This window comes from Garra rufa, chromosome 11 (assembly GCF_049309525.1).
Source record: "Garra rufa chromosome 11, GarRuf1.0, whole genome shotgun sequence".
NCBI lineage: Eukaryota > Metazoa > Chordata > Actinopteri > Cypriniformes > Cyprinidae > Garra > Garra rufa.
This window is the reverse complement of record NC_133371.1, coordinates 49139870-49284048: the sequence shown is the minus strand read 5'-3', so window position 1 is coordinate 49284048 and position 144179 is coordinate 49139870. Positions and strand designations below refer to the sequence as shown.

Genomic DNA, 144179 nt, shown 5'->3' with positions numbered 1-144179 from the left:
TTGGTACATTACAAATAGAGTTTCATTGTTTTGTTCACACGTCAACAGCAAACAGGATTGTTTTTTTGGAATTTAGTCAAAAATAAGAATCAATTAAAATCAATAATTTCAACCTAGCCCTACTGCTAGAAATTTAACACAGAAACAGTAACATTGTAATAAAATAAATGTGAAATTTTGAACTAGAAAAAGGGAAATATGTGACCCTGGAGCACAAAACCAGCCATAAGATGTATACATTATATGGAAAATATGGTGAAAATAATCGATAAATAAGCTTTCAATTGATGTATGGTTTGTGAGGATAGGACAATATTTGGCCGAGATACAACTATTTAATAAATCTGGAATCTGAGGGTGCAAAAAATCTAAATATTGAGAAAATCACCTTAAAAGTTGTCCAAATGAAGTTCTTAGCAATGCATATTACTAATCAAAAATTAAGTTTTAATATATTTATGATAGGAAATATACAAAATATCTTCATGGAACATGATCTTTACTCAATATCCTAATGATTTTTGGCATAAAAGTAAAATCAACTTTTTTGACCCATACACTGTATTTTTGGCTACAGCTAAACTACTCCAATAATCTGTTTAATTTACTCAAAAACAAACTTAGAGACATCATTTGACAGTGTAAAATGTCTGAATAGCTAGTGTCTAGTTCCTATGTGAAGCATGCATACTTTGTTTTATTTGTCTTTGAAGCAGTCTCATCATTTCTCTCTCTGTCTCCTCTCTTCTCAGTTGGAAGAGCAAACATCAGCCATAAGACATCAATAATAATTGTGTAATAGAAGGACAGAAGGTCTGTTCTAGAATTCTGGAGGAATCTCTCTCTCTCTCTCTGTGTGGCCTCCAGCGTATCCACATGGTTCGAGTCTGTGCGCGCGCGCGCATGTGGTTGCGTGCGAGACTCCAGGGGCGCGCGTGCTCTCGGGGCGTCTGGGGTTTGATGTGTAAAAAACAACCCCGTGAACTTAAATGAGTGTATAAAAGCAGAATCACGCGCAAGCCTTGTAAAAGTGAAAACACAACATGTGTAGTCACGCATCCCGTTACGCTCACCGGAGAGAGGGGGTCTGCGCGCGCGCGCCCCACCGTGAGATCTGAAACTCTGCCGCGCTTTTTTTTTAACCCATAAAATTACACGCGCGCAGAGCAGCGGCGGATTCGCGCCAAAAACCCTCGAGGCGGGAGACCGGGAACGTTGAGGCGACGAGTATACATTAATGCTCATTAGCGGACGCATAAAACATTCTCTTGGCAAACAGACATTAAACGGCCGATAAAGTCTCGTTAAGACGTGTTTGACAGCAGGGTAAATAAGTGTGTTAAATTCTGCAAGAAAAATATAATGTCACATTAAACCACTTCGGATAACGAGAAAAGAACATAAACTGATATTCTGATTATTATACACAGAAACACAGTCCAAATATACACATTTATAGACTAATTATGTCTTCAAACGTCTAAATTATAACTTTAAATGACAAAACGTTAATTGCAAAGTCACAATTACAAGATAAAAACGCAAAAAAACAACCTCAGAATTTAGATTTTTTTTTACTTAGTATGTCATAATTATGACTTGGTATGTCATCATTTTCAATTTAAAAGTCATTATCTCAACTTTCCATCTCACTTACGTCATGATTTGGTCAGTTACCCAGATGTGCGGCCATATTGGAGATACTCAGATGTAAACAACAGTGTTGATTACATGGTTAATGTATTAGTAAGCAGGAAAGTGCACAAAATTATGACAAACTAAAGATAATTGGATTTGTATGGGCATTATTATTAATTAAGATATTGGCCTAATATTTCACCTACCTGGCTGGAAATGATAAGAACAAATGCAAATTTTGTCAAGATTCTTGCCCTGGAAATCCTGGGGCCAGTTGTTCAGAAAAGTTTAATCTGGATCAGATGTGCCGATTTTTCAAAGTAAAATTGGATTGGATCACCCTGATCCAGATACACACTTTTTCAGATTTCCAAATCTGGATTAGTGCTCTAAGGAGCCTCTAAAGAGACATGGAGATGGGAAAAAAGCCATTGTTTTGCATTCTAGTTTTGCATTGCATTTACACAAATACTACTCCTGACTGTTTACACTCAGTGATATGCTACATTACAATGTGTATTTTTTGGACCAGTTTTAAAGTTTTATTACATTTGTGTTTCTAAAATCCACCCTTGGATCAGAATAATCCTTTTGGGGTTTTTTTGGATCAAAAATATCTAGTAAATAATCTTACTAAAACATTTTGAACACCACAAACTGCGGATTTAGTCCAAATCAAAACCAAAATTGGATTTTGTGATCTAATCCAAATTCAGAATCTTTTTTCTTTTTCTTTTGAACAACCCATTTTCAAGATCTGATCCAGTGGCCAAAATCCAATCAGATAACTTGTGAACAATTGCCTTCTGGTTCAGTTTGGCCAACCACTAAACGCCTTTTTGTTCCTCAGACAGATTTTTGCACTCTTCTTGTTGATTTGTTTTAACATTTGGCAGTCTAAAATAGTACACCAAATGTTTTTCCCGGTTCAACCTATTAGTACAGCCCAAAACATGACAAAATTGACCATTTTCAGCAGCAATAATCAGCAAAATATGCAAGTTTCGTTCGGTTCAGTGGCATTGTTTACGCTCAGTGCCGCCAATATGGCCGATTGTTGACGCATTGGAAAAACATAATTTAGATTTTCCAAGTCAATATCTCGAATTTTCATCTCAAAGTTATGACTATTTGACATTTTATAATTATGACTTAGCAAAACATGATTTTTTTCTTACATGACAGAAATAGGCTTTCATACTTGTGTCAGTGTACAAAATTCATTCCTCTGCGAAGCATGCATGGATGCATTTTGCAAATCTTGCAGACGCCTTAGTATATATTTTTAGTGTAGCCTACATGATTCTAGACCTGAACTGCTCCATCTGGCACCAAGAAGAATTCCTCGTTTATTTAGTCACAACCACCAGAGTGGTTCATTTAATTGCGTGTTTTATGTGACTACATACACAACAAATACTATAATGAGCAAACACAGGTGAGCAACGCTTTGATCGCTTTCAGATTTTTAGGACATTTTCTGGAGGAAGACAAGCAAACTACAAGTTTGAGATTCCGTCATGATAGAATGAAATGCAACAGCGCCACCTTCAGGCTAAAGTGAGAGGTGTCTGGTTTTTCTATTGATGCAGTGAACTGAAGGCAAGGGCCTGTGCAACGGGGGCGAGCACAGATGCGCGTGAGTGTTGCATTTATTACTATAGCGACAAGACGGCAGAATCTGTTTCTGGAAAATAGAAAGAAAAAAATTATGTAGATAAATTATTAAAAGCTTTAAAAAATAAAGGCTTAATAAATACCTTGTTTATATATAAGATTTTTAATGTTTAAAAAAAAAAGTCTCTCATGCTTTTTCTTTGATCAAAAATAGAGAAAAATACAGGAAAAAAGTAATATAGTTGCAATTCAAAATAACTGTTTTTTATTTTAATATACTTTCAAATATAATTTATTTCTGTGATGCAAAGCTGAATGTTTTTGGAACCTGTGATACTTTTTTCAGGATTCTTTGATTAATAAAAAGTTGAAAAGAACAGCATTTATTCAAAATAGAAACCTTTTCTTACAATAACAGTCTTTACTATCACTTTTTTAAAATCAGTTTAACACATCCTTGCTAAATAAAATTATTAATTTCTTTTAAAGAGAGAAAGAAAGAAAAAATGAACTGAGCCCAAACTTTGAACGAGGTGTTTATTGTTACAGAAGTTTTCTATTTTAAATAAATGCTGTTCTTTTTAACGTTTTATTTCTCAAAGAACCTGAAAAAAGTATCACAGGTTCCCAAAAAATGTTGATATATTAAGCGGCACAGCTGATAATAAACATATTATAACATTGATGAGCACAAAAGTCTGCTTTAAAAAGCATTGGAATGCACAATGAAAAAATATGATCTTTGAAAATTGTTAAAAACTGAGTTACCTGTTAAAAAAAAAAAATCATTTCAAACATGATAACAATGAAATAATACCGGAGTTATCTGTTTTTGCATATTAATTCTTCATATATATATATATATAATAAAACACTATAAAATAAGTGTTTTTAAATATTACATTTATGCATTTTTGGAAGATGCTTTTAAAACAAAGTGGCAAAATTGCATTATAAAACATATAACAAACAAGTTCTTGGTTTTCCTGAAATTTGAACCCTTGACTTTGATGTTGCAAGCAGGAAGCGTTTAACTGTAGTGTAGTGTGTAGGGTGTAGAGTGTAGTGTATAAGTGTGTAGTGTGTAGTGTTTAAGTGTGTAGTGTGTAGTGTATAAGTGTGTAGTGTGTAGTGTATAAGTGTGTAGTGTGTAGTGTTTAAGTGTGTAGTGTGTAGTGTATAAGTGTGTAGTGTGTAGGGTGTAGTGTATAAGTGTGTAGAGTGTAGTGTATAAGTGTGTAGTGTGTAGTGTTTAAGTGTGTAGTGTGTAGTGTTTAAGTGTGTAGTGTGTAGTGTATAAGTGTGTAGTGTGTAGGGTGTAGTGTATAAGTGTGTAGAGTGTAGTGTATAAGTGTGTAGTGTGTAGTGTTTAAGTGTGTAGAGTGTAGTGTATAAGTGTGTAGTGTGTAGTGTATAAGTGTGTAGTGTGTAGTGTATAAGTGTGTAGTGTGTAGTGTTTAAGTGTGTAGAGTGTAGTGTATAAGTGTGTAGTGTGTAGTGTTTAAGTGTGTAGTGTGTAGTGTATAAGTGTGTAGTGTGTAGGGTGTAGTGTATAAGTGTGTAGAGTGTAGTGTTTAAGTGTGTAGTGTGTAGTGTATAAGTGTGTAGTGTGTAGTGTTTAAGTGTGTAGTGTGTAGTGTGTAGTGTTTAAGTGTGTAGTGTGTAGTGTATAAGTGTGTAGTGTGTAGTGTATAAGTGTGTAGTGTGTAGTGTTTAAGTGTGTAGTGTGTAGTGTATAAGTGTGTAGTGTGTAGTGTTTAAGTGTGTAGTGTATAAGTGTGTAGTGTGTAGGGTGTAGTGTTTAAGTGTGTAGAGTGTAGTGTATAAGTGTGTAGTGTGTAGTGTTTAAGTGTGTAGTGTGTAGTGTATAAGTGTGTAGTGTGTAGGGTGTAGTGTTTAAGTGTGTAGAGTGTAGTGTATAAGTGTGTAGTGTGTAGTGTGTAGGGTGTGTTGCATTAGAATCCGTCCCATTAGATAACAGTTCCTGACAGAATTCCTATAGTTTCTGACTGTAAACATAAGTGTGTGAAATCTGTGAACTCAGTGCCTTGTTTACATGTTCTCTGCCAGTATTTTAAGGTTGTTTTGAAGAATAGTGAGAACTGTATTGTTTTGTGGGATGTATGGGTCACGTTAAAAATAGAGCTTCCTTTTCATGAATTCACAGAACACAATGATGTCATTAATTTTGAGAAAATGATCAAAACAAATCTCAGCTTTACAATGCAGGGTGTCACATCAGTCTGACTGCACAAAGCACAATATAAGAGTGTGTGTGTGTGTGTGTGTGTGTGTGTGTGTGTGTGTGTGTGTGTGTGTGTGTGTGTGTGTGTGTGTGTACCTGGTATTCATCACGTTGTGGGGACCAAATGTCCCCACAAGGATAGGAATACCAGTAGATTTTGACCTTGTGGGGACATTTCTTAGGTCCCCATGAGGAAACAGGCTTATAAATCATGCACAATGAGTTTTTTTGAGGAAGTAAAAGTGTGCACAATCTCCTGTGAGGGCTAGGTTTAGGTGTAGGGTAGGTGTAGGGCGATAGAAAGTACGGTTTGTACAGTATAAAAACCATTACGCCTATGGAATGTCCCCATAAAACATGTAAACCCAACATGTGTGTGTGTGTGTGTGTGTGTGTGTGTGTGTGTGTGTGTGTGTGTGTGTGTGTGTTGAAGGTTAAGTGTCGCTCTGGTGTTAGTTACACCTTTGGGTTGGTGATAATGAAGGATTCACAGTCCGGATTACTGTCTTAGTCAGGCAAAGTCTAATATTTTTCTTGCGTAACAGCATCCGTGTCAACAGTTATTCAACAAACAATCAATAAATCATTAACAAATTCATACATTCAATTCACACATTAAACCTTACGATCACACACACTGATGCTCAACAGTTTGGGATCAGTAAGATTTTTAGTGTTTTTAAAAAAAATTCTTATATGCTCATCAAGGCTGCATTTACTTAGATAAAAATGTAATACTATAAAATATTATTACAGTTTAAAATAATGGTGTTCTATATTAATTTTTAAAATATAACTTATTCCTGTGATGCAAAGCTGAATTATCATCAGCCATTACTTCAGTCTTTAGTGTCACATGATCCTTCAAAAATCATTCTAATATTCTGATTTATTATTAGAATTATCAGTGTTGTTGTTTTTTGCAACCTGTGATTTTTTTAGCATTATTTGATGAATAACAAGTTAAAAAGAGCAGCATTTATTCAAAATATAAATCTTTTCTAACAAAGTAAATCAATGCTATCACTTTTTAGTAATTTAACACATTCTTGCTAAATAAAAGTATTAATTTCTTTCAAAAAAAGAAAGAATAAACATTTACTGACCCCAAGCTTTTGAACAGTACTGTATAGTGTTAGAAAACCTTTCTATTTTAAATAAATGCGGTTCTTTTTAACCTTTTATTAATCAAAGAATCCTAAAAAAACTATCACAGGTTAAAAAAATGTTTCCAACACTAAAAATAAATCAGTATATTAGAATGATTTCTGAAGGATCACGTGACACTGAATACTGCTGAAAAATTCAGCTTTGATCACAGAAATAAATTACATTTAAAAATATATTCATATAAAAACAGTTATTTTAAAATTTTAAATAATATTTCACAATATTAAATGTTTTCCTGTATTTTTGATCAAATAAATGCAGCCTTGATGAGCATAAGAAACGTCTTTTGAAACCATTAAAACATTTTTTGAGCGGCAGTGTATAAATATAAGATTTTAGAAAGAAAACAAACATTTAAAATAAACGTTTTTTAAAGAACAGTAGATAAATAGATGTTTTATGAATCGAAATGTTCACACACTCACTAAACCAGTGTTTGTATTTCAGACTCAACGCCCTCTAACGGCGGCACAGCGGAATTACTGCAACGCTTATTGGTCCGTCCTGAGCCTCCGCGGCTTCCGTCCCAGATGAGTGTCAGTCAGTCAGTCAGTCGGTGACGGACATCAGAACCGGAGCAGCACCGGATCATGCGCGCGCTCACGGCCTCCTGACAGCTGCACGCGGCTTGGTTCCGGTGTCGGCGAGCGAGATGGACGGAGGCGAGAGGAAGGTATGGCGATTTCACCGCACACGGACGCGAGTTACGTCCGCTGGCGTCACGTTAGCTTTAGCATTAGCAGCGCTCGCGGGATTAAAGTCCGAAACGACGTAATAACACCGATTTCTGTGATCGAACACTCAGATGTGTGTGACATGAGCGATGTGTGTGTTTCATATGTGTGTGTATCAGAGCTGACGCGATGCCGAGAGCGACGCGACGCGTCAAAACAATGACGCCCCTGTTGTTATCAATTAAACAAAACTAGATCAGTTTGACACCGATCAGTCGATTATTAATGAACGAGGAGAATATAAACAGCCCGCAGTGAGTCAAATGTGAGTCTAAATCGCTTTTTAAAGTACCATGGTAATACTGTGGTAAACTACCTCAGAGAACCGAGTAGATATTACAGCAGAGGACCACGGTGTATGTCAGAGTACCATAGTACTGTTGTCTTATACCACACCTGTACCATCAGGAAACATGATTATTGATCACCCACAGCTGCTTTATGAAGGTTATTGATGTGTGTGTGATTGACACTGAGAAACAATAACAGACTGAGTTTACAGCAGTTAAACATTCATTGAAACAGTTGATAAGAGCTGAGAGATATTACAGTGACTGTGGTGTTATATAACTGTGAACGTGACTGATTTTACAGTAAATGTAGTTCTTTCCAGGTCATTTGGTGTGGATTAGAGTGTGTATCATGTGTTGTGTTGTGTGTGTGTGTGTGTGTGTGTGTGTGTGTGTGTGTGTGTGTCTAGTTTCTGCAGGCACTGATCACATCTGATCCATCAGGTTTTTCTGCATTGATCACATTCCTAACGCATCTGTGATGTTTCTGTCTGTCGTCAGATCAGTTTCTTTGTTTCTGTTCACACTCGTGTTCCTGTTTGATTCAGATCTGCTCATATCTGTGTCACAACCGTATATGTGTGTGTTTGTGTTCTCTGAACAATGCTGGTGTGTTTCTTCAGTTCATCTCAATTGTAGTTTTTAATTTTCTTCATTTTTTGAGTGATTACTTCTTTGAAAGATGTAGGTAAACCATCAGCTTGTTTTATCATTTTGACTGTATTTCGCATGTCTCTTATACAGAGCTGTCTGATCATACACAGATCTCCAGAGCACATTAGAAACTACACGCACAGATAGAATAGCTTTCTTGCATTTGACCTATTAGTTGATTGCAAATGAACTGTAGAGTCAGTTTATTATGAAAAGGGTTCGAGTCTTAGTCCTTAAAGGATCACTCCACTTTCAGAATAAAAGTTTATTGATAATTTACTCACTCCCATTTCATCCAAGATGTTCATGTCTTTCTTTCTTTAACTGCAAATAAATTAGAATTTTTTTTTTTTGAGAAAAGCATTCCAGGATTTTTCTCCATATAGTGGACTTCAATGGTGCTCAACGGATCGAAGATTAAAAATGCAGCTTCAAAGGATTCTAAACGATTCCAGCAGAGGAATAAAGGTCTTATTTAGCAAAACGATTAGTCATTTTCTTAAAAAAAATGTTTATACACTTTTTAACCTCAAATGCTTGTCTAGCTCTGCAGATCAACACAGTTAGGGTATGTCAAAAAACTCCCATCTCATTTTTGGGTGTTTGATCATCTTTGCACATTCACTTTGTAAACACTGGATCGGTACATCTCCAGCGATGTAGGATTTTGTACGATTTTGGAGTTGGAGGAGAAAATTAGATTTTTTGACATTCCCTAACTGTGTTGATCTGCAGAGCTAGACAAGACCAGCATTTGAGGTTAAAAAGTGTATAAATTGTATTTTTTATTTTTTTTTGAAAATAACCAATCGTTTTGCTAGATAAGACTCTTATTCCTCAGCTGGGATTGTTTAGAGTCCTTTGAAGCTGCATTGAAATTGCATTTTTAACCTTCAATCCGTTGAGCACCATTGAAGTCCTCTATATGGAGAATAATCCTGGAATGTTTTTTCATAAAAAAACGTAATTTCCCTGCGACTGAAGACAGACAGACATGAAGTTCTTGAATGACTTGGGGGTGAGTACATTATCAGGGAATTTTTATTTTGTAAGTGGAGTAATCCTTTAAAACACCTGTATAACCAAACACATACATGGAGGCAATCAGTTAAAAATGGTGGAGCAGCTTGAGATGGGCTGACCCAGAAGAACTGTTTCTGTATGATTCCATCCTCAGTTCCTCTGCCTGCCTGTCTCTCTCTTTCTCTGTCTGTCTGTCTTTGTCCTGTCTTTCTTCAGCACAACAAACCCTCTGTTTTCTAAACACAATCTTGAAACAGAAATGCTGAAAAGACAAAAGCGTCCCTCCTCGCTCATTAGTGCAGCCCACCACTTCTCTCTCTCCCTCTCTCTCTTTCTCTGTCTCTATCTCTCTCGGCCTCACATTCATCTGTTCTGAATCTATGCAGGTCTCCTGTCATTCAAGAGTTCTGCACGTTTTCCACTTCCGTGTGTTTATTACATTTATAGGTTAATTCTATTTATACCACGCTCAGTTAAATATTAAACATTTTACTGTGTTTAAAGGTCTAGCACACTGAGAAGTGATCATTTTGTCTCATTGACTCATGGTCAATCACAAATTGGTGTGACTTGCTTTCTTCTGTGGAATAAACAGTTGAAGTCAAAAGTTTACATCCCCCTTTTAGAATCTGCAAAATGTTCATTATTTTAGCAAAATAAAAGGAATCATACAAATGCACGCTATTGTTTATTTAGTACTTATTTAGTCCACAAGAGAAAATAAGAGTTGAATTTATAAAACGTTTACATCCCCTTGATTCTTAATCCTGGTTTGTTCTCTGAATGATCCACAGCTGTGTGTTTTTGTTTAGTGATAGTTGTTCATGAGTCCCTTGTTTGTCCTGAACAGTTCAACTGCCTGCAGAAAAACCTTCAGCTCCGACAAATTCTTCTTATTTTTTTTTTTACAGCATTTTTGTGTATTTATTTATGATTTTGAGATCCATCTTTTCACACTGAGGACAACTGAGGGACTCATATGCAACTATTACAGAAGGTTCAAACACTCACTGATGCTCCAGAAGGGAAAAACATGCATTAAGAGCCGGGGGTGAAAACTTTTGGAATTTAAAGATCAGGGTAAATTTAACTTATTTTATCTTCTGGAAAACATGTAACTCTCTTCTGTAGCTTCTGAAGGGTAGTACTACATTTAAAAAAGATGATATTTAGGCAAAATAAGAAAAATGTACACATCTCCATTCTGTTCAAAAGTTTTCACCCCCGGCTCTTAATGCATGTTTTTTTTTCCTTCTGGAGCATCAGTGAGTGTTTGAACCTTCTGTAATAGTTGCATATGAGTCCCTCAGTTGTCCTCAGTGTGAAAAGATGGATCTCAAAATCATACAGTCATTGTTGGAAAGGATTCAAATACACAAAAATGCTGGAAAACCAAAGAATTTGTGGGAACTGAAGAGCATCTCATCAGTCTACAGGTTCATGATGGGCTCACATCAGTGCTTCAGTGTGTGTGTGTGTGTGTGTGTGTGTGTGTGTGTGTGTGTGTGTGTGTGTGTGTGTGTGTGTGTGTGTGTGTGTGTGTATTGTTAGCATACTCTGATCTGTCCATTCCTGCTTCTTGGCTAATTAGCTTAACGACAGCCTCCATCCTCACTTTAATCCCTGAAGTGACGCTCAGTTTGAATCCACATCCGTTCATCAGCTGTGAGTCTAGATGTGTGATGTTGAGCCCAATCGAGTCCGCTTTTCACAAAATGTTAATGTTTTGTGAAAAGTCAGGTTAAATCTGGTCGATAGGAGTGTTTGCATTTGGAGACGATTATAAAGAAATGATTATCAGCGTGGACTGATGTTACCGTCTGTGATCTGATTGGACGAGAGAGCAGATCTGTGTGTGATGTAACAATCGGAAGAGCGTACGGAGCTCCGCCCACCATCTTCAGGCGAACAATTACAGCTGTATGCTATAACACACACACACACACACACACACACACACACACACACACACACACACAGTCAGCGCTCTGGATCTTCGCATCAGATGTGCCTTTGTCTCTTAATGATTGTGTGTTTCATCAGAGAATCAAGATGCTCTCATTATTATTATTATACTTCTATTTTTTCCGTTACATTATTATCATATTACATCTTAGGTCAGAACGCTGCTGACAGTCAAGAGTTGCCTCAGTTCATTTGAGATGAAATATCACTCTTTGTAAAGTGAGTTTTTCATGAATGAGCAAGATTCATCAATGTGTGTCAGCCTCAACAATTTTACTCAAAGCTTTAAGTGAACAGCCTCACATGTATTCATTCTCAATGATATTATGAACGAAAATGAATGTGCATATGTAAAATTAATGTTTACAGTTAACACTAAAGGACTAGTGAATGTCAAGATGGAGCACAACAGAAAGAAGCACAAAAATGTTGACTTAAATATGGCATTTTACATAAATACACTCAGGCACGCATGCATCCTACCTGTGAACATTTATCTTGTGCTTTTCACCCCTTATATCCCCTTATATGGTTTTGTAAAAAAATAAAGTGAGTTTGTAACATATTTTTGAACCTACACTTAAAACCACACACACACACAAAAAAAAATCTGCACTGGAATCGTGATTCCAGAATGAAGCAAATAAAGAGAGCTTCACGCTGTTCCACTAATAGTATGATTTTTTGAAACATTGTTTAAACGGTGTGCTATTAGCTAATGCTGTGATGAGGAAGTGTCCGTACACACGCGTGTTCAGCCTGTGATCGCTGCGTGTGCAAGTCATGCTCCACAACTGCTGATTAATTATTACCTCTTCCTGCTTCATGACATAATTATGGGAAAGATGGAGATCTAGTTTGTTGTGTTTCACCTGAGACGTTCAGGAATGTGTGGAATGCGATGACATCACAAACACCTGACCAGCAGTCACGTGATCACATTGGTTGTGTTCCCGCTCTAGATTCCCGTAATTATTGTTTGTGAGACATCCAACCGGAATAATTCAGACAAATGTGTCTATTCTGACATCGTTTACTCACCTGTGTGATGTTTTTAAAAAATTTTTATTTAAGCTGCTGAACTTTCAGGAGATCTCAGGTTCTCCAGGTGTTTTGTAATGTTTGTTGTTAGTGCAGTACACTGATGTTGTGACGCTGAATGTAGCCACAGATATGCAAGTGTGATGAAGGGGAATTTCTGTAGGAGGAAATGCATGAGTTTCCCGCACTGATCAGAATTTCATAGCAGTCAGACGCCTCCCTAAATGCAGTAGATCTGTAAAATGAAAATAGTGAATATCTGAATAATTCAGACTTGCTCAACCCACAACATACAGCGGTTGCAGTGCTTACTGAAAGCTTTGTGTAAACGGAGCAGTCATGTTTATGGATATAGAAACTGCTATACGTCTTCTATATTGTCATAGCTGGTTTTGAGTTGTAAACATACTAGACAGACATGAAACATGCTGTTTTCAGAAATCTTTCTCAAGTGTTGGAGATTTGTGTTCACACTCTGTTATATAAACGTTTGTTTTTGAACCAGTCAGGCGCTGTATGTTCTGTGCATTAAACTGCATGAAGTCAAAAGTTTACAAACACCTTTCAGAATCTGCCAAATGTTAATTATTTAACCAAAATAAGAGGGATCATGCTAAATGCATGTTTTTATTTAGTACTGACCTGAATAAGATATTTCACATAAAAGATGTTTACATTACAGGCCACAAGAGTGGAATTTATAAGAATGATCCCATTCAAAAGGTGACATCCCCTTGATTTTTAATACTGTGTTGTTACCGGAATGATTTTAGTTGTTTAGTGGTACTTGTTTGTCCAGAACAGTTAAACTGTCTGCTGTTCTTCAGAAAAATCCGTCAGGTCCCACAAATTCTGTTTTTCCAGCATTTTTGTGTATTTGGACCCTTTCCAACAATGACTGAATGATTTTGAGATCCATCTTTTCACACTGAGGACAACTGAGGGACTCATATGCAACTATTACAGAAGGTTCAAACACTCACTGATGCTCCAGAAGGAAAAAACATGCATTAAGAGCCCAGGGTGAAAACTTTGAAGATCAGGGAATTTATTTAGTCTTTTGTAGCCTCTGAAGGGCAGTGCTAAATAAAAATATGCTGTTTATGCAAAATAAGCAAAAAAGGAACACATCTCCATTTCATTCAAAAGTTTTCACCCCCTGGCTCTTAATGCATGTTTTTTCCCAGACAGTTTAACTGTTCAGGACAAACAAGGGACTCATGAACAACTATCACTAAACTTTTGACTTCAACTGTATGTGTAATTGTTTAAGCATGTTATGATTCTTTTAGTTTAGTTTAGTTTAACGGACACTCATGTTATTTCTTTGCTTTGAATAAACTATTTAATGTCCCGCTTGATTTGGTTATGTTTGCTTAAAGTGCCCTCTTGTGGGAAGTAGTGTTTTCCCCTTACTGACATTTTCTATAAGATTTGAATATTAGTCATTTAACCTTTAAGTAAAAAGTGTAGTCACTGTAGTTTTTCAGCTCTTTTGTCAGCCCTGTAATGCATCGTTCCTGCTGTTGATGTAAGTGTGTGTTTGTGTTTCAGGATGTGAAGCTCTCTGCTGAAGTAGAACCGTTTATCCCTCAGAAGAAAGGTGTTGAAGCTTCATTATTACCCATGAGTCTGTGCGGCGAGGGTGGAGCTGAGCCCACACAAATCCCTTCCTACCTGATCACCTGCTACCCCTTCGTACAGGAGAATCAGAACAACAGGTACACACACAGTCAAACTCAGATTAATAGCTGGTAATCACATTGAATGATATGGAACCTGTGCAAAGCACTAGATTTGAATACAGATGTGATTTGGCTGATTTCTAAACCTCTTTAACTACTGAGGTTTGCCTGACTAGTCTGTGTTCAACAGGTTTTACTATATTAGTAAGGACATTTTGGACTTCTGCACACACACAGATTTAAGGATTACCCCCCTTCTAAAATAAAAAAAATCCTGACCCCCTTGTCATCCAAGATGTACATGTCTTTCTTTCTTCAGTCGTAAAGAAATAGTTTTTTGAGGACAACATTCCAGGAATGTTCTCCATATAGTGGACTTCTATGGTGTGCATGAGTTTGAACTTCCAAAATGCAGCTTCAAAGGACTCTAAACGATCCCAGCCGAGGAAGAAGGGTCTTATCTAGTCAAACAATCAGTCATTTTCTGTAATAAATTCATATTTATACACATTTTAACCTCAAATGCTGGTCTTGTCTAGTTCTGCGATGCGCGTGTGTACTCTGTCCACTCCGGTTCAAGACAGTTAGGGTATGTCAAGGGTATGTTAAAAATTATATAAATATTAATTTATTTAAGAAAATTACTGGTTGTTTTGCTAAATAAGACACTTCTTCCTTGGCTGGGATCGTTGAGAGTCTTTTGAAGCTGCGTTTTGGAAGTTCAAACTCATGCACTCAAACCAAGTCCACTATATGGAGAACATTCCTGAAATGTTTTCCTCAAAAAACATAATTTCTTTACGACTGAGGGGGAAAAAAAGCATGAACATCTTGGCTGACAAAGAGGTGAGTAAATCTTTGTTCTTGAAGTGGAGAAATACTTCAAATCCTTTAAGTGTTCTCCTTGTTTGTAGTCTGGTGTGATTTTAAACACAGTTGCACATGTATGTGATTGCCTCTGTTCCCAATGGATTCTGCTTCTTTTCCTTCCTGTTCACTTTGAATTGGTGGAAGTGCACACTTTGTGCCACTGTGTATGTGTGTCACAGCTGAGTTACAGTGTGGAAATGGAAAAACTGACAGTTTCCAAACAGTTTTCCGTGTCTGTCATTGGTCAGACCAGTATATAATCCTGACCTAAAGTGTTTGTATATAGTGCCCTGCGAAATTATTCATACCCTTTCATTTTTTTCACATTTTGCTATGCTGCTGCCTTATGTTAAACTGCTTTAAATGACCTTTTTCCCCACATCAATCTACACTCCCTACTCCATAATGGCAAAGCAAAAAATAGGTTTTTAACATTTGTGCAAATTTATTAAAAATAAAAAACTGAAAAGATCCCGTTGCATAAGTATTCATACCCTTTTCTGGGACACTGTAAATGTATCTCAGGAGCATTCATATTGCTTCTAGATGTTCCTACACTTGGAGTGGAGTTAAACTGTGGCAAATTCATGTGAATGAGTCTGATTTAGAAAGACACACACCTCTCAGAAAAGGTCTAACAGCTGAAAATGCAGATCAGAGCAAAAATCATATCAGAGTCTGTAGAGCTCAGAGACAGACTTGCGTTAAGGCGATGATCTAGAGAAGAGTTCAGAAACAAATCTGCTGCATTGAAGGTTGACAGAAGCATTCTCCATAATGGAAGACGACTGGAACAACTAGGACTCTAGAAAATGTCCAAGCTGACAGAGATGGAGAGGTGAAAAGGTGAGGCAAAGAATGGCAGATAATTGCCAAATGCAGATGTGCAAAGATGCTCACATCAGACCCAAAAACACTTGAGGCTGTAAAGGTGCTTCAACTATGGACTGAGTTAAGGGTATGAATACTTATGCAATCTACTTATCTCAGTGTTTTATTTTTAATACATTTGTAAAATTTGCAAATATGGTTTTGGCTTTGTCATTATTATGGTGTATGGAGTGTAAACTGATGTGGGGAAAAACTCATTTATAGGAACACTCCACTTTTTTTGGAAATAGGCTCATTCTCCAACTCCCCCCGAGTTAATAAGTTGATTTTTACCGTTTTGAAATCCATTCAGCCATTCTCCTGTTCTGGCGATATCAGTTTTAGCATAGCTTAGCATAGATCATTGAATCCTATTAGACCAATAGCATCGTGTTCAAAAATGACCAACGAGTTTCAATATTTGTCCTATTTAAAACTTGACTCTTCTGTAGTTATATCGTGTACTAAGACCGGCGGAAAATAAAGCTGTGATTTTCTAGGCCGATAAGATTAGGAACTACACTCCCATTCCAGCGTAATAGTCAAGGAAGTTTGCTGCCGTAATATGGACACAGCAGGCGGAGTATTATCAGAAATGAGTTCCCAGCTAGTTTAGCATTTGCACATGTGCTGCATGGTATTACTGCCCCTTCTTCAGCCTTATTACGGCAGCAAACTTCCTTGACTATTACGCCGGAATGGGAGTGTAGTTCCTAATCTTATCGGCCTAGAAAATCGCAGCTTTGCATTTCCACCGGTCTTAGTACACGATATAACTACAGAAGAGTCAAGTTTTAAATAGGACAAATATGGAAACTCGTTGGTCATTTTTGAACACGATGCTATTGGTCTCATAGGATTCAATGATCTATGCTAAGCTATGCTAAAAGTGATATCGCCAGAACAGGAGAACGGCTGAATGGATTTCAAAACGGTAAAAATCAACTTATTAACTCAGTTTAACATAATGCTGCAACAAAACAAAATGTGAAAAACATGAAGGGGTATGAATACTTTTGGAAGGCACTGTACATGTTTGTTCATAATCTGTGATGTCTCTCGTTCAGTCGGCAGCTGCCCATGTATAACGGAGATCACCGCTGGCAGCAGCTCAACCCGAGCCCCGGTGGGCCGTACCTGGCGTACCCCATCCTGTCGTCCCCGCAGCCCCCCGTCGCCAGCGATTACGCCACGTACTACCACGCCATCATGCCCACGCCCTGCCCTCCCGTCATGGGCTTCTACCAGCCCTTCCCAGGGCCGTACGCGGGGCCGCTGCAGGCCGGCGTGCTCAACCCCGTGTCCGATTGCAGCGAGCGGCCTCTGCCACAGGGCCAGACGCAGAGAGGAAGAGGCGTCTCACGAAACCCCGTCCTGCAAAAGGTACGAGGTTACGTCCTTAATCCACACATTTAAGATGTGACTGTACCACTCACTAGTTTACGCTAACACTTGCATGTCACTCGCAGCAGCCGACGGCTCAGCCAATAAGAGCAAAGCGCCCCGTGATGCGGAGTGTGGCGGTACAGAAGGAGGTGTGTGCGGCCGGGCCTGACGGGAGATCCAAGACGGTGCTGCTGGTGGATGCGGCGCAGCAGACAGGTACTGAGCTGACCTATTGACCTTTTATCCTGCACTAATGACCCCTGAGCTCTGAACACACTAATCTGTGTATGTGTTTTTAGATTTCCCCGGTGAGGCGTCCGGCAGCGTCAGATGTGCATCCGATCAGGCGAGTCCTCAGCAGTGGAAGAACAAAGTTCGGCGCAGACGTACGTCGCAGCAGGAGTCGTCCAGTGAGCAGGGAGCCAGCGAGGCTGATATCGACAGCGACAGCGGCTACTGCAGCCCTAAACACAACCAGGGAGCCGCCAACACCTCCGCTAATCAGCACACAGCCACTGTGGTACGTTCAGCTCATCTGTTAGTTTGATTTCATTATGGTGAGGATGATTATGATTGCTGTTCTCTCATCTCTGTGTGTTTGTGTTCACAGGCTGTGGACGCTGGCGTCATGACAAGTGAGATCCTTTACTTCACCTGAATGCTTATGAGTGACCACTACATGATCAAATGTTGATTACAACAAAACTAGAGCTGTAACCATAACTTTTTAAGGGGTTAGTTCCCCCAAAAATGAAAATTAGCCCATTATTTACTCACCCTCCAGGTATCCTAGGTGTATATGGCTTCCTTCGTTCAAGATAAATCAAATTGGAGTTATATTAAAAATGATCCTGGCACTTCCAAGCTGTAGAATTGCATAGGCGTGTGTTTCTCTTCATCAGTTCAAAACAAGTCCAATAAAGTGCATCCATCCATAACGGCTCTGGTGGGTAAATAAAGGCCTCCTGTAGCAAATCCATGCGTTTTTGTAAGAAAAATATATAAAATTTTTAAAACATAATAATCACTTTAATCTAGCTTGTGCCAACTGGTTGTACATGGACACTGTTCCGGGCAAATGCTCATCTCGTCTCGTGAAAACCAACGTTTGTTTACAGAAGCTAAGCTTTCTTACTTTAGTAAAGGAAAAAATCCTTTACAAATCCTCGTTTTGTACATCTAATTCAAGATTGTTTTGTTTTAATCTCTACACGGCACGTCCACATTAGCCACTTCTGAGCGGCACATGCACACCGTCGATGATTAAAGTGATGATTACATTTTAAATACGGATATTTTTCTTAAAAAGCACATGGATTCACTACTGGAGGCCTTTATTCACCCCCTGGAGCTGTGTGAGAAACTTGAATGCACTTTATTGGACTTGTTTTGGACTGCTGAAGAGAAACACCTGCTCATGCAATTCTAAAGCTTAGAAATGCCAGGATTTTTTTTTTTTATATAACTCCAATTGGATTCGTCTGAAAGGAAAGGAAGTCTTATACAACTAGGTTGCCTGAAAGATGAGTGAATAATGAGATAATTTTCATTTTATGGTGAACTAACCCTTTAACAAGTAATGTCACGGTTCCTATAGTTATGGTTACTGAACTGACTTTTAACGTGTGTGTGTGTGTTTGCAGCTGTTAGCTGGGGGAATGTAGCCACACAGGCCGTCCAGAAGCCGTGGACAGACAGGAACACACTATATCACAGAGGCAGCAGAACACCTGAGCAGAGGAACTACACTCAGGTAACACTGGAGCGTCACACACGTCACATGACAAGCTGCTCTGACACATGAGACTTATTCTACATCATCTGACCCACAGGACTTCCAGATGAACTTCGTAGGTCGTGCAGGAGGACAGAGATTGACTGCTTCAGAGACGCCCAACACACACCTCACACCTGAGCCGCTGTACTTTCAGGTACACACACAACTCACAACTCTGTACAGCTGTCTTTGTGAGGACATACATTGACACAATGCAATCTAGCTTCTTACCCTAAACCTAACCCTTTACCCAATTATAACCTGATCCTTAAAACCAAGTCTTAACTCTCACACACTGCAAAAAATGCTTTTTAAAACTAAAATTTACTTTTTAACAAGTTTTTTGTCTTGTTTCCAGCCAAAATATATAAAATTTCTTCAATCAAGAAGGATTTTTTAGATGAGTACAAATTAAGTCAAAATTAAGTGCGTTTTTGCTTGAAACAAGCAAAATAATCTGCCAGTAGGGCAAGAAAAATAATCTTGTTTTCTGTTTGAAATTAAAAAAAAAATTTCTTACCCCATTGATAGATTATTTTGCCTTTTCTAAGCAAAAACTTACTTAATTTTGACTTGCTTTTTTGAAAACAAGAAAATAATTTTTACTCGTCTAGAAAATCCTTAAGAATTTAGATATTTTGGCTGGAAACAAGACAAAAAATCTAAGTAAGAAAAGCAGTTTTTGCAGTGCAGGCATTTAAACAGGCCTTAGAAAAGGAGGACGGGCCAGAATGTCCTTACTTTACAAAATTGTCCTCACTCTGATGGTCTTAAACTCAAAACGGCCCTCACAAAGATAGCTGTACAAGTACACACACACACACACACACACACACACACACACACATGCATGCATACAGAAGGCAGGACAGTATTCGCTTTATTCATTGTATTGATTGTGTGTTTGTTGTTTAGGATGAGGATGAGTTTCCTGATCTGGCCACAGGTGGCGCTGTTCAGCGGAGTAAACCAGAACCAGTTCAGCCCAAACTGCCCAAGAGTCTGGTGAGTGTTTGACAGAAGCAAAGAGGAAATCTGAGCTCAGAAACCTGCTCTAAACCTGTGTGTGTGTGTGTGTGTGTGTGTGTGTGTGTGTGTGTGTGTGTGTGTGTCTGTGTGCAGCTGGATAACCTTCCAGAGAATTCCCCCATAAGCATCGTGCAGACACCCATTCCCATCACCAGCTCTGTGCCCAAGAGAGCCAAGAGTCAGAGGAAGAAGGCACTCGCCGCTGCTCTGGCCACAGCGCAGGAGTACAACGAGATCAGCATGGAGCAGAAGAAACTACAGGTACAAACATACACACACACACACACTGTCCTGAACATCAGATCTGCCATGGTGGGATAACTCGGTGTGTGTGTGTGTGTGTGTGTGTGTGTGTGTGTGTGTGTGTGTGTGTGTGTGTGTGTGTGTGTGTGTGTGTGTGTGTGTGTGTGTGTGTGTGTGTGTGTGTGTGTGTGTGTGTGTGTGTGTGTGTGTGTGTGTGTGTGTGTGTGTGTGTGTGTGTGTGTGTGTGTGTGTGTGTGTGTGTGTGAGTGTGTGTGTGTGTGTGTGTGTGTGTGTGTGTGTGTGTGTGTGTGTGTGTGTGTGTGTGTGTGTGTGTAGGAGGCTCTGTCTAAAGCAGCCGGTAAGAAGAGCAGGACGCCGGTGCAGTTGGATCTGGGCGACATGTTGGCGGCACTAGAGAAACAACAACAGGCCATGAGAGCACGACAACTCAACAACACTAAACCACTCTCATACACAGGTGCTTTACTTTATTTCATTTAGTTTAACTTGATGTACTAAAATAGGTAAAACGACAATAAGAGCTATAAAACTAAATAGAAATTGAACATAATCATAACACATTTTAAAGGAAAAGTTCCAGAAAAGAAAATGTACTCATGCTCAGACCAACCAAGATGTAGATGAGTTTGTTCCTTCATCAGATTTGTAGAAATGTGTCATTCCATCACTGTCTCACCAATGAATCCTCTGCAGTGAATGGGTGCCGTCAGAATGAGCTGATAAAAACATCACAGTAATCCACACCACTCCAGTCCACCAGTTAACATCTGGAGAAGACAAAAGCTGAAACAAATCCATCATTAAGATGTTTTTAACTAAAATATGAGTCCATAATCCATAATAACACATATCCAAAACAGCTCTAAACAAATATGTGGCTGGATTTTGATGCAAGAGATAAGTGGAGAAGCGTTTATTATAGATTATGGTCTCATATTTTAGTTTAAAGCATCTTAATGATGGCTTTGTCTCAGCTTTTGTCTTCTCCAGATGTTAACTGATGGACTGGAGTGGTGTGGATTACTGTGATGTTTTTATCAGCTGTTTGGACTCTCATTCTGACGGCACCCATTCACTCCAGAGGATCCATTGGTGAGACAGTCATGGAATGACACATTTCTACAAATCTGATGAAGAAACAAACTCACCTACATCTTGGATGTTCTAAGGGCGAGCACATTTTCATCAGTTTTGGCTGAAGTGTTTATTTAAAATATAAATATGTATGTTTTGTTGTCAGTCGGGACAGTGGGCGCTCTGCACAGTAAAGATGGCGGTGGCAGCAGTCGAGTGACAGGACTCAAAAACACATACACCCCTCCTCACAACATCCTGGACTCCAGCGCGCCCCGCATCAAGAGAGGGAAAGAGAGAGAGATTCCCAAAGTCAAGAAGACCACCGCCATGAAGAAGGTGCTCCACAAAACACACACACGACATTCAGCATAACAGGATATGACATCACGCAGCATTAAACGAGTAGCTCACTTCCAGAACAGAAATGTACAGATATGTACTCACCCCCTTGTCATCCTAGATGTTCGTGTCTTTCTTTCTTCAGTCATAAAAAAATAGTTTTTTGAGAAAAAAATGTCAGGATTTCTCTCCATATAGTGGACTTCAATGGTTTGAACGTCCAAAATGCAGATTAAATGCAGCTTTAAAGGACTCTAAACGATCCCAGACCAGGAAGAAGGGTCTTTTCTAGTGAAACAATCAGTTATTTTCTAAAAACAAATAAAAATGTATAGTTTTTAACCTTTAAATGCTGGGTCTTGTCCATCTCTGCGATGCGCATGTGTACTCTGCACTCCGGTTCAAGACAGTTAGGGTATGTGGAAAAACTCCCATCTCATTTTATCCTCCAACTTCAGAATCGTCCTACATCGCTGCAGAAGTACTGACCCAGTGTTTACAAAGTGAACGCGCAAAGAAGATCAAATGCCCTTTACAAAAAATTTATGTAGGATGATTTTGAAGTTGGAGTAGAAAATGAGATGGGAGTTTTTTCGACATACCCTAACTGTCTTGAACCAGATTACACAGAGTACACATGCGCATCGAGAGGTAGACAAGACCAGCATTTGAGATTAAAAAGTATATAAATTGTATTTTTTTTTTTTTTTTTTTTTTTAGAAAATAACAGATAGTTTAGCTAGATAAGACCCTTACTCCTCGACTGGGATCATTTAAACTAATTTGAAGCTGCATTTAAACTGCATTTTGGAAGTTCAAACTCAGGGCACCATAGAAGTCCACTATATGGAGAACATTCCTGAAATGTTTTCCTCAAAAAAAAAAAATTTTTTCTTTACGACTGAAGAAAGAAAGGCATGAATGATCTTGAATGACAAGGGAGTGAGTACATCATCTGTAAATTTTTGTTCCGGAAGTGAACTTCTCCTTTAACCCCTGCATCTCTCTCTGTGTGTAGATCATTCTGCAGGAGCGTGAGGTGAAGAAGGGCAAGAGTTCGTCTGATCACAGCGTGTCTGGAGCCGACGAGCAGAGAGACACTCTGAGCTTAACCGACCCGCTCACACAGGAGCAGGATGGTACAAACACATAAACACTACACACAGATCACTAATATGAGTACAAATACAGTCATGAATATTTGATGTGTAATGTGGGCAGAAGTCCTCATCTGTCTCCTGTGTGTGTGTGTGTGTGTGTGTGTGTGTGTGTGTGTGTGTGTGTGTGTGTGTGTGTGTGTGTGTGTGTGTGTTGTAGAGAACGGTCTGAGCATGCCCAGTGATGCGTCCCTGTCTCCAGCCAGTCAGAACTCTCCGTACAGCATCACGCCCGTGTCTCAGGGCTCGCCCGCCAGCTCCGGCATCGGGAGCCCCATGGCTGCGTCCGCCATCACCAAGATCCACAGCCGTAGGTTCAGAGAGTGAGTACAAACACGCACGCAGAGGTCAGAGGTCGCTGAGGTCACAGCAGTGCAGATTCCTGCCTGATACGGCGACCCACAGTCTCTTCCTGTCAGATCTCAGATCAGCCTTTGTGCTGCTGCTGCTCCTGCAGGCTGAGAGTGGGTTTGGAACAGCAGAGTCACTGTGCTGCTCAATACACTGTGTGTGAGGGGCTCAACAATAAGGATTATTTTCTGTCGGCCTCCCTGCAAAAATTACTTATTTTCATTCTCTCTGGACGCAATATGATGACAAGCTTAAATCAGCTCAAGTTACAACAGCAGCGTTGCGTTCATCACACTGATCCAGATGTTAGTGTGTGTAAGCAGTGTATCACTGTCTATCATCTTTATTCATGTGCAGCTGTGCATGAACACACAAAAATGTGATCTAGGACCACAAACCCAGTCATAAGGGTAAATTGTTTTAAAATCATCTAAAAGCTGAATTGTTAGGATGGGAGAATATTTGGTTATGATACAACTATTTGCAAATCTGGAATCTGAGGGTGCAAAAAAAATCTAAATATTGAGAAAATTGCCTTTAAAGTTAGGGATGCACCGAAATGAAAATTCTTGGCTGAAGCCGAATAAAATAAAACCCTGTGGTGAAGACCGAACACGTTTTTTTTTGCATTTCTTTCCCCCATGTACTGTATTTTTCCTTTTTTTCCCCCATTGCCCATTAAATAGGCAAAATGCCTTTTTACTGTTTTGCCCTGTTTTCAAAACAACTTAACAATTAAAAAATATTTACTTAACACTGAAAATGTTTTAATATTCCAACAGACATTATACCAACAAAGCACAGTTTAACTTCAAATTAGTAAGTTAGTAAAATAATATTTTTGGCCATTTTTGAGACCCCCCTCTTGAATCAGGAATGTGTTTTTAGGCAGAAGAGACTTCTTTTAAAACATTAGAATATAGGGATGCACTGAAATGAAAACTCTTGGCCGAAGCTGAACAAAATTAAACACTGGGTCGAAGGCAGATTACTGATCACAGGTTTTCGTGTTTCCCCCCCCCTCCCATGTATTTTGCCAATTTTTTTCACCATTGCATAAATTAATTAGCCAATATTTGCGTTTTTACAGCTTTGTCTTGCTTTTCAAAGGAAAAAAATATCAATTACTAAACAACAATTTTAAAATATTTAAGATTTGTAACATTTTAGTAGACATTATAGCCTACCAACAAAGCACAATTGCACTTATTATTTAAGTTAGTAAAATAATATTCTTTGGCCATTTTTAAGACCCCCTTCTTGAATCAGGCGTGTGTTCTTACTGTACAAATAAATGCAGCCTTGCTGAGCAAAGGAGAATGTTAGAATAAATGTATTAATAGAGCTGTTGGAATTATTTTTGTCTTACTTTTTTATTCTATTGTACAGAACAACAGTAAAATGAAAATACTTGCTGCATTAGTGCGTGCCTCTATTTGATCGTGCCACGTCATTGTTCGGTACAATTTATTCGGTCTTTTTGCTTATTTGGTTTCGGTTGCTGAACAGTTGGTGCATCTTTATTTAAAGTTGTCCAAATGAAGTTCTTAGCAATGCATATTACTAATCAAAAATTAAGTTTTGATATATTTACGGTAGGAAATGTACAAAATGTCTTCATGGAACATGATCTTTAATGATTTTTGGTATAAAAGAAAAATCAATAATTTTGACCCCTACAGTGTATTGTTGGCTATTGCTACAAATATTCCCATGCTACTTAAGACTGGTTTTGTGCTCAAGGGTCACACTCTGGATCACTCTGAGATGAACAGTTTGGTGTGATGCATAATGATGTTGAAGTGTTTTCTCTGTGTGTGTGTGTGTGTGTGTGTGTGTGTGTGTGTCAGGTACTGTAATCAGGTGTTGAGTAAGGAGATCGATGAGAGCGTGACGCTGCTCCTGCAGGAGTTGGTTCGGTTTCAGGAGCGGGTTTATCAGAAGGAGCCCATCAAAGCCAAAGCCAAGCGGCGTCTGGTCATGGGACTGCGAGAGGTCACCAAACACATGAAACTACACAAGATCAAGTGTGTCATCATCTCACCCAACTGTGAGAAGATCCAGGCCAAAGGTCAGACATGGGCCAAGTTTTGATTTGTTGACTATATCTGATTTTTTTTCCCAAAAGTAATCTGATAGGATTTTGGCCATTGGATTGGACCAAATCTTGAAAATGGGTTGTTCAAAAGAAAAAAGGATTGTGAATTTGGATTCTTAAATCCTCAGTTTGTGCTGTTCAAAATGCTTTTGGCACAAAAAAAGAAGCAGAAGGGTGGATTTCGGGAACAAAAATGTAATAAATCTTTAAAACTGGTCCAAAAAAATACAACATTTTAACATGTAATTTATCCCCAAATCCCCAAACAGCTGTCAATATCAAACAAAAATATAAAATTGAATTTGAAGGTTTGGTTTGGAGATGGACCAGTCAGGAGTAGTTATTTGTGTAAATGTAATGCAAAACTAGAATGCAAAACATTGGCTTTTTTCCATTACCATGTCCCTTTAGAGGCTCCTTAGAGCACTAGGAATCCAGATTTGGAAATCTGAAGCGTCTCTATCTGGATGAGGGAGATCCAATCCAATTTTGGCACAAACGTAAGATGCATAGCTAAACATGGGATTTCCAAGTCCAGATCATTCTGATCCAAATTAAACTTTTTGGACAACTGGCCTCAGCTTCATCTTTTTTGAAAGTGGGAATTTTTTCCTGAGATTCAGAGTCAAGTTACAGCGGGGTAAAAATGACTGATGGCAATGAAAGATGGCAGCATCATTATATTATTTTTACACAGAGATTGGTGGTTTTGATAGAGGGAAACAAGATACAGTTCTAATTTCAAAATCATTTCAGACATTGTTCTTCAAAAATAATAAGTATCAGCGGCATACAAAGTGACCAACATTTGCTGAAAATGGGTAATATTCAACGATCTGGACATCGAGCCTCATTGAGATCCTCACATCTCCTTGAAAATTAAGATTCTAAAAGAAGTGTTTATTAACAAATAGAATCTAAAATCAAATGGCGATATCTTTAATACTTTGTAAGTTATCGGAACGCAAGCTTTGGAAAAAGAATATTTATGGCACTCAGACTGGTGTGTTAAATGCAGTTGCTTTGACCGAAGAAAACGAGATACATCTCTAGTTTCAACATTACTTGTTCTTCACACATTCTTCTTTAAAAGAAAAGAAGTATCTTTTTTTTTTTTTTTTCCAAACTGACCCACATTTGGTTTTTAACCATTGAAAATATGTACATTTTAACGATTTACTTCTGAAGCCATATTGAAATTCCAATATCTCTGGAACTGAACCATGTAGTGCCATAAAAGTAAAGATGCCAAAGAGAAAGTTTGTGAAGACCTAATATCTAAAAGAGCATTAAGATATCTTTAATACTTCTTGAGTTACAGGCATGCAAGCTTTGGAGAAAAACTTTAAAAGTGCCATTTTCCCATTAAAACATAATGCAACGAAGATTGCTAAAGTCAACAGATTTCACTTATAGAGCTACCAATCTCTGTGTGAAAATAACATCATGATGCTGCCAGCTTTCTGAAGTCATTTTTACCCTTCTGTAACTTGACTCTGATCCTCAGGTGAACATTGCCATTTTGACCTGCCTCTTCAAAATAGTGTATTATTCAATAAATATTCACCCATGACATTTAATATTTATATCTATCTTTTTAGAAAAAATATTAGCAAAATCAAAAATGTAAGCCTGGGACCTCTGGTTGAGTTGACACCGAATGACTGTGAACTACTATTCAAAACGAATGTGTTTTTCCACAGTTTTTCCATCCGCAGAGGTCTCAATCTGTCGTAATAGTGCAGCAACGGTGTAAAAAGTGTAAAAGTAGCCCAGTTCTGCAGGCAACACTGAGTTTACGTCACTTCGCCACCATTCGTTTTTCAACAAAGAACGACTTGTATTGACAAGTGAATATTCTATTTCCACTTCCGTAGCAGATGCAGATTCATGTCAGATTTATTTCCACATGTGAAAGAGGCCTGAAACCAATCTGAGAATATCAGAATCCATGGCCTGTTTTCTGGGTTACACATTTGTGGGTCGTATCCGGTCTGTGCCGCATAGGAGGAAAACATTGGAATTGGGTTACTTCAACAATGTAATGGAAATAAGGCTTTAGAGTTTCAGGTTGTCTCATGGTCCGCTGTGAATCTTTGGTTTAAATATCAAAACAACAGCACATGTCCCAGTCTCCCTGCGGCTGAAGTGTTTTCTATTTTGTGATGTGTGTAGGAGGTCTGGATGAGGCCCTTTATAACGTCATCGCTATGGCGCGGGAGCAGGAGATCCCGTTTGTGTTCGCTCTGGGCCGAAAGGCTTTGGGCCGCTGTGTGAATAAACTGGTGCCGGTGAGCGTCGTGGGAATATTCAACTTCTCTGGAGCAGAGGTACACACACACACAAACACATGCACACTCACTGTGATTCCTAGGAAATGCATGAACTGATCAGATATACACTAGAAGTCAAGATAAGTAAGACTTTTTAATGTTTTTTAAAGAAGTCCCTTCTGCTCACCTGCATTTGTTTGATCCAAAATACAGCAAAAGCAGTAATATTATGAAATATTTTTAGTATTTAAAATAACTGCTTTCTATTTGAATATATTTTAAAAAGTAATTTATTTCTGTGATCAAAGCTGAACTTTTAGCGTCATTACTCCAGTCTTCAGAAATCATTCTAATATGCTCATTTCTGATTATTATTATCAATATTTTAAACTTTTTTTTTTCAGGATTCTTTGAATAAAAAGATCCAAAGATCAGCATTTATCTGAAATAAAGTCTTTTTTAGGAAAGAAGTGATAGCAATTACTATTATTTAGCAAGGATGCTTTAAATTGATCAAAAGTGATGATAAAGACATTTCATAATGTTACAAAAGATTTCTATTTGAGATAAATGCTGTTCTTCTGAACTTCTATTCATCAAAGAAACCTGTAAAAATTCTACTCAGCTGTTTTCAACATCATAAAAATAAATGGTTTTGAGCTGCAAATCAGTATATTAGAATGATTTCTGAAGGATCATGTGACACTGAAGACTGGAGTAATGATGCTGAAAATTCAGCTTTGATCACAGGAATAAATTATATTTTTAAATCTATTTAAATATAAAACAGTTATTTTAAACAGTATAAATATTTCAAAATTTTACTTGGTGACTCTTTAAAAAAAAAAAATCTTTCTGTTCAAACATTTTTTGACTGTTAGTGTAGTTCTTGAGATGCAATGTAAGAATAAAAGCGTCTGCCAGATGCGTGACTGTATCTGTGTGTTCAGGCTCTGTTCAATAAGCTGGTGTCTCTGACGGAGGAGGCGCGGAGGGCGTATAAGGACATGGTCAGCGCTCTAGAGCAGGAGCAGGCCGAGGAGGCACTAAAGAATGTCAAGAAGGTCACGCACCACATGGGCCACTCCAGAAACCCGTCTGCCGCCAGCGCCATCTCCTTCTGCAGCGTCATCTCCGAGCCGATCTCAGAGGTCAACGAGAAGGAATACGGTAAGACGCACAGAAACAAGTTCACTTTTTGTGTCTTAAACAAGCTGTGTTAAGATTGAAGATTTCCTGATAATTTACTTACTCCCATGTCATCCAAGATGTTCATCTCTTTCTTTCTTTAGTTGCAAAGAATTCTTTTTTTTTTTTTTGAGAAAAACATTCCAGGAATTTTTCTCCATATAGTGGACTTCAATAGTGCTCAACGGATTGAAGGTTAAAAATGCAGTTTAAATTAGGGCTGCACGATTTGGAGAAAAAATCTAATTGCGATTTTTCTGATCACAATTGCGATTTGCGATTTAAAATGCGATTTACTACTATTTCATAAAAGAGCTACAGGTTTGATATGGTGGTTTTAACAGCACCAAAGAAAGACCAAGCATAATCACAAAGTAGCCTATGCTACACTGTTCTACTGTTTATTTAAAACCTCTTAAACATTGTTGCCTTTTTTTAAATAAAGTTGTCAGTTATCATGACAAATTAAGAAAATAACTACAGTATCTTAAATAAAATTAAATTAACAATTACAATTATATAATAAAATATTACTAAAATCTTAAACTTTTAGGAATCCAAACACACTGTAAACAATTTTACATCAGTAAAACACTGATGATAACCTACATTAAGAGACACTTTGTTGGGAAGTTGAGCCGCTGCTCCCGCTTATCTTTTCCAAATGGCATTAACGTTATTTGCTCAGTACATGCAGTAGAGACCTGCACTCCTACGGGAGTATATAGCGGGACCCGACGCAACCGACTGCGGCGCGGGACAAAACTTGATGGGCGAGTGCGGCTGTTCGGGACGCGGGAAAATAAAATGATTCGTGGGAGCCTCGCAAAATAGAAATATCTAAAAAGCAAAATATTGTTATTCATCTATTGCACAAAAGCAGCAAGAACAACTAGTATACAACTTACAGCTATTATCAGTGAGCACAAGGATAGGCAGTCAGGTGTTTAAGTTAGAATCCACTCACTGCTCAAACATTCTTGCACAGTGCTGAATATTGCGTGCTCGCGAATTAAAACACACGAAGTGTAGACATTGTGAAAGATTCATTGTGCATAATATTCATTGTGTTAGAGCTTTATGAGATCGCAAATGAACTGAGATGTCAACTTTAGCTTTGTCTGCTTGCATTCTGCTCTGGATACACACATGCTTGCTCTTAATTCTGTTAAGAATAACAGTGGTTTGTGAATGCTGATGCTTAGCCTATATTACAAATATTTTATCGGGGACGTTTATGCTGGGGTTTTGTGAAGCTTACGAGATGTTACAAAACTGTTTCATGTAAATTCAATTGATGTACTGAAAAAAAAACTATATAGGTTACTTTTATGCGGGCAGGAGCGGGACAAAACATGTCGAGGTAGGAACGGACCGAGATAAACATATTTCTGCGGAGGCGGGACTGAAAAATACGTCCCGTGCATGTCTCTACATGCAGTGTTAAAATGCCCCCTATTGGTTAAACTCTGCATCAAACGTAATATAGCCTAAGCATGAAGACGTAATATGCACTTGAAGTGACCTGTCAAAAACGACTTATATGCTTGTTACCACATTTGATAATAAATCGAAATAATCGCAGCTCTTGCGATTTGAAAATCGCACCCTTTCAAATCGCGATTTCGGTTTAAAAACGATTAATCGTGCAGCCCTAGTTTAAATGCAGCTTCAAAGGACTCTAAACAATCCCAGACGAGGAATAAAGGTTACACTTTTTAACCTCAAATGCTGGTCTTGTCTAGCTCTGTCATGTGCATTCATACTCTGTGCACTTTGGTTCAAGACACTTAGGGTATGTTGAAAAACTCCCATCTTCAAAATCATCCTACATCGCTGTTTTACCTTTTTTTTTTTTGTAAAGGGTGTTTGATCCTCTTTGCACGTTCATTTTGTAAACACTGGGTCGGTACTTCTGCAGCGATGGAGGGTGATTCTGAAGTTGGAGGAGAAAATGAGAGTTTTTCCACACACTCTAACTGTCTTGAATGCATTACAAGTAATGCAAGTTATGTAATAATATTACTTTTTCCAAGTAACTAGTGAAGTAACACATTACTTTTTAATTGACAAGAAAATATTTGTTTTAAATTAGTAACGCCAGTTACTTTTTCCCCATTTATTGATTAAAAGCTCTCCTGTCCCCATGTTGAGAGAAATCAAGAGTAAGATGTTCCTTTAGTTCTAGAATAAATGTGAACATGCATTAATTCATCTCACTCACTAAAAAACAGATCCAGTGTTCTTCAAAATGAATAAACAGTGAAATTCAACACAAACCTGCAATAATTAAATGTTCAATGATACAAATATCCTTTATGTATTTAATCCAGTTTTATTAACTGATGTCTTTGATGCTGACCTTCGATGATCCAATTCATCCATACTAATAAGCAAAAATGACTCAAGATAATCTAACATTTGTTTTCCTTTTTTATTGCTGAAGAGTTGACATTTGTTCTTCTGTGGTCTACTGTACAGACGGAGATTTACTTTTCTCTAAACCTGAGGCTTTTGCTGTGAAAAGGCTTTTACATTTGACAAAAATACAACTTTTTATATTAAAAACAAACAAGCAAGCCCTGCCCAGATTTACAAAGTAACGCAAAAGTAACGTAACGCATTACTTTCCATAAAAAGTAACTAAGTAACGTAATTAGTAACATTTTAGGGAGTGACTCAATATTGTAACACATTACTTTTAAAAGTAACTTTTTTTTTTTTTTAAATAACCGATCGTTTCGCTAGATAAGACTGGGATCGTTTAGAGCCGTTTGAAGCTGCACTGAAACTGCATTTTTAACCTTCAGTCCGTTGAGCACCATTGAAGTCCACTATATGGAGAATAATCCTGGAATGTCTTAATCAAAAAACATAACTTCTTTGCGAGTGAAAAAAGAAAGACATGAAGACAGGAAATTTTTATTTAGGTGAGCATCTGACTAATCTGTTTTGTTCCGCCTGCAGAGACCAACTGGAGGACGATGGTGGAGAGCGCAGATGCTCCAGAGCCACTAGACGCCGAACCCATCAGCAGAGCGACCAGCAAAGAGCAGCGCGCCATCGCCACACCGCCTCCGCAGCCGACGGCCAGCCCCGGCCCGAGCCCCGCGGTCACCCGCGCACCCGAGAAAGACGAGTCCCGTACGGACGACCGGCTGGAGTGGGCGTCGCAGCAGAGCACAGAGACCGGCTCTCTGGACGGCAGCTGCCGCGACCGACTCAACTCCTCCATGACCAGCACCACAAGCACACTGGTGCCCGGCATGCTGGAGGAGGAGGATGAAGAGGAAGACGAGGAGGAGGACTACACGCCCGAGCCCATCTCCGTGCAGGTGCCGCCGCTCAGCTCCAGGATCGAGTCGTGGGTCTCCAAAACCCTGGAGAACCTGCAGCTGAGCAGACAGAGCAGCACGGAGGACGAGGAGGATGAAGATGAGGAGGGGAGGCTGAGCGACGAGGAAGAGCTCGACTCTTCTGACCCGGCGGTCGACGACAAAGAAGCTGCGGATTCGTCCTCGCGCATGGGATGAGAGGTCGCGGCGCACACCTTCCACAAACACAAACACACTGACTCAGGAAACTATCACGGACAGACCAACCGCTCACACTCTCTGGGAATAATTCACGCTGGCGTCGTCTGCTCACAACACGTCTGACTTAAATCTTCAGATGAAGCTCAGGCTGCTTTCCAGCATCATGATGCTCAAGAAAAGCACTGTAAAGAAGTCGTCCATATGCTGATGTTTTGATTTAGAGAAAACCTAAGTGATAGTGATAGACAGCAAAAGGAATGTCATTTCACCATAAAATCAATTATAAATCCAATGTGGAACATAAACAAAGATATTTTGAAGAACATTGGGAAACAACCAACTTTGGACCCCATTGACTTCCATTATAAAATATCTTCTTCTGTGATCCACTTAAAGAAGTCCACTTTCAGAACAAAAGTTTACAAATAACATACTCGCCTGTTTGTCATCCGAGATGTTCATGTCTTTCGTTCTTCAGTCGTAAAGAAATTGTTTTTTGAGGAAAACATTTCAGGAATGTTCTCCATATAGTGGACTCCTATGGTGCCCTGAAATTGAACTTTCAAAATGCAGTTTAAATGCAGCTTCAGAGGACTCTAAACGATCCCAGCTGAGGAAGAAGAGTCTGATCTAACGAAATGATCTGTCATTTATTTTTTAAAATTACAATTTATACACTTTTTAACCATAAATGCTCATCTTGTCTAAACTCCCATCTCATTTTCTCTCTCAACTTCAAAATCATCCTTCATCGCTGTTTGACCTTTTTTGTAAGTTGAGGGAGACACTTCAGAAACATACCTTAACTGTCTTGAACCGGAAAAAACAGAGTTCAGACAGAGCAAGACAAGACGAGCATTTGATGTTAAAATGCATATAAATAGTATTAAAAAGAAAGATTGTTATGATAGATGAGATCCTGGGCTGGGATCGTTTAGAGTCCTTTGAAGCTGCATTTTAGAAGCTCAAACTCAGGGCACCATAGAAGTCCACTATATGGAGAACATTCCTGAAATGTTTTCCTCAAAAAACTATTTCTTTACGACTGAAGAAAGAAAGACATGAACATCTTGGATGACAAGGGGCTGAGTACATTACCTGTACACTTTGGTTCTAGAAGTGAACTTCTCCTTTAAGAAAGACAGTCATACAGGATTGAACTAAATGATGACAGAATGATCATTTTTGGGTGAACTGTCCCTTTAAGATATGATATCTGAGAGCTGTAGTGAATCACTGAGTCTCATGAATTACTAGTATGATGCTTTACAGTGTTTTTCTGCTTCTGCCCCAGAAACGAGCAGCTGAACGTCCTTCTGAACATCTCACCCGTGTTCCTCTGAAGAAATAAAGTCACACGTGTTTGAAGTGAGTAAACGATTGACGGTTGGGATGAATTATTTCCTAAAATCAATGAAGGAAGCAAGCGTTCATTCATTCCTCGCACACGTCTGATCTTCTGTGGTTTAACCAGGAACGGCAAAGCATTAACAAACGCTGCGGAAGACGAGCAGCAGACGTCTCGATGTGTGATTTGTGCAGAACTAATGAACAAATGAACGAATCCTGTGTAAATAACATGTTTAAATGTTTCTAATATTCCGTCGTCTTGGGTTGTATTTATGGCGCTTGAAGCGGAGCCGATTCGGAGGGCGTTTTATTTGGCGTGTGTCTTGGTTTGTCCTGGTACTGATGGGATGGGTGGTTTCCTGCCGTTGTAAATTGCTGTAGCGCTCCTGTCCGTGTGTGTTAGTACAGAACTGTGTCTCTAACCACGTTTACTCTCTGATTTCCTCTGCTCTTTCTCCTCCGCCTCTAGTCGAGCGCTCCACATGAAGGATTTGTGAGGATGTACATTAATGAGGGTAATTGCGTGTCGGCGACTAACGCGAGGGCGAGCGGATCCGCCGCTGGTGTAAAACCGTGTCGATGTTCTGGAGCGGCAGGATCTCGGTGCAATAAGCTTCTGTAGCAGCGTTCGGTGCGGTGCTAACGGATCCGTCTCTCTCTCTGTCTCTCTCTGTGTTTGGAGTGATCTTCATTGGCGTGTCTTTTGCACTATGTACATAAACGTGAACATGCTTTGGTAACTAATGTGAAACTAGCACGCATCTCTGACGTGTGTGTGTGTGTTTTCCAGCAGTTCTGATGGTGAAGTCTGTACATGCAGTAACTGTTCTCTGACTGATCGTTAATACAATTAAACTGTTTTCAGTAAACTATCTACAGTACCATGTGTTTCATCTCTCACAGTGAGGAAGTTTTGCAACCATTTAACTTGTGTAGTGTGAGAAATCAATGATTTGATTCATCAGGAACTGATGTTTGATGTCGGAATGAAGTCCTGAAGCGACGCGCCGGAGGAAACTGAAGGTCCAGAGCGTCTCCTCATTTTCCAGTGGTAACACTTTCCATGCTTTTACTAGATTGATGAGCATTGAATTACTGCTTGAAGATGACGAAGCTTTAAAATAAGCCAAAAGACGTAAGCTGACATCACATCTGTGACCCTGGAGCACAAAACCAGTCTTAAGTAGCACGGGTATATTTGTAGCAATAGCCAAAAATGCATTGTATGAGTCAAAATTATACATTTTATGCCAAAAATCAATAGGATATTAAGTGAAAATCATGTTCCATGAAGATATTTTGTACATTTCCTTCAGTAAATATATTAAAACTTTTTGATTAGTAATATGCATCGCTAAGAACTTAAAAGTTGTCCAAATGAAAGGTGATTTTTTTTTTTGATTTTTTTTTTTTTGTACCCTCAGATTCCAGATTTTCAAATAGCTGTATCTTAGCTAAATATTGTCCTATCCTAACAAACCATACATCAAAGGAAAGCTTATTTATATAGCGTTCAGATGCAGATCCACTGGTCAAATTGACCCTTATGGCTGGTTTTAATTAATTCCCTCATTCCCTTGTCATTTTTATTAGGACCAGGGTCTTGGAAAACCTGGATATATGAGTGGATCAATTGTGATTTTTCTATATTTTCCTGGGAAGATTCTGCTGTATCTCAGAGTCATGTAAATTCATTCATCTTTAACTGTGCGAATCAAGAAAAACATTCACTTTTGAAACCTGTTGAATTAAGGAATGTAATTATTTAACTTAATTAAAAAAAATTGCCCAAGGTTAAAAAACAACAGTTTTGTCATTACATCAGACATTCTTAATATCATTTTAGTATTATTTAGATATTATTATAGGTTTTCTTAATTTCGATTAATTTTATATTTTCTGTTTTCATTTTAGTTTCATTTTTGTGCTTTTGTTATTCTCTTTAGGTTTGATGTATTTTTGTATCAGTTTTAGTTTTTTAGTTTTTTATTTCCACTTAGTAATTTTAGTGCTTAAACTTTTTGTAACATTTTTCTAATATTTATATCTTATTTCAGCTTTGTTTAAATTAACAAAGATGTTTTCATTTTAGTTTTAGGTCTACATGAGAAGCTGTGGAATCAAAATGGGTTGTAGATTATAATAAGATTATAATAACAAACGTTAATTTTTTTTAGAATAATATCACTTATGAGAGCAGGAGCACAAAGGTATCTTTATAGCAATAACCAAAAACTCATTGTATGGGTCAAAATTATCAATTTTATGCCACAAATTATCAGGATATTAAGTAAAGATCATGTTCCATGAAGATATTTTGTAAATTTCCTACAGTAAAAATATTAAAACTTAATTTTTAATTCGTAATATGCATTGCTAAGAACTTCATTTGGACAACTTTAAAGGTGATTTTCTCAGTATTTTGTTATTTTTTTGCACCCTCAGATTGCAGATTCTCAAATAGTTGTATCTCGACCAAATATTGCATCAATGGAAAGCTTTCAGATGACCCTTATGAGTGGTTTTGTGATCCAGGGTCACAAATGGTGTTTGTTTTGATCTCAAAGTTGGCTAAAATTGTTAAAACACTTGCAGTCAGAAGGTGGCGCTCTTGTCTAAGCTCAGACTGAAGTTTGAGGAGAACAAAGCTGGCACAGATCTGAAGTCAGAAAAAACGCCAAACATGCAGAGAGACGCTTCAGATTTCATCGGTTCGTAACCGCTGTAAAATCTGACAGGAATCCTTCTCAAGTCCGACAGAAGAACTGCTTCCAAATGAAAAGTGTGTTGAGTGAGTGTGAGTTTGGGTGGAGGAGCTGACGTCAGACAGCTGCTCACATTCATCTCACACCTCACGTGAATCTCTCTCTCTCTCTCTCTCTCTCTCTCTCTCTCTCTCTCTCTCTCTCTCTCTCTCTCTCTCTCTCTCTGAGCTCAGACCCAGACCGAGGGGCTTTCCAGAATTCCTCAGCTGGAGTCGGACGGATTCTGTGCGCTGGACATAAGAGCTGTCAAACATCAGCACACCGGCCTGTTGCTGGGGTTTTCACAGTCTGATGTCCTAGTAAAGTCAGACGCTTTAACCCACGCTGACTGTAAAGCACTAGTAACACAAACAGCTGTAATAAATAAATGCAGAAGAGAGATGAAATGTTTCAGAGAGCATTTCACCGCCTGAAAGCGTTACGGGTCGTTTGGAACAAAGACTGGACTGATTCCTGCTTCCTGTAATTCATGTTTTTCAAATCGCAGGCATCTTGAATTCTGCCGTAATGGCAAAATCGTGAGATTCCAATGCATTAAGTGTTGAGAAGTGGCGTTATTTCCCAGCATGCACAGCCCAAGGCCAGTAACGCTTTTGGAATTCATGTTTTTGATTATGAGAGCGATCGCACCGCCTGTGAGCGACTGGCCTCTTCATAAAAGACTCAGAATCTGCTGCAAAACAGACATTTACAGCCTCAAATATGAAACACAAGATTCAGACGCCGCGTGTGTTCATGACTTCACCGCAGACACGACCAAACACGTCTGTAGATGAGAACACGCTGCTTTGTTTGCAAACAACAAACGGTCACGCACACATCAGGCTCCTCTTAGACCAATGGGTCCTCTGGAGTGAATGGGTGCCGTCAGAATGAGAGCTGATAAAAACATCACAATAATCCACAAGTAATCCACACCACTCCAGTCCATCAGTTAACATCTTGAGAAGACAAAAGCTGAAACAAATCCAACATTAAGATGTTTTAAACTAAAATAGTCCATAATCCATAATAACGCTTCCTTTAGTGAAAAAGTGGTCTGGTCTGAATCAGGAGAGAAATCTGCACAGATCAAGCACCGTATAGAGTCCAAAACAGCTCTAAACAACTATGTGGCTGGATTTTGATGTGAGAGACAACAGGAGATGGACTTTTTCACCGGAGGAAGCATTATTATATCAGCTGTTTGGACTGATGGCACCCATTCACTACAGAGGATCCATTGGTGAGACAGTGGTGGAATTACACCACTGTCTATATATAATTTGCTTGATTTTATACATTTAATTCCCCCAAAAATTGAAAAAAAAAAAAAAAAAAAAGTTTTCTGTCTGTTCTAGGTTTATTCTGAATTATGGAGTGACAAAATACCCAGATATAAAGATACCCAAAACCCTCTCTGTAAAAACAGTTGACTCCAATATGTCAAAAAAATTTAAACAAGAATTTTGAAACTGACTTCATCCAGTTTTTAGATTTCAGTACTAGAAATGTATGCAAATTAACATGTTTTAATAAATATTGGCTCATTTGCATATTAAGACCTAACATTTTAGAAAACTTGTAATACAAAAAATGTTTGCAATTATCAATGTAATCAATCAAGAGGGTATGGAAGGTGATAACTATTAGTTCACTTTTTTAACCTGCAGCGTCTCCCCTTGATGATGGATTTGTTTTCAGCTTTTGTCCAATTCTATTGGTGGAATGACACATTTCTACAAATCTGATGAAGAAACTAACTGGAATCAAGACATCTGAGATTAGGATGAGTTAGTTTCTTTATCAGATTTGTAGAAATGTGTCATTCCATGACTGTCTCACCAATGGATCCTCAGCAGTGAATGGGTGCCGTCAGAATGAGAGTCCAAACAGCTGATAAAAACATCACAATAATCCACACCACTCCAGTCCATCAGTCAACATCTAGAGAAGACAAAAGCTCAAACAAATCCATCATTAAGATGTTTATTAATCCATAATTTCCCTTCCTCCAGTGAAAAAAAAAAAGTCAATCTGTTGTCTCAGATATTTGTTTAGAGCTGTTTTGTCTTGTAAACAGTGCTTGATCTGTGCAGATTTCTCTCCTGATTCAGACCAGACCACTTTTTCACTGGAGGAAGAGTTATGATTAGTTTAAACATCTTCTATTTTAATTAAAAACATCTTAATGATGGATTTGCTTCGTCTTTTGTCTTGTCAAGATGTTAACTGATGGACTGGAGTGGGTTATTGTGGATTATTGTGATGTTTTTATCAGCTGTATGGACTCTCATTCTGACGGCACCCATTCACTCCAGAGGATCCATCAGTGAACAAGTGACGTAATGCTACATTTCTCCAAATCTGACAAGAATTCAAACTCCTCTGCATCTTGGATGAACTGAGGGTGAGCACATTTTCAGAAAGCATTAGTTTTTGGCCGATCTAGTCCATTAATCCACGTGCTCTTGTAATTTTTAGTCAAAATCATGAACTCAGTGCAGGAATCTCTCTCTTCTCTGATGTTGTGTGTATGAGGGCGGGACAAATAATAAATAATCCAGTGGCCTGTCGCTCACATGAGATCACAGCAATTAGCAAACCACGATGATCCAATCAATTCCCGACGGACAGCACCAAGTCCTGCCCTACATTTTCCTTGTTCAGAAGCCGTTTAACTTAGATGCAAGTCAAAAAGACATTGCAACTTCTGTTTAATGCAGACTTTATGTCTAGAAAGATGACTTTTTTCCAACAGTGTTTGTTTCTTGATGCTAGTGGCTTGTGTGTGATCATCACTAGGGCTCCACGAGCGTGTGTTGGTGCCGTTAACATCTGGAGAAGACAAAAGCTGAAACAAAATCCATCATTAACATGTTTTTCATTAAAATACAAATCCATAATCCATAATAACACTTCCTCCAGTGAAAAAGTGGTCTGAAACTACACAGATCAAGCATCGTTTACAATCCAAAACAGCTCTAAACAAATATGTGGCTTGTTTTTTTTTTTTTTTATGGAGGAAGCGTTATTATGGATTATAGACTCGTATTTTAATTAAAAACATCGTAATGATGGATTTGTTTCAGCTTTTGTCTTCTCCAGCTGATGGACTGGAGCGGTGTGGTTTATTGTGATGTTTTTATCAGCTGTTTGGACTCTCATTCTGACGGCACCCATTCACTGCAGAGGATCCATTGGTGAGACAGTGATGGAATGACACATTTCTCCAAATCTTATGAAGAAACAAACTCATCCTAATCCTGGATGTCCTAATTCCAGGTAGTTTCTTCATCAGATTTGTAGAAATGCGTCATTCCATCATTTGCTCACCAATGGATCCACTGCAGTGAATGGGTGCCGTCAGAATGAGAGTCCAAACAGATGATATAATAATGCTTTTTCCAGTGCTGTTAACATCTTGAGAAGACAAAAGCTGAAACAGACCCATCGTTACGACATTTTTAATTAAAATACAAGTCCAAAATCCATAATAACACTTCCTCCAGTAAAAAAAGTGGTCTGGTCTGAATCAAGAAAGAAATCTGCACAGATCAAGCACCGTTTACAAGCCAAAACAGTTTTAAATAAATATGTGGCTGGATTTTGATTTGAGATACAACAGGAGACTTTTTCACTAGAGGAAGCGTTATTATGGATTAATAAACATATTAAGGGGAGACACTGAAGGCAAAAACTGTTTTTTCATGCACCTGTCAAGTTTGAGATTTTGAGCTTTTTGGTTTTCATAAAGTGTTTTTCAAACTAGTGGAAAGAAAACATCCATGACACTGTTAAGTGTTTCTTTTCTATCACTTTATCTATTTTTATCAATAGATTTCAAATACAATCAATATTTTTAAGGCTGTTTTCTCAAAATTAGTTTTTTCCTCCTACACTGAGCCATAAATCTTCACTTCAGTAGCACTTAAACACACCAAACCTTACATTTTTATTCCTGTCTATATCCTGAAGGTTAGATGCATTTGTTTATATATAATTTGCTTGATTTTATACATTTCATTTTATCTGTTTCTAGGTTTATTCTGAATTATGGAGCGGAAAAATACCCAGATATAAAGATACCCAAAACCCTCTCTGTAAAAACATTTGACTCTAATATGTCAAAAAAAGTTAAACAAGAATTTTAAAACTGACTTCATCCAGTTTTACATTTCTGTACTAGAAATGTATGCAAATGAACATGTTTCAATAAATATTGGCTCATTTGCATATATAGACCTAACATTTTAGAAAACTTGTAATACAAAAAAATGTTTGCAATTATGTAATCAATCAACTGAATAAGTAAGGTGATGACTATTAGTTAATTAATTTTTTACCCTATTCACCTGCAGTGTCTCCCCTTAATGATGGATTTGTTTCAGCCTTTGTTTTCTCAAGATGTTAAAGGAACACTCCACTTTTTTTGGAAATAGGCTCATTCTCCAACTCCCCCCGAGTTAATAAGTTGAGTTTTACCATTTTGAAAAAAACGTTTTACCATTCAGCCGTTCTCCTGTTCTGGCGATATCACTTTTAGCATAGCTTAGCATAGATCATTGAATCCTATGAGACCAATAGCATCGTGTTCAAAAATGACCAACGAGTTTCCATATTTGTCCTATTTAAAACTTGACTCTTCTGTAGTGTGATATTACTCCGCTTGCTTCAGCCATATTATGGCAGCAAACTTCCTTTATTATTACGCCGGAATGGGAGTGTAGTTCCTAATCTTATCAACCTAGAAAATCGCATCTTTACATTTTTCCGCCGGTCTTAGTACACGATATAATACAGAAGAGTCCAGTTTTAAATAGGACAAATACGGAAACTCGTTGGTCATTTTTGAACGTGATGCTATCGGTCTAATAGGATTCAATGATCTATGCTAAGCTATGCTAAAAGTGCTGAATGGATTTCAAAACGGTAAAACTCAACTTATTAATTCAGGGGGAGATGGAGAATGAGCCTATTTTTTAAAAAAGTGGAGTGTTCCTTTAACTGATAGACTACGAGTGTGTTGTGATTGAATCATCAGGTGTCGTTGCTGTTGTGATTCCAACCGTCGGTCCGACAGCATCATGTGACGCGTCTCCAAACGCATCCGGAGCCAACAGTGACACACGCTGAGAAATATGCGGCCTGCGGCTCCAGCGCGTGTGAGTGTGTGCATTAATCTTCACCACTGAAGGGCTTTTGTCAGGGTCGTTACAGACGACGGGAAAACAAGATTGTGCAGCTGTGAACATCAGCCGCCCGTCGCCCTCTGCATCTGTCAGTCGGCCGTTCTGCTGTTGATGGAGCTCATGCACACACACACACACACACACACACACACACACACACACACACACAGACAGACAGACAGACAGACAGAGATCTGATTGGATGAGATCATCTGAGGGTCGTTATTTGTCTTGGGGAAAGTGCGATGGGCGAGTCGGTGTGAGTCAGCGAGAGAATTACCTCAAACATCAGAGATGCATGTGACGCTCTAGTTCTAGAGCCGTGAGTTCATCACCTGCTGATGTCAGACGCTCTAATGACTGCACATAAACTTGTACAGATTTACATCAGTCCGCCAACAAACAGAATTAGCTTTAAAAGGCACTGGATTTGATGAGGTTTGAGATCATCAGGTCTTTGTAGGGCATTTAGTGGGCAGTTAGTCTTGAGCTCCACCTGTGCCTCAGCCATCTCCTATGATTTCACGTGTCTGTTTGGGGAAACGGCACTCATTGCGTGTGTAGACGCACATGTGAACGCATGTATGCATGTTTACATGAGTGCATGAGTGTGTGGATGCCGGTCTGACCCAAAACACAAGAGTTTTCCAAACCGTAGATGGTCAGAAATGTGAAGGGAGGTCGTCAGTGTTTTCCTGCGAGCCGCTCCTCTGTGTCAAAGGAGAGAAATGAACCTCAGGGGGATGAAACATCCAACAAACAGCAGGGCTAGAGGATCATGGGCGACTCTAACAAACAGCCACTGATCGGCTGATTCAGTCAAACACATGCACATCTCTGTATTACAAGTAATGCAAGATTACTCTTTTCCAAGTAACTAGTGAAGTAACACATTTACAAGAAAATCGTAAAAGTTACTTTTACAAATAAGTAACACTGAGTTACTTTGTTTGCCATGTGCTGACTGACAGCTGGCATGTTGCCATGTTGAGAGAATTTGGGAGTTATTGCAGAGGCAATAATATCATTTATGTATTTAATTCTATTTTATTAACCAATGCATTTACTGACCTAATGATCCAGTTCAAAATGACAAAATGTGACCCTGGACCACAAAACCAGTCATAAGGGTCAATTTTTTTAAATTGAGATTTATACACCATGTGAAAAAGCTGTATAAATAAGCTTTGCTTCGATGTATGGTTTGTTAGGATAGGACAATATTTGGCTGAGATACAACTATTTGAAAATCTCCAATGTGAGGGTGCAAAAAATTCTAAATATTGAGAAAATCGCCTTTAAAGTTGTCCAGATGAAGTGCTTAGCAATGCATATTACTAATCAAACATTAAGTTTTGATTTGTTTATGGTAGAAACTTTACAAAATGTCTTCATGGAACATGATCTTTACTTAACACCCTAATGATTTTTGGCATAAAATGGATCATTTTGACCCATACAATGCATTTTTGCCTATTGTTACAAATATACTCGTGCTACTTAAGTTTTTACGATCCAGGGTCACAAATGACAACTCCAAAAATGACTTTGACTTTGTATTTCTTTCAGCCTGAGGCTTATTCATTTCACTTTTGGTGTGAAAGGGTGAGAAAAAGTAATGTAATGGATACTTTCCATAAAAAGTAACTTAGTAATGTAATTAGGTACTTTTTTATGGAGTAACCCAATATTATAATGCATTACTTTTAAAATTAACTTTCCCCAAACTGAGTTCATGAGGTCAAAACATGGGAGCTGATGATGCATTCGTGAGTGTGTTTACACTCGATGTGGTCAAATCTTTCTGAGAAGTTCATATTTACTAACTTGGTAATCGTAATTATGGCATTAGATTAAATAATTTTTGTTTGAGCAAGATGGCAATTTTAAAAACACATCTAAAATCGGCTAGGTGCACCATTTACTGCATCCGCCAACAACTGCTTGGAAAATTGAGGCTCAAAGAAAATCCCCATTTGTTTCCCAGTTGAATCATACATAAAATCTTTCCAAACATGAGTTGAAAGTGAATGCCTGAAACCTTGTTCTTTTCTATAAACACACTCATTGTCATGTTCTCTTTGCTGATTCTGTCTGCATTGATTCTGAACTGATCTTCATTTCTTTGTCTTTCACAGAGACGATGCGTTAATGCAGCCGATCTACTTACACATTCCAGTGAATTCCTCATTTGAATCCAACAGCTGGTTTAAGAGGATTTAAGGAATATAAATGTAATTGTTTAAAGTCGGTCGTGTGCGACTGCGCCATTGACCCTCACGGAGATTTAACGAGCACAAATCACCCAATCAAAGGAGAATTTTAATGAAAGCATAAAAATGACATGCTCATATTGAGTCTATCAGTCAGGAAAAGGTTACGCAGACATTTCCAAGACCCTGGATCCGAACAGACCAACAGCGAGAGCCGTAATGTCGAAACGAAGAGCTCTTGGAACGCTGGCGAAACTCCCCAGGAGCGCCTGGCCTGCCAAGGTTTCTCCAGAGGCGCAGCCTAAAATCATCCAGACCGTCACAGAAGATCCTGAAGCAGCGGCCAGAGAACTGCAGGCTCCTCTCGGGTCAGCCTTTGGGATGCCACAATAAGAAAGAACATAAACGTTTGTCTATCACTTGCCAAGAAGCACCACGATCGTTCCAAGTGTTTTGGGAAGGTGTTCTGTGGAGAGCCGAGTGTGAATCGGTTTCAGGAGCTGGAACGCTGCTTTATATCAGACGAACATCCATCCGTGATCCAGCTGGAGATGAAGCAAAGCCGGATGATGTGAAACACAAATGCATATTCGCATGAGAACGGCAGAATTAGAAGCACACAGCTCAGTGTTTACAGATGTACACTGTGAAATCCTGAAACGTGAAGACTCGTGATTAATAACTCACTGCTCTCTTGGGTGTTTTTAGCAGCAATGCCATAGAAGAACCAGTCATCAGAACCTAAAAGAACCACTTTCTCTTAGTGTGAAGAACATTTTATTAATCTAAAGGATCTTTTGTGGAATGCAAGTATTCCACACTCTTGAAAAGAAAGGTTCCAAAAGCTGCTTTACTCAACAATTCCATAGAAGAACCATTTTTGGTTCCTCAAAGAACCTTTCAGTGATCAGAATCTAAATAACTTCTTTTTATTAGTGTAAAGAACATTTTAATAATCTAAAGAACTTTTTTGCACCTTTTGTGCAATGGAAAATATTCCATATTCTTAAAAAGAAAGGTTCCAAAAGCTGGTTTATTCAACAATTCCATAGAAGAACCATTTTTGGTTCCTCAAAGAACCTTTCAGTGATCAGAATCTAAAAAAGCCATTTTTCTTAGTGTAAAAAACAGTTTAATTATCTAAATAACTTTTTTGCACCTTTTGTGCAATGGAAATGTTCTACACTCTTGAAAAGAAAGGTTCCAAAAGCTGCTTTACTCCACAATTCCATAGAAGAACCATTTTTTGGTTCTCCAAAGAACCTTTCAGTGATCAGACCTCCAGAAAAGCCACTTTTTCTTAGTGTAGAAAACATTTTAATAATCTAAAGACCCTTTTTGCACTTTGTGCAATGAAAAAGATTCCTCAATTTAAAAAACAAATATTCCAAAAGCTGCTTTACTCCACAATGGCATAGAAGAACCATTTTTGGTTCTCCAAAGAACCTTTCAGTGATTAGAACCGAAAAGAACCACTTTCTCTTAGTGTGAAGAACATTTTATTAATCTAAAGAATCTTTTGTGTAATGGAAATATTCTATACTCCTAAAAAGAAAGGTTCCAAAAGCTGGTTTACTCAACAATTCCATAGAAGAACCATTTTTGGTTCTCCAAAAACCTTTCAATGATCAGAACCTAAAAGAACCACTTTTTTCTTAGTGTAGAAGACATTTTAATTATCTAAAGAACTTTTTTGCACCTTTTGTGTAATGGAAATATTCGATATTCTTAAAAAGAAAGGTTCCAAAAGCTGGTTTACTCAACAATGCCATAGAAGAACCATTTTTGGTTCCTCAAAGAACCTTTCAGTGATCAGAATCTAAAAAAGCCATTTTTCTTAGTGTAGAAAACAGTTGAATTATCTAAAGAACTTTTTTGCACCTTTTGTGCAATGGAATTGTTCTACACTCTTGAAAAGAAAGGTTCCAAAAGCTGGTTTACTCCACAATTCCATAGAAGAACCATTTTTTGGTTCTCAAAGAACCTTTCAGTGATCAGACCTCCAGAAAAGCCACTTTTTCTTAGTGTAGAAAACATTTTAATAATCTAAAGAGCCTTTTTGCACTTTGTGCAATGAAAAAGGTTCCTCAATCTTAAAAACAAAGATTCCAAAAGCTGCTTTACTCCACAATGGCATAGAAGAACCATTTTTGCTTCTCCAAAGAACCTTTCAGTGATTAGAACCTAAAAGAACCACTTTCTCTTAGTGTGAAGAACATTTTATTAATCTAAAGAATCTTTTGTGTAATGGAAATATTCTATACTGCCCTCCAAAGGCAAAGAGCAGTAACTACGCGAACACTGAAACTGAGAAAATGCCTTTAAAGTTTTTACAACAGCTAGTCAAACATGTTGACACTCTTGTTTCTCTGAACGTTTTTCTGAAACGGGACAAAATTGAACCAGGAGACTTTGCCACAAGACAAAACAGTTGTCACAAAGTCCATTTTAAGCCTTAACTCAATTTTGACCAAATGTATAGTTACTGCGTTTTGCCTTTGGAGGGCAGTATACTCCTAAAAAGAAAGGTTCCAAAAGCTGGTTTACTCAACAATGCCATAGAAGAACCATTTTTGGTTCCTCAAAGAACCTTTCAGTGATCAGAACCTAAAATAACTACTTTTTCCTAGTGTAAAGAACATTTCAATTATCTAAAGAAACTTCTTGCACCTTTTGTGCAATGGAAATGCTCCACACTCTTGAAAAGAAAGGTTCCAAAGCTGGTTTACTCAACAATGCCATAAAAGAACCATTTTTGGTTCTCCAAAGAACCCTTTTGTGCAATGGAAATGTTCTACACTCTTAAAAAGAAAGATTCCAAAAGAGTGTTTCTTCAACAATGGCATAGAAGAACCATTTTTGGTTCTCCAAAGAACCTTTCAGTGACCAGAACCTTAAAAAGCCCATTTTTCTTGGTGTAAAGAACATTTTAATTATCTTAAGAAACGTCTTGCACCTTTTGTGCAATGGAAATGCTCCACACTCTTGAAAAGAAAGGTTCCAAAGCTGGTTTACTCAACAATGCCATAAAAGAACCATTTTTGGTTCTCCAAAGAACCCTTTTGTGCAATGGAAATGTTCCACACTCCTAAAAAGAAAGATTCCAGAAGAGTGTTTACTCAACAGTGCCATAGAACAATTTTTGGTTCTCCAAAGAACCTTTTAGTGATGGAAATGCTCCACACTCTTGAAAAGAAAGGTTGCAAAAGCTGGTTTACTCAAAAATTCCATAGAAGAACCATTTTTGGTTCCTTAAAGAACCTTTCATTGATCAGTTCCTAAAAGAAAGAACCTCATGGAACCATCAAAGCCTCGACACCTGACGTTTCAGAGGTGAAAACCCAGCCGAAAGTCTGAGTTCTGCCGACGCACAGGCGTCTCTACGTGAACCTGAACGCTCTGTGATATCAAAGCAATCTAGCCGTGATTAATAATGATTGATTCTGTGAGATTTCAGATACTCCTCCCATATCGCTGATCGTCTGGGAGTCGCTGCGCTCGATTCCTGGAGTCCAAGACCACGGGAAATGAAAGGAGACACAGTCGCTCCTGAGCCAAGGCAAATAAACAGTGTGAGAAAGTTTGAGTAAGACGCTTTCGCACAGGCACACGCTCCCCCGCCCGTCCCTCCATCCGTCTGCGATCCGCACGAGGCCGGGAACAGGAACAGGAATGGGATGCTGTTATTGGGTCACGTGCAGCGAGAGAGAGGACTGAATTCCTCAAAAGTAGGTCAGTATATTGGAGCATCTGTTTAAGCCATAGCGCCGAGCCTTGGAGAAAGTAAACACAGAAGAATGAGCAGAACTTTGTCAGTCGGCCTCGAACCCCGCAGCCGACGGGACCCGGAGACACACGGCCCGCAGCGGGACGCCTGATGAACCGTGACGTTACGACACGACATAAATTAAACCAAATGCAGTTTATGTGATGTGTAAATGAGATTCAGTGTGAAAAATTCATTTTGACCGTGATTCATTTTTATATGTAGGTGGTTGATAAGTAAAGTCGCAGAATTATTTTAATGCTATTATACATTTTATTTAAATTACTTGTACTTAAAGTGCTTTGACTTTCTTTTTGAAATGTAAGGCCTGGAAAACCCTTGAAAATACCAATATTCCTGAAGATAATGTGTCTTTGAAATAAGTGTTTAATTTTTTAAATAAGCACATATCTTTATACAAAGGTCACAAAAAACATATACTTTTTTGGCTATTTCAATTAATGTCATAAAACTATCGAGCTAAGCCAGTAGTAGTACTGACAGTGGTGTGTAAACATGGCTGAAGACGCCAAAACTGAAACAGATGAACTGAATTCATTAAGTGAGTCATTTTACGCTGGAACTGCTCTGATTGATTTAAACTCGTGACATCTATTCATTTCAAGTGATTCACTAGCATAAACCAGATCAAATTAAAAGAGCCATTCATTTTTGAATTTCAACATTGTTTGTAATGATTTTTAAAAACATTGCAGTGCAACAATATTCACTGTTTCGAAGCCCTCCAATTGGATCGCGAATCTTTTAATTCAGATCGGGCCTTCGGAGCGGTTTCGCAAATCATTTGATTTAGATTGGGACCTAGGAATGTGGATCTCAAATCATTTGTTCATATTGGGACTTTGGAGCATTTTCGAGAAATTTATTTATTTTTTTTCAGATTTTTTTCCTTAAACAGTAGAAAACAGCAAAGCATAAGTGAGATCTATTTTTAAAGTCCTTGAAAATAAAAAGAGTAGTGTTTAAATAGTTCTTGAAAGTCTTGGAATTTTATTTGACAATATCTGTAATACACTGTACTTCGATTATTTTATTTTATTATATTAGTCACATTTTTAGTTATTTTTGTGCTTTTGTCATTTGTATTTTTTTTATTTTTTACTTTTTAGGTTTCATGTTTACATTTCAGATTAATTTTACATTTTTAATTTATTTCCAGTTAGCAATTTTAGTGCTTTGACTGATTTAGTTTCTTATAGCATTTCTAATTTTCATTTATTGCAGCTTGTTTCATTTTTAGTTTTAGTTAACAATAATAGCCACCCTTTAAGCATGCAGAATTTATTCAGAAACTGCAATGGTTTCGATAAGTGATGCCACTGCCAAAAACCAAAAAGTCAACATATAACAAATACCAATAAATATAAAATACACATTTTTGTAACTAAACAGTAGAGCACAGTACTAGCAACACCAGTGTCATGGGTTCGATTCTCAAAAAATGTGTGAATAAAAAAAATTAAGTTGAATGCAATTAGAGCTACAAAATGATTAGTCATGATTAGTCAATTTAAAATAAAAGTTTATGTTTGCATACTATATGTGTGTGTACTGTGTATATTTAATATGTATATACAAATACACAAGTTTTTAAAAAACATTTGCATATAATTTAAATTATTATATATCATAATAAAACTTTTATTATGAATCGATTAATCACGACTAATCATTTTGCAGCTCTAAATGCAATATAAGTTGTTTTGGATAAAAGTGTCTGCCAAATGCATAAATGTGAATGCAAAATCTAATTAACCTGTAAAGATGCAAACCTGCAGCTCTAAAGTTTTTTTTATTTGTTTATAACTTCAGCAAGAGGTTGTGATGTATTTTTTTATTAGCCGCACAATTTCGCAGATCAGAGTTTGGCAAACTTGAACTTGTACTACATTTGCGATGCATATGAATAGAGGTCAATGGGATGAAAAGTGTAGTGTGACCCAACGTCAGCTGGAAAGGATGAGCGAGTGATTGCATTTAGATGAAAGATTATGATGAAAAACATGTTTAGAACACACTGGTGAGATCAAAAGCACGTCTTGAGAAAGTAAATGGTCTTAGTTTGGTGTTGACTTCAGTCTGCATTCCTTACAGATGATTACGTCTCTGATGCACAGAAAGCACAAGAGTTCCAGTCCGGTCCAGAGAGAGGGAGAGAGAGAGGAGGGTGCGGCTGGGGTTTCTCCACCCACCGTGTGCCATTGTTCCTCCATCAGTCTCGGGCTGGACGCCGCTGGGGCGAGATGCAGACGGGACGCTCCCCTCCTCTGACCGCAGACGCAGACACCCATCCATGTCAGGAGGCAACAGCTCATTCCACATGAGGGGAAACCAAGTACTTTCCCTTAATGAAGCATTGGTACATCAACGCAATGCAGAAAAAGCCATAGTCTGTTTTTTTTTCTAAGTGAGACCACATGCTTCTCCAGCGTTATTGTGTATTGTGCAGCACGTCTGGAGGGTAAAAGTCATAAATTGTTTCCCATGAGCCCCCTCCATCATTGTGCATTGTTCGTGTTCTCTCATTACATGAGTCAAGGTGCTGCCAGCGAGCGCGCGCACGCGTCAAACGTGACTGGGAACGCGGACAAGAGATGATGCTGCTGTAGAAATATGAGGCGCGCTCATGAGTCTGTCAGCAAACGAAAGTTCAGAAAACGCGTTTTATGAGTGAATTAATTTAGCAAGAACACCTTTTAAGGAGTTGTAAAAGCACAATGTCGTTAGATCAGCGCGTGTGTGACTACCACGGTATTTCATCTGAAAGTTATTATGACGTCTGTCTATCGTGTCATCTGACGTATTCTAGTAAAGTACCTTGAATGTGCTAATTGCTCCTCATACTGACCATTTTCTTCGTTTCCCCTTTGGATAAAAGCGTGTATGTGAATCTTGAAGCGATTTCAGTGAGTGTGTTCCTATGGTGTATTCCCCGCCGCCGCGCTGAATTCGCGCAGGTTCTCGCGAGATTAGAGGGAGCGAGTGTTTTCAGCTGCGGCTGGATGAGATTTGAGTGGCGCAGCAGAATGAGCGCTGATGCAGTAACGCAGCCGCAGCGCTTTGTGTTGCACCTCTGAGCCGCCTTTACACTCTTTTCCTCACCCTGACAACTTTTACCAGGCACTCCACAGTGTTTTATTAGTGCAGACTTACTGGAAAAGAGTTCATCTTCAACTTCATCTTCTTCATCATCATCTGCTGGAGGTACAGAAACTTTCTTTCCCTCACTTTTGTTTTCGCAAGTTTCTCTTAAGTTCGCCTTTCGTGCGTTAGTCACTTTCTTCTTCAGTGAGTTTGTGTTTTTGTCAGTTTTGTTATTAATGTGAGCTGTTTGGTCGTGCAGCGGGAGCGCGCGCAGAATGAGGCTGCTGCTCGTGCTCGCGACGGGACTCTCAGCGCTCGTGCCGCTGTGTGTATCAGCGCAGACGCTGGACGCAGGCGCAGACAGAGCTGCGCAGACGCTCGACGCTCAGGAGCAACCGAGGGCGAACCGATCGAAGCGGCGCGGCGGAGGGCAGGACGTGCTGAAGGGGTAACGGATCTCTTCATCACTGAGGAAACACAACATTTAGTCTAAACACTATGGTAAAACTGTCATTAGCAGTTGTTAAGGAGGCTGTGGGAACTTGGTTTACCGCGCTCCGGAATCCGTTAACTAGCCTCATGACAGTAATGACCGTTTTGGTTTGATGAACTTCGCAGAGAACTGCTGTTTTCAGTAACGTTAGTTTGTTAATTGTTTGTTTTGAAACATCTCAAAGTCTTTGTTAGAGGTTAGATGATCCTAATAAAACACAATAATCACATATAAAACATGAAATTATAGGGAAAAACCTCATCTGTGGTAGGCTAATTGTGACTGTATAATCTCACATTTCAAGCTTTTTTCATTAATTATGAGAAAAAAAAGACAGAACTAGAAGATATAAACGGAGAATTCTTGTTTTAACATTATTTTTTAGTTTATATTTATATTCAGAGTTTTGCAATTCTGATTTTTTTTTTCTCAGAATTATTGTTTTGCCACAGAATAAAAATAAAAAATGTAATTGTGACTTTATAATCTCACATTTCAAGCTTTTTTTTCATTAATTATGAGAACAAAAGCCAAAACTATAAAATGTAAACGGAGAATTCTTGTTTTAACATTATTTTTTAGCTTATATCTATATTCAGAGTTTTGCAATTTTTACTTTTTCCTCTCCGAATTAACTTTTAGTTTAATTCTGCCACAGATAAAATAAAAAAATAAAAAATGTAATTGTGACTTTATAATCTCACATTTCAAGCTTTGTTCTTGAAATTATGATATAAGATATAAGAAGATCATAATTATTGTTTTAACACAATTTTGAGTTTATCTATATTCAGAGTTTTGCAATTCTGACCTTTTTCTCAGAATTATTATTTTTTTTTGCCACACAATAAAAAATAAAAATGTAATTGTGACTTTATAATCTCACATTTCAAGCTTTTTTCATTAATTATGAGAAAAAAAGCCCGATAGAAACTGAGAAATGTTTTAACACAATGAAATGAAATAAATAAAAAATGGGAATAAGTATGTATAAATATGCAAGTTTTTTATGACCATTTTTATACTTACAATCCATGCATTTTTAAAATGTTCTTATTTATGACTATTTTTTTACTTAAGTATGCACTTTTAAGTTTTCTTTTTTATCATCATTTTTATACTTACTGTATGCATGCATTTTTAAAATATATTCTTATTTATGACTATTTTTATACTTATTAAGCATGCATTTTTTAAGTTTTCTCTTTGTGTGTGTGTGTTTAATTTTTTTTTACATGTTTATGCTCACTTGGTGGTGAAACAACTTTTACTCAGAAATTTTACAAATAAATAGATAGTACAGTTTGTAGACAAACTTTGATGTTGACTTGAGAGAGGCTAGTCTGAATATTTAATATATAGTTTTCAATTTTAAAATATAGAATTTAAGTTAAGTTAACTTAAGTTTCAGGATTTAAAAGTCATGCAATCCAAAGGCATTGAATTAAATGTGAAATTTTAGAGTATGTGTAGAAAGATTGAAATAGTATTTTCTTGTACAGCATACTCTATTAATTAAAACAAAATAATTTATGCATGCATTTTTAATGCATTGAGAGTTTCATTAAGTTTGATTTTGATCTCTTTCTTGTTTAAGTTTTACTGAACTCTTCCTGCAGGCCGAATGTGTGTGGATCCCGTCATCATGCGTACTGCTGTCCTGGATGGAAGACCTTGACCGGAGGCAACCAGTGCATCGTCCGTAAGTCCTCATCAGCTTCCTGTTTGGTGTGTTCTGGTCCAGCACGAGCAAAGGGACGCGCGCTATCAGCGGTGCGACTGTAACGGTGGTGTACAGTGGAGGGCGGGGGTTTGGATGATTGTTTTTTGCTTTGGTCCTGTAAATGAATAGATTGGCAGCGCTCAGGAAGGCTGTGGTGGTGTTGTGTGATTCTGGCGCTCCGCCGTCTCCCAGGCGCAGTGGGTGGGGTGATGTTGTTTACTTGTGAAGGTCAGGCGCTCTAATGGATCTCGGTCACAATGGCCCAGAGTCCCTCTGACCTCCTGACCTCTCACTGACCGCACTTAGCAAGAACATTCCGGTAATAAACAGGGTTTGGACGCATTCCAGATATATGTGCATCGTGTAATCGCATTAATCCGATTAAGCCGATATTTCCTGAATAAGACAGCTGGAATATGCCTCGATGAACTGGAACTCTGTCTCATGGAAAGACCTGGAGCAGGACCAGACCTGAATCTGCACACTTTGATTTTGTGGGATGGATTTAAACACGCTAGGCGCAAGAGATGTGTAGAATGCTCAGAATATCACCTGTACCTGCATGTTTGTTGACATCTGTCAGAGTCGAAAATCGTTGTTTTTTTCCCTCCTCAGCTATTTGTCGTAGCCCTTGCGGAGATGGCTTCTGCTCCAGACCCAACATGTGCACCTGTCCGAGCGGCCAGATCGCACCCACCTGTGGATCCAAATCAGGTAATTGCCTCTCTTCTTCATCCAGGTGTGCGTCTGTCACACAGGTGGAGTCAGAGAGTAGTACTAGTAGTAGTCATTTTTTGTTTAAATATTTGATCAGTTTTTTTAGTTATTCTTCGTTTACTTTGTTTGTATTTTTTATTTCTTATGTAATCATATTTTGCATTTAAAAGGCCTTAAAAGTCACACTGTTATACTTCATTATTGTTTTGATGCATGCAATTTTAAAATGTTAATTTTATGACATACTAACAATGCTTTTTTAAAATATTTATGACTATTTTTATACTTATTAAGCATGCATTTTTTAAAGTTTTCTTTTTTATGACCATTTTATACTTATTATGCATGCATTTTTTAAATATGTTCTTTTTTATGACAGTTTTTATACTTATTAAGCATGCATTTTTTAAGTTTTCCTTTTTATGACCATTTTTATTTTTATTATGCATTTTTAAAATGTTCTTTATGACTATTTTTATACTTAAGCATGATTTTAAAAATATGTTCTTATTTATGACTATTTTTATATTTATTAAGCATGAATTTAAGTTTTACCTTTTTTATGACCATTTTTATACTTAAGATGCATGAATTTTTAAAATGCGTTTTCATTTATGACTATTTTTATATTTATTAAGCATGCATTAAACATGCACGTTTTCTTTTTTATGACCATTTTAATACTTAAGATGCATGCATTTTTTAAATATAATCTTATTTATGACTATTTTTATATTTATTAAGCATGCATTTTTGTTTTCTTTTTTTATGACCATTTTTGAACTAACGATTCATGCATTTTCAAATGTTTTCTTTTTGACTTTATTTATGAATAGCACTGTGAATTTTCAAATATAGAAATATGCTATATAAATAAACTTGATGGCAAATTTAATGGATATTTTGCATACCTTTCATAAACATTTTCATAAGAATTATTTAAATCAAACATTGTGCTTGAAGTCGCACTGATGTCATCCAGTAGGATGCAGTTATCAGTGAACGATCTTAAAAATGAACAAATAATGACCCAGCCGTTTGCAGCGAATGCAAACCTCGCAAGAGTTTTACCGAATATGGTTTGGCATCTTAACGACGAAAAATGTTGAAAGATGGTCATCCGCTTAGGGTGTTGAAAATAATGGTTTAGTGTCCCGATCGTCTCAGATTTTTGTGGTTGTTTTACGGCCGTGATTGTGAATAACAAATATTGTGAATATTAGCTGTGTCTGGATGGGTGTGTGTGATTTGGAGTCCGTCCACAGTCAACAGGCCTCACCCGCCACTCCAGCTCCTCACTGGATCACTGCTGCAGCTCCACGGGGAGGAGACGTTTGTGTGTGTGTGTGTGTGTGTGTGTGTGTGTGTGTGTGAACGTGTATGTGCTGTAGTTTGGGGACATGTTTGTCCCCAGATGTGAGCTCAAGCCTCCCTTTGTGGGCGTCCACAACAGGAACAATGATTCATGCACACAATAATAATGTTTTTGTGCATTTCACTCAAGGGTTTGTGTTGGTCTATAATTGCCTTTATACTGAAGGGGTCCCTTTCCTTCCTCATTTTCACTCTCTGTGAAAAAAAAAACTCAATTTCAATGCATGCTTCCTCTTCCAGAAATGCTGCATTGAAAGTAACTAGGGTGTAATGCTGAATCAATTCGTAGATTAATTTGCATGGATTGGAATCGATTCTGAGCATAGTTTTTAACAGCAGGTGGTGCTATAGGCTTGTGCATTCAACTGAGTAATTTAAGTGGTTAAATGTATTTGCACCTTGGCTTTTATGCTTTTGTTATACAACAGTAATGTAAACACAGCCCACTTGAATGCTCTTGTAATTTGCTTCAACCTTTTCAAACTTTATGAATGATTATTTTAGGTTCAAGTGGTGTGTGTGTAAGGAACTGGAAGCAAGCAGAGTATGGCTGTATCTAATCGTTATACCCCTACAAGTATTGCGAGTATTTTTTCAAGTAACTAAAAATAATGCATTACTTTTAAATTTACTTACTTTTTCAAATGAGTAATGCAAGTTACTTTGTTTTCCCATCTATTGACTGACAGCTCTCCTGTCCTCATGTTGAGGGAATTCAGTAGGGAGGTGTAGAGGCGTTTCCTTCTTTACAGTCTTTACAGTTGCCAAATATATAACTTTTACATTTTGTTATTAAATATAAATAAGCAAGCCCTGCTCTAATGACCAAAAATAACGCAAAAGTAATGTAACACATTAATTTCCATAAAGAGTAATGCAATTAGTTACTTTTTTATGGATTAGCGCAACATTGTAAAGCATTACGTTTAAAAGTAACTTTTCTTGACACTGACTGCTTTGATTGGTTAACTTTATCGCACTGTAGCCACGCCCTCCTTTACAGCATGTCATGTGTTTGGAAACTAGAGATGGCAAGTGCTGTGATAGAGCTGTATATGTTTAAAACTATATGTGACCCTATACTACAAAACCAGTTTTAAGTAGCACGGGTATATTTGCAGAAAGAGTCCAAAATACATTGTATGGGTTAAAATGATAGATTCTTCTTTTATGCCAAAAATCATTAGGATATTCAGTGAAGATCATGCTCCATGAAGATATTTTGTAAATTTCCAACCGTAAATATATCAAAACTTTATTTTTATTTAGTAATACTGCTAAGAACTTCATTTGGACAACTTTAAAGACGGTATTTTCAATATTTAGATTTTTTTGCACCCTCAGATTCCAGATATTCAACATAGTCGTATCTCAGCTGTATCTCTGTCCAATTTGTCCAAACCATACATTAATGGAAAGCTTATTTATTCAGCTTTTGGATTATATATAAGTCTTCGTTTAAAAAAAAAAAACCTTAATGACTGGTTTTGTGGACCATGCTCACAGGTTCACTATATTTGACCACCATTCTGCTGATTTCAAATAATTCATGTTTTAGTTCGTTTTAAGTTCTGAAACTTACAGTATGGTTTTATTGTAGAGTAACCTCTCATGTATACATATCAAAAAGCCAGTGTGTATGTACAGTAAATAACATGTCTGATGTTTGTCTTCAGTCCAGAACTGTAACATCCGCTGCATGAACGGCGGGACGTGTGCGGAGGACCAGTGTATGTGTCAGAAGGGATACAACGGAGCTCACTGCGGCCAGCGTAAGACACACATAACCCTGCAGCACACATACGGACGGACACGCGACACACCTTAACCAGTTCCTTTTTTCTTATATAGCGGTGTGTGAGTCCGGCTGTCTGAACGGAGGCCGATGTGTCGCTCCAAACCGCTGCCTGTGTAACTACGGCTTCACCGGAGCTCAGTGTGAAAGAGGTGAGATGCACCTAGTGTTTGTTTCAAAGATTTATAAAACATCACAGACTGACGTCACTGCATCACCACAGACACAAACTACAGATATACTCTGAATGATGTTTCTCTCTGCATTTCGTGGAACTGTTTCCTCTTAGAAGCCGGTTGAGGGCTGTGTGTGTGTGTGTGTGTTCAGGACCTGCTTTGTGGACTCTGATGTTCTGTGGATGTTATTAGCAGCAGATGTGCTGGAGTTGAGTGTTTGTGAAACAGGACAGAGCGTTCTCTGTTTGTTTGCTGCTTGTCTTGTTGGAAATCATATTTATGAGGAAATGGCAAGTGGAAACATCCCTTTATGACACATGCTCATCCTCCCCGCTGGAGCAGAAGACATGATCACGTTAGGAGGCTCGGGTGTGTTTATCATCACCGATGTTCACTGGGGCAACTAAAGACATGTGTGTACTGCATTTTGGGTCAGTTTAAAATGAGTCCTTGTGTATAAACAGGTCAAAGAGTAGAACTTCAGATACTTTCACACAGGTGTCCAGCAGAAGAGCCGCAGGTGTAGAGAATCACATTAAAGGATTACTCCACTTCCAGAATAAACATTTCCTGATAATTTGCCCACCTCCATGCAATCCAAGATATTCATGTCTTTCTTCATGTCAGTTTTTCGACATACCCTAACTGTCTTGAATCGGAGTGCACAGGGCACACATCACAAAGCTAGACAAGCATTTGAGGTAAAAAGTATATAAATTGTAATTTTCTTTAGAAAATAACCAATTGTTTCACTAGATAAGACCCTTATTCCTCGGCTGGGATTGTTTAGAATCCTTTGAAACTGCAATGAAGCTGCATTTTTAATCTTCAATCCCTTGAGCACCATTGAAGTTCACTATATGGAGAAAAATTCTGGAATGTTTTCCTCAAAAAAAAACTAATTTCTTTGCGACTAAAGAAAGAAAGACATGAACATCTTGGATGACATGGAAGTGAGTAAATCTTCAGGAATTTTTTATTTTGGAATTGGAGTAATACTTTAAATAACAACATGCTCAGAAATGCATGAGAAGCTCCAGTCAAATATTGCACTGAAACTGGAGTTTGAGATTGATTGATGGATAGATAGATAGATAGATAGATAGATAGATAGATAGATAGATAGATAGACAGAGTGATATTCTGGTAGATACATGTACTTGGCCCTGATCTTCTGGTTGTAAAGGGTTAATGGTGTCAAGTGTGTGTGTGATTCACACTCAGCTGAAGTCACATTTTTGTAAATGATTGTTTAATTGGATTTGTGCAGGAATGAGGTGCATAGAGAGCGCAGTGAACACAGACATTCCCAGAGATTTATTCAGCTGATGAACTGCAGGAGATCATGAATTCCATAATGAATCAAGCTTTGCTAATGCGGCCTGTGTGTGTGAAAAAGAGAGTGTGTGTGTGTGTGTGTGTGTGTGTGCTGGTGTTCCCTACATGGACAATGTCCTCACAAGTAGTAATAGCTGTAAATTTTGACCTTGTGGGGACATTTTTTGGTCCCCATGAGGAAACAAGCTTATAAATCAGACAGAATGAAGTGTTTTGAGATTCCAGAAATGCATGTAGTTTAGAGTGTGGGGTACGGTTTGGTGAAGGGGGATAGAAAATAGAGTTTGTACAGTAGAAAAACTATTATGCCGATGGAATGAATCCATAGTGATAGGAATACCAGTGTGTGAATGTGAGTGTGAGTGTTTACAGTATATGTGTGTGAGTGTGAGTTTTATTGCTCCCAGATGTTGAGCAGTGCAGGGAGTGTCCCCTTCAGACAAACGCACATGACATCACACACAAACACACACACACACACACACACACACACACACACACACACACACACACACACACTCGTGCAGGGTGTTCCCAGTGTTCATATGAAGCAGCAGTTGATCGGCAAGAACATCAGCACTATGAGACTCATGATAATTCATTCTTCATTGTCTACTATAAGTATGAATTAACTATTAATTGTTTAAATAATTAATAATAATATTTATTTTTAAACATTTAAACAAAACATATTTGCCATTACATCAGTTTTGTCGAAATATGTAACGCTGAACCAAAAAAACACCTGAAAAAAGCATTGTAAAAAATATTTTGGCTGGAAACAAGACAAATAATATAAGTAAGAAAAGCATTTTTTGCATTGATTAGCCAAAAAAATAAAAACATGTTCTAAGAACATTTTGCTGACATTCCCATTAAGTTATGAAAGTGTTTTTCTCTGAATGTTAAAAGCATAAATGTTTTAAAAACTACTTTTCTAAATTTGATTGTTAAAGGAACATTCCATTTGATCAGCTTTATCAATATGTTAACGTTACTTGTTACTTTTGAATATTCTCTAAACATACTGTGAGTAGTAACATTAAAAAAAAAACATTAAGCGAATATCCAACGTAAACGCTTTAGAAAAAACATTCAATGAGCAATTTATACATTTTTTCCTGCTAATGTTTTAAGAACATTATTAAAGCTGTACTGGCAGAACATTTGCTCATAACGTTGACAGAACCTTTCCGGAACATTCTAAGAACGTTCCCTGTTAGCTGGGAGTGTGGTGACTTGTTTTCTGATCAGATTCTTTCAGACGCAATGCTGTCAGTGTGAACTCACAAGCATTGAACTTTTGAAGTGTCATGCAAACTAAGCGTTAAACATGTTCTGTGTGTCTCCAGATTACAGGACGGGGCCATGTTTTGCGTCGGTCAGTAACCAGATGTGTCAGGGTCAGCTGACCGGAATCGTCTGCACCAAGACGCTGTGTTGTGCGACAGTGGGACGGGCCTGGGGTCACCCGTGTGAGCAGTGTCCCGCACAACCGCACCCCTGCCGCCGCGGCTTCATTCCCAACCACCGCTCTGGAGCCTGTCAGGGTGAGATACACACACACACACACACACACACACACACACACACACACACACACACACACACACACACACACACACACACACACACACACACACACATAAACCAGTGTTAGAAGTTAACAGGGCTTGGGCCAAAAATGCCACCAAAATGAACAAAACGCCCCCCAAATTTAAGATAAGAGTTCTAAAATTCTCAATTAAAATGAAATATGAAAATGAATGAAGCGCAGTGTTGTTTTTGACAACCATCTTAGATTTAGTCATAGTCTTAGTCTTTTGGACTAAAATGCTTATTAGTTTTAGTCAAATTTTAGTCACTTCTATATGTGATAGTTTTAGTCCAATTTTAGTCGACGAAAAGTCAAAAAGGTTTTAGTCTAGTTTTAGTCGACGAAAAGTCAAAAAGGTTTTAGTCTAGTTTTAGTCAAAAAAGGGGAAAAAGTAGTCTTTTAACAAATTAATGTAGGTCAGTAAGTATTTTGCTGTTGTGTAGTGTCACTTGTAAGTTCTGAAAATAGCAGATCTATATTTCAACACAATGTGAGCTTCCGGATCGACTATTTTCACCAATAATTACAATAATGAAGGAATGTTTTAAAACATAAAAGACAAACAAGGATGGAATGCTAAAACGGCTTGCCATACTAGTATGGCAAAGAGTATTTAATGCTAAAACGGCTTGCCATAGCGGCAGATATTTTCCGGTTTTAATTGGCATGCACAATAAGCAGAAATGTCATGCATTTTAAATGTCTGACGGACCACCCACTAACATTTTCGTCTATTCTCGTCTCGTCAACGAAAACTCACACACGTCTCGTCATGTTTTAGTCATCAACGAGCCATTTTTATCTCGTCATCGTCTCGTTATCGTCATGAAAAAAAGTGGCGTCAACGAAATGATTTCGTCATCGTCATCGTTGACGAAAACAACACTGATGAAGCGTGTCGATTTCGGCATTACATTTACAGAAGATGCTCATGTTGCATTAGATTTCTTTTTACACTCAGTGATGGAGCTCTTTAGTTCTTTGCTCACTTTCTTTGTCTCATTTGTTTCCAGTTTGAATAGCTGTTTTGTTTTTAATGCAACCAAAATAACCAACCAAATAACTAAGCTTGATTCATCTTATCTTGTTTTTTTTTTTACCTCAAAAGACATTAATAATCATTACTACAATAAAGAGCAATAATCAACACTAATGGTTTTGTCATGAGGTCACAGTTTCTAATGAGTTCCTGTTTTTTAATTTTTTAATTTTTAATAATATTATGCAGTTGTTGTGTAAATACCTGTACATGAGCAGCATTAAACAGTGTAAATAATAGTGATATAACAATATAAAAATCTCACGATACGATAGTATCGCAAAGTCCACAATACGTTATTTATTGTGATATTTAAAAAAAACACAAATGAAGAATTGGAAAAATGTAACATTTTGTACATTTTAAAGTTAAATTAGTGCACTAGTGCACTTTGAGAGTTCAAAATTAACAGCTCCAACCCAGGTTCTTAACTAAGAAAACTTAAGTCAGAAAAAATCTGTGAATTGTCTTGTACCTGAACTTTAAAGAGGACTCAATCCTCTTTAATTTGTGGTATACTGTCTCAGTCTAAATTACATTGACACTGGTGTTTTAGGAAGCCAAACAAATTTGAATAAAATAATAATAAAACCTAAAAGCACATGCAATAAACCAGTTCACCGCATTTATTTACTGTGAACAGAGCCGTTCTAAGGCACGAAAAACACCGGATCACAGCTGATTGCCTGAATGAAGTGTGCATTTTGCTTTGAAACGCAGCGAAAACAGATTTGATTAAGGGATTAAGCCATATTGTGCTTTCGGTTTTAGTTTGTTTGACAGATACTGTGTCAAAGCATAATGGTCCAAAACATAACCTTAAAGGGTTTTAATGTTAGCATTAGCAGTTTAAATATGTTTAAATATAATTAAATCCATAGTAAATAACCATAAATGCCATGATGCAGCTTCTGTTCCAGCTTTGGTGTTTAAAGGGGTCATATGATGTTGGTAAAAAGAACATTATTTTGTGTATTTGTTGTAATGCAGTGTGTTTATGCAGTTTGAGGTTCAAAAAACATATTATTTTCCACATACTATACATTATTGTTGCTCCTCTCTGCCCCGCCTTTCTGAAACGCTTTGATTTTTACAAAACTCATCATTGATGGAAACCGAGGTGTTCTCTGATTGGCCAGCTATACGGTGTGTCGTGATTGGCCGAATACCTCAGGCGTGTGACAGAAATGTTACGCCCCTTACCATGCTGTTTCTCGGTGTGACGAGACAGAAACAATCAAACCCATTATAAACCAGGCATTCATTGCATCCAGTGGGGACATAACTACTGATAATAATGACTCTTACTGTCTTTTTACGCGTTGCTTTAAACATAACATAACACCATGTCTGTATTTGCGATCGTAGAACGAGAAACAACAAGCACTACTCTACACTGATCAAAACTGGTGTTTGAATAGTCAGTAAGGAATTCTTTAAACATGAAAACGTACTTACAGGCTGTGAGTCAGAAGCGCAGACTGTTCTTGCAACATTGGAATTGCCCCACTTTATAGCCTTAACCCTTGGTGTACTTTCGCTTTTGCTTTCTCAATGAAACACATGCGTCTCCACAACATGGCAGCTGCAACACTACTACAGCCGCTAAAAGTTACACCTTCTTTATTTCCATATACAGCGAGGCGTGTTTGAACGAGTCGTTTTAGAAAGGTGTGGCTGAGTCTTAACTTTTATAATAAATATCTCTTTGGTTTTAAAACTTTAAGCTTTGCAACTTTACAGATCTTATCCATGGACAAACAGCTCGTAACACTCCAAAGACAAAGGAAAACAAAACAAAAAAAAACGCATCATATGACCTCTTTAATGTTGTGATTATTTAAAGTAATTGGTTCAATTTATGTATTTGACATAAAAACTACCTTGTAATTAATAAGGTATTTATAAAAGGTAGAAGGTGAAAATCCACTGGAGCAAATATTGCTGGAAAAGTTAATTTCTGACCCTGACATAGACATACACAGAGACAGACGGACAGTTCACTCTAATTGAGTCAGATTGGTTTTGGTTCTAATGCAGGAATGCTCGCAGTCATGCAAACAAGGACACACTGTCAGAACACATAGATGCACGCCTCAGCGAACCAGACGATCCCACAACACACACACACACACACACACACACACACACACACACACACACACACTGATCAAGATCTACACTTATCAGAGCAAACACACAGATTGAACACACACTCACACACTCTGACTGTAAACAAGTCCCTCAGATGATGCACCTGTTGATCTGAGCTGAAGGTTGATGGGAGCAGTGCTGGGGTAAGATGGGCCGGTCTGTTCCGGTCTGTGCTGCAGGTCTTGTCACAGACCAGCTCCGGTGTGTGTGTGTGTGTGTGTGTGTGGTTTGGCTGTGACTGTAATTCCTCCAGCTGGGTAAATTCTTTTATCGTCTGGCTGTCTGAGTCGCTCTGGGAGGGTGAGCGTGGGCTCGTCTCGCTTTCGTCTCCTCTCTCTCTCTGTTTGGTCTCACACTTCTCCTCAAATTAATCAGGGTTTTATCTTGTCCCTTAATATTTCTTACCTATTTACGCTTCTCCCTGCTCCTCACTGTCTCTGTGTCTCTGTCTATGTGTGTGTGTGTGTGTGTGTGTGTGTGTGTGTGTGTGTGTGTGTGTGTGTGTGACTCAGAGCTGCATTCTTGTGTGTGTGCTGCAGGTGTGTGTACAGTATCACTATCACAGTGGATATTAACCTACACTAGACTGATGGGATAAACACGTCTGACTGCACTAGTAGTCTCCATTACTGTTCAAAAGATTTAAAGAGCGTATTTTTTATTCAGAATAATGCGTTAAACTGATCAAAAAGTGACAGTAAAGAAATTCCAGAAGATTTCTATTTCAAATAAATGTGTTTTTTTTTTTACTTTCTATTCATCTGTGAATCCTGGAAAATAAAATGTATGACATCTTCCACAAAATATTGTGCAGCACAACTGTTTTCAACACTGATAATAATCAGAAATGTTTCTTGAGCAGCAAATCAGCATATTAGAATGATTTCTGAAAGGATCATGTTCACTGAAGATTGGTGTAAAGATGCTGAACACTACAAAAAAAAGATTTTCTTACATATTTTTTGTCTTGTTTTCTAGTGTAAATATTTACAAATTCTTAAATCAAGATGCATTTATTTTACAAGTAAAATGAAGATATTATGTCTTGTTTTCTGAAAAATTATAAAATTTTGTCATTTTTTTGCTAAAAACATCTGCCAATGGGGCAAGAAATTTTTTTTTGGTTAGCCATTGAATTAAGATTATTTTTCGTACCCCACTGGCAGAGATTTGTGCTTGTTTTAAGCAAAAAGTGTGTTACTTTTTTCTTTGTAAAACAAGATTAAATATCTTAAGTCATTTTACTTTTCAGGTAAATGCATTCAAGAACATTTAAATATTTATACTAGAAAACAAATTCATTTTTTGCAGAGAAAATATAGCATTGATCACAGAAATCAATGACATTTGATCATATATTCACATAGAAAACAGCTGTTTTAAAATATAATAATATTTCACTGTTTTACTTATATATACTTGTATTTACTGTATTTTTGTTTAAATAAATGCATTCTTGGATACTACTTTCAAAAACATAAAAAAATTGTACTGACCTCAAACTTTTTTTTTTTTGCTGTATTGTGGGTAAAACAGTTTTATTTATTCAGTTGGAAGAACATCTGACTGTCTGTACAAAAAGTCACATGATCTATAACTCTTGTTTACTTCCATGTGATTAGTCATACAGAAATAGAGCACAATCTGAAGATTATGGTTTGTTTATGTCTTAACTCTTTGCTCTGCTTTCAGCCTCCACAGACACACATGAAGCGTTGCGACATGAGACCGGAGTGCTGATATTTCGTCCTCATGTTGTTCTGTTTTGAATTATACACACTGATTTGAGTGCATCTGTTGTGTTGTTGTTAAACCATTTCCTCTCTCTCTCTCTCTCTGTGTGTGTGCGCAGATGTGGACGAGTGCCAGGCCATTCCTGGACTCTGTCAGGGGGGAAACTGTGTGAATACTGTGGGCTCATTTGAGTGCAAATGCCCTGCTGGACACAAGTTCAACGAAATCACACAGAAATGTGAAGGTAATGATACACACACACATCAGAACTCACTGTTCAGCTCTGCAGATAAAGATTCTCTCTACACACATGAGCTCTCTTTAACATCTCAGATGTTTCTCCTAAACAGCAGTGACATGGAGAATTCAGATTCATATAGAAGTGCAGATGTTCTCAGATGTTTCTCCTGAGAAAAAGCTTATAGTCTCACATCTGTCTCCTCTAGAGTTTCAGAAGACATGTCAACAATGTCTCAAACTGGGCTCAGATATGCCAACATTCTCAGGACGTTTTGGCAAGGTTCTCTCACAAACGTTTTTCCAGTAACGTTAATAGAACGCTCATTTAGTGTCTGTTTAAAATATTATTTGTGACCCTGGACCACAAAACCAGTCTTAAGTTGCATGGATTTATTTGTAGCAATAGCCAACAATACATGGGTCAAAATTATAGATTTTTTAAAGACAAAAATCGTTAGGATATTAAGTAAAGATCATGTTCCACAAAGATATTTTATAAGTTTCCTACCGTAAATATATCAGAACTTAAGTTTTAATCAGTAATATGCATTGCTAGGAACTTCATGAGGACAAATTTAAAGGCGATTTTCTCAATATTTTGATTTTTTTGCACCCTCAAGTTTTCAAATACTTGTATCTCAGCCAGATATTGTCCTAACAATTCTGACAAGCCATACATCAAATCTCAGTTTAAAAAAGTTGACCTTTATGGCTGGTTTTGTGGTCCAGGGTCACATTTATGCATAATTCTTGGAAAGTTTTTATGAAATGGTTGGAGTTTAGTCTAATAGTTTTAATTAGACTAGTTTAAAACATTCAGAAAATATATTTAAAAGTAACATTCTCAAAAAGTAACAATCTTTGCAACATGATAAAATAGAATGAAACATTTTAAATGTATAAAACCTAAACATTTTGGATGTTCAGAAAATGTTCAGAAATAACATTTTGATGACTCACTGGGAACACATTTTTGTTAGTTCAAAAGTCAGATCTCAGTATGAAACACTGAAACAAACAAATGCATCATTTCTCATCAGAAGAAAACTAGTGCTCAGATATGCCATCATTCTTAGGACGTTCTGCCAAGGTTCTCTCATAAACGTTAATAGAACGCTCGTTTAGTGTCTGTTCTTTAATAATGTTACACAAAAACAATATTTGTGACCCTGGACCACAAAACCAGTCTTAATGGATTTATTTGTAGCAATAGCCATGGGGTAAAATTACCGATTTTTTTTATGTCAAAAATCATAAGGATATTAATAAAGATCATGTTCCACAAAGATATTTAATAAGTTTCCTACCGTAAATATATCAGAACTTAAGTTTTAATCAGTAATATGCATTGCCAAGAACATCATTTGGACAACTTTAAAGGCGATTTTCCAATATTTTGATTTTTTTTGCCCCCTCGGATTTTTGAATAGTTGTACTTCAACCAAATATTGTCCTAACAATCCTAACTAACCATAAATCAAATCTCAGTTTAAAAAAGTTGACCCTTACGGCTGGTTTTGTGGTTCAGGGCCACATTTATACATCATTCCTGGAAAGTTTTTATGAAATAGTTGGAGTTTAGTCTAATTTGATTTTTTTGCACCCTCACATTCTAGATTTTCAAATAGTTGTATCTCGGCCAAATGTTGTCCTAACTAACCATAAATCAAATCTCAGTTTAAAAAAGTTGACCCTTACGGCTGGTTTTGTGGTTCAGGGTCATCATTCCTGGAACGTTTTTATGAAGAGTTTAGTCTAACAAAAAAACAAAACATTTTTTTAACATTCAGAGAACATTCAAAAGTAACATTCTCAGAATCTGTGCCACATGATAAAATAGAATTAAACATTTTTAAATGTATAAAACCTAGACATTTTGGATGTTCAGAGAATGTTCAGAAATAACATTTTGATAACTCACTGGGAATGTTAGTAAACATATTTTTGTTAGTTCTCAATATGAAACATTGAAACAAACAAATGCATCATTTCTCATCAGATGAAAACTAGTGATTCATTTAGGTCTGTTTTTATCTCTCATGAGATCTTTTTGGAGAAACATCTGAGATGTGTGTATTTTTGTCGTCTCAGACTCTCTTCCGCGGCTGTGAGTGTGTTTGTGGTTAAATCTGGTTCAGTTCAGCTCCTCATTTAGACGTCTCCTGTAGTTTGCGTTGTGTAGTAGGTCTTTGATTGTCTCATATAAACTCCATCTACAGCATCATCTAATCAAACGCCATTTGATTCCACAGTTCGGTGCCGATTCCGCTCTCTCCGCTTATTTTCATGATTTCATTCTGATGTAGTGAATGTAAATGGGATGATGATGATGATCATAGAAGACGTTGTGCGTCTGACATCGCTTAGACAGCGCCATTAGCACAAGTTTGTTTAGACAGCGAGTCTGAATCTTCTGTCATTAGGCTCAGAGACGATGCTTTTAGACATGTTTACAGGACAGATGCAGAGACGGAGAAAGTCTGGCCGCTTCGCTGTGTTTACAGCAGGACACAAGGGTTTTATTTTTACTCCTGTTCAATCAAACGGCTCATTGCTGAACTGGAGTGAGACTCTTTAAAGCACAGCCGAGAGTGTGTGTGTGTGTGTGTGTGTATATGTGTGTGAGAGAGATCCATACCCGCCCCGCACCCAGAAATAACGGCCCAGAGCTCTGGAAAGCACCCGGGCGAGAGCCAAACTCAAACTGCTGTCCATTATTAGTAAAGCTGTATTTCACTGCGGAGATGCTGCGGTCAGTCGTCTGACAGTACATCTGACACTCATATTGCTCAATAATTCACATCACACAGCAAAACCCCTTCAAACGAAGCGTCCCGCAGCTGCAGACTTGTGTAGATGATGGCCCGTTGCTCTCTTTAGTAGTTTGAGTGCCAGAATCTGAGTCTCGAGTTGAAAAATTTGACTGTGTTGAAACTGTTTCACTTTAACAAAATTTTTAATTGTGTTCACCCTCAGATTAAAGATTTGTAGAAATGTGTCATTCCATCATTTCCTCAAGAATGGATCCTCTGGAGTGAATGGGTGCCGTCAGAATGAGAGTCCAAACAGCTAAACAATAATCCACAAAAACACTCCAGCCCATCGGTTAACATCTTGAGAAGACAAAAGCTGAAATAAATTCATCATTAAGATGTTTTTAACTAAAATACGAGTCTATAATCCATAATAACGCTTCCTCCAGTGAGAAAGTGGTCTGGTCTGAATCGGGAGAGAAATCTGCACAGATCAAGCACCGTTTACAAAACAGTCCAAAACAGCTTTAAACAAATATGTGGCTGGATTTTGATGTGTAAGACAACAGAAGATGGACTTTTTACAGGAGGAAGCGTTATTATGGATTGTAGACTTGTATTTTAGTTAAAAACATCTTGATGGATTTGTTTGAGCTTTTGTCTTCTCAAGATGTTAACTGATGGACTGGAGTGGTGTGGATTATTGTGATGATTTTATCAGCTGTTTGGACTCTCATTCTGACGGCACCCATTCACTGCTGAGGATCCATTGGTGAGCAAAATGGAAACTGGAGAGTTGTGTATTATTTCTGGATTACACTGCAAAAATCAGGTTTATCTTAGTATTTTTGACTTGTTTCTAGTCAAAATATTAAAAAATTCTTCAATTACAATGCATTTACTAAATAAGCAAAATGACATTAGATATTTAGTCTTGTTTCCAGGGGAAAAATTAAATGCAGTTTGCTTAAAATAAGTACAATTATCTGTCAGTGGGGTACGTAAAATACTCTTGTTTTGAGAATATTTTACTTACCCCACTGGCAGGTAATTTTACTTGTTTCCAAGGGGAAAAAACTAAATTAAGTGCATTTTGCTTAAAACAAGACTAAATATCTTGTCATTTTACTTATCTAGTAAATTTATCTGATTTTGACAATTTTTTATTAGAAAATTTGACTAGAAACAAGACTAAATGCTAAATAAGATAAGCCTTATTTTGCAGTGGATTGTGATGTTTTCATCAGCAGTTTGGACTCTCTTTCTGATGGCACCCATTCACATCCAACTACCCTAAAAAATCTTGTTTTGTTTTCAGAAAAAAAACTACTCAAAATTAAGTGAGTTTTTGCTTAACAAGCAATATAATCTGCAAATGGGGTAAGCAAAAAAATCTGATTTCAAACAGAAAACAAGATTATTTTTCTAACCCCATTGGCAGATTATTTTGCTTGTTTAAAGCAAAAACACACTTAATTTTGACTTTAAAAAAAAAAAAATTTTTTTTTTACTTGTCTAGAAAATCCTTCTTGATTTAAGGATTTTTAGATATTTTGGCTGGAAACAAGACAAAAATCTAAGTAAGAAAAGCATTTTTTGCAGTGCATAAGATCATCACATGGGTTTCAGAAGACATGCAGGTAAGTAGTTGAGCTATAACTTTATCTAGTATGATTTTCTTGGACAGCCAGCATCATGAGTGTGGTTCTGATGGTGTAGATGTTTGTGTGAGAGCGGCTGGTTTATGTGATGATGATCTGATGTGGTTTGTGTCTCTCAGACATTGACGAGTGCTCTCAGATCCCAGGCCTGTGCAGCGGAGGTCAGTGCTCCAACACCATCGGCAGCTACTTCTGCAGGTGTCCGGTGGGCTTCGACACGGCGCTGGACGGATCGCGCTGCATTGGTGAGTCAGACTGATTATTTTAAGGAGAGACACTGCAGGCAAAAAGCACCTGTCAAGTTGGAGATTTGCGGCTTTTTTTTTTACTAGTGGAAAGAAAACATCCAAAAGACACTGTTAAGTGTCAATTTCAATTACAATACAAACTTTTAAAGGCTGTTTTCTCAAAATGAGTTTTTTCTCCTACACTGAGCCATAAATCTCCACTTCAGTAGCACTTACAAACACCACACTTTACATTTTTATTCCTGTCTATATCCTGAAGGTTTTTCTTGAGGGATTTGTTCATATATCATTTGCTTGATTTTAAACAACATTGTATTCCCCCCATTTTTTTTTTTATATTTAGTTTTCTGCCTGTGTTTTCTGAATTATCGCGTGACGAAATGAGATACCCCAAATTCCTTCTGCAAAAACGTTTGACTCTAATATGTCAAAAAAAATTAAACAAGAATTTTGAAACAGACTTCATCCAGTGTTTAAATTTTTGTACTAGAAATGTATGTGAATTAGTGCATATTTCATTAAATAATGGATCTTTTGCATATTAAAGCCTGACATTTTAGAAAACTTGAAATACAAAATTTTTTTGCTGTTATCAATGTAATCAATCAATGGAGTAAGTAAGGTGATAACTATTAGTTTTCTTTACGCTATTCACCTGCAGTGTCTTGCCTCAAAGGCATAGTTCACCCAAAAATGAAAGTGTGATGTTTATCTGCTTACCCTCAGGGCATTCAAGATGTAGGTGACTTTGTTTCTTCAGTCGAACACAAACCAAGATTTTAAACTCAAACTGTTACAGTCTGTCAGTCATATAACGGCAGTCAATGGGCACCAAATCTTTAAGAGTAAGAAAGAAAGATTTGGTAACCATTGACTGCCGTTATATGACTGACAGACTGCACCGGTTTGAGTTAAAAATCTTGGTTTGTGTTCGACTGGAGAAACAAAGTCACCTACATCTTGAATGCCCTGAGGGTAAACAGATAAACATCACATTTTCATTTTTAGGTGAACTATCCCTTTAAATCCCTGCAATGAGCTCCTGATGTCTTCAGAAACTCTCCTCCAAAGTCCATTGCAAACTCACATTCACATCTAAAATGAAACACCCATTTCACACCTTTTCATCAGTTCACCATGAGAAAACCACATCCCGGGTGTTTTTCTCATGGAAAACGTTTGAGGATTTCCAATTTTTTTTTTTTTATCAGGCGAACGTCTTTATAATTGAATGATCCTAGGTACAGTTCACCGGGTTTGAATGTTATTTGACGTGAGCTGACTGTGGCAGGACATGTACAGTTATTCATAACCCCAGTGCTGAACATTCATCTGAAGCTGATGAATTACATGAAACTGTAAAAATAAGCATTTGTGTGTGAGGCCTTCAGAGGTGTGTGTGTAAGTGGGTCAGTGGTCTTCAGCTGATGTGTGTTGGCTGCGTTTGTGTGGAAGGAATGTGCGCTATGACTCGATCCACTCCAAACGTCTCCTGAGCCAAACATCCCTCTTTTCTCCATCATCGCGCTCTGCTCCGTTCGCTCTCTCTCTCTCTCTCTCTCACGTTACTCCTGCAGCTGGAGATGCTCTGTCATTACACCGACTGCGCCGTCACACTGCATGTGTGTGGCTGTGTACCCAATGCGAGGTGACATATGCGTGTACCCAGCTAACAAAAATATGTTTGAAGAACATTTTGCTAATGTTCCTGTTAAGTTATGAAAACATTATTTCTGAAAGTTCTTTGAACATTCAAAACAATGATACATTCCATTGTATCATTTTATCATTTTGCAGACTTACATTTTACTTGAGAGAGTTTCACTTAAACGAAAATGAAAATGTGAAACCCTCAGATCATCCAAGATGTAGATGAGTTTTTTTAAAATCAGATTTAGAGAAGCGTGTCAATCCATCATTGTCTCACTCCTCTGCAATGAATGGGTGCCGTCAGAATGAGAGTCCAAACAGCTGATAAAAACATCACAATAATCCACACCACTCCAGTCCATCAGTTAACATCTTGAGAAGACCAAGGCTGAAACAAATCCATTATTAAGACGTTTTTAACTAAAATACGAGTTTATAATTCATAATAACACTTCCGCCAGTGAAAAGTGGTCAGGTCTGAATCAGAAGAGAAATCTGCACAGATCAAGCACCGTTTATAAAACTGTCCAAAATGGCTTTAAACAAATATGTGGCTGGATTTTGATGTGAAAGACAACAGGAGATGGACTTTTTCACTGGATCATGGACTCAAATTTTAGTTAAAAATGTTTTAATGATAGATTTGTTTCAGCTTTTGTCTTCTCAAGATGTTAACTGATGGACTGGAGTGGTGTGGATTACTTGTGGATTATTGTGATGTTTTTATCAGCTGTTTAGACTCTCATTCTGACGGCACCCATTCACTGCAGAGGATCCGTTGGTGAGCGTAAGAGACTAGTTTCAAAAATATGAAAAAACCCAAAAGAACATCACATGGGTTTGCGACGACATACATGTGAGTAAATGTTGAGAGAATTCTTATGATCATCTGAACTATAGCTTTAACTAGTATTTTCTTGGGCAGCAAACATCCAGTTTTAGAAATATCTTAAAAACTACAGATAAAACATTCCATTGTATTTTTTGACAAGAATTACGTGAATGTTACTTTTGAATGTTCTTTGAACGTTCTGAAACAAGTAGTAACATTTAAAAATTGTTAGACGAAAGTTCAGGAACAAACGTTTCATGAACGTTGTTTTGAGAACACTATTAAAAGCCAAATAAACCTAAACGAACGTTCTGTTAATGTTACTGGAAGTATGTTTGTTCAGAACTTTGACAGAACCTTTCCGGAACATAAGAACGTTCTCTGTTAGCTGGGTGGAAGTGTGTTTGTTTAGCAACAAAGGATGTTGAGCACAAGAACCAATTCAGAAATGAGTGTTTTTACACAGATGTTCTCTTTAGCCAATCAGATGATTTTTTTTAACCCAGCCAATCATAATACGCACACATGACCGTTTGCAAATGCAGATTTAACAGTTTATGAATGTAAAAGCATTCTAAAATATGCAAACACACCTTGTATTTGTGTATTTGAATTGTGTTGCATTTGCAAATCGTGTTATGTGATTATAAACAAGGTTGAGTTTGTAAAATGCTGTTTGCAAATCTATAAACTTGCTGCATTTGTGAATGCACTATGTAAAAAAAAGACTTATCGTAGTATTTTGTCTTGTTTCTTGTCAAAATATCAATTACAAATGATATTTAATCTTGTTTAAGCAAAATCCCCCTGGAAACAAGTAAATTGTAAATGCATCTTAATTTAAGAATTGTTGGTATTTTCGTCTGGTTTCTAGTCAAAATATCAATGTAAGCCTTTTTTTGCAGTGCATTAGATTATGTTAGCTCATGCAGAATGCGGTGACGCTGTGTTTGTTGCTCTGCTCCAGACGCCCGGACGGGGTTCTGCTACGCTAACATCGTGAACGGACGCTGTGCTAACCTGCTGCCGCAGCGCGTTTCCAAGAGTCAGTGCTGCTGCGAGAACAGAGGATGCTGGTCTGGATCCACCGTCCCAGAGATGTGTCCCATCCGTGGAACAGGTGATCTGTCAATCAAACTGCTTAACTGGCAGCTTTATTAAAGGATTACTCCACTTCCAAAATAAAAATTTCCTGATAATTTTCTCACCCCATGTCATGCAAGATGTTCATGTCTTTGTTTCTTTAGTTGCAAAGAGATTTGAGGAAAACAGGTTTTTTGAGGAAAACATTCCAGGATTTTTCTCCATATAGTGGATTCCAATGGTGCTCAACTGTTAAAAATTTCAGTGCAGCTTCAAAGGACTCTAAACGACCCCAGCTGAGAAATAAGGGTCTTATCTTGCCAAACAATGTTATTTTCTAAAAAAAAAATGTACAATTTGTATACTTTTTAACCTTAAATGCTGTTCTTGTCTAGTTTTTAGACATTCCCTAACTGTCTTGAACCAGAGTGCACAGAGTACGCACGCGCATCGCAGAGCTAGACAAGACCAAAAAGTGGTTAAAAAGTGTATAAATATATATTTTTTAAGAAAATTATTGATCGTTTTGCTAGATAAGACCCTTATTGCTCAGCTGGGATCGTTTAGAGTCCTTTAAAGGTGCATTTAAACTGCATTTTTACCTTCAATCTGTTGAGCACCATTGAAGTCCACTATATGCAGAAAAATCTTGGAATGTTTTCCTCGAAAAACTTAATTTCTTTGCGACTGAAGAGAGAAAGACATGAACATCTTGGATGACACGGGAGTGAGTAAATTATCAGGAATTTCTTTTTCTGGAAGTGGAGTAATTCCCTTCCAAAAGGGAAAGTGTTCCAAAAAAAAGTTACACATAGGTGCAAAATGGACAAAAATATCTATGTTCCAAAACTGTCATAAAAATATGGTTAATTAATATTTTTTCCACTTTCACTGATGTCGATTTTTTAATCAGCATCTGTTCTATCCATAGATACCAAACATTCTTTATTTTTCAGAATTGTAACCCTTTAAATGCTGGTTTGTTTACATAATGCCACAGGTGTTTTTTTTTATGAAAAAATAAAAAATAGTTAATTTCCATATACTAAATGCTAAGGAGAATTTTTTCCTTTGCTTATTAGATTCTTGGGTGTGTCAGTGAAGAACAACAACATTAATTTTGAGGCATTTCTATTTGTTATTTAGTGTTAGATTAAAAAAAAATGTATATGCCAAATTTGAAAAAATGGCACAATCTAGTAAAAAATGGTAAAAATTTTAAATTTGAAGCCTTGCCGATAGAATGAATGCCTATTAGCAAATATTGCATCATTTTATAGTCAAATAGCCTTGGGTTAAAAAATTGCAGTTTTAATTGGTTTCAATGTGGACATTTTTGTCCTGAGTGTGAGTATTTTTTGTACAGAGGGTAAAGTTGATTTTTTGAAGGAAATGAGGGTGAAATATTAAAATTTCAATAAAAATAAACACCTGAGCCAAAATGTATGCAGTTGGCATTAACACAGGCACACTTATAGCAAAAAACTAAACTGAAATGGACAAAAATGTCCATTAGGTGGCATAAGGGTTTATAACCTCATTTTTGTTTTTATTTAATGAACATAAAAAATAGTTTAGAACAGATGCAATATTGTAGCAATTTTCGGTTAATGAACGGAATAATATGAATTGAATATGAATATGAAAAATGAATAATTCTCTCTCTCTCTCTACTCAGAGGAATATCAGAGACTCTGTCTGTATGGTCACACGATTCCTGATCCGGGTCTAGGTCCGATTCCAATTCCTGATATCATTCCTCGTCCTGGTCCTGGTCCAGGTCCAGGTCCAGGTCCAGGTTTTCCCGATGACCCACGCGATCCTTACCCACGTGATCCTATACCTGTGCCGCCCACATCCCTTGACCTGCCTTCATTCACCATCAGACCAGGTAATACACACAAAGACACGCCTCACTTCCTGTTGCCTTCCTTGCTGTCAGTGTGTAAATGTGTTCCAAATGAATTGGTCATATCAAGAGCACATTAGTAACTTCTTACTGGCTTTGTGTCAGAATCATGTGTTCCAAATGTCAGGCAGATCTGATGAAAGAGCTTTGAACACACTCCAGTCACTTCCTGTTTTGCAGGGTGAAACCCTGAGTTAAAATGCATTTGATCAGGGATTCTCCACGTCTTTGACTCCAGGACTCCTTATTGTCCATAATATTCAAAGGCTAACATGTTTCCTCTAGTTCATCTGCTGTAATGACAATGTTTTTATAAATTAAAATACATAACTAAAAAAACAATTGATTTTAGGGATAATTTGATTTTAGGAGTTTCCACGAGTTTCCAGAAGCGAAATGTTTTCCAGGGTTTCGGCTCATTTTAACCAGTGAATTCATGACTTTATTTAATTCACACAGAAAAATAAGGTGTCAAAATTGTACCTTTTGGGGTACAACAACATGTCACTAGAGCAGTTCCCTTAAAAGGACATCTTTGTACTTTTTGTTAGTACCTTAGAGTAGTAAAATCTACCCTTAAAAGTACTAATATGTACCTTTTAGGGGTAAAAAAGGTAGCAAGCTGTTACAAAGGTAACAAGCTGTTGTACCCCAAAAGGTACAAATTTGGCCTTTTTTTCTGTGTAATGATTCACTGGATAAATGTCAAGGATAAGGTTTCAAAAAATATGTTTTATACTCTCTAAAAATGCATTAATCCCTCACAACTTCATCCAGTGCACGTATGTGAAATATTTAGATGATATTTCAATTTACTCACAATTTCTCTCTGATAAGATATTTTATTTTTAAAATTTTAAATGAATAATAAAATTATCATGGCTTTTTAAGATTGTAATAATTTTCTTTTAAAATGAGGCTTTCTCATATTAGTATTATTTCAGTAACATTGATATACTATTGTAGTTTCATTATTATTTAAACCTTTTTTTTTTTAAACATAATAGTAATTTTCTGTCAGGCAATGCAATTAATTGCATCCAAAATAAAAGTTTTAGTTTATATATATATATATATATATATATATATATATATAAAATGTGTGTACTGTGTATATTTATTATGTATATAAATATTTATTTATTATGTATATAAATATTATATAAATATTTCGAAAATATATCCATGCATGTGTTTGTATTTATTTATACATAATAAATGTACACAGTACACACACATATATTATGTACACAAAAGCTTTTATTTTGGATGCAATAATAGTTTTTTTAATTTTTTAATTTTAGTAAATCAAATCAAATTAAATTAAAAAAAAATGCTTTGGTAACTAGCTGAAAAAAAGAAGTATTTAATTTAAAGTTTATTTTATTTAAAATAACTAAAATGTTTTTTTTATGGTTCTAATTTTGTTTTAGTTAATAACCTTAATTATAATAACGATAATTAGGGATGCACCGAAATGAAAAATTCTGGCTGAAGCCGAACAAAATTAAACACTGGACTTTTTTGTGTTTTTCCCCCATGTATTTTGCCAATTCTGTTTCACCATAGCATAAATTAAATAGCCAATATTAGGGATGTCCTGATCCGATCACGTGGTTGTAAATCGGGCCCGATCACGTGGTTTCAGACTCGATCAGAATCGGACGTTACCTCCCGATCAGGACTCAGATATATATATATGTATATATCATAGGTCTTGTTAACCGAAAATTGTCCGTCATTGACGCAATTTTTGTTGCAATGACGAAAAATCTGAAGGCCGTCCGTCACTTTGCCAGATTCCACAGAGGGTGATCTAGTGTAATTATTAGCTGTAATTCCCAGCCCTGTCCAGTTGGTGGCGAGTGCGCTCCAGTGTGGCAACAGAGCACTAAAACGAAGCTGTTACTAATCTTTTGCTGTTTTGCTATGCGTTTCATTAAGCACAGGCGCAGTAGTACTAAGAAGCTACAACGATCTATCATGCCTCATTAAACCAAAACGGTATTTATTGCTTGAATTTCCTAATGAAATTGAATTTGAAATTTGAGACTTTGTTTCATTGCGATTTATTGGATGGGAGGCGCACTATGTACTTGTTAGTCATCGACTGAAAACAGCATAGACCAAAAGATGGACTGGGATTTACTGATCAATACTGCTCATTGAAATGAGAATATATTAAAATCGATGTCACTGCGGGGTGTGGTGTTGAACATGAAAAGTTAAGCAGTCTCATCTGTTCTCTTCAACATGTTAAAAATTAAAACGTGAACAAAAATAAATGCAATTAAATGTGTTGTAATTAAAATATGAAAATTAAAATGACGGGTAATAATGAATTATGACGGAATTTTTACGACTCGATATCGGCAAATACTCAAAATCAAATGACCCGGACTTGGACTCGAGGGCAAAAAAACCTGATCGGGACATCCCTAGCCGATATATGTAGTTTTTTTTTTTTTTTTTTACAGTTTTGTCTTGCTTTTCAAAGAAAAAAATCAATTACAAAACAACAATTTAAAAATATTTATTTAACACTGAACATTTGTAACATTCTAGTAGACATTGTAGCCTACCAACGAAGCACAATTGAATTTAAAAAGAGCTTTTTTTTGCTCTAATAATTTTGGTTGCCGAATCCCTAATGTGACCCTGGAGCACAAAACCAGTCTTAAGTCGCTGGGGTATATTTGTAGCAATAGCCAAAAATACATTGCATGGCTCAAAATTTTAGATTTTTCTTTTATGCCAAAAATCATTAAGAAATTAAGTAAAGTTCATGTTCCATGAAGATTTTTTGTAAAATTCCTACTGTAAACATATCAAAATGTAATTTTTGATTTGTAATATGCATTAAGAACCTAATTTGGACAACTTTAAAGGTGATTTTCTCAGTATTTTGATTTTTTTGCACCCTCAGATTCCAGATTTTCAAATAGATGTATCTCGGCCAAATATTGTCCTATCCTAACAAACCATACATCAATAGAAAGCTTATTTATTTGTAGCTTTCATATGATGTATACATCTCAGTTTTGTCAAATTTAACCTTATGACTGGTTTTGTGGTCCAGGGTCACAATGATAATAGACTCTGAGCCTGATGTTGTCCCGTCTCTCTCTCAGTCATCCTGCCTCAGAACGTCAGCATCAGGAACATGTGCGAGGCGTTTCGTAACCTGTGCATCAACGGCCGCTGCGTGCCGACGCCGGGCAGCTACCGCTGCGAGTGCAACATGGGCTACAGACTGGACGGCCGCGGCGAATGCATCGGTCAGTGTGTCACCTGATATCAAACGTGTAGAAGGCATCTGCGGCGAGCGTTCGATCACGTGTTGCGTTTGTGTTTAGATGCAAACGAGTGTGAGCGGAACCCCTGTGTGAACGGAGAGTGTGTGAACACGCCCGGATCCTATTACTGCCAGTGTCCCGCTGGGTTCCAGAGCACCGCCACCAGAACCGAGTGTCGAGGTAACCCTACATAAACACACACACACATGGCACTTGTACACGTGTGCACACATACACGCTCACACGCTCACGTCTGCCTGCTTTCTGTAGATCTGGATGAGTGTGTGGCCAACGGTCGCATCTGTAACAACGGCCGCTGCGTCAACACGGAGGGCAGCTTTCACTGCGTGTGCAACGCCGGATTCGAGATCTCGGTTGACGGAAGGAACTGCCAAGGTGAGCATCCGGCCGAGACCCACAGTGCATTGCAGTTTAGAGACAGACATGGGCTCAGGGCAGAAATGCATTCAAAGGTGACAGAAATTAGACTAGAAGTCGTAACTTCCGCACTGGTCCAGTGTCTGCTTTTAAAGGGCTAGTCTTTACTGCAGAAATGCAAAAATACTGATTGTTTCCAAACAGGTTTCAGAAATACTACTAAAGAGACAGAGCGTCATAATCTGAAAGCCACGCCCACTGGGGGGAAAACAATCCATCCCTCTCCATTGACTTTGTTTTGCGGGAAGCTGCCTCCTTGTTATTTTGACTTATAACAAAAATCATAGCAATGTCTAAAAGCTGCTATGTGACAAGGTGTACAGTAAACAAGCTAAAAAACACATAACTACGTTTTTATAAGCTGTCGACCTAAAAAACGAGCGTTTAAGGACACAAACGTGTCACGTTACTCTGAGAACTACGCCCGCTGGAGTTTAACAGCAACAGTAAACATTCATTACTTTTAACTATGTCACCATTTCCCCACCCTGAAAGGAGGAGGTATATTAAGAAACTACATTTTATTGGTTTGTGTCAGTGCTCCTTTTCCTTACCTTCCTTTTGTTGGAGAACTGAATGGCCCAATGTGAAATACCCTGACATCTACAAATATTTGTGTCCTTAAACACTCGTTTTTTTGGGTCGGCAGCTTATAAAAACATAGTTCTGTGTTTTTTAGCTTGTTAACTGTACACCTTTTGACATTGTTCTGTTTTTTGTTATAAGTCAGAAATGACAAGGAGGCAGCTTTCCCGTGTGGGTGTGGCCTAAATGCTCTTTTCAGGATTCTTTGATGAAAACAAGTTAAAAAGAACAGCATTTATTCAAAATATAAATCTTTTCTAACAATGTAAATCTATGCTACCGCTTTTTATTAATTTAACACATCCTTGCTGAACAAAAGTTTGAATTTCTTTCAAAAAAAGGAAAGAATACAAATTTACTGATCACAAACTTTTGAACAGTAGTGTATATTGTTAGAAACCCTTTTATTTTAAATAAATGCTGTTCTTTTTAACCTTTTATTGATCAAAGAATTCTGAAAAAAAGTATCACAGATTCAAAAAAAATATTAAGCAACAACTGTTTCCAACACTGATAATAAATCAGCATGTTAGAATGATTTCTGAAGGATCATGTGACACATGTGAGTAATGATGCTGAAAATTCAACTTTAATTATAGATATAAATTAAATTTGAATGTATATTAATATAGAAAAATATTGTTTTAAATAAAAAAAAACATTAAAAATCTTACCAATCCCAAACTTTTGAGCAGTATATTTATACACACATAGACAATGTTATAAATAAATGTCAGTTATAAAAAACAGACATTATGTGTTAGTCCTTGAAAATATAGGTGCGAGAAAAAGTGCTGGATGTTCATGAAGTGATGCCTTTTTGAACCATATTGAAGTGTTTTGGTTGTTTGTGTGTGTGTGTGTGTGTGTGTGTGTGTGTGTGTGTGTGTGTGTTTTAGACACTGATGAGTGTTTGATAAGGAACATCTGTCTGAACGGCATGTGCATCAATGAGGACGGCAGCTTCAAGTGCATCTGCAAACCTGGATACTTGTTAGATGGTACTGGACGATTCTGTGTGGGTAAGTGAACACACACACACACACACACACACACACACACACACACACACACACACACACACACACGTTGGGTTTACATGTTTTAAGGGGACATTCCATAGGCGTAATGGTTTTTATAGTGTACAAACCGTATTTTCTATGGCCCTACACCTACCCTACACCTAAACCTAGCCCTCACAGGAGATTGTGCACACTTTTACTTCCTCAAAAAAACTCATTGTGCATGATTTATAAGCCTGTTTCCTCATGGGGACCTAAGAAATGTCCCCACAAGGTCAAAATCTACTGGTATTCCTATCCTTGTGGGGACGTTTGGTCCCCACAACGTGATGAATACCAGGTACACACACACACACACACACACACACACACACACACACACACACACACACACACAGAGTTATTAACCAGCCCTAAATCATCACACTAAGATCAAAATCAGAACATTAGCAAGGACCTTTTCACATATTTGGGCCTCACAATCACAGACAAACCTCAAACACACACACATCTGAAATCATGCATATGATGTACTTGCTCATTAATGATTTGTATAGTCTCAAGAGGAACAAGTCTAGAACACAGGAAACCACACACACACACTGTTGATCACACTGATTGCTCTCAGCTTCATTCTTAGAGAGAAAGCCTGAGCTCAGATGAGTTATGGGTATTACTGATCTCACATTAACAGTTCACACGAAAATGTAAGTTTTGACTTAATGAACAGATGTTTAGCAGCTCTTTCTTGTGTGATGAAAGCTGACAGATCCAGCTGATCCACAAATCAGACCGTCATCACACTGTTGAGTCATAATACTTTGTGTTTGAGATCTTTACTGTTCATGTTCATGCTGTAGTGAAGAGAACCTCTGATAACTAGGAGCGTTCTCAGAATGTTCTGGCAAGATTATGAACATATGTTTTTTCTAGTAGCGTTAATAGAATGTTTGAATGTTTGTTCAGAGCTACCTGGTCATTAATAATGTTTTCAAAACGTTAGCGCAAAAACATTATTTATAAAGGGTTCGTACAAGGCGCTTAAAGTGCTTGAAGTACTTGAATTTGACTTTTTGAAATTTAAGGCCTGGAAAACCCTTGAAAATAGCAACAACAAAATGTTTTTTGTATTTGTTTTTGTTAGCTGTATGATTAGGCTTGTATTAAGGGATTTGATCAGGTTTGAGGTGTTATGTTTGCAGATGTTTGTGTAGCGTGTCACATGTGTTTTGTATGTGTTTGTGTCAGATGTGGACGAGTGTGAGGTTCCCGGCATGTGTATGAATGGTCGCTGTGTCAACACTGAGGGATCGTTCCGTTGCGAGTGTATGCCGGGACTCGCCGTGGGGCTCGACGGACGCGTCTGCGTAGGTGAGTGCAGAGACACACACACACACACACACACACACACACACACACACACACGTTGGGTTTACATGTTTTATGGGGACATTCCATAGGCGTAATGGTTTTTATACTGTACAAACCGTACTTTCTATGGCCCTACACCTACCCTACACCTAAACCTAGCCCTCACAGGAGACTGTGCACACTTTTACTTCATCAAAAAAACTCATTGTGCATGATTTATAAGCCTGTTTCCTCATGGGGACCTGAGAAATGTCCCCACAAGGTCAAAATCTACTGGTATTACTATCCTTGTGGGGACATTTGGTCCCCACAACGTGATGAATACCAGGTACACACACACACACACACACAGACACACACACACACAGACACACACACACACAGACACACACACACACACACACACACACACACACACACACACACACACACACAAACTCTCTTTCTTGTGCACACACAAACACTCACTCACTCACGGACTCTCTCTCGCACACTCACACACGCACAAATGCACACACAGGGTTTGTTGTTCACTGTCTCATTAAGGGTTTTGTTTGTTGTTGTGAGTGTTGAAATGTTGTTCTGCAGTCGTTTAGTCGATGGCTGTTTATCACGGCATGTTGTTGTTTTCGGAATGCGACGCTGAGGACACTTTTGCTCTCCTGCAGACACACACATGCGCAGCACGTGTTACGGCGGTTATAAGCGTGGTCAGTGCGTGCGACCGTTCTTCGGCGCCGTCACCAAATCCGAGTGCTGCTGCGCCAGTGTGGAGTACGCCTATGGAGAACCGTGCCAGCCGTGCCCACCACTCAACTCAGGTACACACACACACACACACACACACACACACACACACACACACACACACACACACGGGTGTAGCGTGACTCTGCACTAGTGTGTCCCTCCAGCAGCAGCTCCCACACATCACTCCTCACCTCTCCTTGCCATGGAAACCATGACATCATGGATGACATCAGCGCCTTGAGAGGTTCAGCATGTCTCAGATTGAAGCCTCTCAGTGTGTGACTGGAACCTTTAACACACACACACACACACACACACACACACACATACACTGCAGCCATGTTTAAAGTGCTCTGGCATCTGCGAACACATTGTTAAATTGTGTGTTTATATTCCAGCTGAGTTTTCGGCTCTCTGCAGTCACGGCCCAGGAACCACGACTGACGGCAGAGGTGCGGCCAAAAACACACTTACACACACTTATATGTATAGAAAAGAACTGTGTAGAAGCTCATATTTCAACCTCAAAAAAAAAAAAAAAAAAAAAAAGAAGAAATTAATAAATAAATAATTTCTATAATTATTTAGAATTACTAAACAACTATATTTGATATAATAAATATAACAACAACAACAATAGTACCTAATTACATACTTTTATTTTATAAAATGTATTTATAAACTGTATTGTTCTATTAAATAATATAATTATAGTAGGGCTGTCAAATGATTAATCGTGATTAATCACATCCAAAATAAAAGTTTGTTTTTACATAAAATATGTGTGAGTACTGAGTATATTAATAATGTATATATAAATACATACACGTACATGTATTATAATAATAGTTGTCTATATATATTTATATTTATATTTAATTCTATATACATATAAACTCTTTTTAGTTACATATAACATTTTGCATCAAATATATATACATGCAAGTGTGTGTATTTTTATATACATAATAAATGTACACAGTACTCACACATATATTATGTAAAAACAAACTTTTATTTTGGATGTGATTAATCACGATTAATCATTTGACAGCCCTAAATTATAGTTAATAATTATTATAGTTATATAAACAAATAATATTATAAATTATAAAAAAAATTAAATCATGAATACAAATATTTTAATAATTAAAAAAGTCTCACTTTTTCTTATGAATTATGGGTGAAATATGAGTTGGTTATGTTCGTTGTGAGACTAATTCATGTATTTTATGTTTCTCTCTCAGATATAAACGAGTGTGCGCTGGATCCTGAAATCTGTCAGAACGGCGTGTGCGAAAACATGCTCCGAACATACAAGTGTAACTGCAATCTGGGCTTTGAGGTGGACATCAGCGGCAAGACCTGCGTCGGTCAGTATCACTGCAGACATTAGCGTGTGAAGCGTTTAGACATCTATATCACGCGTGTGCGTCTGTGTTTCAGATGTGGACGAGTGCATGATGAACAGACACCTGTGTGAGAACGGCCTGTGCAGAAACACGCCTGGCAGCTTCACCTGCCACTGTCCAAAGGGCTTCACCTTCCAGCCCGAGACAGAGGTGTGTGAAGGTGGGTCACGTTACACACACACACACACACACACACACACACACACACACACACACACACACACACACACACACACACACACACACACACACACACCATTTCAGCTGAAAACAGAGCAAGAGTTGATCAGTTTGATTCCTTTCTGTGAACTTGATTCAGTTATTTGTTTGCACCCTAACTCATAAATGTTCTTAATGCATATTTCAAGTATAAAATGTTAAAGTTTTAAACGAGAAGTTCATTTCCAGAACAAAAATTTACAGATGATTTACTCTTGTCATCCAAGATGGATAAGTCTTTCTTTCTTCAGTTGTAAAGATTTTTTTTTCTTTTTGAGGAAAACATTTCAGGAATGTTCTCCATATAGTGGACTTCTATGCTGTGAGTATTCTGTGAGTTTGAACTTCCAAAATGCAGTTTAAACGCAGCTTTAAAGAGCTCTAAACTATCCCAGCCGAGGAAGAAGGGTCTTGTCTAGTGAAACAATAACTTACTTTCTAAGTAAATGTACAATTTATATACTTTTTAAACACAAATGCTCATCTTGTCTAGCTTTGCGATGTCGAAAAACTCCCATCTCATTTTCTCCTCCAACTTTAAAATCATCCTACATCTCTGCAGAAGTACCGACCCAATGTTTACAAAGTGAACGTGCAAAGAAGATCAAACACCCTTTGTTAAAAATCCTTGGTAAAACAGCGATGTAGGATGGTTTTTGAAGTTGTTTGACATACCCTAACTGTCTTGAACCGGAGTACGCATGCGCATCGCAGAGCTAGACAAGATGAGCATTTGTGGTTAAAGAGTGTATAAATATTTTTTTTTTTTAAAGAAAATGACTGATCGTTTCATTAGATAAGACCCTTCTTCCTCGGCTGGGATCGTTTAGAGTCCTTTGAAGCTGCATTTAAACTGCATTTTGGAAGTTCAAACTCAGGGCACCATAGGAGTCCACTATATGGAGAACATTCCTGAATGTTTTCCTCAAAAAACATAATTTCTTTACAACTGAAGAAAAAAACGACAGAAGGTGAGTAAATTATCTGTAAATTTTTGTTCTGGAAGTGAACTTCTCCTTTAAAATGGGATAGGAGTTTGCTTCATTTCAGTGAATCAGTTCAAACTGTCAATTTTGAGGTACTGACATAAAACTTTGATTCAGTGAATCTCCCTTTTTCAAATCTTTTTGAGTGTTCAAAGAGTTGCCGTTTCACATTTTTGCTGTTTTATTTCGTATATGGATCATTTTGAGTGTTTACATGCTGTAATCATGTCTGATGATCCCTGTGTGTGTGTTCAGACGTCGACGAGTGTTTGAGTAACCCCTGTGTGAACGGCGAGTGTAAGAACAGCGCCGGGTCGTTTGCGTGTCTCTGCTCTGCGGGAAGCACACTGGACAGCTCAGGAGCTCTTTGTGTGGGTGAGTGCACTTCCTGTCCTCTCACACGTCGTCATATGTGACCCTAGACCACAAAACCAATCATAAGAGATTAATAAGCTAAAAATAAATACAAAAATAATTTGGCCGAGATACGACTATGTGAAAATCTGGAATCTGAGGGTGCAAAAAAAATCTAAATATTGAGAAAATCGCCTTTAAAGTTGTCCAAATGAACATCTGCGCAATGCACATTACTAGTCAAAAATTAAGTTTTAATATATTTACAGTAGAAAATTTACAAAATATCTCCATGGAACATGATCTTTACTTAATATCCTAATGATTTTTGCCATAAAATTGATCATTTTGACCCATACAATGTATTTTTGACTATTACTACAAATATACCTGTGCTACTTAAGACTGGTTTTGTGCTCCAGGGTCGAACCTCATACTGTTTGTGTGTTTCAGAGACCACTAAGGGCACATGTTGGCTGAAGGTGGTGAACGGACAGTGTGAGATTAACATTAATGGAGCGACGCTGAAATCTCACTGCTGCGCCACGCTGGGGGCGGCCTGGGGCTCACCGTGTGCCAAATGTGAACCAGGTGAGAAAACCAGAACGAGAAACCACTAACTAACCCATCCTACCATGTTCTGATAATAATCAGAAATGTTTGTTGAGCAGCGAATCAGCATATTAGAATGATTTCTGAAGGATCCTGTTCACTAAAGACTCAAGCTTTGATCACAGCAATCAATTACATTTGAACAGATATTCACATAAAAGATGCTGTTTTAAATTCTAATAATATTTAACATTTTACTGTATTTTTGATCAAATAAATGCAGACCTGGTAACCATAACAGGCTCTTCCAGAAACATTAAAGAATCTTTATCATTATTGCAAAGCTGGTTTTCTAATCTGAGTTGAGTGTTTGTTTGGTAAATGCGTGTGTTGTGTGTTTCAGATCCGTTCTGCTCTAAAGGTTACGCGCGAGTGAAGGGGACCGTCTGTGAGGGTGAGATCTCAGGCCACGAGTCCAGCACTTATTTTAGCCTTATATTCACCTGATTCATCTGTGTGTGTTTGTGCAGATGTGAACGAGTGTGAGGTGTTTCCCGGCGTCTGCATCAATGGAAAGTGTGTGAACACGGACGGCTCATTTACTTGCCAGTGTCCCACTGGGATGACGGTGGACTCCAGTGGAAGAACCTGCATTGGTACGTATGAAACACCAGTAGAATACTTTTATAATGAATACATTACCCATAAACCTATTCTGACTTCAATTTTCAGATTCATGTTTGTGTTTTTAAAATGTTGGCACAGAAAAATTGCATAAATGGTAAAAACGGTAAACACTGTTTTGTTATAAATAAACATAGTTTAAATAAAATAAACAAATAATATTAAAGTTATTTTAGTCTGCACTTTATTTGTTTAGTTAGTTAAAGGATTAGTTCAGCCGAAAATTTAAATTAGCCAATTATTTACTCACCCTCCATGTATCCTAGGTGTATATGACTTCCTTCCTTTCAGATAAATCCAATCAAGAGTTATATTAAAAATTATCCTGCCATTTCCGAGCTTTCTTTTAACAATTGGTGGTTGTTTGTTTTCATCTGTCCAAAACTAATCTGTCCAAAAGTCTAATAAAGTGCATCCATCCATAATGGCTCCGGGGGGTGAATAAAGACCTTCTGTAGCGAAATTGATGCATTTTTGTAACAAAAATATTTACATTTAAAACATAACAATCACTTTAATCTAGTTTGCGCAAACTGTCGTACACGAAAGTCGTTCCAGGCTGATGAAGCATGCACCTGTGAGTCTCACACAAACCAACATTTGTTTACAGGAGCAAAGGAAGCAAAGTCTCCTTACTTTAGCAAATGAAAACCAGTCTCCTTTTGGCAAGTCCTTGTTTCGTACCTCTAATTGGTGACCGTTGTTTTGTTTTGATCTCCTAACCGCCGACGTCCTACGTCATCCACCCACTGTTTCCGTGTACAACATTGAGCGCAAGCTAGATTAAAGTCATTATTTTGTTTTAAACATGGATCTTTCTCACAAAAAATGCATCGATTCGCTACAGTAGGCCTTTATTCACCTCCCGGAGCCGTGTGAGACATTATTTTTTTATTATTATGGATGGATCTTCATTTGGAAATTCTAAATTCTAAAGCTTGGAAATGCCAGAACAATTTTTAATATAGCTCTGATTGAATTCGTCTGAAAGAAGGAAGTCATAAACACCTAGGATGACTGGAGGGTGAGTAAATAATGAGCTAATTTTCATTTTTGGGTGAACTGACCCTTTAAATGTGAAAATAAATTTCACTGCTAAAGAAAAGCAATTGAGAACAGCTGTGGATCTGTTTATTCTAAATTAAACTTTAATTGAATCATTTTTATTATGCATATGGACAGTTGGACTGTTCTGCGTTTATATTCCAATTCACATCCAGCGTGCACATGTCTTATTTACAGATGACAGGAATTAAATAACATACATGCAGGTGCAGTAATATCACGCAGCGCCTGAAGTTCAGTCACAATTTCAAAAAGCCGGTCACATTAGCAGTTACCCAGCTGGGAACTAATTTCATGTGCTGCGTGATATTACTCCGCCTGCTTCAGCCATATTACAGCAGCAAACTTCCTTGACTATTACGCCGGAATGGTAGTGTAGTTCCTAATCTTATCGGCCTAGAAAATCGCATCTTTACATTTTCCGCCGGTCTTAGTACACGATATAACTACAGAAGAGTCAAGTTTTAAATAGGACAAATATGGAAACTCGTTGGTCATTTTTGAACACGATGCTATTGGTCTAATAGGATTCAATGATCTATGCTAAGCTATGCTAAAAGTGATATCGCCAGAACAGGAGAACGGCTGAATGGATTTCAAAACGGTAAAACTCAACTTATTAACTCGGGGGGAGTTGGAGAATGAGCCTATTTCCAAAAAAAGTGGAGTGTTCCTTTAAATCTAGTTTTTTTAATTCAGTAATCAGAGGAATGTGTGTGTGTTTGCAGACCTGCGTACAGAGCTGTGTTACCTCACACACATCGACGAGCGCTGCGGCGCTCCGATTCCCGGGCGGCACCGTGTGGACGCCTGCTGTTGCTCCGTGGGCGTGGCCTGGGGTCCGGAATGTGACGAGTGTCCGGAGAAAGGAACGCCGGAATACGGCCAGCTCTGCCCTCGACCCGGTTTCTCCCACCGCGGAGACTTCATCAACGGCAAACCCTTCCTGAAAGGTGCGTGAGACGGACGGGCCGCGTTCATCCACAAACTCACACATTCATTCAGTTAGTTAGTTTGTTTATCCTGACTTGTCATTGTTGGGTTTCTCCGCAGATATAAACGAGTGTAAAATGATCCACAGCTTGTGTACAAACGGCCGCTGCAGGAACACCATCGGCAGTTTCCGCTGCAGGTGCGACAACGGCTTCGCTCTGGACTTTGATGAAAGGAACTGCACAGGTGAGATCAGACTCAGGAAATGGGCTTCAGAAACAAGCATTTTAACACTAATGAGTCCTAATGTGTTATATGACACACAATCATTGTGCATAATCAAGGGTTTAAACTATTTGAGCTGTGTATGTCTCTGAAATAAAACAAACATTTCATGCTGATTAGTAGCAGGTTCACAACATCTTCAACTCTAGCGCTCCTCACTTTCCAAAGCAATGTTTAATAATTTTTCTCTGATTCATCTGAGACAGTTGTGTTTTCAGATTTTATAAATATGAATTATTTAATTTAATTTCATTTCATTTGAAGAAAATGTAAGTGTCCAGAGATTCAAATAAATAAATTGTAATTATAATTATATTTCAAATAATTAAACTTCAGGTTTCCAGGCATTTTAGGAGCTCAGTGTTCTTTAGGTTTCTTCTAAACGCGAGACACTGCAGGTGAACAGGGTAAAAAAAATTAACTAATAGTTATCACCTTACCCAGCAAGTTGATTACATTAATAATTGCAAACATTTTTTGTATTACACGTTTTCTAAAATGAACTATGTGCCAATTTGCATAAATTTCTAGACAAACATCTAAACACTGGATGAAGTTTACAGAGGGAATTTTGGGTATCTCATATTGTCATGCCATAATTCAGAAAAAAACAATGTATTTTTTATTTTACCATTTGTAGGGGAATAAAATGTTATATAAAATCAAGCAAATTCTATATGAACGAATCCCTCTGTAAAAATCGTCAGGATATAGACAGGAATAAAAATGTAAAGTGTGTTGTGTGTAAGTGCTACTGAAGTGGAGATTTACGGCTCAGTGTAGGAGAAAAAAATAATTTTGAAAAAACAGCCTTTAAAAATGTATTGTAATTGAAATCTATTGACACAAATAGATAAAGTGCTATAAAATAAACACTTAACAGTGTCTTTTGGATGTTTTCTTTCCACTAGTCTGAAAAAACACTTTATGAAACACCAAAAAACTTGACAGGTGCATGAAAAAACTGTTTTTGCCTGCAGTGTCTCCCCTTAAACCAATAAATCAGCATTACTTTTCCAGTCATTTCTAATTTTAAAAATCATTAAAAAAAATTTTTTTTGTCATTTTAGACCTGATACATATTTTAGAGCTTGGCATAACTGCTTAAATGTATATTCATAATAAAAATATTAAAATGTTTCTTTTGAATTTTTATGACTTTTATGACTAACAACCTAAAGTAAGATCATGATTTATAGTTTGACTTTTTTCTTATTTTAACTCACCTGGTTGGTTGAGAACCGCTGATGTCAAGTGCTGTTTTCACTCTTCATGTGTGTGTTTTCACAGATATCGATGAGTGCCGCATCTCTCCTGATCTGTGCGGTCAGGGCACGTGTGTGAACACAGCCGGTGATTTCCGGTGCGATTGTTTCCCCGGATATGAGAGCGGGTTCATGATGATGAAGAACTGCATGGGTGAGACGCTCACTGTTTTTCAGAAAGTTTCAAGATTCAAGATTTCAACAGTTTTCAACAAGATTTCAAATTTAAAAATGTAACCACAACATGATTCAAGTAACATTCAACTTCAAAGTGCAGCACATGAGTTAACAAATTCATTTGTTAAATGCAGAAAATATGTAGGAAATATGAAGGCAAATATTGACCCTAGACCACAATTTGAGATTTATACAATTTTATAAGAAGCTTTCCATTGATGTATGGTTTGTTAGAATAGGACAATATTTGTCAGAGATAGAACTATTTGAAAATCTAGAATCTGAGGGTGCAAAAAATCTAAATATTAAGAAAATCGTCCAAATGATGTTCTTAGGAATGCATATTACTAATCAAAAATTATATGATATATATGTTCTGATATATTTATGGTAGGAAATTTTCAAAATCTTCATGGAACATGATCTTTACTTAATATCCTAATGATTTTAAATATTCTTGACCCATACAATGTATTTTTCTCTATTGCTACAAATATACGGGAAAAAATGCTTTTCTTACTTATTTTTTGTTTTGCTTACAACGAAAATATCTAATAATTCTCAAATCAAGAAGAATTATTGAAGAAGTAAAAATTGTTACAAAAGTAAAAATTAAGTGAGTTTTTCTTGAAACTAGCAAAATAATCTTCCAATGGAGTAAGCAAAATAATCTTATTTCAATCAGAAAACTAGATTATTTTGCTTACCCCATTTAAGCAAAAACTAACAAAATTTGGGTAATTTTTTTAGAAACAAGACATAATATCTTAAGTCATTTTACTTAAGTAAATTCATCCTGATTCAAGAATTCTTAGATATTTATACCAGAAAACAAGACAAAAATACTAAGGAGGAAAATATTTTTTTGCAGTTTAGATATCTGCTTTTCCAAAGCTTTCCTATGTAAACATGCACTTGATGGACGTGTTTGACTGTTGCGTTGCATCTTTTGTCTTTTACACTGCAAGAAAACCTTATCTTACTTAGTATTTTTGTCTTGTTTTTGAGTCAAAATGTCTAAAAATTCTAAAATTAAGATGCATTTACTAAATAAGCAAAATTACATAAGATATTCAATCTTGTTTTAAGCAAAATGCACTTCATTTAGTTTTTCTTCCCCTGGAAACAAATAAAATGATCTGCCAGTGGAGTGAGTAAAATATTCTTAAACCAAGAGTATTTTACTTACCCCATTGCCAGATAATTTGACTTATTTTAGGCAAACAGCTCTTAATTTAGTTGTTCCCCCTGGAAACAAGACTTATGTAGTAAATGCATCTTAAATTAAGTTTTTTTTTTAATATATTTTGATTAGAAACAAGACAAAAACACTAAGTTAGATAATCCTACACTGCAAAAAATGCTTTTCTTACTTAGATTTTTTGTCTTGTTTCCAGCCAAAATATCTCAAAATTCTTGAATCAGGAAGGATTTTCTAGACGAGTAAAAATTATTATCTTGTTTTTAGTAAAAACAAGTCAAAATTAAGTGAGTTTTTGCTTAAAACAAGCTAAATAATCTGCCAATGGGGTAAGAAAAAAAATCTTATTTCAAGCAGACAACTAGATTATTTTTCTTACCCCATTGGCAGATTATTTAGCTTGTTTTAAGCAAAAACTCACCTAATTTTGACTTGTTTTTACTAAAAACAAGACACAATTTTTTTACCTCCTGATTCAAGAATTTTTAGATGTTTTGGCTGGAAACTAGACAAAAAATCTAAGTAAGAAAAGCATTTTTTTGCAGTGTAAAAACGTGTCACTGGAGTTAAAGAAGTTGACCTGACATGTAGTGTTATGTTTCAGACATCGATGAGTGTGAGCGCAACCCTTTGCTCTGCAGAGGAGGTGAATGCATCAACACCGAGGGCAGCTTCCGCTGCGAGTGTCCAGAGGGTCACGAGATCGCTCTCGACGGCTCTGCGTGTCTGGGTCAGTACGTGTGTGTAACTGTGTTTCATGCATTGATGGGAAACTCCTAAGTTGGATTGTAAATTTTAACCCAAACCTTCCTGCATTCACAGTTTTTGTTCATTGTGTGTTTTTTCTCTGCAGATATCAACGAGTGTGAACTGAGCGACAAGCTGTGCAGGAACGGTCAGTGTGTGAACATGGTGGGACGCTATCAGTGCTCATGCAACACCGGCTACAAATCCACCGAAGACAGACTGTCGTGCATCGGTAAGACACACAGAGGCTCACCGCACTGACACTCATATTAAATGTGGCGTTTCCCACATGAATCACTGTTTTCCCTTGACGTCAAGTCCAGACAGCAGCTCTCGCACTCAAACAATCCTAATTGAGTTTGTCGTTACTCTTTCCTGTGCGTTAAACAGGCCGCTTGTGTTTTAAACTCAGTGCTCTTGTTCTGCAGAATGTTGGATGAATGTGTGAAAATGTGCTCCTCAAAACAGAGATATACACTGCCGCTCAAATTGGGATCAGTACAATTTTAATGATTAAAAAAAAAAGTCTCATCAGAGTTGCATTTATATGATCAAAAATACAGAAAAAGTAACAGTTTTATTTTAATGCAATTTAAAATCTAATTTATTTCTGTGATGCAAAGCTGCATTTTCAGCATCATTACTGCAGTCTTCAGTGTCACATGATCCTTCAGAAATCATTCTAATATACTGATTTATCATCAATGTTGGAAACAGTTGTGCTGCTTACACTGCAAAAAAGGCTTTTCTAGCTTAGATTTTTTTGTCTTGTTTCCAGACAAAATATCTAAAAATTCTTAAATCAAGAAGGATTTTCTAGACGAGTAAAAATTATTGTCTTATATTCAGAAAAAAAAGTCAAAATTAAGTGCATTTTTGCTTAAAACAAGCAAAATAATCTGCCAATGGGGTTAGAAAAATAATCTTGCTTTGTCTGTTTGAAGATTTTTTTTGCTTAGCCCATTGGCAGATTATTTTGCTTGTTCTAAACAAAAACTTAATTTTGACTTGTTATTTCTGAAAACAAGAAAATGATTTTTACTCGTCTAGAAAATCCTTCTTGATTTAAGAATTTTCAGATATTTTGGCTGGAAACCGGATAAAAAGTCTAAGTAAGAAAAGCATTTTTTGCAGTGTACTGCAGTCTTCAGCATCACATGATCATTCAGAAATCATTCTAATATGCTGATTATTAGTAATTTTTTTTCAGAATTCTTTGATGAATAAAAAGTAAAAAAAAAAACAGCATTTATTCAACATCGAAGTCTTTACTATCACTTTTTATCAATTTAAAACATCCTTGCTGAGAATGAATGAAAGTTTTATTGTTACAAACGTTTTCTATTTTAAATAAACGCTGTTCTTTTTTTGCTGTTCGGTTTATTGATCAAAGAATCCTGAAATAAGTATCACAGGTTCCAAAACACTGATAATAAATCAGCATATTAGAATGATTTCTGAAGGATCATGTGACACTGAAGACTGGAGTAATGATGCTGAAAATTCAGCTTTGCATCACAGGAATAAATGATATTTTAAATAGGGGTGGGAATCTTCAGGCACTTCATGATCCGATCCCGATTCTGGGAGTCATGATCCGTTTTCAGAACGATTCTTGAATTAATTCTTCTGCTTTTTTAAATTTGTAAATTTTGTTACAACTTTATGTTTACAAAATGTAAAATTGCAGTTTCTATGCTTTTTGTTTCTAGTTGTAATCTCTGTATGTCAGTACTGCCATCTTAAAATCACTGGTTTCAAGATTTAATTATTATTATTATTATTTTTATTTTCAAACATTGTCATACATATTAATACAACAGTTACATTTTTCATTATAACCAGATAAAAACACAAATAAATAAATAAATAATACATAAATTAAAGATAAGTCAAAAAAAAGTACAGCAATAAAATACTTGTCTATATACTTTCGATGTCCATCAGGTTTAATTTAATTACAATTTTCATTATCAACTAAATATCACTATGTGTCACATTCTCAGTTTTCAATATTACTGCACATGGCTACATTTTCATATACATTTTAAATCAAATTTATTTTGTGCAAAATATACTTTTTTTAAATTATATAAGCAGGCTACTTTTACTTATTTAAAACAAGTGTTCTTTAAGTATCCAAAAGTTTACATCAGAGACAGTGGCGGCTTTAACAGGCTGTATTCAAACTAATGCACACATCTATGTCCACATATCAGATGTTTTGCTCTGAAAACACAACATAACTCAATTTCGTATAAAAGTATTTGAAAATGCAAATGCATTTAACCGCATTTGCAATCAAGCTTTAAGACGAACAAACAAAAAGAGCACGTGAAAGTCTGTCAGAGTGTGAGTTTGGTGCATCTAATAGTACTGCATTCCAAACGGCAGAAATGAAAGCCTATCTAAAGTAAAACACGGCGGGTGGAAGCACACACTGTCAAGCAATGCGCACATGTCTCACAGTGCAAATTCTGTGCAGTGAAGCCTGCAGCATCTCTAGCCATATGTGGAGAAAAAGACAAGCTCAGAATCGTTGAAGAGAGAATTGCGATGCATCAGAAATTTTTTTTCTTCCACGCTTTATTTCAAAGGATATTAAGTATAGTATATTAAAATAGAAAACCGCTATTTTAAATTGCATTAACATTTCACAATATTACATTTTTCGGTATTTTTAATCAAATAAACGCAGCCGAAGCTGAAAAGTCCTTTAAAAAGCATTACAATTTTTACTGATCCCAAACTTTTAAGCGGGGAACGCATATAAGCTGCACATTAAGACTGTGAGCCAAGAATAGACTTTAAACAGGATCTGATGCAGGCAAACACAGTCAGTGATGTGTAAATGTGACACGTGTTTGTGTTTCAGATATTGATGAATGCACCATTGAGAACGGCGGCTGTGAGACGTTCTGCACAAATTCAGAAGGGAGTTACGAGTGCAGCTGTCGCCGCGGTTATGCCCTCATGCCTGACCTCAGGAGCTGCACAGGTCACACACACATACTACACATTACACACACACACACACACACACACACACACACTGATGCTGTACTGACCTCTGGCTGCTGTTGTGTGTGTGCAGATATCGATGAGTGTGAGGACAGTCCTGACATCTGTCACGGCGGTCAGTGCACCAACATCCCCGGTGAATTCCAGTGCCTGTGTTTTGACGGCTACATGTCGTCTGAGGATATGAAATCATGTCTGGGTAAATCACACTCATTTATTCACTCACTCTTTCAGTAATGAGGCTGAGGACATGAGAACATCAGCATTCATCACACAAACCCCTGCTTGGATATGTGGACATACTGTGGTAATCCCATGGTATTGTTTAAAATACACTGCGCACTATAATGCAGGGTTTTCCAAACTAACATTGATGAGGTGATAAGTAAATGTAACTTATTTTCTTCTCTGGGAAACATGTAAGTATCTTCTGTAGCCTCTGAAGGGCAGAACTAAATAAAAATATGATATTTAGGCAAAATAGGAAAAATGTACACATCTCCATTCTGTCCAAAAGTTAATTAATTAATGCATGTTTTTTCCTTCTGGAGCATCAGTGAGTGTTTGAACCTTCTGTAATAGTTGCATATGAGTCCCTCAGTTGTCCTCAGTGTCAAAAGATGGATCGCAAAATTATACAGTCTTTGTTGGAAAGGGTTCAAATACACAAAAATGCTGGAAAACCAAAGAATTTGTGGGAGCTGAAGGGTTTTTCTGAAGAACAGCAGACAGTTTAACTGTTCAGGACAAACAAGGGACTCATGAACAACTATCACTAAACAAAAAAACACAGCTGTGGATCATTCAGAGAACAAACCAGTATTAAGAATCAACGGGATGTAAACGTTTTATAAATTCAACTCTTATTTTCTCTTGTGGACTAAATGTAAACATCATTTATGTGAATTATCTTATTCAGGTCAGTACTAAAAAAACAATAACATGCATTTTGTACTGTATGACTCCTTTTATTTTGGTAAAATAATTAACATTTTGCAGATTCTGAAAGGGGGATGTAAACTTTTGACTTCAACTGTAAATCATAAAAATGTAAAGGAGAAAAACATTTGAAATCAAAATGAAACAATTAAATCATCTCAATCAAATGCTTACTAAAAATGTTGAAATATTGTGTTTCTTTACTTGCACACTGCGAAATGATTTTCTTAGATTTTTTTGTCTTGTTTCCAGCTAAAATATCTAAAAATCATTTTCTTGTTTTCAGAAAAAACAAGTCAAAATTAGGCAAGTTTTTGCTTAGAACAAGCAAAATAATCTGCCAATGGAGTAAGAAAAAAAATCTTATTTCAAACAGAAAAAAAGTTTGTTTCTCTTGCCCCACTGGCAGAATATTTTGCTGGTTTTAAACAAAAACTCACTTAATTTTAACTTGCTTTTTCTGAAAACAAGAAAACAATTTTTAGTCGTCTAGAAAACCCTTTTTGATTTAAGAATATTTAGATATTTTGGCTGAAAACAAGACAAACAAGTGCATACTCACTTATACATTCATACAAAACATTCATTCTCTAAATCAATCTGTGTGTGTGTTTGTCAGATGTGAACGAGTGTGAGCTCAATCCAAACATCTGTCTGAGCGGGAAGTGTGAAAACACAAAGGGCTCGTTCATCTGTCACTGTGACCTCGGCTTCTCCGTCAGGAAAGGAACGACCGGCTGTACAGGTGAGACGCCCTTCACACACTCACACGTTTACTTCACTATCAAAATGGAGACATAAAATAGACTTCTATTGTTTTTATATACAGATTTTTACACATTTTCTAACCTAAATCTAACCCATACCTCTAACAGCAATTTTCAAAAAAAATGTTATACTAGTTTTCCAAATGAGGACGTCCTCAAAGAAAGGTTTTTGCAGACTTTGTCAGGTTTAGCTCATTTTTGGTTACAAATTTGCCCTTGTGCTTCATTCTAGTGCGCATCTGTCATTCATAAACTATTATAGTTTTTGTTCATGTTCTGAATTAGATTTCGTTTTATATTTCCTGTTTTCACTTTGAAAGTGAATCTCTGTAATTTTAATAGTTGTAATTTTATTTCCTTTTTTATTATTTATTTTTTTAGTGTTCAGCTTTCTTTGCCAGTGTTTTTTTTAAGTTGCCAGACACCACCAGCATTTTTCATCATTTTCACAGAGCTTTCATGACCCCCAGAATATTTCATTGTATGAATATCTGCACATGCAATGTGTCAAAACAAAGAACTGAACTTCTGCTTTTGAACATTTTATTTTATTCTAATTTCATGCATGCATTCATGCGACACTTAAATGTGGGCAAGTTTCATAAAAAAACAACAACATTTTGACCAAGAAATTATGTTTCAATGTTTAGTTGAAATTTTTATAGTTTTTATGTGTTGGTTTTAGTTATAGCTGATTTACAATATATTTGAGTTGAGATTTATTTTATCTCAAGTAACTAAAATGCTTTTTATGGCTTATTTTAAAATCACTCACTTTAATTAGACATTTTTATTATTTAATAAAAAAAATTACATTTTAAACTTTGATTTTGTAGTAAAAGTTTTACTTTTATTCTTTTTGTAATGCATTACTTTTTCATTTACAAGAAAATGTCTTACTTTTCCAAATAAGTAACAGCAGTTACTTTTCCCCAGTTATTGATTAAAATCCCCATGTTGAGAGAAATTGTGAGTAAGATGTTACTTTAGTTCTAGAATAAATGTGAACATGCATTAATTCATCTCACTCACTAAAAAACAGATCCAGTGTTCCTCAAAATGAACAAAAACGTTGAAATTCAACGCAAACCTGCAATAATTAAATATGTTCAATAATACAAATATCCTTTATGTATTTAATCCCATTTTATTAACCGATGTCTTTTCTGCTGACCTTTAATGATCCAATGCTAATAAATACTAATAAGCAAAAGTTACTCAAGATAATCTAACATTTGTTTTTCTTTTTTATTGCTGAAGAGTGCTGAACTTTGTTCTTAAGCGGTCTACTTTACCGACATGAACACTGCCCAGATTTAAAAAGTAACACAACGCATTACTTTCCATAAAAAGTAACTAAATAACGTAATTAGTTACTTTTTTAGGGAGTAACTCAATATTGTAATGCATTACTTTTAAAAGTAACTTCCCCAACACTAAATATATCTGTGTAGGTTTTGTTTTATTTCAGTTAACGAAAATGAGAAATGCACTGCAAAAAAATGCTTTTCTTACTTAGATTTTTTTGTCTTGTTTCCAGCCCAAATATCTAAAAATTCTTAAATCAAGAAGGATTTTCTAGACAAGTAAAAATTATTTTCTTGTTTTCAGAAAAAAGAAGTTAAAATTAAGCAAGTTTTTGCTTAAAACAAGCAAAATATTCTGCCAATGGGGTAAGCAAAAAAATCTTATTATAAGCAAAAAAAAAAAGATTATTTTTCTTACCCCATTGGCAGATTATTTTGCTTGTTTCAAGCAAAAATACACTTAATTCTGACTTGTTTTTTCTGAAAACGACAATATTTTTTACTTATCTAGAAAATCCTTGATTGCAGAATTTTTTGATATTTTGGCTGGAAACAAGACAAAATAATCTAAGTAAAAAAATAATTTTTGCACTGTGTTGACTTGGCAACTAACTGAAATAAAATTTTTAACTTTTTATATTTTTATTTTACTTCAGTTTAAGTTCTTTTTTTAAGTAATCTCTTTTTAAAAATAACTCTGATCTGAATCTGAATGTCTTGATTCTTAAGGTCATCGTATGTGCTTTTTTGGGGGTTTTTTTCGTATTCGTCATCCTTTCCTATCAAAATGCTGAACACTTTACAATAAGGTTCATTAGTTATCATTAGTTAACGACATTAGTCAACATGAACTAAGAATTAACAACACTTCTACAGCGTTTATTAATCTTAGTTAATGTTAATTTCAGCATTTACTAATGCATTATTAAAATAACAAGTTGTGTTTGTTAACAGTTTGGAGGCAGTGTGTAAACGTGATTGACACAACATGAGGTTGAATTTATTTTTCAACATGCAAAAATTTCGGACTACTTATACTATGCCCTAAAAGTATGTACTCTTTTTGACGCTCTGTTGCCAAGTTACCTGAATCCTGTCACTGTTTAAACTGCCCTGTCAATCATCACAGTTAACATTATCTACATTTCATTTAATTTGATTTCCTACCGTATTAGAGAGAAATGAAAAGGCACGTTCTTTCACGAGTCTTTCATGCCGAGAACTTGTGTTTGCATATTTATGCGTTTAAACGGTAATGACCAAACCTATCATTATAAAAGTTCATAATGTTGCTCCACATGAAATATAATGCGGATAACATTAAATAAACATTTTTTATTAGGTTACACGTTGATTATTTATCACTCAAACCCCTTTCTCTACCTGTCAGTTGGTCGCGCATATCCTCCATGTTTGTAGTTTTTTAACACTTTTTAAGCGTGTTTGTAGTTCTAATCGAATCCTCGTTCACCGCGCAATGTGTTGTGGGCAATATTAGCCGTTAAAGTGTTCACTGATCCGCACTTCGAATTCTGAAGTTAAGTAGTACACCATCCGGGAAACTTTGGAATACTTTTTTAAACATACTACGATTTGGGACATACTAATTCTATTTTCGAATACTATTTAGGACGGATAGTATGCGAATTGGGACGCAGCAACTGTGATTTGTTTGTTTGTTGTGTTGTTGACGGTTGCTAGGGTGTTGCTATATGTGACCCTGGACCACAAAACCAGTCATAAGGTTAAATTTGACAAAACTGAGATCTATATATCATATGAAAGCTCAATAAATGAGCTTTCTATTGATGTATGGTTTGTTAGGATAGGACAATATTTGGCTGAGATACATCTATTTGAAATCAGAAATCTGAGGATGCAAAAAAAATCAAAAAGACTGAGAAAATCACCTTTAAAGTTGTCCAAATTAGGTTCTTAACAATGCATATTACAAATCAAAAATTACATTTTGATATGTTTACAGTAGGAATTTTACAAAAAATCTTCATGGAACATGATCTTTACTTAATTTCTTAATAATTTTTGGCATAAAAGAAAAATCAATAATTTTGACCCATGCAATGTATTTTTGGCTATTGCTACAAATATACCCCAGCGACTTAAGACTGGTTTTGTGGTCCAGGGTCACATATATGGTTCATAAGGTACTGAGAGTTGTAAGTATGTTTCTATGCGGTTGCTAGGGTGTTCTGGGCGGTTGTTAGGTAGTGTCAGTTTGAGCTCTCTGTCAGTCTCTCTCAGTCACTCGCTCATATTTTCCGTGTTTTCAGAGCATGTTTTCCCGGTCTGATCTGAGTCAGCGCGCAGGAATCCTGAGGCGCCTCATGTTCTCTGCGCTCCAGCTCGGGATATTTGCACGTGAGGTTGAGCTGGGAGAAATTCGGCCCAGATTCCTGAGCGCTGATCAATGGCTGAAGAAACGGCCCATTGGAGCCGCTCTGGCAGTGGAAGCAGATGGGTGTTTGTGTGACCGAATCCTCTGGCCCGTCTCCGAGCTCATCTCTGCGTGGGTTTCTGTCCCGTTCGGATTCGCCGCTCGTTGGCTTTTCGTTTTAATACCTTTCACGTTTTCGTCCTGCGAGCATTTCGCGCACATCTGCAGCCGTTTGTTTCTCTGTGTATTTTTACTGGTGATGATTTTAATGTGTGTCATTTATAAACGTCCTGCCGCGATTCAGACGTGAGCTTCATTTAACGTGATGTTTTCCAGGCGTGATGGGACTGACGTGTGATGCTAATGAACTGAAGATCATTTATTTGAGTTGTGCTGGATTGTGGGAGAGCTGCATCAGTGATGGATGAGTGTGTGAAGGTCATCTGCGATCCTCTTCACGTGTGTTTTAATTGGCCGTCAGCACGTGTACATAAGAGTGACATCATCGGTGTCAAGGGTGGGGTCAGTGCTTGAGGTCAGGGGTCAGCGTACACACACACAGTGTTTCCCAGGGTTTCAGGATCAGTGAAGGACATTTTATGTCTCTGGTGAATCTCTGAGTGATGATCCAAGTGAAATCTGAAACATAAATAGAAATAGAACAGAAGTGCATTTAAGTTTCATTTTTGTCAAAGGAATCCCTTTGACCTGAAATATCTTTTAGATTAAGATTTTACAACCCCAGTTTCAAATGAAACTCTTTAACCTTTATTTAATTGACTAAAGTACAAAGAAAAAATGTCCAGTGTTTTCAGTGTCCAACTTTTAATTTTATTTTGTAAATATAAACACATTTTGATTTTCATAGCTCCAACACACTCAAAAAAAATTGGAACAGAGGCTAAATAAAAGTGAAAAGGTTATAGAATTTGAAACGGTTCACAGTAAGCAGGTGAAATGGCATTTCACAAAACACCCCAACTTTTCTGAAATTGGGGTTGTAAATTAATATTAATAATTTGACAACATATTTGCATGTTCATGCTTCTCTGGTCAGTTTTTAGTTTAATTGAGATACTCTTATAGTTTTTAAATATTTATCTTTTTTGGTTTCCTATTTATTTTAGTCATATTTTTAGTCATTTTGTTGTTTGCATCATTTTTTTTTATGTATAGTTGAAATCTATATAGTTTTTATACATTTGTTTTAGTTTTAGCTGTTCTAGAATATCATATAAACTAAATGAAGGTTAAAAATGTATTTGAGTTAAGGCTTATTTCATCTCAAGTAACTAAAATGCTTTTTATGTTTTTTTTTAAATCACTCATTTTAATTAGACATTTTCACAATTTAAAAAATTACATTTTAAACTGATTTTGTAAAAGTTTTACTTTTTTTTTTTATTCTTTTAAATTAAAATTGTAATTTTCATGAATGAATATTTAGTAAGCGTGCTATTTTGATATTTTAAAAAAAAATAATTTATTGTACGTTAACTATTAAATACAGTATAACTTTTGCTTCATTAAGGGTTTTAAATATGCTCATGGAGAATGCGACATTAATATATGCTTTATAAGTACTAATAAACAGCCAATATGTTGAAATAGACATGCTAATTAACAACTAGTTAACAGTTAATAGTTAATAATATAATAAAGTGTTACCTAATATGTGTCCTTGAACCACAAAACCAGTCATAAAACGAAAAAAGAGAGCGGAATAAATAAGCTTTGGCCAAACTATTTGAAAATTTGCAATCTGAGGGTGCAAAAAAATCTAAATATTGAGAAAATCACCTTTAAAGTTGTCCAAAAGAAGTTTTTAGCAATGCATATTACTAATCAAAAATTAAGTTTGGATATATTTACAGTAGGAAATGTACAAAATATCTTCATGGAACATGATCTTTACTTAATATCCTAATGATTTTTGGCATAAAAGAAATGTATTGTTGGCTATTGCTACAAACATACCCATGCTACTTAAGACTGGTTTTGTGATCCAGTATTTTAATTTTACATGTTTATAAATGAATTTTTAGTAAGCGTTTTATCATTTTTTCAGTAAATGTGTCATGTGCTGAGCATTTGTTCAGTTTGACATGTTGGGTGAGTTATTTTATATAATTTCCCCTGACCGTCTCGATTCCTCCAGTTCTAGAGAAACATTCATCATGCAGTTTTATTCTCTTTCAGCACTTCATGTGTTTGTGCTTTAATTCAGCGCAATTTGACTGGCGTGATTATGAGTCTTTATTGATGAGCTTGTTTATCTGAGCTCAGTTCCCATCAGGCCAGTTAAGTGGTTTATTTTGGAGTAAACACTGAAGCGCTCCATTATTTCCTCTCTCTGGTTTTATCACTTTGATTCGGTGTCAGCTGGACGTGTGCTGCGCATATTTTGCCGATTAGATTTGCTCTAATAAAAGCGCAGCGTGCTATCAGGACGGGCAGACGGAGAGGTCGCTCCGCTCCGGTTATTTGAGGACAGAGCGAGAGCTGCGGTCTAACGAGACTCCGTGGAGGAACAGGATGTGAAGGTCTCACAGCTGAACTTCATCAGACACGTTCAGCGACGCGCTCGTTAAACAATCTCGTTAGACGGACACTGACTGCTCGCGGGATCCTGGGATTAAGCCGCCGCAATTATTTCAGACCCTGCTACAGGAAATGATGTCACGCTCCGGGACGGCGCCACTCACACGGTCAAACTTCACGTTTACGGGTCACCGGACGACAACTGGAGTTCAGTATGCGGCGGGAACACGAAGTGTCATGTGACCAGATGTGTGTCGCAATAGAGTGCAAAGTTAAAACTTCGTTCTCCATTGCCAAATTGATTTTTATTGAAGTAAAGTCAAGTCACCTTTATTTATATAGCCCTTTGAACAATACAGATGTCAAAGCAGCTGTACAGTATTTAATAGAAAAATAGTGTCAATAATGCAAAAGGACAACAGTGACCACTCAGTTTTCATCATCCAGCTTAGTTCAGTTCAAATAGTATCTGTGCAATCAAGTCAACGATATCGCTGGGAGTGAAGTGTCCCCGACTAAGCAGCGGCAAGGAACCAAAACTCCACCGGTGACAGAAATGGAGAAAAAACCTTGGGAGTGACCATCTGAGGTTTTAGGTCAGATAATTAACTCCTCTGTTTTTTCAGGATTTAGCAGTACGAAATTACTCGTCATTCAGTTTTTTATATCGACTATGCATTCGGTTTTTCAAATTGGTATGTTTCTCCAGGCCACAAAGAAATATGTGACTCTGGACCACAAAACCAGTCATAAGGTTAAATTTTACAAAACTGAGATGTATACATCATATGAATACTCAATAAATAAGCTTTCTATTGATGTATGGTTTGTTAAGATAGGACAATATTTGGTCGAGATACATCTATTTGGAAATCAGGAATCTGAGGGTGCAAAAAAATCAAAATACTGAGAAAATCACTTTTAAAGTTGTCCAAATTAGGTTCTTAACAATGCATATTACTAATCAAAAATTACATTTTGATAGGTTTACAGTAGGAATTTTACAAAAAATCTTAATGTAACATGATCTTTACTTAATTTACTAATGATTTTTGGCATAAAAGAAAAATCAATAATTTTGACCCATACCATGTATTTTTGGCTATTGCTACAAATATACCCCAGCGACTTAAGACTGGTTTTGTGGTCCAGGGTCACATATAGAGCTGAGTTTCATCCATATAACAATGAAAGTTAACACTGTTTCCTGATGATATCTCCTAAGGGTAACATGTAAAGTGAGAAAAGTAATGGCCCTAGTACTGAGCCTTGAGGTACTCCATACTGCACTTGTGATTGATTTTATACTAGGTTCATTCACTGCTACGAATTGATGACGGCAAAATAAGTACGATTTGATCCACGCCAATACACTTCCACTAATGCCAAAAAAATATTCAAGTCTATTCAAAAGAATGTTGAGGTCAATAGTGTCAAACGCAGCGCTAAAATGCAGTAGCACTAAAAGAGAGATGCAACCACGATCGGATGATCATTAGTAACTCTAATAAGAGCAGTCTCAGTACTATGATACGGTCTAAATCAAGAAGGAACCATTAATAATATAATTAATAATTGTGAGGATACTACCTTTTCTAGTATCTTTAACAGAAAAGAGAGATTTGAGATTGGTCTGTAGTTAATTAATTTGTTGTGTCTTTTTAATAAGTGGCTTAATAACAGCCAGTTTGAAGATTTTGAGGACATATCCAAATGACAGTGACGAATTAATAATATTTAAAAGAGGGTCTATGACTTCTGATGATTTAACAAGTTTATAAAATTCTTCCTCTCCTATAGTAGAGAACGAGGGGAATTGTTCCTCAGAAGATCTATAGCGCTCTATCTGATGCGATACTGTAGCTGACGGCTACATGGTTACAATTTGATCTCTAATAGTATCGATCTCGGATGTAAAGTAGTATATAAAGTCATTACTGCTGTGCTGTTGGGAAATGTCAACACCTGCTGATGCTTTATTTTTTGTTAATTCAGCCACTGTACTGAATAAATACTTAGGGTTATGTTTGTTTTTTTCTAAAAGAGACAAAAAGTAATCAGATCTGTTTTTAATCAGAACAGTTTTTAATGCTTTTCTATATGACAGGGTACGTTCACGCCAGGCTGTGCGAAAAACCTCTAGTTTTGTTTTCCTTCAGCTGCGCTCCATTTTCTGGGTTGCTCTCTTTAGGCGCGAGTGTGCTCATTATACCACGGTGTTGGACTGTTTTCCTTAATTTTCCATAAGCGTCCTCATAGATACAATTGTTCTCTAAGAAGGAACATAATTGTGAGGACACTACCTTTTCTAGTATCTAGTATCAGAAAAGACAGATTCGAGATCGGTCTGTAATTAACTAATAAGTGGCTTAATAACAGCCAGTTTGAAGATTTTGAGGACATATCCTAATGACAGTGACCAATTAAGAATATTTAAAAGAGGGTCTATGACTTCTGGAAGCACCTCTTTTAGTAGCTTAGATGGAATCGGGTCTAACACACATGTTGTTGGTTTAGATGATTTAACAAGTTTATACAAGTCTTCCTCTCCTATAGTAGAGAACGAGGGGAATTGTTCCTCGGGAGATCTATAGCACACTATCTGATGCAATACTGTAGCTGACGGCTGCATGCCCTGCTGAAAAGACAAGCAAAAACCAGCCTAGGCTGGTTGACTGGTTTTAGCTGGTCAGCAGGCTGGTTTTAGAGGGGTTTTGGCCAGTTTTGGTCTTGGCTGGTCAGGCTGGGAGACCTAGTAGCTGGTTTTAGCTGTTTTTTTCAGCAGAGTGGTTACAATTTTATCTCTAATAGTATTGATTTCGGAAGTAAAGTAGTTCATAAAGTCATTACTGCTGTGCTGTTGAGAAATGTCAACATCTGTTGGTGCTTTATTTTGTGTTAATTTAGCCACTGCATTGAATAAAATAAATAAATGTTTGTTTTCTTCTAAAAGAGAAAGTAATCAGATGCTTTTCTGTAGGATAGGGTACATTCATGCCATGCAGTACGAAATACCTCTAGTTTTGTTTTCTTCCACCTGCGCTCCTTTTTGCCATTCTTTCGCAACTTTGTTTTAAAATAATTATGTTTAACAGTTAAATTAGTGGTAAAAACTACATTACCCACGATCCTGCAGATAAATTAGTGGTAAAAACTACATTACCCACGATCCTGCAGATAAGTCCACCAATCAGAAAATCATAGTGAACAAATCATGCCAAAATTAGTCAAATACAAAATGCATGTTTGAAAAATATAATTGCAAACTTCATGTGTGTGTTTGTGTGATTTAGACATTAACGAGTGTGAGATCGGCGCTCATAACTGCGACCGACACGCGACCTGCACGAACACCGCCGGCAGCTTCAAATGCAGCTGTGCTCCGGGCTGGATCGGGAACGGGGTCAAATGCACAGGTACGATCTCTTGCTCATGATCTGATCTGATGTGTTTGTTTTGCTGGTGATCCGGTGTGCAGCAGAGCTGTTTTCTGTTTCCTGTTGCAGATCTGGACGAGTGTTCTAACGGGACGCACCTGTGCAGCCCCAGCGCAGACTGCATGAACACCATGGGCTCCTACCGCTGCCTGTGCAAAGAAGGATTCTCTGGAGACGGATTCTACTGCATTGGTACTAATTCACACACACACACACACACTGTAAAAAAGGCTTATCTTACTTAGTATTTTTCTCTTGTTTCTAGTCAAAATATCTAAAAATTCTTAAAAGAAGATGCATTTACTAGATAATCAAAATTACTGTATATTTAGTCTTGTTTCCAGGGGGGGGGGAAAAAATAATTAAATGCATTTTGCTTAAATCAAAAGTAAATATCTTACATTGTTTTGCTTAGCTAGTAAATGCATCTTATTTTAAAGGATTAGTTCACTTCCAGAACAAAAATTGACAGATAATGACTCACCCCATTGTCATCCAAGATGTTTATGTCTTTCTTTCTTCAGTTGTAAAAAAATTATGTTTTTTGACAAAAACATTTCAGGAATAATCTCCATATAGTGGACTTCTATGGTGCCCGCGTGTTTAAACTTCCAAAATGCAGTTTAAATGCAGCTTCAAAGGACTCTAAACGATCCCAGCCGAGGAAGAAGATCTTATCTAGCGAAACGATCGATCATTTTCTAAAAAAAAAAAAAAAAAAAATGCTCACCATGTGCATACCCTAACTGTATTAACCCGGATTACACAGAGTACGCATGCGCATCGCAGAGCTAGACAAGACGAGCATTTGAGGATTAAAAAACAAAAAATGGCAGATCGTTTTGCTAGATAAGACCAAAATTGCATTTTGGAAGTTCAAACTCATGAGCACCATAGAAGTCCACTATATGGAGATAATTCCTGAAATGTTTTCCTCAAAAAACAATTTCTTTACGACTAAAGAAAGAAAGACATGAACATCTTGGATGACAAGGGGGTGAGTACATTATCTGTACATTTTTGTTCTGGAAGTGAACTAATCCTTTAAAAACTTCTATATATTTTGACTAGAAACAAGATAAAAATACTAAGTAAGATAAGCCTTTTTTTTCCAGTGCACACACGCTCATTTACACACAAGATGTGATGTTGCTGTTAATGCACATGTGTTTGTTCTGTAGACACGGATGAGTGTGCGGAGAACGTGAACCTGTGTGAGAACGGACACTGTCTGAACGTCGCGGGTGGATACCGCTGTGAGTGTGACATGGGCTTCATCCCCACCCCAGACGGGAAAGCCTGTGAAGGTGAGACACTCCTGTGTTTGTGTTCCTGTGAGTCCAGTTCCTCCAGATTAAGACCCGTAATGCGTTACAGCTGTTGTGTGTTTGTCTCCACAGACATAGACGAGTGCACGTTTGCAGACATCTGTGTGAACGGCCGCTGCCGCAACATCCCGGGTCTCTTCCGGTGCCTGTGTGACCCCGGATACGAGCTGGACCGCAGCGGAGGAAACTGCACAGGTATGGGATCAGGTCACGCCAGTGTCCGAATTGTGTCAAACCTATTGGGGGGGGTCCCCTTTAAAAAAAAAATTAAAAAACCTTACATAAATATAATTCATATTTTTTTGTCTTATCCTTGTTATTGTGGAGAAAGCCTAATTCTAAAATAAAAGCTTATTTTACCGTGATCAGTGAATTAGGTGTGTACCAAACAATGACTGAGTACAGAATTCGATATCTATCTTAGGGGTATGTGATATTGACAAAAAATGATATCTCAATATTTTCTGGGATTTTGTTGATAATGATAATCAAGTGTTGCAGGACTGCCGTGGTCAGCTGACTCCTAAAGTTTTTGATATTATTCATATTTTGTGTGGTCAGTTCACAGCAGTGGCAATAAAACAAATCTTTTCCAACAAGTTTAAAATGATTTTTACCCTTAATGGGCATTTTTATATTTATAAAGCATTTTTTTTTTTCTAGAAGTGTGTCAAATTCTTACATTTAATTAAAGTAAATTACAGTAATAAGACATTTGGGGCCAAAAAAATAATATCATTATCAACAAAAGTCATCTTTGCAATGCAGATGAAACAGAGGCTGCATATAAAGTGCCATTTAGATGCATTTACACTCTGTTTAATGCAAGACATGAATGTATTTAACTTGCAGTGACAAATGCATACATAATGTTTTGAAATTATATTTTTAAAATGTTAAATACTGATATTTGAAATTATTTAAAGGTGCCATAGAATGGAAAACTGTATTTACCTTGGCATAGTTGAATAATAACAGTTCAGTACATGGACATGACATACTGTGAGTCTCAAACACCATCATTTCCTCCTCGTTATATAAATCTGGTGTTTGCAAAAGACCACCGAAAAATAGGTCAGTTCCAACATAACACCGACTGTTACGCAATAGCCCCGATCGTTAATAGTTACGCCCCCAACATTTGCATCGCCCAATCATCAGTAACATCTGTACATCAGTACAATAAGGCGAGCCACTGAATGGACATGGTTAGCTTAATGCTAGCGCTAGCCTGATACATTGCAGTACATAAGATTTCACTTACCACATAAACAGAGAGATGACTGCTGATGATGGCCAATGATTTACAGATCCTGAGCATCACTAACAAGCATATAAACTTGTGTGGTAAGTACTTGTGTCGCTGCAGTATAACATTACACAGAGCACATGCCATCACAATAATAAGAGGAAAATGTTGCATATTAAAAGCAGCTAGAGCTCCGTAATTAAATGTTTATATCTCCTCCATGTGCGAGCTATTGAGATGAGCAGCTCTGTGAAACAGCCAATCAGAGCAGAGCTCCTCATTAATATTCATGGACCTTCCAAATAAGGCAATAACAGAGCATTTCATTCTAGGGACAAATCCTAGGGTTGTAAATGGACCGTTTCTGGAGAATTTTTGCCCTTTCCTATGCCTTATAGCTTCTATGTAGATGTCAGAGAACAATTTAAAATACTGAATCAATGCATTCTATGGCACCTTTAAAAAAATGAAAAGGTACTTTATTGTGAAACTAGATAAAAAAGTTTGTCAAGACCCCCAGCCCACCCTCAATTTGAACACTGGTTCACACACAAGACTCGTGACAGGTGTGACCGCTCCTCTGATCCCGCTCTTCTCTCTCTCTGTGTTGTGTGTCAGATGTGAACGAGTGCGCTAACCCCACCACCTGCATCAGTGGCCTGTGTCTCAACACTCCAGGCAGCTACATCTGCAACTGTCCGCCCGGCTTCGAGCTCAACCCCACTGGAGTGGGCTGCGTGGGTGAGACATGTTAACCCTGTACAGCTCCAGCTGATAACGTGCGCCGCAGCACTCATCATGTCCTCTGTCTGTCTGTCTGTCTGTCTGTCTGTCTGTCTGTCTGTCTGTCTGTCTGTCTGTCTGTCTTGCAGACACTCGCTCTGGAAACTGCTATCTGGATGTCCAGTTTCGTGGTGATTATTCTGAAAGTCTGTACTGCTCGACGGAGATCGGTGTTGGCGTGTCCAAAGCGTCCTGCTGCTGTTCTCTGGGTCAGGCCTGGGGGTCGCCCTGCGAGGCCTGTCCGACGCTCAACTCCAGTGAGTCTCAAACAAACACAACCTCTCCATTCACTGCCATCATAGTTATATCAACTGCTGTCCCACAAACAAAAAACACATTTAAAAAGCATTTAAGTATTCAAATCTTAGTTGTTTATTAAGATGCTTCTACTATCTATTGAAACCCACAATATTATTTAAAATATTAGTAAGCTTAATATATATAAAATTATCATTTAGTGGGTACTTTCAATTGGGAGGTGGCTGTCCCGAACCCTAACCCTTAAATTTTAACTTATAAATAATTTTTGTATTTTTTTTTTTTCAGTTGTTGTTTTTAAAAGCATCTTTTTGATTCTTTTAAAAAGTGAAGTTAAAAAAAAAATATTTTCTTTGTAAGTTATGAAACTTTGTGCTGATTACCATTTTTGAGCTATGTTTAAAAGTATCTAAAATTGTCACTACTGAAACATTTGCTGGACTTTCAGTAGTGACATCTTTGTTTTTTAGGTGTGATCGCATAGAATTGTCACTATATGATATAATTCTGAGGGGAAAAAAAGTCAGAATTGCAAGAAAAGTCAAAATTGCAAGTTTCTATCACGCAATTATGAGGAAAAAAAATTGCTGGAAAAAAGTCAGAATTGCAAGCTTGTATCACAATTCTAAGAAAAAAGGTCAGAATTGCAAGTTTCTATCACGCAATTATGAGAAAAACAAGAATTGCAAGAAAAAGTCAGAATTTTATACACAATATTATTTAAAATATTAGTAAGATTAATATATATATATATATATATATATATATATATATATATATAATCATTATATATCATAATATATATAAAATCATCATTTATTGGGTAACCCTAACCCTTATATGTTAACTTAAAAAAATTAAATAAATTTTTTTTTTTCAGTTGTTGTTTTTAAAAGCATCTTTTTGATTGTTTTAAAAAGTTACGTTTATTTATTATTTATTTATTTTAGATTTTTAAATTTCTCCTTGTAAATTATGAAACTTAATGTGTCCCTCATTTTTCATGGCGCTACTGAAACAGTGTATGTTATAGTCTATTGGGTGAGACTGATTTTAACTAAACCCATAAATTTATCATCAGAAAAATAATCCTGTATCCCTCTCTCTCATAACTGTGAGTAGATAGGTCTCATCATTTTGAGGTAAATGTGTTCAAAAGTCTGACAAATCTGTGTGGAACTTTGAGGAACGTCACTACAATTAAGCAATTCTGCAATTAAAAACAGTTTTTTGGGAGTTATTCAATAACATTTAGTTTTTATATGTATACAACTGTTCAGAACTGTGCTGGCTAACCATGTGCTGATTTGGATTTTTGAGCTGGGTTTAAAAGTATCTAAAATTGTCACTACTGAAACATTTGGTGGAGTGACATCTTCGTTTTTTGGGTGTTATCCCATAGAATTGTCACTACCAAAACAGTAATGAGTGAAACATGCCACCATTATTTCGGTAGTGACAAAAGGGAACACAGAATCCTCATATTTGGGGGAAATAAACAAAATCTTAATACAATTAAGCAATTTTTTTTTGTATTTTACTAAAAAAAAAGTAGTATTTTAGTAAGCAAAAAGTAAGCAAAAAAAAATCTTATTCCAAACAGAAAACAAGATTATTTTTCTTACCCCATTGGCAGATTATTTAGCTTGTTTCAAGCAAAAACGCATTTAATTTTGACTTGTTTTTTCTGAAAACGACAATAATTTTTACTCGTCTAGAAAATCCCCTCTTTGATTTAAGAATTTTTAGATATTTTGGCTGGAAACAAGACAAAAAAATCTAAGCAAGAAAAGCATTTTTTGCAGTGTAATGAATTCCTAACTTTGAAATCAATACGATCAACTTGTTGCCTTTTACAAAGCAAATTTAAATTCAAAATACAAGAAATCTCATAAATTACATTTTAAATATTGTTAAAATGTCAATGTCGAATTTTTTATAAAATAATAAAAATATATATTTACAATCTAGATGTAAGCTAAATCTTAATAGGTCAATATAACCATTTTAATATCACCAGATTAATTTAATATCACTGTGTTTCGGTAGTGACAAATTTGAAGATGACAAATATTTCAGAACTTTTTTAAATATGCAATATGAGAATAAACTGCACAATTATTAGAAGTGTGTATCTTGGATACAATTTGCAACATTCAATGTTTTGAAAAAAGACATTTGGACCAGTTTTGTAGAATGCCCCATATGTATTTGTTAATGAGTATGTTATAATTATTGTTAATGATTATTATTATTATTATAGTTGTTGGTATAGTTATCATTCTCTGGTGTTTTGTTTGTTTCTCTCAGCGGAGTACAGGGTTCTGTGTCCTGGAGGGGAAGGATTCCGACCCAATCCTATCACTGTCATACTAGAGGGTACATCTACAACACACACACACACACACACACACACACACACACACACACTCACTCTCACATCCGTCCTCCAGTGCTGCATGCTGACCTCTCTGTCTGTGTGTCAGATATCAACGAGTGTCAGGAGCTGCCTGGTCTGTGTCAGGGAGGAAACTGCATCAACACATTTGGCAGTTTTCACTGTGAATGTCCGAAAGGTTTTGCACTCAATGAAGACACCAGAATCTGTGAAGGTCAGTCCGACTTCCTCTTTCACACACTCTCTCTGTCTCTCTCTCTAAGTCAGCTTTACGTATATAGTGCTTTTACAATTTCAAAGTTTTTGAAGCATCATTATATTTATATTGTGATTAAAGTTTTGATGAATTGTGTGTAGATGTGAATGAGTGTGAGCGTCCTGGCATCTGTGGTCCGGGTCAGTGTTACAACACCATTGGGAACTACACCTGCATCTGCCCTCCGGAGTACATGCAGATCAACGGAGGAAACAACTGCATGGGTGAGTCACGCTACACGCCCCACGCCGGCGGTGGCCTTCAGAGCTGACTGTGATGCGTTTGTTGTGCTGTGTGCTCAGATATGCGCAAGAGCTTGTGCTACAGGAACTACTACTCTGATAACGCCACATGTGATGGAGAGCTGAACTTCAACATGACCAAGAAGTTCTGCTGCTGCTCGTACAACATCGGCCGGGCCTGGAATAAACCCTGCGAGCAGTGTCCCGTCCCCAGCACCAGTGAGACACACATTTATTCATTCATTTATTTATTCAGCACATGATGAATACAACAAAATATCTGAGGAGGAATAAAAAATCTGAGGAGAAAATGACATGAGAAGAGCAAAGTTTTACACATTTATACGTCTAGAAGAGTACAGGCTAGAATAGAGAAGGGTTGGAGAAATATTGCAATGCAAGAGATGAGTTTTTAGGCATTTCTTGAATATAGTCAGGTTTTTGCACATAAACCACAGTCTTTATGAAGTTTAGGGCTATAAAAAAAGAACTTTGTATCACTGAGAGAAAAGTCAGAATTGCAAGATTGTATCACACAATTTTAAGAAAAAAGTCAAAATTGCAAGAACAAATGTCAGAATTGCAGGAAAAAAGTCAGAATTGCAAGTTTCTATCATGCAATTACGAGGAAAAAAAAGAATTGCAAGAAAAAATGTCAGAATTGCACGTTTGTATCACGTAATTATGAGAAAAGTCATAATTTCAGGAAAAAAAGACAGAATTGCAAGTTTGAATCACAATTCTGAGGAAAAAAGAAAAAAGTCAGAATTCCAAATTTGTGTCATGCAGCTATGAGAAAAAAGGTCAGAATTGCAAGAACAAATGTCAGAATTGCAGGAAAAAAGACAGAATTGCAAGTTTGTATCACAATTCTGAGGAAAAAAGTCAGAATTGCAAGAAAAAAGTCCGAATTCCAAATTTGTGTCATGCAATTCTGAGAAAAAGGTCAGAATTGCAAGAAAAAAGCCAGAATTGCAAGTTTGTATCACGTAATTCTGACAAAAAAAGAATTTCAGGAAAGAATTCAGAATTTCAAGTTTGTATCGGAATTTTGAGGAAAATAAAGAATTGTAAGTTTGTATCACACAATTCTGAAGAAAGTGTCAAAATTGCAAGAAAAAAGTCAAATTTCTTCCGACATACTGACAAACATACACAGTCATGGCCGTAACGCTATTCTCTGCTTCAGATGAGTTCGCTGTGCTGTGTGGAAGTGAGAGACCTGGATACTTCATTGACATTTACACCGGTCAAGTCATTGGTAAACACACAGACTCATTCAAAGACATTCAAACACAGTTCTGTGTCTTCGAGACTTCACATCCATCCTCTGTGTGTGATCCGCAGACATCGACGAGTGCCGTGAGATTCCTGGAGTGTGTGATAACGGCGTGTGTATCAACATGATCGGCAGTTTCCGCTGTGAATGTCCGATGGGTTTCGTCTATAATGACAAGCTGCTGATCTGTGAGGGTAAGAGCTCTAAATATCTGTTTATTTGAGATTATCGTATGTTTGCATATATGTCTGTCAACTTGTTATGAAAACAGCGATGTCTGTTAGCAATTTAAAACCTTAATTTGTGACATTTCTTTGTTCTATATCCATAAACAAACACTGTAATATAGTCAAACATATTACTGAAGCATTGATATGAGTGTATTTGATCAAGTAAGAGTCCAAATAAGGCCCCTTGAGAGACTGAAGATCTGCAATAATGAACAAAATATGTGACAGGATTACCAATCTGTGTTATTTACGCTCAACCCTCTGTGAATGATGTGTGTGCAGATATTGATGAGTGTCAGAACGGGCCGGTGTGTCAGCAGAACGCTGTCTGTCTGAACGTTCCTGGAAGTTTCCGCTGTGAGTGTAAATCTGGATATCGGCAAACTCCCACCCAGCAGTGTGTCGGTGAGTGTGTGTGTGTAATGAAGATGTCCCATCTCATAATGCTCATAGTTTATGTGTAATGATGATGATGATGATGATGATTGACTCTTCTTCTCTCAGATCGTAATGAGTGTACTGAGAATCCAAACATCTGCAGTCCGGGTCAGTGTATTGACATGGTGGGTAGCTATCGCTGCATCTGCCCCAACGGCTTCAAATCCACACCAGACCTGTGTATCGGTGAGAGATCAGCCTTAAACACCTGTCTGTCTGTCTGTCTGTCTGTCTGTCTGTCTGTCTGTCTGTCTGTCTGTCTGTCTGTCTGTCTGTGGGACATCCTCATGTAGATAACAAAACAAATACATGTGTTCATAACTAACTGCCCATCTGTGGTCTGTGTTCATAGCCAGCCAATAGTCTGTGGTCTGTTCATGTTCATAACTAACTAACTAACTAACTAACTAACTAACTAACTAACCATCTGTGGTCTGTGTTCATAACTAACTTACTAACTAATCGCCTGTGGTGACAATGTGTGTTCATAGCTAGCCAACAGTCAGTGGTCTGTTCATGTTCACAACTAACTAACTAACTAACTAACTGACTGACTAACTGACTGACTGACTGACTGACTGACTGACTGACTGACTGACTAACTAACTATCTATGGTCTATGTTCATAATTAACTAGTAGCCTGTGTTCATAACTAACTAACTAACCAACCAACCAACCAACCAACCATTTGTGGTCCGTTCATAACTAACTGACCACCTGTGGTCTGTGTTAATAACTAACCAACAGTCTATTGTTTGTGTTTATGTTCATAACTAACTAAATAACTGACTAACTATCTAACTAACTAACCATTTGTGGTCTGTTTATAACTAACCAACAGTCTGTGGTCTGTGTTTGTGGTCATAACAACTAACTAACTAAATGTCTGAGGTCTTTTCATAACTAACTGACCATTTGTGTTTATAGCTAACCAACAGTCTGTGGTCTGTGTTCATAACTAACTCAACAGTCAGTGGTCTGTTCATGTGCATAACTAAATAACTGACTAACTAACCGACTGTGTTCATAACTAACTGGCAGTCTGTGTTCATAACTAATTAACTAACTACCCATTTGTGGTCTGTTCATAACTAACTGGTGGTCTGTGTTCATAACTAACTAACCATCTGTGGTTTGTTCATAACTAATGATCATCTGTGGTATGTGTTCATAACTAACCAACAGTCTGTAGTCTGTATTCATGTTCATAACAACTAACTACCTGTTTGTGGTCTGTGTTCATAACTAACTGGTGGTCTGTGTTTATAACTAACTAACTAACTACCTACCCGTTTGTGGTCTGTTCATAACTAACTGACAGTCTGTGGTCTGTGTTCCTAACTAACCAACAGTCAGTCGTCTGTTCATGTTCATAACTAAAACTAACCATCTGTGGTTTGTTTATAACTAATTATAATCTGTGGTATGTGTTCTTAACTAGCCAACAGCCTGTGGTCTGTATTTATGTTTAGAACAACTAACTAACCATCTGTGGTCTGTGTTCATAACTAACTAACTAACTACCCATTTGTGGTCTGTTCATGTTCATGACTAACTAAAACTAACTAACCATCTGTGGTCTGCGTTCATAACTAACTGGCGGTATGTGTTTATAACTAACTAACTAACCATCTGCGATCTGTGTTCATAACTAACTGGTGGTTTGTGTTCATAACTAATTAACTAACTACCCGTTTGTGGTCTGTTCATAACTAACTAACCGTCTGTGGTCTGTTCATGTTCATAACTAATTGACTGACTAAGTAACAGTCAATGTTCATAACTAACTGGCAGTCTGTGTTCATAACTAATTAACTAACTACCCGTTTGTGGTCTGTTCATAGCTAACTGCCTATCTGTGTTCATAGCTAACTGCCCATCTGTGTTCATAGCTAACCAAACAGTCTCTGGTCTGTGTTCATGTTCATAACTAAGGGACTAACTAACCGTCTGTCTTTAATAACTAACTGGCAGTCTGTGTTCCTAACTAATTAACTAACTACCCGTTTGTGGTCTGTTCATAACTAACTGACCACCTGTGTTCATAACTAACCAACAGTCAGTGGTCTGTTCATGTTCATAACTAACTAAAACGAATTAATCATCTGTGGTCTGTGTTCATAACTAATTAACTAACTACCCATTTGTGGTCTGTTCATAACTAACTGACCACCTGTGTTCATAACTAACCAACAGTCAGTGGTCTGTTCATGTTCATAACTAATTAACTAACTACCCGTTTGTGGTCTGTGTTCATAACTAACTAATTAACTAACTACCCGTTTGTGGTCTGTTCATAACTAACTGACCACCTGTGTTCATAACTAACCAACAGTCAGTGGTCTGTTCATGTTCATAACTAATTAACTAACTACCCGTTTGTGGTCTGTGTTCATAACTAATTAACTAACTACCCGTTTGTGGTCTGTTCATAACTAACTAACCGTCTGTGTTCATAACTAACCAACAGTCAGTGGTCTGTTCATGTTCATAACTAACTAAAACGAATTAGTCATCTGTGGTCTGTGTCCATAACTAACTAACTAACCATCTGTGGCCTGTTCATAACTAACTGTCCGTCTGTGATCTGTGTTCAGATGTGGATGAGTGCGAGCGTCAGCCGTGTGGAAATGGAACCTGTAAGAACACTGTGGGCTCCTACAACTGTCTGTGTTACCCAGGATTCCAGCTGTCACACAACAACGACTGCATCGGTACACACACACACACACACACACACACACACACACACACACACACACACACACACACACACACACACACACACACACACACACACACACGTGTTAACGAATGATGTTTCAATGATGATACTGTTTTCTTTGACTGTATTTCCTGTTGACGTGAAGCCCGAATGGCTGTTATGTTGAAGTTTATAAATAAGCATAGAATATTTATGAATTCCGCAGCAGGCAGACATGTGTTTGTATGTTAACTGCTCTGTTTTGTTCGTGTGGTTCAGACACAGACGAGTGCTCATCTCTCCGAGGCTTGTGTCGGAACGGAAACTGCATCAACACGGTGGGCTCGTTTGTGTGCGTGTGTCTGGACGGCTATAAACTCTCTCCTGATGGCCGGACGTGTGTGGGTGAGTCCTGAATCCGCTCCGCTGGACCTCCAGCCATATGTTTGTGTGTGTTTGTGTTTACATCACCTCTCTTCTGTTCAGACATCAACGAGTGTTTGATTAACCCTGGCACCTGCGGTCCGGGAACGTGCCAGAATCTGGACGGCTCCTACAGGTGCATCTGTCCTCCTGGATACTTCCTGCAGAACGACAGGTGTGAAGGTCAGTGAGGTTCAGGACGATGGTCACGGATCACTAGGCATCACTAGTTCTAGTGCTCTCAGCGATGTGCTCAAACCGCTGCTGTGTGTGTGTGCGTTTGCTCAGATATCGACGAATGCACTCAGACTCCAGAGATCTGCATCTTTGGCAAGTGCGTGAACACTCCAGGGAGCTTCAGGTGCGAGTGTCCCGAGGGATTCCAGCTGTCCTCAAATGGAAAGAGATGTGTGGGTGAGTTATCGCAGATGCATCCCACCATTCCCCCGGTATTCTTTCCACAGACTCCAATACACAAGCTGCTGAAAACATGATGCTGCAGGTCATCAGTCAGGAAGCTCGTCATGTTTAATGATTTGTTCCTCATGAAGTAGGAAGGGAAATGTTCTTTTATTGTCTTTCACTCACTCATACTTTCCATTCTGTGTGAGTGTTTAGAGGGTGGAAAGGGTTCTGCAAATGAAAAACAGGCCTCAGGGAATAACAGAAACACAGATGCCCATCTCTTTCTCAACCGCACACACTCACACACACCTACTCCGCTATCACAACTGAGTCATTCTATAAACTGCTCTATATACAGTTAGTGATAAATCCTATTTTTACAATATATTTTTTATTTATTTAATTAAAAAATATGTCATTTCTAATCATGTTAGACACAAATGCTAACAACATGCTAGTAGCATGATAATCACGCTAGTAACTTGCTAATTATGGTAGCAACATGTTAGGAGCGACATGTTAATTCATGTTAAATAATGCTATAAACATGCTAGCAACATGCTAGTAACTTGCTAATCATGATAGCAACATGTTAGGAGCGACATGTTATAAATATGCTTTATTTATGCTATAAACATGTTAAGCATGCTAGCAACTTGCTAATAATGTTAGAAACATGTTATTCATGCTAGAATCATGCTAGCAACACGCTAGTAACATGCTAATCATGGTAGAAACATGCTAATAACACGTTAAATCATGCTAGTAACATGCTAATCATGGTAGAAACATGCTAAGAACACGTTAAATCATGCTAGTAACATGCTAATCATTGTAGAAACATGCTAGTAACATGTTAATCATGCTAGAAACATGCAAAGAACACGTTAAATCATGCTAGTAACATGATAATCATGGTAGAAACATGCTAGTAACATGTTAATCATGGTAGAAACATGCTAAGAACACGTTAAATCATGCTAGTAACATGCTAATCATGGTAGAAACATGCTAAGAACACGTTAAATCATGCTAGTATCATGCTAAACATGCGAAGAACATGATAAATCATGCTAGTAACATGCTAATCATGGTAGAACCATGCTAAGAACACATTAAATCATGCTAGTAACATGCTTATCATGGTAGAAACATGCTAGTAACATGTTAATGATGCTAGAAACATGCAAAGAACACGCTAAATCATGCTAGTAACATGCTAATCATGGTAGAAGCATGCTAGTAACAAGTTATTCATGCTAGAAACATGCTAAGAACACGTTAAATCATGCTAGTAACATGCTAATTCATGTTAAATCATGCTAGTGGCATGTTAATTCATGTTAAGTCATGCTAGCAACATGCTGATTTATGCTAGAAACATGTGTGTGTTCCCACTCTGTGCCAAACTTCAATGTCAACAATTAAATTCAAACTTTAAGCTTTTAGAAGTTATTTTAAACTTTCAGACAAGGCTTTCTCAAGCCAACTTCAAAGTTTGTCTACAAACTTTATTCATCTCGTTTTTTTTTTTTAATTATTATTTCTGTTTGCCAACTCAATTTTATATGTGTAGTTATTTTCAATCATACATGTTTCCATTCAAGAAAGAAGGAGCTTTATTCTTTCTGAAATAGCTTTTCTCAAATGATTCTTCTCAGTTGACTCTACCTAAATGATTCTTCTGAACTGACTCTTCACAGATGGTTCTTCACAAATTCTTCTTCTCCAGTGATTCTGAGAATAATACTAATTGGCAGCTTTACACAAAATATTAACGTCTGTTTGTCCTCATCAGATATTCGTGTGAATTACTGCTACACTAAGTTCGAGAACGGACGCTGTCAGGCTCCGAAGCCCTTCAACACCACTAAAGGTGCCTGCTGCTGCAGCGGGATGCCGGGTCAGGGATGGGGCGACCCCTGCGAGATCTGCCCCTCTCCAGAAGAGGAGGGTGAGTGCAAACACACACACACACACACACACACACACACACACACACGATGTGATGGCAGTAATAGTTATTGTGTTTGTGTTTCAACAGCATACAAAGCTCTGTGTCCTGCTTCTGGTAAAATCATCACTATAGACGACACGGCTGTGGGTGAGTGTCACTGTATCAGACATGCACACGCGTGTTGGTGAGCACAGGCTGATCAATCGTGTGTTTCAGATCTGGACGAGTGCACAGAAAACCCCGGCATCTGCAAAAACGGCCACTGCATCAACACGGACGGGACGTTCCGCTGCGAATGTCCGTTCGGCTACCGGCTCGACTTCACCGGGATCAACTGCGAAGGTTTTAAACCGATCGTTTCCAGTCGTATTTACTTCTATTCATCAATTATGAAACAAGTTCAATTTCAGCTGTAAAGCAGCTTTACATCATTCAAAGCAATTTAGTTCATTGCTGATTCAGACTAATTTGATCTAGTTCAGTTCAGTGCTGAATCAGTTCAGTTCAATGTAGATTTAAATCAGTTCACTGTTGATTCAGTTCTGTTCTATGTTGATTTATTTTGGTTTATTCAGGGCTCTACATTTACTTTTAAAAAATGTAGGAGCACAGGCAATTCTAAAACAAACACATTCTAAACGATAATAAAAAGGTGATATTTGACTCCTTAAAGCGATTTACAGGGGAATTTTTTTTTTAACTTTTGTAATGGCATTTTTCCAACTTTATTAAAAGTATATAATATGAAAAATATATATATTTTTAAGCTTTTTAAAAATGTCTAATTAAAACAACAATTAATAACAAGTAGGATAAGCATAAGTTACCAATAAAATGAAATCAGTATTAACTAATTTGTACTACAGAGGTGGCACAGAAGAACACAAAAGTGTCTTGTATTTTCTTGTTTAATAAGGGTTAGAGGTGGCATGAGTGCAATCAAATTCATAAATTCATGTTGAGATTAATATTTTAAATACAAGTTTGAATATAGAGATATTAAATGATTTAAATAACTGAAAAGATACTTTAAAAATGAAACTAAATCTGCCAGCAGGTGGCGGCAAGTCACTGATTTAATACTGAATCATTCATTCATTTTCGTTTGAACAGCTGATTCATTCAGGAATAAAGCAAGTGACTGTCTTTATGAATGGGAAATTGAATCATTTCACTAGATTTGTATAAAAACACCACTGTGTTTGAATGGAGATGCGGAGCGGCTCAGTTGTGACTTGTTTCAGGCTATTTTTGATGATGATGAAGTAGAGCAAAATCAGGCAATGGTGTTATAGTCAGACAATGTAAGTCACTTAATATTAACTTCTTATTTAACTGCTGTATTAAATCAATATCTCACTTACAAACTTCCTTAATTATTAAAAGCTGTCACTCATCTAAGTTGATCGTGATCTCACAAAGTTCGATTATAATCAATCAGCTCTCTCCACTGTCTCTTATTTACACTCTCTCTACACTTTTTTCATGAAAGGATTTATTGAGATATGTCTGTGATACATTACTCAACATTGCAAAAAATATGCTGATCGGGTCAGTCTCACATGGAGCTCCTAAATTATTTTTCATAGTCGCATGCAGTATTTTTCAGTCGCAAATGTGAGTGAAATGGTCTCAGTGTAGAGCCCTGTCATTATTGATTCAGTTGAAGTAAATGATGATGTTTTGTTCTTTGTTTGTTCCAGATAAATCATTATTATTGTTAGTTCATAAGCGTGTGATCAGGCTGATGTGGAGTGTGTTAAACATGAGCTGACGTGTGTTTTCTGCATTCTCCATCATCAGACACGAACGAGTGTGAGCTGGGGAACCCGTGTGGGAACGGCACTTGCACAAACGTGGAGGGAGCGTTTGAGTGCAGCTGTGACGAGGGGTTCGAGCCCGGACCCATGATGACCTGTGAAGGTCAGTGATGAGCTGCTGCTGTAGTTACTCCTACAGAACTGCTGGTGTTCCTGTAGGCCGCTTTCACACTCATGCTCACTTTGTTCATTCATTCTGAAACCCAGTTTGATTCAGACTATATGATTCAGTTTTGATCCACTGTATATTTGCAGAATCATCAGGAGTATCACTGTGAGTACTAGCAGCTGATCTAAATCTAATGGTTTTTTCACATTTTTGTTTAAAAATTTGACACCATGAATATAGCCATGCAAGTTGAAAATAAATTATTATTTGAAAGATTATTTGAGTGCAGTTTACAAGAATAATATACAAGGTTTGTTCAAGGTGCTTAAATTGCTAAAAGTACTTGAATCTGACTTTTTGGAATTTAAGGCCCTTAGCAATATTCCTAGAGAGGTACTTGAAAAGTGATTGAATTATTGAAAGACAATGCATCTATAAAATAAGTGTTTGAATTTTTTAATTAGCACATATCTTTTCACGCAAAATAAAAAAAAATAAAAAAAACATTTCGTCACCTTAGAATTATAAGGTTCTATCTGCATTCTGAGCACTTTTGAGATATTGAGCTTCAAAGTTTTTGTGTTCCATAGACTTCTGTAGATAGAACCATTTTTGTTTTCTAAAACAAAGGCCCCAAATGTACATAGCTTACAAAAGAAACATCAAAAAATTTAAATAAGTTGTCACAGAATAAGAATATGTGAATAACTCAATTTTGACAAAAATGTCAGATAGAACCTTATAATTCTAAGGTGACGATTTGTCATAAATCTATTGAGCTATACCAAACTGCAAAAAATGCTTTTCTTACTTAGATTTTTTCGTCTTGTTTTCAGCCAAAACATCTAAAAATTCTTGAATCAGGAAGGATTTTCTAGACAAGTAAAAATTATTACCTTGTTTTTAGTAAAAAACAAGTCAATAAGTCAACAAGTGTTATGTTTTTGCTTAAAACAAGCAAAATAATCTGCCAATGGGCTAAGAAAAAAAATCTTATTTCAAGCAGACAACTAGATTATTTTTCTTACCCCATTGGCAGATTATTTTGCTTGTTTTAAGCAAAAACTCACTTAATTTTGACTTGTTTTTACTAAAAACAAGACACAAATTTTTACTTGTCTAGAAAGTCCTTGCTGATTCAAGAATTTTTAGATGTTTTGGCTGGAAGCTAGACAAAAAATCTAAGTAAGAAAAGCATTTTTTGCAGTGCAGTAGTAGTACTGGCAGTGCCATGTAAACGAGGCTGATAACACAGAAGGAGGAACAGATGAACCGAATCATTTAAGCTGGAACAGCTCCGATTGATTCAAACTTCTGACTTCTTTTCATTTGAAGTGATTCACTTGCAAAATCCAGATCAAATTAAAAGAGCCATTCATTTTTGAATTTCAACATTGTTTGTGAAGATTTTTAAAGCCATTGTGTTGCAACACGATTTACTGTTTCAAAGTATTCTAATTGGATTTCGTATCACGAATCAATTGATTTAAATCGGACCCTCAAGTCGCGTATTGCAAATCATTTGATTCAGAGCGGGTTCTTGAATCATTCCGCGAACTGAATGATTCACTATTGCGTGTTCCCAATCCTAAACTGAAATGATGGTTCGCAAATCTTTTGATTCAGATCGGGACTTCGGTTTCACAAATCTTTTTTTGTTTGTTTTTTTTAAACAATAGAAAACATCAAACCATAATTGATCTTATCTCTGATTGAAGATTAGATTAAAAATCATCATTATAACATCATAAAAAGTTAAAAGTAGCTTATGTCCTTATGTTTTTTTTATTCATCTGCCCTGCATCTTGCTTTTTTAAATCCATACACTGCAAAAAAAAATGTTTTCGTACTTGTTTCCAGCCAAAATATCTAAAAATTCTTAAATCAAGAAGGATTTTTTAAAAGAGTAAAAATTATTGTCTTGTTTTCAGAAAAAACAAGTCAAAATTAAAAGAGTTTTTGCTTAGAACAAGCAAAATAATCTGCCGATGGGGTAAGCAAAAAAGTCTTATTTCAAAAAGAAAACAAGATTATTTTTCTTACCCCATCGGCAGATTATTTTGCTTGTTCTAAGCAAAAACTCTTTTAATTTTGACTTGTTTTTTCTGAAAACAAGAAAATATTTTTTTACTTTTAAATCCTTGATTTAAGAATTTTTAGACATTTTGGCTGGAAACAAGACACAAAAAATCTAAGTAAGAAAACCATTTTTTGCAGTGTAAACATGTTCTGTGTGAAGGGCCCCTTATGCTTCATTAGCCATGCTTCTGTTTATTTGGTTTTGCTATGTAATCTACATAAACATGCTCAAAATGACTGGCGTGACGTCTGAGGCTGAGACTAGCCTAAAATATAACTTTTTATATTAAAAGCAAACAAGCAAGCCCTGCCCAGCTTTAAAAAGTAACGCTAACGTAACGTAACTCAATAGTGTAATGCGTTACTTTTAAAAGTAACACTTTGGTGTTTTGGTTAAAATGTGATGTGTTCCTAGATATCAACGAGTGTTCCCAGAATCCTCTGCTGTGTGCATTCCGCTGCGTGAACACGGTGGGGTCGTACGAATGCAAATGTCCAGCGGGATACGTGCTGAGAGAAGACCGGCGGATGTGCAAAGGTAAAGACGACTCTTTCAGCTTCGCAAACACACACGTCATCACCTGGAAACGCTCCGCTTGTGTTTATCAGATCAGAACGAGTGCGAGGAGGGGCTGGACGACTGTGCTTCCAGAGGAATGACGTGTAAGAATCTGATCGGCACGTACATGTGCATCTGCTCGCCGGGATACACCAGACAGCCCAACGGAGACAGCTGCGTGGGTGAGCGCCTCACGTCCTGATGTTGATTGATGCTCTCTTCTGCGCTCAGACTCAGACACGTGTGTTTGCCCGCAGATCTGAACGAATGCACGGCCAAACCGGGCATCTGTGAGAACGGCCGCTGCGAGAACACGGTGGGCAGTTACCGCTGCGTCTGCGATCAGGGCTTCAATCCCAGTCCCAGCAGAACCGAGTGCATCGGTAAGACTGTGGCTCTCTGTAAGCTCACACACACATTCATAGCAGCTCAGGTGTGTTTCACTGAACTATCAGCTTTGTCTCAGATGTTCCTCTTGTAATTCCGCACAAATGAGTCACTAGTCATCATCAAGTAAGAATCTAGAGCTCTAGATCTTCTCATTGGCATCTTGAGCCAATCTGAGCACAGATTTTTGAGACCTCTTCTGAAACTCTTAACTAGCTAGTTAAAGGATTAGTTCACTTCCAGAACAACAGAAATTTACAGATGATGTACTCAGCCCCTTGTCATCCAAGATGTTCATGTCTTTCTTTCTTCAGTGGTAAATAAATTGTGTTTTTTGAGGGAAACATTTCAGGAATGTTCTCCATATACTGGACTTCTATGGTGTCTGTGAGTTTGAACTTACAAAATGCAGCTTCAAAGCACTCTACACTGGAAAAAAATGCTTTTCCTACTTAGATTTGTCATCTTGTTTCCAGCCAGAATATCTAAAAATTCTTAAATCTAGATTAGTATTTTCTAGATTAGTAAAAATTACTGTCTTGTTTTCAGAAAAAAACAAGTCAGAATTAACTTAGAACAAGCAAAATAATCTGCCAGTGGTGTCAGACAAAAAAATCTTATTTAAAACGGAAAACGAGATTATTTGGGCTGGAAACGATGAAAAATCTAAGTAAGAAAAGCATTTTTTGCAGCGTAAATGATCTTAGCTGAGGAAAAAGGGTCTTATCTAGCGAAACGATTTGTCATTTTCTTAAAAAAAATAATATTTATACACTCTTTAACCACAAATGCTGGTCTTGTTTAGCTTTGCGATGCACATGTGTACTCTGTTAACTCCGGTTCAAGACAGTTAGGGAATGTCAAAAAACTCCCATCTCATTTTCTCCAACTTCAGAATCGTCCTACATCGCTGCAGAAGTACCGACCCAGTGTTTACAAAGTGAACGTGCAAAGAAGATCAAACCCCCCTTTACAAAAAAAGGTCAAACAGCGATGTAGGACAATTTGAAGTGTTTTGGAGGAGAAAATGAGACAGGAGTTTTTCGACATACCCTATCTGTCTTGATCCGGAGTGAACAGAGTTCACGAAGAGCTAAACAAGACTAGTGTTTGAGGTTAAAAAGTATATAGAGACAGAGCACCACACGTCATAATCTGAAAACAACACCCAACCGGGAAGGGAAAACAATCTAATGTTCTCCATTGACTTTTTATAAGGTGTCGACCCAAAAAACGAGTGTTTAAGGACAGAAAACTAGAGCGCAATGTGCCATTGCTCTGGGAACTCTGAGAACTACGGCCACTGGATGGAAAGTAACCGTCGACAGAAAACAATCATTATTTTTAACCATCTCAAAGGATTATTTCACCACCCTATGTAAACCTAAGAGGATGAGATACATTGAGATGATCCAACTTCAATACCCTGACATTCACAACTATCTGTGTCCTTAAATGCTCGTTTTCTTTGGTTCGACAGCTTATAAAAATGTAGTTCTGTTTTTTTTTTAGCTTGTTTACTGTACACCTTGTCACATAGAAGCTTTTAGACATTGTTCTGTTTTTTGTTAAAGTCAGAAATGACAAGGAGGTAACTTCCTGCAATACAAAGTCAATTGAGAGTGTTGGATTGTTTCTTCCCCCTGGTGTGGGCATGGCCTAAAAGCACTTAGTCTCTAAAAATTGTAAAAAAAAAAAAAAAAAAAAAAAAAAAAAAAAAAAGAAAATGACCAATCGTTTCACTAGATAAGTCCCTTCTTCCTCGGCTGGGATCGTTTAGAGTCCTTTGAAGCTGCATTTAAACTGCATTTTGGAAGTTCAACCTCGCGAGCACCATAGAAGTCCACTATATGGAGAACATTCCTGAAATGTTTTCCTCAATAAACATAATTTTTTTACGACTGAAGAAAGAAAGACATGAACATCTTGGATGACAACGGGGTGAGTACATTATCTGTAAATTTTTGTTCCGCAAGTGAACTTGTTTTCTTGTTTTCAGCCAAAATATCTAAAAATTCTTCCATCAAGAAGGATTTTCTGGACAAGTAAAAATTATTGTCTTGTTTTCAGAAAAAAAACAAGTCAAAATGAGTTTTTGCTTAGAACAAGCAAAGTAATCTGCCAATGGGGTAAGCAAAAAAATCTTATTAGAAACAAAACAAGATTATTTTTCTCACCCCATTGGCAGTTTCAAACTAAAACTTAATTCTGACTTTTCTTTTACTCATCTAGAAAATCCTTCTTGATTTAAGAATTTTTAGGTATTTTGACTGGAAACAAGACAAAGAAATCTAAGTAAGACTCTCAGCATCTCAAACACACTGTGTGCTCTGTGTTTCTGTCAGATAACCGTCAGGGCTTCTGCTTCCTGGAGGTTCTCCAGACCATGTGTCAGATGAGTTCCAGCAGTCGCGTCAGCGTCAGGAAGTCCGAGTGCTGTTGTGATGGGGGCCGCGGCTGGGGGCCCAACTGTGAGCTCTGCCCGCTGCCCGGGACCACGCAGTACAAGAAGATGTGCCCGCTGGGACCCGGATACACCACTGACGGCCAGGGTAAGGCCACCGGCTCTCGTGTTCATGCTGATTGAGTGTGTGTTATTTGTGTGTGGATCTGAGTATGATCTGTGTGTGTTGTGCAGATATTGACGAGTGTAAGGTGATGGGCAATCTGTGTAAGAACGGCCAGTGTCTGAACACGCTGGGCTCCTTCAGCTGCGCCTGTAAGCCGGGATACACCAGTGATATCAGCGGCACTCAGTGTGTGGGTGAGTCTCAATCTCACAAACATTTACTTTTGAAACTCTAGAGGAGCTGCATGAGATTACTGATAACTACAGCAAATACAATAAATATACCAATAACTACAATGAAAACTGTAACAATAACTACAGCAATAATTATACTGATAGCTACAGCGAAAACTAACTGATCTTGTGTGAATATGTAGATGTGGACGAGTGTGTTCAGGCTCCTAAACCCTGTAACTTCATCTGTAAGAACACGGACGGCGGGTATCTGTGCTCCTGCCCGCGAGGATACGTGCTGCAGGACGACGCCAAGAGCTGCCGGGGTAAAACACACACACACACACACACACACACACACACGCACACACACACACACACACACACACACACACAGAGAGCGGTTAGTGAGTCTAGACTAAATCTGACTTCCTCCTGCCCCAGATAAGAACAGAACACACACAAACACTCGGCTGATTAAACACACATCACATTAATGACACACAGCTCATTATTTACACCGGTGCAGCGTTACGCCTGTAGACTCAGAGCTCAGGTTCACCGACAGGACAGTGTTAGTGTTCGCATAAATGTGTATTCTGACTCTCTGTCTCTCCAGATCTGGATGAATGCACCACCAAACAACACAACTGCCAGTTCCTGTGTGTCAACACTATCGGAGGATTCACCTGCAAATGCCCACCAGGGTTCACACAACACCACACGGCCTGCATCGGTGAGAACAAACACTCACACGCACAGATACTAAATAGATGTTTACAAGGGAGGAAGCACAGTTCTGACGTCATTTGTGTAAACTAGTAGTTTAGATTTGCTACAGTGTCTAAAAGCCCTGTCAAAAAATAGGAAGAAAAATCAGTTTGTTGGATTTAGTTGATAAATACACACTGCATGTCAAAAATTTGGATTAGTAAGATTTTTTATGTAATTTAAATAAGTTTCTAATGCTCATCAAAGATGTGTTTATTTGATCAAAAATACAGAAAAAATGTAATATTCTGAAAAATTATTACGATGTAAAATAACATTCTTAATCTAATTTATTTCAGTGATCAAAGCTGAATTTTTCAGCATCATTACTCCAGTATTCAGCGTCACATGATTCTTCAGAAATCATTCTAACATGCTGATTTATTATCAATGTTCCAAATATTTTTGGGGACCTGTGATACTTTTTTCAGGATTCTTTTCTGAATAAAAAGTTAAAAAGAACAGAATTTATTTATAATAGAAATCTTTTCTAACAATATACTCTACTGTTCCAAAAGTTTGGGGTCAGTCAATTTTTACTCTTTGTTTTGTTTAGTTTTTTTTTAAGAAATTAATACTTTTATTCAGCAAGGATGTGTAAATTGATAAAAAGTCATAGCAAAGACTTATATTGTTAGAAAAGATTTATATTTTGAATAAATGCAGTTGTTGTTGTTGTTTTTTTGTTTTTTTTGTTTTTATTCATCAAAGAATCCTAAAAAAAGTTATCACAGGTTCCAAAAAAATATTTGGTAGCACAACTGTTGCCTACATTGATAATTCTAATAATAAATCAGCATATTAGAATGATTTCTGAAGGATCAAATTCAGCTTTGCATCACAGGAAAAAAGAATAAGTTATATGTCTGTATTTTATTTTGGCTAAGTTTATTTCAAGTTACGAAGATGTTTTTATGGTTTTAGTTTTAGCTTGTTTAGCAAAAAGTTTAGCAGAGTTTCATTTGTCAGCTTGGAAATTCAGTTCATGTCATTGTTTCCCGAACAAATACCATGGTACCTGTCCAATACTCTGGTACTGCGTGCTAGTCTTGAGCAGATGTTGAGGAAGACGCTCTGATGATGTCACGTCTGCCTCTCCAGCCGTCTGGTGCCACGGTGACCCAGCTGTCAGTTGTTATGGGATGTACCGGTTCTGTTGCCATGGTTACGGCAGCTGGTGTTTAGATGTGATCCATTAGCTGAAGTAAACAGCTGTAAAACACAAACCCAGCACTGTGTCCTCAAGCACTTCCCTTTCCTGTCCTGACAGTCGCATCATGATCAACATTCATAGTTCATAGAGTGATGAAGTGTGTGTTTGACAGATAATAACGAGTGTGCCGGTGAACCGGGTCTCTGCGGTCCGAACGGAGTGTGTCAGAACAGCCCCGGAAGTTTCAACTGTGAGTGTCAGAGAGGATTCTCCCTCGACCCCAACGGACAGCATTGTGAAGGTACACAAACACAAAAATACACAGACACACACAGACAAACATACATTAGAAGGTTTGACTAATACTCTGTGTGTGTGTCAGACATGGACGAGTGTGTGGGGAATCATCGCTGTCAGCACGGCTGTCAGAATCTGGTGGGCGGCTACAGATGCAGCTGTCCACAGGGATACCTGCAGCACTACCAGTGGAACCAGTGCGTCGGTGAGACACCTTCACCTGTCCGTCTGTCTGTCTGTTTCTCTGTCTATCTCTCCATCTTTCTGTCTGTCTGTCCATCTGTCTGTACATTCATCTATCTGTCCACCTGTCTGTCTGTCTGTCCATCTTTTCATCTATCTGTCTGTACATTCATCTGTCTATCTGTCCGTCTGTCTGTCTGTCTGTCCATCTCTCCATCTATTTGCATGGTCGCCCATCTTTCTGTCAACCTGTCTGTCTGTCCTCTTGTTCCTCTGTCTGTCCGTCCATCTTTCCGTCTGTCCATCTGTCTGCATGTTTGCTCATCTGTCAACCTGTCTGTCCATCCATCTTTCCATCTACCTGTCCATCTGTCGATCTCTCCATCCATCTGTCCATGGGTTTGTATGTTCGCCCATCTATCTGTGAACCTGTCTGTCCATCTGTCTGTCTGTCCACCTGTCTGTCCCTCTGTCTGTCTTTCCCCTTGTCCCTCTGTCTGTCTGTCCATCTGTCTGTCCACCTGTCTGTCTGTCCATCTGTCTGTCCCCTTGTCCCTCTGTCTGTCTGTCTGTCTGTCCGTCTGTCTGTCCACCTGTCTGTCTGTCCGTCTGTCTTTCCCCTTGTCCCTCTGTCTGTCTGTCCATCTGTCTGTCCACCTGTCTGTCTGTCCACCTGTCTGTCCCCTTGTCCCTCTGTCTGTCTGTCTGTCTGTCTGTCCGTCTGTCTGTCCACCTGCCTGTCTGTCCGTCTGTCTTTCCCCTTGTCTGTCTGTCTGTCTGTCTGTCTGTCCATCTGTCTGTCCCCTTGTCCCTCTGTCTGTCTGTACATCTGTCTGTCCCCTTGTCCCTCTGTCTGCCTGTCCCCTTGTCCCTCTGTCTGTCTGTCCATCTGTCTGTCTGTCCACCTGTCTTTCCCCTTGTCTGTCTGTCTGTCTGTCTGTCTGTCTGTCTGTCTGTCTGTCTGTCCATCTGTCTGTCCCCTTGTCCATCTGTCTGTCTGTCCATCTGTCTTTCCCCTTGTCTGTCTGTCTGTCCATCTGTCTGTCCCCTTGTCCATCTGTCTGTCTGTCCATCTGTCTGTCCCCTTGTCCCTCTGTCTGTCTGTCCATCTGTCTGTCCCCTTGTCCCTCTGTCTGTCTGTCTGTCTGTCCCCTTGTCCCTCTGTCTGTCTGTCCACCTGTCTGTCCCCTTGTCCCTCTGTCTGTCTGTCTGTCCATCTGTCTGTCTGTCCATCTGTCTGTCCCCTTGTCTGTCTGTCTGTCTGTCCATCTGTCTTTCCCCTTGTCTGTCTGTCTGTCCATCTGTCTGTCCCCTTGTCCCTCTGTCTGTCTGTCCATCTGTCTGTCCCCTTGTCCCTCTGTCTGTCTGTCTGTCTGTCTGTCCCCTTGTCCCTCTGTCTGTCTGTCCACCTGTCTGTCTGTCTGTCCATCTGTCTTTCCCCTTGTCTGTCTGTCTGTCCATCTGTCTGTCTGTCCATCTGTCCGTCCCCTTGTCCCTCTGTCTGTCTGTCCACCTGTCAGTCTGTCTGTCCTTCTGTCTGTCCCCTTGTCCCTCTGTCAGTCTGTCCATCTGTCTGTCCTTCCCCTTGTGGGTCATTCTGTCTGTCCCACTATCCATCCATCTGTCTCTTTCCATCCGTCTGTCCATCTTTTTGTCTGGCCACTTCTCTATCTGTCTGTCTTTCCATCCGTCCATCTGTCCATCTTTCTTTCTGTCTGTCCACCTGTCCATCCGTCTGTCTTTCCATTTGTCTGTCTGTCCATCTATCGGCCTGTATTTCCATCCGTCTGTCTGTCCGTCAGTCTCTGTCCATCCGCCTGATTTGATTCTGATTCAAGTTTTCAATTCAATTAGTCTTAATTCAGATCGCTTTGATTACAGTGTTAATTAACAACACATTTAAGAACTGCAAAATTGTATTTATTGTTAATTCAGTAATATACATGAAAGAATTTAAAACCTGAAACTTTGTTTCATATTAAATGTAACAAGTCCGACAAATAATGTTTACATTTTGTTCACGTCTAAGAGAAGCACAAAATAAAACATTGATCCTGGGATTTAAGAATCAAAATCAGTTCCTCAAAATAAGTGTTGATTCAAACAGGAAATTGATACTGTCATCCCAGTCTGTGTGTGTGAGGAAAGGGTTTTCCCATCATCCTGTGTGGGGTCTGTCAGTCTGTGACTGGACGCTCGGCTCTTCCTGTGCTGATTAAAGTCTCCTGATATTTGGTGTGAATCCAGCTAGTCCTCGTGCTCCTGCAGACGCGGCGTCTGCTCGCTGACCGCCAGGGTGTAAATGTAGGTCAGCGGAGCGGCGCTGTGGGAACCGGCCTGACCTTTGACCCCGTGTGTGTCTGTGTGTCCAGATGAGAACGAGTGCCAGAACAGTCAGATATGCGGCGGCGCCTCGTGTCACAACACACTGGGCAGTTTCCGCTGCCTGTGTCCGACGGGCTTCTCCTTCGAGCAGATGTCAGGCGGCTGTCACGACATCAACGAATGCGGCTCATCGCAGAACCCCTGCACCTACGGCTGCTCCAACACCGACGGAGGATACCTGTGCGGATGCCCACCTGGATACCTGCGAGCTGGACAGGGGTCAGACTCCACACACACATAATGAAAATAAAGCTAGTTTCCTCCTAGTTTCAAATCTCTACGACTTACGATTTGTAAGTTGTCAGTTTTAGGTCAGATTGCTGATCTGTGACCATTCTAACAATTGCAATAGGGTTTTGGCACTACGCACTTAAACCCCTAATAAAAATGTAGATTTACATCCATCCTCTGCTGAATTTTATTGTCTTGTTTGTTTCAGACACTGTCTGTCCAGCTCAGGTCTGCCACCCGGTGGATCTCCTCTGTCTTCTGGCGCTGATGGAGATGAGAACGCTCTCTCTCCTGAGGCCTGCTATGAGTGTAAAATCAACGGCTATCCTAAGAAGGGTCGCAAACGCAGGAACGTCAATGGAACTGAGGAGCTTCAGGTAATCCAGCGTTCACTGAGACACTTGGATTTGGATGCACCAAATTTTCGGCAACTGAAATCATTTGAATAAGCAAAAAGGCTGAATAAATGATAGCAAACAATGACGTGACGCGATCAAATAGAGGCGCGCACTAATGCAGCAAACATTGTGTGGAAGCATTTAAAACTGACGCAAAAATCATTCCAAGCAGCGACAGCGAGAGACTGTTTAGAAGCGCGTCTCATGTCTTCCAGTAGAAGAGAAAGGTTACTGTATGATGACTGAAATCATCCATTAGTCAATCAACTCCAGAACGTTCTGTTATCTAATACAGTCATTCCCAAAGGCGGGGTCCCGACCCACAAGTGGGTCGCGGGAGATTTTGTATGGGTCGCCAAGTCGAGCACTCTTTTTCAGTGCGCTATATACTCTTGATTAAAATTTATATGTGTAGTTCACCTATTAGCCGCACGAGGGAGCTCGTCATTTTCTTCTTCTTCTGCTTTCTTTTTTTGTTGTTGTTCTTTAGCTGCGCTCTGCATCGCCTGTTTCACACATACTCCGTCTGCAGTGCGTATGCGTTGCGTATTTTTTTTCGCACCCTGGAGCGTTCACACTGCACTGCTGTCCAGCAGTACGTCCCAGAAGCAGTGCGTTTGCAGCAGAGCAGCGATCATTTCGGCAGAATCTATTTTTTGCTGTGCTGCATGTGCTGAATTAAAGTGACAGCGCATTGTTCGCTGTAAAAATGAACATGGATTGCCACGAAAATGTCCCATAAATGCATATAAATGAAGTCCACTTTTTCACAGTCAACACATGGCTTTTTGGCTAGGTTTAAAATAAGGAATAGTGCAGTTTTAAAGAAAAAGGGAACATAATACGTGCACTTGTCCAGGTAGAAAAGTTCTTTAAAAGGATTGTTTTTAATAAAGATTTAATGCGAAAGAAAAGCATGAGAGCCGACTGTTTCTGTCTGTGGTAAGTTTTAATTAAAATATTTTTTGATAGCCCAATTTTTAATTAAAAAAAAGGAAGCTATAGCCTCCCTATGTTGTGTTTAAATGTGTTGCAACTTGCTTGAGCAACTTAATATACAAATCTAGAAGTCAAGTGCATTGAATAATACGTTGTTTTTATTGAGTTTAAACGTGAATATGTCTGTTATTGTATTAGTGTACTGTGATAAAAGAGGATCACAATGCTGAAAAAGCACTTTTTGATTTGATATCAAAATAACGGATAAATATTGTGTTTGTGGTAAACAACATTTTCTGCAAATCTGCAGTTTACTTAAATAAAAAAAATGTGCTTTGTCAAATATCTGTATCTCTTTTAAATAGTTAAGTGGAAGCATGACCTTAAAAATGGTCATACATATTTTGTTAATGCATAAATTCTCTTCGTGATATATGAACTATATGGGCCTAATGTTCATTGGGTCACAAGGATTTATCGACTTTAAAATGTGGGTCCCCAGAAAAAAAGTTTGGGAAACACTGGTCTAATACACCAGACACCAATTGTATTTATTCTGACAGCAGCTCCTTAGCCAGGGTTCAAAGCCCAAAGATGACAATCATTCACAAATCTGCTGCTAAAGCAAACACTAGGACTGAGCTCTTCTTACGGGTTTACCACTAAATAAAAGTCAACATTCAGAAATGTTAGTATTGTCATTTTACTGCTGTTCTGTCAAATAAAAAATAAAATAAAATAATTCCAACAGCTCTATTAATACATTTATTCTAACATTCTCCTTTGCTCAGCAAGGCTGCATTTATTTGTAGATTAAAAACACATGCCTGATTCAAGAAGGAGGTCTTAAAATGGAGGCTATAATGTCTACTAGAATGTTAAAAATGTTCAGTGATAAGTAAATATTTTTAAATGGCTGTTTTGTAATTGTTTTTTTTTTTTTAAAGCAAGACAAAACTGTAAAAAGCACATTTTGGCTATTTAACTTATGCAATGGTAAAAAAAAAAAAAAATTGGCAAAATACATGGGGGGAAAACACAAAAAACCGTGTTCGGTAATTGGCCTTCAGCCCAGTGTTTAATTTTGTTCAGTTTCGGCTTCGGCCAAGAATTTTCATTTCGGTGCATCCCTATATTCTAATGTTTTAAAAGAAGTCTCTTCTGCTCAGCAAGGCTGCGTTTATTTGTACAATAAAAACACATGCCTGATTCAAGAGGGGGTCTCAAAAATGGCCAAAACTGTAAAAAAGAACATTTTGGCTGCTTAAGTTGCGCAATGGTGAAAAAAATTGGCAAAATACATGAGGGAAAAACACAAAAAAACCTGTTTGCTAACCGGGTTTCTGCCCAGTGTTTAATTTTGTTCAGCTTCGGCCAAGAATTTTAATTTTGGTGCATCCCTTAAAAATGGCCAAATAATATAATTTTACTAACTTATTAATTTTAAGTTAAATTGTGGTTTGTTGGTAGGCTATAATGTCTACTAGAAGGTTACAAATGTTCAGTGTTAAATAAATATTTTTAAATTGATGTTTTGTAATAGATTTTTTTTTTTTTTTTTTGGAAAAGCAAGACAAAACTGTAAAAAGCACATTTTGGCTATTTAACTTATGCAATGGTAAAAAAAAAAAAATTGGCAAAATACATGGGGGGAAAACACAAAAAACCGTGTTCGGTAATTGGCCTTCAGCCCAGTGTTTAATTTTGTTCAGTTTCGGCTTCGGCCAAGAATTTTCATTTCGGTGCATCCCTATATTCTAATGCTTTAAAAGAAGTCTCTTTTGCTCAGCAAGGCTGCGTTTATTTGTACAGTAAAAACACATGCCTGATTCAAGAGGGGGTCTCAAAAATGGCCAAAACTGTAAAAAAGAACATTTTGGCTGCTTAAGTTAAGCAATGGTGAAAAAAATTGGCAAAATACATGGGGGGAAAAACACAAAAAAACCTGTTTGCTAATCGGGTTTCTGCCCAGTGTTTAATTTTGTTCAGCTTCGGCCAAGAATTTTAATTTTGGTGCATCCCTTAAAAATGGCCAAATAATATAATTTTACTAGCTTATTCATTTTAAGTTAAATTGTGGTTTGTTGGCAGGCTATAATGTCTACTAGAAGGTTACAAATGTTCAGTGTTAAATAAATATTTTTAAATTGATGTTTTGTAATAGTTTTTTTTTTTTTTTTGGAAAAGCAAGACAAAACTGTAAAAAGCACATTTTGGCTATTTAATTTCTGCAATGGTGAAAAAAGGGCAAAATACATGAGGGAAAAACACACTTCAGCCCAATGTTTAATTTAGTTTGGCTTCAGCCAAGAATTGACATCTCTCTGCATCCCTGCTTAGAACCTCTGTGTAATGAAATGAAGACAAAGCTCTTCGTAACGGTGTGTGGTGTGTGTTTCTGTGCAGAATGATCTGGACTGGGTGAGTTTGGCCAGTGTAGATGTGGACGACACGCTGCAGCTCCGGCTGAACATCAGCACGCTGAAGAGCAAAGACCACATCCTCGACTTCGTTCCGGCGCTGTCCACGCTCGCCAACCACGTGCGCTACACCATCGACTACGGCAACGACGACGGCCTGTTCCGCATGAACCAGAAGGACGGCGTCAGCTACCTGCACATATCCAAGAAGAAAGCTCTCCAGCCGGGAGCCTATTATTTACAAATCCGCAGCGTGCCGCTGTCCGGCAGCAGGGAGCCCACGGGAGAGCGGCCCGACACGGACTACCTCAGCCAACAGCTGGGAGACGCTCTGCACATGAGCGTACAGATCGTCCTGCACTGACGGACGCACGGACAGACTGCCGCAGCCTCGCCCAAAGAGCAGCACGTACCGCACCCGCCAATCATACGCTCGCATACCATATTACACACTCCCACCGCCGCGGACACGCAGACGGACGCCGGGGTCGCGCCGCGCTCTCGCCCAGTCTATCGTATCTTACCGGTGCTAGTCACGTGAGCGCGTAGATCCGTGCACTGTAATAACCGACCCACGCCGTCTGCGGGCGCCCGACGCTAGCCTTTCTGTTCTCTGCAAATATGCTAACGGGGTTTCTGCAGCTCTTATCAAGGTCAGTTCAGAGCAAATCAACTAAATGCAAGGAATACATCCAACGGAACACAATACGAGTTTGATAACGCGACTCCCAACACGTCTCCATTACTGTTCTTTTATTATACAAAACAGCTTCTGTTTTGAACATGTGCTCAGAAACACTAGAATATGGAAAAATAACTTGTACTGTACTTTCTGATCACACTGCAAAAAACTGCTGTTCTTCCTCAGTATTTCTGTCTGGTTTTCCAGCGCAAATGTCTCGAGACTCTTAAATCAAGATTTAATGGAGAAGCAAAGTGAGCGGTGTTGATGGTAACGCATTAGTTATGGAATCAGATTACTTTTTTCAACGCATTACTTTTAAATTAAAAAACAATTTTTACTTACTTTTTCAAATAAGTAATGCAGTTGCCAAAAATGTAACTTTTGGGTTTTTGTTATTAAAAATAAACAAGCACAGCTCAGCTCAGGTGACAAAAAGTAACACCAAAGTAACTTTTCATAAAAAGTAACACAATTAGTTACTTTTTAATGGAGTAGCACAATATTGTAATGCATTACTTTCAAATGTAACTTTTTCAAAAGAAACGTTTTTTAAAAAACAGCACTATTTTGTACTGAAAACAAAACTTTTTTTATGCATTTTGGCCATTTGTTTACGTGTCAAGGCCTGAAAACTCTTTTTAAAATGGGTTTCAATGTGGACATTTTTAAAATCGATTCTGTGTAAACTACAATAACACGAGTTTGTGAAAACTTTGTGTTTCTTTATAAAGTAACATCTACTGGTCTAACATGCATAATACAGCGCTTGTAGTCGTTTTTGTGGATCCATATGAACGGGATCGTTTTGAAGACGTTGTCTGTTTACAAAAGCTCAGGTGACGAAAAGTAACACAAAAGTAATGTAACATTACTTTCTGTAAAAAGTAACGAAGTAATGCATTTAGTTACTTTTTTATGGCGTAACACAAAATTCTAACGCATTACTTTTAAAAGTAACTTTTCCTAACACTAAAAGTGACAAAACAAGAAAACATTTTCTAAGTGACTGATACTGTTTATGATTCAGGGTGTTTACACGGCACCATTTTCAACTCTAAACGAAAAACTTTGTATGCATTTTGGCCATTTATTTATACATTAACAATTTTAGGCCTGCAAACTCGAACTTTTAAAATGGGTTTCAATATGGACATTTTTGAAGCGGTCTCTGTGTAAACTACAAAAACACTAATTATGTTTCTTAATAAAGTGATATCACCATCTACTGGTCTAGCTTGCACAATAACAGCGTTTGTAGTCCTTTTTGTGGATCCATATGAATGGGGATCGTTTTGACGACGTTTATAAAACTTTTTGAATTAATTAAATTAATTCAAGTGGAAAATAAATTTTTTTATTTACCATTAGCTCTGTTTCCAAGTTGTAAATTTATGCAGAAAATTAGAATTTCACATATGTGACCCTGGAGCACAAAACCAGTCTTAAGTCGCTGGGGTATATTTGTAGCAATAGCCAAAAATACATTGCATGGGTCAAAATTATTGATTTTTCTTTTATGCCAAAAATCATTAGGATATTAAGTAAAGATCATGTTCCATGAAGTTTTTTGTGAAATTCCTACTGTAAATATATCAAAATGTAATTTTTGATTAGTAGTATGCATTGTTAAGAACTTAATTTGGACAACTTTAAAGGTGATTTTCTCAGTATTTTGATTTTTTGCACCCTCAGATTCCAGATTTTCAAGTAGATGTATCTCGGCCAAATATTGTCCTATCTTAACAAACCATACATCAATAGAAAGCTTATTTATTGAGCTTTCATATGATGTATACATCTCAGTTTTGTCAAATTTAACCTTATGACTGATTTTGTAGTCCAGGGTCACATATAACATTTGTGTTAACAACTGTTTATTGAATTTTCTTCTGGGAACAGTGATATAAAACAACAAGCAACTGTGAAAATTTAGAACCCACCCCAACACACCTGGTAGACCTACAAAAAAATAATAACAATAATAAAAATACATAAAATAATAATAATAATAATAGATAAATAAATAACAATAAACTTTTTTTTAAGATTTTAAGACATTAAAAGCTGAATGCCATATGTTTACAGACACATATAACATTTGTCAAAAAAAGAACTGTTTTCATCCAATGTGTTCCAAACTCAAAATCACTTCCCAGGAACTGGTGCAGAATCAGTCTTAAGAATGAAAGTTGTTATTCTGTGACTATTTTTTCCTTGCGTTCAGATGCCTGAGAATAAATGATCACTTCCTGGGAAAGGTGTGCAATGAGATCGGTGTGCTGGTTCGTTCATGGATTGAAAAAACAGCTATTGACAGATATGTGTTCTTCTATGTGTTGATTTTGCATCTCCAGTAAATGTATCTTGATTTAAGAATCTTTAGACATTTGCACTGGAAAACAAGTCAACAATACTAGGAAAGATATTCATTATTTGCAGTTCCTGCAACACGTATGAACTGAAGTCTTTCTGCTTTGAATTCAGACCTTAACTTGTGTAAGAGCGGATGAAGATCTTTGTAAGACCCTCAGAAACCCCGTCCATGTAATTTAAGTGTGTCTATACTGTAACCGTGTCACTTTTTTACTCGCGATCGCATTTGTAAACTAGAGGACCCCTGGAACGGAGGGGTTTGTAATGGTGCTTCTTATAATGACCAACTACTTGTAAACTGTGTTTCTGTGACTCGATCCATATGCACTGAGGTCTGACGGCCACACGCACCTCCACAAACACACCCCTGTGGCCCTCGCCGCCTCTGCCGTCTCCACGACCGCCTTCTGTTCCGTCTTCACACTCGTGAGGGCTTTAGATGTACATTCACAATAAAAACATATTTTTGGTTGTACGGCCGACTCCAGCGCTGGCCTTCTTTCAGAGCGGCTGCCCATCTCAGAATCACTCGCTCCATTCCTCTTAGGAAAATCGTTGGCATCGTACCCCAATGCTACTGCTTTACAGAATTTCCAATACTATGGCACACTGCGAAACATGCTTTTCTAGCTTAGATTTTTTGTCTTGTTTCCAGCCAAAATATCAAGAATCAAGAAGCATTTTCTAAACGAGTCGTATTCAGAAAAACAAGTCAAAATTAAGTGCATATTTGCTTAAAACAAGCAAAATAATCTTGTTTTCTGTTTGAAATAAGATTTTTTTTTCTTACCCCATTGGCAGATTATTTAGCTTGTTCTAAGCAAAAACTCACTTAAATTTGACTTGTTTTTTCTGATTTTTTTGTCTAGAAAATCCTTCTTGATTTAAGAATTTTTAGATATTTTGTCTGGAAACAAGACAAAAAATAAGCTAGAAAAGCATTTTTTGCAGTGTATTCTTTAACCCTGTAAAGCCTGGCATATAGCCGGAACCTTTAGACAAAATATATTACAAGAAAGTTTGCATATGTGTTTTGTTGAGTATTATATGATCCATCAGGCTTTTATGGCTCATATACACTCTCAAAAATAAAGGTGCGTTCATGATGCAATAGAAGAACCATTTGTTCTCCATATAGTGGACTTCTATGGTGCCCCCGAGGTTGAACTTCCAAAATGCAGCTTCAAAGGACTCTAAATGATCCCAGCCGAGGAACATTTACAGTGTATATACTTTTTAACCTCTACACACAGAGCTAGACAAGACAAGCATTTGAGGTTAAAAAGTATAGAATTTTTTTTTTTTTTAAATAACCAATCGTTTTGCTAGAGAAGACCTTTTTTCCTCAGCTGTGATCGTTTAGAGTCCTTTGAAGCTGCATTTTGGAAGTTCAACCTCAGGGACACCATCGAAGTCCACTATATGGAGAGAAATCCTGAAATGTTTTCCTCAAAAAACATGATTATTTTCTTACGACTTTAGATAGAAAGACATGAACATCTTGGATGACAAGGGGGTGAGTACATTATCTGTACATTTTTGTTCTGGAAGGGAACTACTCCTTTAACAGCTGAAGAACCTTTCTGTTTCACAAAAGGTTCTTCGTGGTAAAAGAAGGCTCATCAGATTATAAAAAGGTAAGAGATGGTTCTTTGAGGAAAAATGGTTCTTCTATGGCATCGCTGTGAAGAACCTTTTAAAGCACCTTTATTTTTAAGAGTGTAGTCTGATAAAGTGAGAAGATAGAGGAAGAAACAGCTCAGTTTTATTAAAGAAACTCAGAAATATTCTGATTTACAATGTAAATCACTGAGATCTTTCTAACAGTAGAGCAGATGCTGACATAAAATGATGTAAATATCAGTGATCGCTCTATATCTCCAATATTATGTCTTAGTAAGATTACATTGAAATGATCCAATCCAATGATGATTGAGAGATGAATAAATAAATGTTCCTCAAAACACGCAGGATGTTTTGGAGGTTTGAGAAGATCATTCCTCCACATTAGAAGATTGAAAGCAAAGCTTCTGGAAACCAACGTTCCTCAAAAGTTCCCAATGATCAGATTTGAGATTTTGAGGATTTTCAAAGACTTTTCAAGCACTCTTTGGGTTCTCGTTTATCAAACAATGTCTTCTCTTTCAAATTCTAAAATTAAAGTATGTACTAATAAAACTAAATGGCAAAAATAAAGTGAAGCACATGCAAAGTATGCAATGATGTCAACCAAAAACAGAAAACAACATTTAAAATGGACCGTAATTTTGGCAGCAACAGGTGTGATAGAAATTTAAAATGTATGTATAAATGAATTAAACAATACACAGTTGTATTTGTTAAAAGCAAGAGTGTAAGTTTGATTTTTGGCATCGGTGGGGACATAACATTCACTAAATTCTACACCCTTCAAAATCATAGCAAGCGATGTCTAACATTGGAAACTATAGCTCTCTCCTTAAATATGAAGAGCTCAAACAACAGATTCATGAGTTCATCCAAATTTCACAAGAAGCTTATGGATGTTATTATAATATAAGTCAGACATTGAAGTGAGTTGCTGTGTTTGTCTCTTCTGAGAAAGATTCGTTCACATTTGCCAATCAACCACAGAGACATTTCGATCAGGTTTATTCATGTTGATCTGATCTCATTTTGTAAGTGACTTTTCTTGTAAGTTAAGTTTTCTTTGGATTGATTGACTACTCAAAAGTGAATATAGGAAAATATGACTTAAGTGTGTTCGCTGCTAGCTAAATTTCACATAGACAAAAATCTCTTCTTTATTCAGAGTTCATCTAGACAAGTATATGGAAACTATCCAAAGTTCTGTTCATCTAAAGTTCTGATCTGGATCAAATGACTCATGAACCCCATTTGAAGTTTCGATCTGAAACAAATGATTTGCGAACCCGGTACAAAGTTCCGATGTGAATCAAATGATTCATGAATCCGATTCGACGTTCCGATTTGAATCAAGTGATTATTGAATCCGATTCAAAGTTTCAATCTGAATCAAATGATTCGCAAACCCGCTACAAAGTTCCGATCTAAATCAAAAGATTTGTAAATCTGCTACGAAGTTCCGATCTGAATCAAATGATTTGTGAATCCACTACGAAGTTCTGATCTGAATCAAATGATTTGTGAATCCACTACGAAGTTCTGATCTGAATCAAATGATTTGTGAATCCACTACGAAGTTCTGATCTGAATCAAATGATTTGTGAATCTACTACGAAGTTCTGATCTGAATCAAATGATTTGTGAATCCACTACGAAGTTCCGATCTGAATCAAATGATTTGTGAATCCACTACGAAGTTCTGATCTGAATCAAATGATTCACGAACCCGATTCAAAGTTCTGATCTAAATCAAATGATTCGTAAATCCACTACGAAGTTCCAATCTGAATCAAATGATTTGTGAATCTGCTACGAAGTTCCGATCTGAATCAAATGATTCGCGAACCCCATTTGAAGTTTTGATCTGAAACAAATGATTCGCGAACCCGCTAAGAAGTTCCGATGTGAATCAAATGATTCACGAACCCGATTCAAAGTTCCGATCTGAATCAAATGATTTGTGAATCCACTACGAAGTTCCAATCTGAATCAAATGATTCGCGAACCCCATTTGAAGTTTTGATCTGAAACAAATGATTCGCGAACCCGCTACGAAGTTCTGATGTGAATCAAATGATTCACGAACCCGATTCAAAGTTCCGATCTGAATCAAATGATTTGTGAATCCACTACGAAGTTCCAATCTGAATCAAATGAT

The 144179-nt window shown here is 37.4% G+C and overlaps 2 protein-coding genes across 2 annotated transcripts; both read left to right on the top strand.

The window, feature by feature from the left end:
• The first annotated feature begins 7310 nt into the window (after positions 1–7310).
• secisbp2l (SECIS binding protein 2-like) lies at positions 7311–32344 on the top strand. Its single transcript, XM_073850287.1, has 18 exons — positions 7311–7343; positions 13932–14098; positions 16870–17185; positions 17272–17404; positions 17488–17708; positions 17799–17823; positions 18832–18941; positions 19021–19119; positions 19881–19970; positions 20088–20255; positions 20574–20715; positions 21499–21671; positions 22693–22813; positions 22992–23154; positions 25033–25253; positions 27456–27610; positions 28504–28723; positions 31709–32344. Exons 1-18 carry the CDS (start codon positions 7323–7325, stop codon positions 32272–32274), a joined length of 3111 nt encoding a protein of 1036 aa, XP_073706388.1. The 5' UTR covers positions 7311–7322; the 3' UTR covers positions 32275–32344.
• A 21166-nt stretch (positions 32345–53510) lies between these two features.
• On the top strand, positions 53511–142521 carry fbn1 (fibrillin 1). The gene is made up of 63 exons (XM_073850264.1): positions 53511–53577; positions 56631–56726; positions 56806–56901; positions 59616–59813; positions 64906–65031; positions 69561–69686; positions 73139–73291; positions 74933–75145; positions 78295–78441; positions 78520–78639; positions 78730–78855; positions 80382–80504; positions 81753–81875; positions 82544–82696; positions 83024–83077; positions 83873–83998; positions 84072–84197; positions 85498–85617; positions 86050–86187; positions 86552–86602; positions 86679–86804; positions 88626–88850; positions 88951–89076; positions 90406–90534; positions 92363–92488; positions 92612–92737; positions 95381–95503; positions 95600–95725; positions 97085–97210; positions 106769–106891; positions 106982–107104; positions 108094–108219; positions 108313–108435; positions 110108–110230; positions 110362–110529; positions 112841–112909; positions 113017–113142; positions 113286–113408; positions 113487–113645; positions 114616–114687; positions 114774–114899; positions 115218–115340; positions 115440–115559; positions 117972–118088; positions 118358–118483; positions 118565–118684; positions 118790–118915; positions 120705–120860; positions 120951–121010; positions 121080–121205; positions 122667–122786; positions 125287–125409; positions 125481–125612; positions 125688–125813; positions 128163–128369; positions 128456–128581; positions 128764–128886; positions 129180–129296; positions 130657–130785; positions 130867–130986; positions 133337–133568; positions 133789–133957; positions 137324–142521. Exons 1-63 carry the CDS (start codon positions 53526–53528, stop codon positions 137699–137701), a joined length of 8337 nt encoding a protein of 2778 aa, XP_073706365.1. The 5' UTR covers positions 53511–53525; the 3' UTR covers positions 137702–142521.
• The last annotated feature ends 1658 nt before the right edge of the window (positions 142522–144179 follow it).

Bases quoted from the DNA above. Each gene is read 5' to 3' on its own strand.
- secisbp2l (XM_073850287.1), top strand. From the start codon at position 7,323: ATGGACGGAGGCGAGAGGAAG. The intron at 17,709-17,798 runs GTACGTTCAGCT...TTGTGTTCACAG, and splicing joins ATCAGCACACAGCCACTGTG to GCTGTGGACGCTGGCGTCAT. The intron at 23,155-25,032 runs GTGAGTACAAAC...TGTGTGTGTCAG, and splicing joins CACAGCCGTAGGTTCAGAGA to GTACTGTAATCAGGTGTTGA.
- fbn1 (XM_073850264.1), top strand. From the start codon at position 53,526: ATGTGCACCTGTCCGAGCGGCCAGATCGCACCCACCTGTGGATCCAAA. The intron at 56,902-59,615 runs GTGAGATGCACC...GTGTGTCTCCAG, and splicing joins CGGAGCTCAGTGTGAAAGAG to ATTACAGGACGGGGCCATGT. The intron at 133,958-137,323 runs GTAATCCAGCGT...GTTTCTGTGCAG, and splicing joins ATGGAACTGAGGAGCTTCAG to AATGATCTGGACTGGGTGAG.